This window comes from Saccostrea echinata, unplaced genomic scaffold (genome assembly GCF_033153115.1).
Source record: "Saccostrea echinata isolate AGI-Se365-2 ecotype Australia unplaced genomic scaffold, CSIRO_AGI_Sech_v1 ptg000029l, whole genome shotgun sequence".
NCBI classification, from domain to species: Eukaryota; Metazoa; Mollusca; class Bivalvia; order Ostreida; family Ostreidae; genus Saccostrea; species Saccostrea echinata.
In genome coordinates, this window is record NW_026889778.1 from 2431135 (window position 1) to 2575313 (window position 144179).

The 144179-nt window shown below is 33.7% G+C and overlaps 5 protein-coding genes across 7 annotated transcripts; 3 read left to right on the forward strand and 2 right to left on the reverse strand.

The window, feature by feature from the left end:
• Positions 1-4978: 4978 nt before the first annotated feature.
• LOC133194326 (uncharacterized) lies at positions 4979-8944 on the forward strand. Its single transcript, XM_061330304.1, has 2 exons — positions 4979-5489; positions 8094-8944. Exons 1-2 carry the CDS (start codon positions 4979-4981, stop codon positions 8942-8944), a joined length of 1362 nt encoding a protein of 453 aa, XP_061186288.1.
• Positions 8945-13840: 4896 nt separating this feature from the next.
• On the forward strand, positions 13841-17146 carry LOC133194327 (uncharacterized). Its single transcript, XM_061330305.1, has 4 exons — positions 13841-13857; positions 15489-15590; positions 16015-16076; positions 16293-17146. The coding sequence occupies exons 1-4, from the start codon at positions 13841-13843 to the stop codon at positions 17144-17146; spliced, it is 1035 nt and encodes a 344-aa protein (XP_061186289.1).
• Positions 17147-19714: 2568 nt separating this feature from the next.
• On the reverse strand, positions 19715-53890 carry LOC133195462 (sortilin-like). Of its 2 annotated transcripts, XM_061331299.1 has the most exons (23): positions 53652-53890; positions 47175-47234; positions 42419-42483; positions 41941-42040; positions 39764-39940; positions 39522-39548; positions 37047-37117; positions 36714-36790; positions 36271-36404; positions 33331-33414; positions 33055-33115; positions 32034-32284; positions 31453-31555; positions 30783-30859; positions 29633-29918; positions 29092-29215; positions 27194-27268; positions 25955-26071; positions 25307-25433; positions 24586-24698; positions 23512-23632; positions 23225-23338; positions 19715-21954 (listed from the first exon to the last, which is right to left on the reverse strand). In XM_061331299.1, exons 1-23 carry the CDS (start codon positions 53886-53888, stop codon positions 21940-21942), a joined length of 2616 nt encoding a protein of 871 aa, XP_061187283.1. In that variant the 5' UTR covers positions 53889-53890; the 3' UTR covers positions 19715-21939. The 2 variants fall into 2 exon arrangements, with proteins under 2 accessions (XP_061187283.1, XP_061187284.1); XM_061331300.1 differs by lacking the exon at positions 39522-39548.
• A 3247-nt stretch (positions 53891-57137) lies between these two features.
• On the forward strand, positions 57138-92379 carry LOC133195463 (histone lysine demethylase PHF8-like). Of its 2 annotated transcripts, XM_061331301.1 has the most exons (22): positions 57138-57248; positions 59522-59607; positions 61335-61393; positions 62990-63048; positions 63607-63770; positions 65890-66031; positions 66623-66821; positions 67123-67373; positions 71201-71307; positions 71585-71679; positions 72577-72594; positions 78219-78314; positions 80002-80193; positions 81803-81975; positions 82390-82562; positions 83427-83637; positions 84473-84657; positions 85420-85506; positions 85764-85873; positions 87115-87211; positions 87736-87804; positions 88590-92379. In XM_061331301.1, exons 1-22 carry the CDS (start codon positions 57145-57147, stop codon positions 88670-88672), a joined length of 2760 nt encoding a protein of 919 aa, XP_061187285.1. In that variant the 5' UTR covers positions 57138-57144; the 3' UTR covers positions 88673-92379. The 2 variants fall into 2 exon arrangements, with proteins under 2 accessions (XP_061187285.1, XP_061187287.1); XM_061331303.1 differs by lacking the exon at positions 72577-72594 and having other exon boundaries at positions 57139-57248.
• Positions 92380-133091: 40712 nt separating this feature from the next.
• Positions 133092-137477, reverse strand: LOC133194328 (G-protein coupled receptor GRL101-like). Its single transcript, XM_061330306.1, has 3 exons — positions 137021-137477; positions 135721-135860; positions 133092-133193 (listed from the first exon to the last, which is right to left on the reverse strand). The coding sequence occupies exons 1-3, from the start codon at positions 137475-137477 to the stop codon at positions 133092-133094; spliced, it is 699 nt and encodes a 232-aa protein (XP_061186290.1).
• Between the last annotated feature and the right edge of the window lie 6702 nt (positions 137478-144179).

The following is a 144179-nucleotide window of genomic DNA, read 5'->3' on the forward strand; positions in this document are numbered from 1 at the left end:
CATACAATCGTTTGACCAGCTGCGAATAGGGAACCGATTTGTCGGTGCTATAAATATATGACGGCATTATTTCAAAATCTAAGTTGTTTGTCGTAGTTCAATGACTTGCAGAATTAAATGCTGTTTCATAAAAGTTCATTCAAACAAAAAAGGAAATTTTTATTTTATAGCAAGTTAACATTGGTACTAATTTTATTACTAGTTAAGAATAAGCCGAGGAGTTCCGAATACCTTAGCGGTTCCCATGCAATTCGATCCTAAATTAAAAATATCCAACCTACACAATATCAATTGACTTGCCTACGAAAAGTTCAACTAAATGCTTACCAGTAAGTAAGTGGTATTTCCAAAGGATAGAGAGAAATAACAGTCACATTAACATTGAAGAAATAACAGAAAACTAACGTATTATATAGTGTTTATAATGGGTATTCGGAACTAGTAAAATAACAACACGAAAATATTCCGATATCTTCCGGTGGTCTAAATATTTATTTTCGACAAGCTTTGGTATTTGTTAAAATACATATCAAACTAACTTTTGATAGCTGAAATGTTGTTTTATGTGAAAAACTGACGTCTTTACAGACTTTTTCTGCAGACAAGCGTTCATTCAGACTTGTTGCATTGTAAAAGTATGTCGCCTGTTTCAAGTACGAAAGCGAACACATACTGACGGCAAAAAAGAAAACTACACATAATTCTAACGCCCATAAATAACCATTTCTACCGTAGTTATGAATTTATGTTTACGCTTTGGAATTTATTAATATCAGCTCTTAAATTATTAATTATTCGGAACTGATCAAAATTCAGAACTGGTCAAACGACTGAATGTTCATGTAATAATCAATAATAACTAATCGAAAATTTCCATTATTCATGCAGCAATATATATAATTTCTTATTACCTGCATATATTTATGTCTTCCATTTAATTCGATACACAAAAGCATGTTTTACGTACGAACAATTTCTAAAAACGAGACAGACTATTGACAAATAAGTTGATGATACAAGGATATCAATAAACTTAATTAAAAACAACATTTCGCAAATTCTATGGTCAATATAATGATGTTGTTTGCAATGACAATCTATCTTAAGTCGAATGTAGAATGGCATCTTTCACATTTTCTAGGGCCAAGGTTTTCACATTGAATTGTCTACGGATTTTACGTTTACACGATCATGACAAGAGCACATGCCAGGTGTGACCAGTGAACAGAGATGCTCACTCCTCCATGGCACCTGATCACATCTGTTTTCAGAGGACTGCGTTGGCTTTGCTCATAATTTGTAAATTCTAAATTGACCTTTGAGAGTTATCAGTATTCGTTATATTCACATTTCCTACAAAATTGCTAACACGCAATAAGTATTTTCACCTGCAAATACGACACCTGCGTCATCGACGCATTCTGTCTTGTCTACTTCAGTCGAACTTGCACGTGTCCTTATTTCAATACAACAGCTTAAAATGGCCCTCTTGTGATCATTTTTTTTTCATAGCCGATTGCGCAACTTTTTGCGCTGATACTGATCCTCTCTCTCAAAAAATGTCTTAGAAAATATTACAACGTCGCTTAGAAGTCACTATAGCATCTGTATCCGGTCTGGAAAAAAAAATAAACCCCGGTAGCTCACGGAGTCTTTCAGACAGCGGTCAAAATTCCTGCTTACACTTTCTATTTCTTGTCACCGTCACTGTACATGTAGCTATTTATAAGTCGGTACAGTTTCGTGACCAGATGGTCGTCGGTCAATCCCCGGCCGCGAATGAACTAAGTCGATAAAAATAGGTTGCAACTGTTCCTTCGCTGAGCTCTCGGCAGTGAAGGTTCGAGGTACTTCGGGGGAAACCTTAAAAACCGAGGCGTTGGCACATTAAAAATCCCTCACTGCTCAATAGCCGTAAGTGCCGAGTAAAGGTCTAAATTTGAAGCCCTTCACAAGTATGTCATGATGTCAGACTCTCTATATGAGTGAAATCTTCTCGCAAGGGACGTAAAACAACAAAACAGAAATAAACCCATTTCTTATCAATTCTTATGAGTGCATTTGAATGCATTTTGCTATTAACTTTTTACATATTATAGTTCCAAAGGATCAAAGGGTGAAAGGAAGTGGATTTCGAGTCATCAATATCGTATTACTCAGGTTTTATGTAACGTTTGATTCCCTCTTAAAATGTTTGTATCAACACACACACACACACCACCACCACCACCACCACCCCAGACACACACAAAACAATTATCATTCCTCATCCTTTTAGCATACAAGTCGAAGTTTAAAATATGTTATTAGATAAAGAACTTTATTCTGGTAACATATTCAAACTTAGAAAAATATGTATCATTTTCAAAAATGATTTTTCAATTGAAACACCTAAAAAACACCATGACACAGTTTCAATCATACCTTTACTTTTAGATCAGATGATATGAAGGGACGGCGAGTGAACAGTGATGGAAATGGAGTTAAGCAGTCTAAAGGTCGGGGTTTTATTATACATACATACATACATACATACATACATACATACATATTCCTTGTAGCATAATAGGTATTGCCTGTCATGTCCCGCCATCTCATCAATAGCAGTTTGTACGGTTTGTTACAATCCTGGATTGGGTCTAGTTCACGTTCATCCTGGTGAAGTCATTAAGTTTGTTAATACCATTAGGGCGGAGTGACTTCAGCCTGTGCATCCAGAACTTTTCCTTGCCTTTTCTCTTGCTAAGCTCCTTGAACATGTTCTCAAGTATACCAACTTCATGTTTAATGGAGAACATTACCTGCAGGTTAATGGCACTGCTATGGGTTCGAAAATGGCACCATCTTATGCCAATATTTTCATGGGCAGACTGGAGCGCAACTTGCTACTTCAAGCACCATTTAGGCCCCTTAGCTGGTTGCGTTTCATTGACGATATAGAGATGAAGTGGGTGGAATGTCGCGAGAGCCCCGAGGCATTCATTTCGTTTGCCAACACCTTTCATCAGTCTATCAAATTTACAGTAGACATATCTAATTCGAAAAACCTATTCCTAGATACTACATCTACTCTGACTGATGGTGAAATCGAGTTCAGTCTCCACACGAAACCCACAGATTCCCATCTGTATCTTATGCCAACTAGCTGTCATCCTCCACACACATTTAATGGTGTGCCTAAGGGTCTAGTCACCAGAATTCGGCGCATCTGTTCATCCCCTGCCTTATATCAAGAACAAAGCGGTCTCCTTAAGTCCCACTTATGCAAGAGAGGCTACAATGCCCGCACCGTACAAACTGCTATTGATGAGATGGCGGGACATGACAGTCAAAACCTATTACGCTACAAGGAAAAAGACAATAGCGGCAGGGTCCCTCTGGTAACATCATACCATCCCGTCCTTAAAAACCTCAGCGGTATCTTTCAAAATAATCTGCCAATTCTCCACTCAAATAAACGAATGGCAGAGGTCTTTAAGGAGCCCCCATTGGCTGCATACAGACGCCCGAGGAACCTAAAGTACATGGTAGTAAGAACCAGATTGGACAATCCATTACCTAACGGGGGCTTTAAAACTTGCTCTGACAGAAGATTTCTTCTCTGTAAGTACAGCTCTGACACAGACAGCTTAAACAGCCCCGTTACAGGCCGCAGCTACAAAATACTAGGGAATTTGTCCTTTCAAACAGACAACTGCATTTATCTCATCAGTTGCAAAGTTTGCTCCAAACAGTATGTTGGTGAAACAGGAGATCTCCGCAGGAGAGTCAATAATCACCGTTCTACCATTAGGACCAAAAAACTCAATGAACCCGTTGGGGAACATTTCAACCTTGAAGGTCACAAATGAGAGGACATGACAGTAGTGGTTATTGACCATAATCCAAGATGGACAGACACGCAGAGAAAAGGCAAGGAAAAGTTCTGGATGCACAGGCTGAAGTCATTCCGCCCTAATGGTATTAACAAACTTCATGACTTCACCAGGATGAACGTGAACAAGACCCAATCCCGGATTGTAACAAACAAGTTCATTCTCTCTGTATAGTGTAAACTTTACCGTTAATTCGTATTAGCAATCCTGGAACAACCTACCCAAATATTTACAGCTTACATTTTTGTTTATTTCTTTTTTCCGATTTCCAAATTTATAATATATCCAAATTCATATTTCAAAATTGTCCTTCCATATTATCTTTCTTTAATTTCTTTTTATCATGTAGAGTTACGCTATCTTGAGAGAATAAGACAATGTACGATTTACTGTTGGTCGTAATTAATTAGCGATAATTAATTCGTTCAATTATGTAAATCACACTTCACCAGAGTTCATAGCGCTCCGGATTTCTTTGTTCACATCTGTTTATAAACTCCAAATTAAACATGTAACATTGTAAATATTTAGTGTTTGGTAGTTTAGTAGTAGTGCTAGTTGTTTTTGCTTCTCTATTTCCTTTGTTTTTATGACTTCTTAACTTTTTTCTTTGTCCTGAGGAAGGGACAGGTCGTCCCGAAAATTTGACAATTATTATTGTTCGTGCCGTTGGTCATATTTAGTGCTTTATATATATATATATATATATATATATATATATATATATATATATATATATATATATATATATATATATATATATATATATATATATAATTTTTTGAAATGTTCAATATGAAAGCCTTATACACACGTCAGCTAAATATAACACTAGTACTAGTCATGTTTTTTTTGATGGACAATTGAAAGATTTGTCTTTTTCTTACAATTTTTGATTTTATTTTAAAGGGGTCATTGATAAGACGTTTTCGATTCTTTCTTCCCCCATTCTGCTGTCGACTATAACTGTGCCTGGAGCTCAGTGTATACGTCATATCTCTATTGTGACGTCAGAAAGAATATCGGTACACAGATACCATGATCAACTATTACAAATAGACAATAATGGAAAGATATTACAAAATATTTCTATATCTTTCACAATGGGTGGATTCCATGACACCACAGAGAAAGGAGACCTGTTATTTGTTGATCAAAATGAATACAAAGTCAAAATGTTTTCAAACGACGGGGATATTACCACACTTTTTACAACAGAATGGAAACCATATTGTATTCATTACTCTCGGATAAACGGTGAAATATTTCTAGGTCAATATACAAGCACACCAAAAGATAAATTTCTTAGCAAAGTCACAAGACATGACAGTACAGGCTGGACACAGGTCATTGAGAAAGACAAGAAGGGACGGAGGCTGTATGTAAATGTACCACAATACATCACAGAAAATAAAAACAGGGATATTTGGACATCGTGCATATCGGGTCAAGTCGTAGTAGTGGATACCTCTGGACGACATCGGTTTAACTATACAGGTCAAAAATTCCAGTCTTATTTCAGGCCTAGCGGTATCTCTACTGATAATTTAGGACAGGCATTGGTTTGCAATTGTTGGGTTAATAGTGCGAGTGTTCATCTTCTTGATCAAGACGGTCAGTTTTTGCGTCTACTTTTGACATCAGACGACGGTTTACTTCGCCCGTGTGGTCTGTGTGTTGATGACAAACAAAATCTCTATCTTGGTCAGGAGACAAATAATATAATCACTGTGTACAAGTATCTACAGGTCTCGGAAGACTAAGGTTCCTATAATAACGAAAATAAAATTCGGTCACGTGATTAGGCTTAGGTTTTTTTTATCAGATCAAGGCTTGTCATATTGAATGTTTGCCTGTTGGTATCTTTTGTTTACTTTTTAAACTTAAAATTTGTCAGAAAGCATTTCTGGGCTCAAGAGACAGATTTTTTTTCAAATGAAGAAATATAACTGTTTTCAAGAGGAGAACAAAAGTTACTTTTATCATGTCATATTTTAACACGATATAACGACTTTATTTTAAAGTGCAAGGATGTGTTAATCAATCGCGTCCCGAAATTCGTAGCTTCAATAATTTCCAGGTAAATTAATTTTTTAATTATAATTTTGTGTGAAATACTATAGCAACATATAAGTCATGAAATAACAACATATAAGTCATGATACAGAAAAATTGAGAAAATATTAACTTCAAATTTGTATCCAAGCCCCTTTAAGTTTTCAGTAAAAAGATAAAGAAGATACATTTAGCAGTCATGTATGACAAAAATATTAAGTAACATCATAACACATTCAAATTTCCTTGACCAAAACAGCACTTAAATGTAAGCGGAAACATTTTAACAATGTTCAGAATTTTTCAAATCCCACATTAAATCAACGATATAGCTGATAGCATGTTGCAAATTCCATCCATAAATCGCTCATCGAAATGTTTCGTATCAAAAAGTGGACAAGGGAAAAAAATCTACTGGATTTTCTTTCCCGGAGTACCAGAATAAAATATAAATGTAATATTGTACAAGTATAAATGTGGATTTGTTATGCAAGAAAAAAGTAAGTATATTAAATGTATATCCATTTGATTATCTTAAAACAGATAAATGAATAAATGTTTTTTTACGGCCTACGGCCATGTAGCTATCGTACATTATACAAAATTACACATCCATACCAGTAAACATAAATTCTTTTGAACATGCCCACAATATAACTGATTTATAAATAAATTCCTTTGGTAGGAAGTTAAATCACCAATCGATATTTCATGTCTTTCCAATTGAAGGTAAAGCCTTTAATATATCAATTTTTGAATTGCTGACGGAATATGTGCCAATGACAAAGAAATGTAAAACATCGTGCTTGAGAAAGAATGCAGAATATTTATTCTAGATATATGTGGACCAAAATCACACAAACAAAAGGTAGACCTGAATAATAAATGTCCTTAAATGCCCTCCCCTGATAAAGATGCAAGTTCCGAACTTGTCGGAGAGATCTATAAATAAACTAGAATTCTGACCTAAAAATAGTCCTCGTATCTCTCACGGAAAACAGGTATGTAAACCATTTTTATTTTCATTATTGTATTATAACTTTTACGTTTCTAAAAAAAAAAATCATTTTTTATATATTTTGTCTTCATACATTGACTTTTATTAATTATTTATTTAATGCTAACACTAACAATGTTTATGTTCTCAAGTGGAATTTTAAACATTGAAGCCCAGCAAATTTTCACACTGGATCGATTATTTCCTTGTAAAACCCGTCCTTTAAATTTATATGCAATAAGAATTTGACTATTTGTACGTTAACTGTTTGAGAGCAAAGGGATATAAGAGAGAACAACTAAAATTATCTATCAATCAATTGATCAGCTTGTAAAAGACTATATATTTAATCTTGAACACACGATAAAAAAAACGGAACAAAGTTTGTTTAAACTTCTTCTTAGTTCATTACGTGTGATACGTTCGATTTTCTGTTTAGATTTGTATCAACACAACTATCTTGTCTTCTTCAAATGTCACAGTGATACAGTCGAGCTTAATTTCAGCTAAAGTTTAGCTAATTTCTTTCTTTTTTCTCTCCCACATCGTCTTCTATTCCCTATCCCTAAATTTTACACAATGCTATTTTTTTCTGATATCATTCTTTTGAATCTTGAAATTCTTGTAAAAGAAATTAAAATTCTCGTTTACATAAAGCATCATGATACAATTTTAAACCATGCTTAATTTTCTAAAACAGGCACTATGGACGGAAGGCGGGTGAATAATCATCAAAGGGGAGCTAAACGGTCTAAAGGTTGGGGTTTTATGTGCTTTATATAATAATTGTTGATGTGCAATGTACGAGAAATTATAGAATCCGAAGGATATTATATAAATGAAAAGCTATATACTTACATGTACCAGCAATGTTTTTATCGATATTTCTTTTGTAAGACAGATTTGCATACTCAATCATAAACGTGACTCGTGTAATTCTATTATTTAAGAACCATATTTCTTGCCTTCTGAATCTTTTTTTTTTAATCGTGCCGAGTATTAAAGAATTTCCTTTTATGACTTTGAGCATGACTATCTTCGCATTTCATGATAACGTGAACTATGAGATTGATAATGATCTCCTACTATTCGATTGTAGGTTTATTAATTCTTCTGTGACTTTTTTGTCTTGAATGATAAAGATTAAAATTCTGTTATTTAAACAGGCTTAGTTGAAAAGACATTTTCGATTCTCTCATCCCCTATACAGTTGTCAACAATTATTGTACCTGGAGCTAGCAGTGTAAATCATATGTCTTTGGACACTTCAGACAGACTTTGGGCGCACAATTGCTCTAAAGAGCTTTTACACGTACACCGCAACGGAACAATATTACATAATCTTCCTATCAGATCCTTATATAGTGGATTTCATGACACCACAGAGAAAGGAGAGCTGTTATTTGTTGATATACATGAGCAAAAAGTAAAAAAGTTTGGAACAAACGGGAACATCACTACTCTCCTTACAACAGAGTGGGAACCATACTGTATTCACTACTCTCGAATCAATGGCGATATAATTCTGATACAGTTTACAAGGATATCAAAGGGGAAATTTCTCAGCAAAGTCACAAGACATGACAGTACAGGCTGGACAAAGGTCATTGAGAACGACACTAATGGACGGAGGCTGTATGAATACGTACCACAATACATCACAGAAAATAAGAACGGGGACATTTTGACATCAAGTTGGGGTCGAGTCGTAGTAGTAGACAGCACAGGACGACGTAGGTTTATCTATACAGGTCAACAATTCCAGTCTCAATTCTCTCCCCGTGGTATCTGCACCGATATCTTAGGACAGATATTGGTGTGTAATAGCTGGCCTATTAATCCTAGTGTTCATCTCCTTGATCAAGACGGTCAGTTTCTGCGTCTACTGCTGACGTCAGAAGACGGTATACGTTCTCCTAGTGGTATGTGTATTGATGACAAACAAAACCTCTATCTGGGTCAGGAGGTCAGTAGTACAATTACAGTGTACAAGTACCTGAAGAGCACAGAAGACTAAGGTTCCTATAATTAGAAACACAACATTGGTCACGTGATATTATGTCTACATATCGTGATAATGTCTTTATGAAGTTTTGCCACAAAATAATTCAACATATATATTTATTTCTGTACGTACTTATTAAAAATAAATTTGATTCTAAAGCTTTGAAAAATATGAGGTAATATATATGCCTAACAAAACTTAAAATGTAAAACTTATGTACCATCCCAGATAGCAAGACTACATCGGGCCAACGTTGGTTGATGGTTGGTAGGTTGGTATAGTGTTGGCGTTGGGCGGTAAATGTTGGCCCAACATTGGCCCAACGGATGATATGTTGGCGTGAAAGCTGGTCCATCGGTGTTGGGTATGCGATGTTGGGCCAATGTTGGTCCATTGTAGTAAATGTTGGCATGAAAGATGACCATTATATGTTGGGCATTTGATGTTGGCCCAACGTAGGTCCAACCAAGTAATGTTGACATGAAACACATGAAATGTGTGTTGGGCATGTAATGTTGGTCCAATGTTGGCCCAACGTAGTAAATTTTGATTATAATGAGGTATTGATATGGCTTTCAACGTTGGCCCAGCGTTGGTTCAACGGAGTGAATATTGGGATAAAATCAACTTTAATTAAATATACATGTTGGTGATCTGTTAATTACACATATTAAATTTGTATCTTTTAGAACCAATTAAGCTCCTTTCAATAAAGACATCTATCTTTCGTTAAAATATTATGAACAATGGATTATCTTAATAGCCCATTTATTAATAATTTACAGTGTATGTGTAAATAAAAATGAAAAATTATTCCAGAACCTAATTTATGAAAATAAGATTTTTAATACTGATTTATGTTTGTAATGTGTGTCCGAGACCATTGCAAATACATGTAGAAGTTTTAATTATTCTGTATTCTCTATTGAGAAGTTGATGGCTCGTTTTCATACTCCCCCTCAACTTCTCTACGAAAGGCCTAATAAAAGCAGTTCAGAAATTGACTAAATGAAGAACCAAAACCGGGTCCCACTTCGATCGGTGTTTTAGGATTGATGCATTATCATAGACATATTTTGGATGCACAGATGTTGTTTTGCAATGGAAATGCAATTAAAAATACCGATTCTGCTGACTTAAAAAACATTCATCACGGTAGAACACTTACTTGCGATATTTGTGTCACCGGATTCGTTCATTCATTCAAAACTGCGTTTGACCTCTAAAAAAGTCTAAAACTATTTCTACGGATAACTATTTAACACTGAAACATTTAATCCAATTTATCCGGATAAAAAGTTTTAGACTTTTTTATAGGTCAACCGGGTTCAAACGCAGTATTGAATGAATAAACGAATCCGGTGACACAGATATCGCAAGTAAGTGTTCTACCGTGATGAATGTTTCTTAAGTCAGCAGAATCGGTATTTTTAATTGCATTTCCATTGCAAAACAACATCTGTGCATCCAAAATATGTCTATGATAATGCATCAATCCTAAAACACCGATCGAAGTGGGACTCGGTTTTGGTTCTTCATTTAGTCAATTTCTGAACTGCTTTTATTAGGCCTTTCGTAGAGAAGTTGAGGGGGAGTATGAAAACGAACCATCAACTTCTCAATAGAGAATAATTATTCTGCACAGAATATAATTTTGTAGATTCTATATTTAGCATCATGGAACTTAAAGTGCTGAATTTTAGAGCTCCAAATAATTAGGTCAGTGGTGAAATCCACTGGCTCAGCAGGTGACTGGCCGGTTTCCTAGGAAACAGGCATCCTAATCAGCTCTGTTTCGTAAACTCGGAGTGGTCACATCTTATCACTTGCAACATTGAACAAAGCATATACATGTGCGTGTCCGTTTTGAATTTCAAGACAGAGAAAATGGATTGTTTTAGCCCTTCAAATGTAAGTATAGTCGTTTTAGTTGTGATTGATTGAATTTTATCTCTGTGAAAGCTTTAACTTGAGCATAGTTTGTAAAGTTGAACAAGTTATTCAAGAATTGCAATTTTCAAAATATGCATGTATATTTACTCTTTTAGTTATAACTTATAAGTAGTAAGTGACATCATTTTTGAACGGATTAAACTGATATATTTTTCATATCATTTATAGCATCTGGTGGGGAGAAAACCCTTTGTGTTACAAGACCATTGATGTTTGGAATGTAATGGACAGTGAGTGATTTATCTCAATTATCAGTGCGAGAGACATAGATTTTACAGACAAAGAAAAAATAACATGAACAAGAAAAAAGGAGTGAATGGTTCAGAAGTAATATGGGCAGGAGAACATTCCAAAGTTTCACAAATTTGAACACTGGGACTCTTATTCTAGAGGAATATTATATAGTGACTGAAGTGATATGGGATAGACTTAAGAAAACATTGAACTACCTTTATTTCCCTCTGTTGATTTCATTCCATAGGAGTGACAAAAAAATAGAACATTTGTTTGAGGAACAAGATAATTTACCATGCAGGATTTATTCAATCAATTGTGTTTTACTCGTAATTATGGAAATAAAAAGGTTACAGGAATTCATATTGTTGAACTAAAATAATTCAATCGCCGATCATTTGCCAACATGTTTATAGAACGTGGGGCCAACGTTGGTTCAACATTCATTCTTAGCTTTAAAAAACATTGAACCAACATTGGGCCAACAGGAAGTTAAACGTTGGGTCATTGTTGGGCCAATGCCAGATAACCAACCATCGGATGTTGGCCTAAAGTCGAGCCAACATGTTGGTTGAACGTAGGGCCGATGAGCAAGATGATGTTGGGCCCACGCATAAAACTGACAGAGGGCCAACGCAATTTTCACCGTTGGGCTTGCGTTGGCCCAACGTAAGCTTGCTATCTGGGATTATAGTTTAAATGGTCAAGAAAACGAAAATGAAACGCAATAAAATGTTTCAAAGACACACAATATACTAATTTAAATCTTTTTTTTTTCTCAAATGAGAATGAGCAAATAATTTCATTTTGAACAATGCCTTCTCACTTCCTAAATAATAATGGAATTTATATACCTTCAAATTCCATACAATTGAATAGAAACATTAACAATTCCAAGGGAAATCACGATTTGCTTCCTAGAAATCACTTTGATTTCCATCAAATCGAAGAATTTCAATGGCTTCAAATTTTAGCTTTAAAAATGGAACGAAAAAGATGAGAATGAGCGATGATCGATCTCAAAAAACCTACAAACAATACAAATCTGTGAACAGGTCATAAAACACGGAGCGCCGGAAATTCCACAGGTGGGATCAGGTGCCTTGGCGGAGTAACTATTCCCTGAGTTATATTATTTAATTATTTTATATTTTTGCGCAGATCTCTGTTTTAAGCATACCTCAGGTGAAAGCTTGAGCTTCTTTGATCAAAGTTGGATCGTAGACTGCTTGTCGTCTTGTTAACGTATGATATTTTCGACATCTTTTTACTGAGGACAAAACAATAAATATATTTATAGTTTCTCAGGAACTGTCGTAGTTCAGCTATAATCTCTATGAAAATATAATTTAATCAGATGGTAAAATTAATTCATAAACTTCATGAAGGTATGGTAAGTCAGGAATCTACATTTCTCTTGTAAAATTATTTTTAAAAAAATGTTGCCGTTTAAGAGAGAATGACCCTCTACCAATGCAGATAACTTTTAACTTGAATCTTTTAACCTTAATAAACAATTTTGCTTTCTATTTTCAAACTTGACCCGTTCCAAGTTAGAATTGTTTTATATACAAGAGTTCCTTGAATTTCATCTTTCTTTTGGTGGGTTTGAATTCAACTTCGATTTATCAATTAGTATTTATTTTCATTCATACGTCTACTCGATATATTCCAGTGAACTCGAAATAAAAGACACTACATCATCTTTGTACTTGGGTATTTACTGAATATACACGTTAATAGTAAACTCACAACTATGTGATAAACGGGATGACTTCAACTTTTCCGTCTTCAATTCTGATGCAGTGATATTCCACATGTACAATCACCTAAATAGTGTTTATGTCTCCCAATTGATTCAATACTCAAGAGCATGCTCCGAGTACGATCAATTTCTAAACAGAGCCAGACCACTAAAGAATAATTTAATCTCACAGGGCTTTCATCTATTTCGTTTTCAGTCTCAATTCTATGGTCGTTACCATGACCTTGTTTTAAGTACAACCCATCGTTGGGTCGAATTTCAACCGGTATGTTTCCCACTAATTGTTAAAACCATTGTTTTTATACAATTTTGACAACGGATTACTCCGTTTACCTGATCAACACAGAGGGTTCAGTGCGTGTGTGACGGTCGACAGGGGATGCTTTCTCCCCCTAGGTACCTGAACCCAACTCTGGTGTTTCAAATGGCCCATGTTTTTGCCATCTTTTTCACTAGATTCATTAGACTGATCACTGTTCATAATTATCACCATTTGCATTATGGTGCTGAAATTTTCCTTTCTTTTTTTTTTGGAAAGGTTAAATCTTTCGTTAATGGGGAGTAAATTAATACTACATTCGTGAAAGAATGAAATCTTAGATAAGTATTGGTAATATAGAAACATCCTATAAATACGCCTTTGAGTAAACAAGTATATAACCATTCAATACTACTGGATATTTTTAAAACTAAATTTGTAAGGCTTCAGTGTATTGATTTTTTGAATTGCTGACTGAATATAGATTTTTTTGATACTCAAATAGAAAAAGCACAAACACCATTCTACAAATGGTTCGTAATGTTTACTTCACTACAAAACAAACAAAAGTTAGATTTTAAAAAGATCCTTAAAATGTCTTCCTCTGTTCAATAACTGTAATGCAAGCCTGTTCCAAACTTGTCAGAGAGATCTTTGAATAGACTTCAATTCTTATCTTAAAAATAATCGTAGTAATATGCGACTGAAAAGGAGGTATGTATCCGGTTATATTTTCATCATTACTGAACTATTAGAAAACAATTTCATTTCTCGAGTTGCATTTTTTCTGTATTTGTTTTCTTCATGTACTGCCTATTTTTATCATGTACAGTCACAAATGATATTAATATTTTCTAATTGAATTTTAAACATCGGAATCCGCATGTCTATGTAAAACCCATTCATTTAATCTGTGTCAAGTCAAATATAAAAAATCACTAATCGAAAGCTTCCATTATTCATGTAGCAATATATCATTATTACCTGCATATGTTTATGTTTTCCAGTTAATCGATACACGAAAGCATGTTCTACGTATATACAATTTCTAAAACGAGACAAGCTATTGATAAATAAGTTGATGATACAAGGATGTCAATAATCTCATTTAAAGTCAACATTTTGCAAGTTTTATTGTCGATAAAATAACATTGTCTGCAAAGACAGTCTGTCGTTAAGTCGAATGATGACTGATGTCTTTCACAAATTGTTAGGCAATTATTTTCACACTTAATTGTCTACGGATTTTCTGTTTAACCGTTCATGATACGGTGCACATAGCGGGTGTGACTAAGAGGACCGTTTTTGCTCTACTCATAATTTGTAATGTTTAAATGAATCTTTGAGAATGATCACATTTCACTAGACAAATTTGCTAATACACCACGCAGTATTTTCATCTGCAAATACGACTTCTGCATCATCCACACGAGTAAAGCTCAAATGCAGTCGAACTTGTCGGTGCCTTTATTTCAACACAACACCCTGCAATGACCCTCTTGCTTGCAATCTATTTTCCTGAAGCCGATTACTTACCTTTTTTGTCCTGATATAACTTAAAAGTTTGGCGGTTACCGATGATTGTCAGAGAGGTTGCAATAGCGATGGTGACCCTGTCTCTTAATTGATATCTAACAAAATATCTAACATCTTGCCTTTGTTGCCTACTTTGGCATCCGTATCCAGTTTATCACACTTCTGATATACCACAAGTTTACGATACAATCTTGCAGTAGTGCAGTAGTCCTGTGGTGTCTATTAAATATTATGTTTACCCATAGAAGATATTTCTAAATTCATTAATCTCGTTACAGTACCTTCCACTATACCAACTGCCCTACCACACTTCTCTAGGATCCTAGGCTGCATACCGCAGACACCACGCATACCAACTGCCCTACCACACTCTTCTAGGGTCCGAGGCTGCATACCCTGTCATGTTCTTAATAATTGTAAATATCAAGAATATAACTTCAAAGAAGAAAATGAAAATGGAAATTAATTCCTCTTAAACGTGTAAGCACGATTTTTATTAAATTCTATGAAATGGTTACTCTTCAATAATCATTATTTACCAGTTTGGGCATTTAAACATCTAACTTTAATCATGGTAAACATTTTATCAATCACATTGTCAATCAGATGCGCTTTAAACAACTTTAAAAAGGTAAAGATGGTGCATTAACAATTTTGTCTAGTGTAGAGTATACAGCCCTCAGGAAATAATAATAGCTCATGGAGTCAATCAGACATTGCTGAAAAATCATGATTTTATTTTCCATTTATTGTCAATTCTTATGAATGTATTTGAGTGCATTTTGTTGTTGACTTTTTACATATTACAGCTCCAAAGGAGAATTGTGCGATGAAGTGGATTTATCAGGAGTCAGAATTCTACTATTGGTATGTGATATTTATAAAAAGAAAAGGAATATTAAAAAGACCAAGTATAAGTACCTATCAATTCTTTCGTTGGCTTGAAGAAAAGTGTTTGAACACATAAATAGCGAACATGACCAATATTGTATTACTCAGGTTTTATATCAGGTTTGATTTTCTCTTTAAATTTTTGTGTCTGATTCAATACAAAACAACAGTTATCATTCCTTCGACTTTTTAAGGATACAAGTCAAACTTTGAGATGAATAGAAAGGATAGAACTGGGGAATTTCTCTCTTTCGTGTTTATCTTTGTCTATACATGTACCTGAAAAAAAAAAAAATTTCACCAGTTCTCTATTCTGGTAACATTTTTAAACTTCAAAAAAACATACAGCATTTTCAAAAATGATTTTTCAATGACACTTAAAAAAAACACCATGAATCAGTTTCAATACTATCTTTACAGTTTCAATCCTACCTTTACTTTTAGATCAAGCGACATGAAGAGACTGAAAGTGAAAAATGATGGAAATGGAGCTAAACGATCTAAAGGTTTGAGTTTCATGTGCTATATATAGTAATTGTTGATGTGCAGTGCACAAAAACTATGAAAATCAAACAGATATCATTTAAATCAAACCCTGTTCATTTTTATTAAAATGTTCAATCAGAAAGAATTCTATACAGAGTTAAATGTAAGTCGTGTGAATTTTACGTTGAAAGTTTAAAAGGTTTATCTTTTCTTATGATTTTGAATTAATTTTAAAGGAGTCATTGAAAAGACGTTCTCGATTCTCCCTTCTCCCATTCAACTTTCGACCATAACTGTGCCTGGAGCTCAGTGTATACGTCATATCTCTATTGTGACGTCAGAAAGAATATGGGTGTACAATGACCATGATCAGCTTTTACAAATAGAGCATAATGGAAAGATATTACATAATATTCCTAAATTTTTCACATTGAGTGGATTCCATGTAACCACAGAGAAAGGAGACCTGTTATTTGTTGAACAAAGTGAATACAAAGTGAAAATGTTTGCAAAAGACGGGGATATTACCACACTTTTTACAACAGAATGGAAACCATATTGTATTCATTACTCTCGGATAAACGGTGAAATACTTCTAGTTCAATATACAAGCACAACAAGAGGAAAATTTCTCAGCAAAGTTACAAGACACGACAGTACAGGCTGGACACAGGTCATTGAGGAGGACAAGAATGGACGGAGGCTGTATGAAAACGTACCACAATACATCACAGAAAATAAGAACGGGGATATTTGGACATCGTCCAGCTGGGGTCAAGTCGTAGTTGTAGATAGCTCGGGACGACATCGGTTTAACTACACAGGTCAAAAATTCCAGTCTCACTTCAGGCCTAGCGGTATCTGCACCGATAGTTTAGGACAGGCATTGGTGTGCAATTGTTGGGTTAATAGTGCAAGTGTTCATCTTCTTGATCAGGACGGTCAATTCCTGCGTTTACTGCTGACGTCAGATGACGGTTTACGTCGTCCGTGTGGCCTGTGTGTTGATGACAAACAAAACCTTTATCTTGGTCAGGAGACAAATAATGTAATCACTGTGTACAAGTTTCTAGAGATTTCCGAAGACTAAGGTTCTTATAATTACATATAATTTAGGTCACTTGATTAGGATTACACATTGTTTTCAAATCAAAGCTATCATATTGAATATCTGTCGTTTATATTTTTAACTTTTCTATTTCTTTTCAAGAATCACTTTGCAAGATTTATTTGTCAGAAAGCATTCTTGAGGGAGATTTCTTTTTAATTGAAGAGATGTAACTGTTTTCAAGAGGAGATGATAAGGAAACAGTGGAAATATATATTGCTTATTTATAAATCTCATACATTTACATCACTGAGCATTAAGACAAAACTATTGTTTAAAGTTTTCTTCATAAGTATAGACCGGTCTCGGTAGCCTAGTGGTAGGGTGTTTGCTTTGTGATCGGGTTCGATTATATTTGCCGCGTTGCGTCACACCTAAGACATAAACATAGAAACTGACTATTCCTTCGCCAAGCGCACGGCATTAGAAGTGAAAGTCAGGGTCTTTCGGATGATACCTTGCAAATCGAGGCTCCGTTGCAAAATAAAGAACTCTCACTGCTCAATGGCCCTGAGTTTCAAGCATAGTTCTAATTAAATTTGAAGCCCCTCACCGGTATACGGTGACTTTTCTATCTGTGTGAAAATTCTCGAATGGAACGATAAGCAACAAATAATCAAGCAATCTTAAGTATCTATATAATTTAAATTGTTCGAGTCATGGCCCATGGAAGCAGACTGGGTCACAACAGAGGTTTGTTTGTTTGTTTGTTGTTTAATGTCCCTCTCGAGAAATTTTCACTCATATGGAGACGCCACCACTTGCCGGTGGAGAGCTGCAAATTTTGACCTATACTCGGCACTCAGGGCCATTGAGCAGTGAGGAATCTTTTTCGTACGTGCCAGTACCTACTGCGACACGGGGCCTCGGTTTATACGGTCTCATCCGATCCGAAGGACCGGTCTCCACGTCCCACAGTGGGATTCGAACCCGCAACGTAAGGATCAACTCCTTACTCCGCGACTCTAGAGCAATCGCTCTAACCACTGCGCCACGCGGGCGACCACAACAGAGGTAATGTTGCATGGAATAATAGGGGGAAAATGTCTTTTGTGTGGTCATTAAAATGTTTCATCCTATTAAAATTGATTGAAATTATCTCCTCTCATTAAAAACTGGACATCGCCCTTCATTTCAACAAACTTAAAAAAATAAAAGATAAGAAATTCATCCTGGGGTTTTAGAGAAGATGATGTAAATAGTAAATTGATGTTTACATGCAGAAGACTTTAAACAACTGTCGAGCAGAAATGTTCACCGAAACCTCTGGCTTATATAAGCATCGCTCAAAAAATAGAAATATTATTCCACTATCTGAATTGTAAAATGGGTAATGTTGCATATAAAAATAGCTGATTTAAGGCTTCGAAATGTAAATTTAGGAAGATCTCGAAACCATGTCAGATAAAGAATCGTATTATAAAATTAATAGGCAAATGAAAACCATCTATATTTCTGTTTTCAATAAAGTGGAAGTAAAAAAATGAATTAAAAAGGCTACAGGAGCAACATGTTCTAGTTCCAGTTGACAAAGCTTCTAACAATATAGTCTTTATTTGTGGGGATCATTATTACAACTGCATCTTTGAAGAATTGGGTTTTAATTCCACATCTGGTAAATCAACTCAAGATCTCGCTATCCTTTCAAACGATGAAATTCTTTTCAGTTTTAAACTTTTTTAAATTCCAGTCAGTGGAAGTGAATTTGATCTATCGTACCTACTAGTGTACTGGATTCCAAAACTTCATAAGAATCCTTTCAAATGAAACATATGGAGATAACGAACAGTTTAAGCTCAAAAGTCCAAGTCGATTAAACAATACAAAATAGGAGCAGAGCAAACACGGATCTCCAAAACATCAGAGGTGGGATCAGGTGCCAAAATACATTGAAGTGTCTAGTACATGTGCAACCAAGCCTCTATTTTATCTTACTCCTCACAGAAATATGAACTGTTGTAGAGGAGAAAGCTCTGATGTACTGTGCCACATCTTATTTTAGAAGTGGTGTTAATCAAATGTGGATTCTCAAAAAACTCGAAAGAACTTTTTTCGAAAAATCTGAAAACCCGTTTCCTCCAAATACAATTACATCAAAACCTATGACTGGCAGGAGAGTTTACTCTTAAACTTCGTAAACATCTTCAATAATGACCTTTCTCAAATTAAGAACTTTACTTTCAAAGTCACTTTTTTGTGATATTTATAAGTTAGAATATAATGTAAACCAACTTTTATTCGCGTGCGAGAAATATTCGCGAATTTCGCGACCTACTTTATCTCGCGAATATTAATCGCCGCGAACCATTTATTTTGCTTTGTATTTGTAGAGAGTGTTTCCTCAGTCGCAAAAATTAATCGTCGCGGATTGATTTCAAACTGACGAATCGCGAATAAAAGTTGTCGCGAATAATAGTTGGTTTACAGTACTTAATACCTAGTATTTCAAATGATCTTTCTCTCTTCAAAGGATATTATTACAATGAAATCTAACACCAATACATAATGTTCTATTAATCTGTAAGTTGCAGTGAAAATAAATAACATAAATTTGCAGTAATAAATATTTATTATTGAAAAGATAACAAGCAAACCTTGATCATTTGAAACAAGGAATCTCGGTTAGCATAGAAATCTAACAGTAGACAGTTGGCTATCCTGTCTCTTAATGTTAAACTGAACCAAGACCCACAGCCTGGATTTCTGTAGAGTGATACTTTACAAACTAATACACATCTTAATATCAATATAGAAATTACATACAACTATCACTCCAAAACACCATTACTTCAAATACACAATCTTCAAAAAAGAGGGGAAAAAACACACCAAAAAACAAAATTATAACCCATTTTTTCCCATTCAAAACACGATTCTTTTTACCCAAACATTCTCTCTGTGAAAATCTAATTTGGTGCCACAGTAAAGCTAAAAGTACATTAAAAAATTATTGTAAACAAAATGTATGGAATGATCAGTCACTGAGTCAGATTTTTTTAAAAAATTATATTGTTGATTGTGATAAAACTTTCAAAACTCAGGAAATATAAATGCTTCTAAATCATTTATAAATATTATCAAATGTGCATAACATATATACCATACTCATTGCTATTTCATACACACACACACTATCTAGAAAGATATTTTACTTTGAATTCATTTTTTTTCAAATAAATTATGCATCGTATAATTTCCCCCACTAAGCTGCTCCCCCTCTAATCTTCTACTGTGTGAACATTTTAATCTGTCAATCAACAGATCTCAACAGCACTGTGCAAACAAACAAACAAGTTTATCTCTACAGCTATTAATCTTAGTACTAGATTAAGACCATCTCTTGTTAATCTTACTAATAAGTAGCAAAAATTTATGTCATACTATGTAGGGGTCTTCCAAACATGAATGAGGCTCAGATATACATGTAGAAGCTGTCCAAACATGAGTTAAAAAGCTCAGTAAATATATATATAGAGTTGCTTACAAACATGTACAAAGAACAAACATACTAAGAAGTTCCTAATATGATTGTTAGAACCTGGATGTTCATCAGGTCAACAGAGATTTTTACTTAACAAGAACATTAATATAGGTCACAGTCAGAAATGTTAAAAAATCAAAGCTAGATGTGTCAAGAATGAGATCCAAAGGAAAGTATGTATAACACTCACTTCAATCATACATGTACTGTAACCATCTTTGTGTCAGGTTCTGTATTAAATACACGGAATCAATATCAACTCATTACATGAATGGGACATAGTTATTGCTCAAGTTCAAATACTGAAAAAAGAAAACAGACCCCAAACTGCAGTTCCTTTCTGTAAACTAATTGGTTCCTAACAATTTGTAGTAATATACATATTTATCTACAATTAAAAGTACAGAAATACTTCTGCCTGAAAAAATCTGAAGATAATTTCTTCAACACTAATCCATGTCCCCAAAATTTACATTCAAGGAATTTGCTAGTTATAATGATCTTAACAGTATGAAATAGTCCAACTCGGATTCTTTCTCTCTAACCCCCAAAATAAGAAAATTAAAAGAAATACACAAAACAACCAGTTAGAAACCATATCACATGTAAATATTAGAATTATCTATAAATAATCTACAAACACCTAAACTATAAATAAAGAATAACTTTATACACCCACAAAACCTGATGAAAATAAAGGAATAACAAAAATTTCATCACACCAATTCTTAACAAGATATACAGACATTCCTCTACATGTACTGTATAACAATCCATTCTTGTTCACTGCACTGTAAGCATTAACATTACAGACGTGCTTGTCTGAGATGTACACAACAAAACTCTGATTTTAATAATGGTTATTGGAAGTCATCTTAATCCAGGGTGATTCTTGAGCAGGATTGAGAACAAATAGGTATGATGTAAAGTGCTGGGACAGAAAACGCTTCTCTGAACACTTAGGGAAAAACAAGTCAGTCTTTTTTTTAGGAGATTTCATCCTTTCAGTTACGAGTCCTTGACCTATAGCTGCATCATGACAGTATTATTTGAAGATGAGAAATATTTTTCTTTCGGTTGAGTCCTCCCTTTTCTCACAATGGCAGCTATTATTAGTTTTGAATAATTAGATAAAAAAAAACTTTAAAACAATTCTTTTTCTAATCCTTCAAACTTTTACAGGATCTGCCATATCACATGTGAAATACACTTGTTAAAAAAACACATCAAGAAAAAAAAAACAGCAGTTGTTGTAGAAAAGGAATGTCTGAGTGGAATCAACTTTTCATTGCATTCATTCCAACATATCCTGTTAAAAAAAAAGTAATTCCAGTGAATTCATAAAGTTATTTCCCTTGATATTGATTAATTAATGATTTAATAAAACTTCAGTTATAATTTACTTGAATGCATCTACATTTATATTGTCTGAAAATAACGTCTGTGTATATGGTTACATGTATATAAAAAAAAAGTCTCTTTAATTAAGACTTTATGTACAATGTTTCAGACAGTTATAATACTGTATAAAGGGAAACTTTCGCCCCTATTTTGTTTTCACCCCTTTTTCCCTAATCACAGTTGAGCAAATTCAAAACAGAGTGAATTTAAACAACACAGTACGAGTTCTTTAACAGAACTGTGACTGGGTGAATTTAAAACGGGGCAAAATTGTTCACAAGTATGAAAATAAGAAGGGGCGAAAATATGCCTGTATACACTGTAAAACAGTAAAACAGTTATGGAATGGGTATGAGGGAAATACTGGTACCAAATAAATGGTCCCTCTTTTTCCAGGAAACTATTTCCCTTGACAGCTAGCTTCGCTGTGCAAGAAATAGTTCCTCCCATATATTTGTTCATGCATATTCTATAACTGTATATTAGCAACAGAAAATGGTTTGAACAAATACTTTTCACATCTAAGATGTCTTTCTGAGTGGACTTGTGAATAGACTTCAACTTTTCATATAGACCTGAGTCACCTACACACAGACCAGAGTCAGCATATTTGAAAGGGGGCAAAAAGTGGCACAATTTTAAGTGATCTTGCACTCTTTACATAAGAGTATACTTTCTGGGTCAATTTAATCTTTGGTTGTTAATATGGGAATTAATGTTGCAGCTATTATTGCAGAAAAAATACATAAAGGCTGCATTAATTTCCATAATAACGATAAAAAAGACACTTTATAGTTTATATTTCTATCTGTATAAATAATCATATAAAGTAGTAATAAGTATGTAATTTATTGATATGTATGTCGTTGTATATTTCACTGATTTAAGAGCTGCTGCTGAAGAAATCTACCCAGGTGGCTAGTTTAGCGGCATTTAAGTATTGATAAACAACTATGGTTTTCAAAAGAAATAAAGGAGAAAATATTTAGTGGATGCAAATATTAACTTATAAACTTTTACTTTTTACATCAAAGATCTCTTTCTCAGTGGACTTATGAATAGAATCACACTTTTAATAATAGACAAACATATTGAGTAGATTTGTCCCTAGATTTTATACTTTCTACACACGATATATTTTAATTTACTCGTGAATGACATAACTGTCCTATACTTACTACATCTGAATCATCATGATACGATTTAACTCGTGTATGATTTGAACTGGTCCGGCTGCCTGCGGTACTTCCATACATATTTTTATCTTTTTTGACAGCAGGTGAATTCAGCTCCTGAAGAACAGACAGAGAACATATATACAATTACATATACAATTAACTGTAGCTTAGTTTTAAAAAAATGTTGACAAAACGTTGAAAAATATTTTTCTGTTGATAAAATAACAATTTTGCTCTCCAATGGAATGACTTCAATTTCATTATCATCTTGACATGAAACTACCCACCTCATCATCATCCGAGTCGTGGTAGACCGTGGCAGATGTGGTAGATATTGCTGTCTCAAACTCGTTATCATACTGTTCAGCATCGTTCTGATTCAGCAGAGAATATCTGTACACCACACGACTAAAACACAAAACATCCATAGTATAAAGGTACTCAAGTACAGTATAACTGTACACCACACGACTAAAACACAAAACATCCATAGTATAAAGGTACTCATTGACAAGCAAAATCAACTACATTCACAAACAAAGAGCTATTCATGTATATATGCGGTATATGCATATTTTTGCCCCCATAAAAGACAAATTTTGAAAATTTCTTGAAAAGTGCTGAATTGTCAGTATATTGTTTGAAAAATTTGAATTTACAAAACATATAATAGTTTCTAAGTAAGTTATTCGCAATTTTTGTTTCCATGACGTCACGTACTATTTGGATTTTGTGTTATTTTTCAGAAATAGGACAAAATGGACAAAATTTGTTCAATTTTCACTATATAATTTATAGAGTGCAAACCTGCTTCATAACAATATTCACATATTTCATTGGTATTATCATTCTACACATTATATCAAAACATTAAGTTGGAGCAGACCTGCGCTCGGTGACTTTTACTCAAAATATTGAAATAATATACACCTTTTTCTCTACAAATCATGGAAATTTTGAATTTACATCATTTTCCTGACAACATATCTAACATATGGCATCATAGCTGATGAATATATTATTATTTAATTGATTTGAAGTCTGCAGATATCCCCCGGTTTAGAATATAATTATAGATTTCTCCGTCAAAATTTGATTTGGGGGGCAAATATTGGTTATTACCGAATGTAGTCCTTTCAGCAGTTTCTGACACAATCTATATATGGTAACGTAACTTTATACTAAGATGATTTCATCTCTCTCAACCAACCAGAGAAAGATGAAATTACGAAGCACAAAATACATACAATTAAATTTACATCCCTACCAGTGTTGAGAGGAAATTGAGCAATACATGATTTACACCTCTGCCCCCTACAATGTCTACAGGGATAGTGAAATAATGAAAACTCTGTACTCACTGTCGCCTGAGTATTATGTATTTATGGACTAAGAACACACTCATGATGACCAACAACAACACTACCATGATCACCACCACCGCTATCACACTGCTATTGTGACCTCCAGTCTGCTACAAGATCAAAGGTCAAAGGTAACAAATCAACTCTAAAAATATAATTTTTAAAAAGTCTAAGAAAAAATTTTGTTCTGATGAGAAAATTTCACTTTAAAAACTTCAATTAATTTGTTTTATATTGCATTTGTTAAATCAGCTCTAAAATATTTAGACTCTGTGAGATAAAAAGCATCAATAAATTTCTTTTATATCTTTTATATACTCTGCATTAAGAAAATGTCTGCTCAATGTGCTACAGAATAAGAATCAGGATCGATCCTACAGTGTCTAAAGGCAAAGGGGTCAGGTGAACAAAAGGAATGCAAAAAAGACTTTTGCTTTTAGTTAAGTTGGGTGACTGCACTTTAAAATCATAAATTTTTATGGGCTTAAAATTTCATGGTTTGAGGAAAAAAAGGGGAGCTGATTTACTGGTTGAAGAAGTATTAAATTGTAAATATATTTTTATAATTTACATTTTGAACAGGATATGAATTAATGAGTATCTCATGCCAAGAAAATCAATTCCCCGAAAATTAGCCATTTCATAGTATTCTACTTTTTTTTTCTTGTATCATCCCTAGTTTTGTTCCAGTATTTTTCCAATATTTGTCATCTCTCACCTTCTTATAGGTTATTTCCTCCAGTACCAGTTCTTTTGAATTCTCCGAGCATTGGACAGACAAATCTATCTGTCGCCCGGATGGCAAAAATCCTCCCACACATACGTCTCCGGGGATTTTCCTGTACCTGAAAATTTTAGGGAACATTCGTTTTAGCAAAGAAAAGTCCCCTAATATATTGTGGTTTTTTTTTTTTTTTTACTAGAAACCTTATATTGTAAGTAAGCTGTGAAACACAGGTCTGGGAGTCATTTTCACAGGTACATGTAGCAGTATTAGCTAATGTTGATAATATATCAAGGTTAACTTAATATTCACAATGTCAAATTCTTGAATCATATTTCACCCATACAGTAACTGTTCTGATGAAATTTCAAAGGACATACAGGGAAGTTCACATAAATAGCAGCCATCCATAAATTAGGTCAACGGTCAAATTTGTACATTATTATATAAAACAAAATCATCACTACTGGACAACAACACTAGCCATTAACCATATAAGTTGTATCATTCATGTACATAATGATTTATGACACAATTAAACATCAAGTACTTAATGGCACTGAGAGTGTTCATGTTATCACCAAGTACTGATTATGTGACTCAGTTGGAGGAACGTTCACTTATTATAAACCTCTAACGTACCCCTCAGTGATAATTTTTTCTTCATGGCCCCTCAGACAAATGTCAATCTCCGGTTTTACAAATAATTGGTCCTTTTTACAGATGTCTGAGCCTGTATCCCTGAGGTATCCATAATCACTGTCAACAGAAAAAAAATCAACATTACTCGTTACTGTAAATGTAGGAAAAAACTAAAGAAAGGTCTTGTCACAAAGAATATATATGTGAAATATCAGAGCCCCATCACCAACTATTCAAAATTTAAGGGCAAGGTTAAAGATTTTGCAGGCAAACAAACACATGAAGACAGACAGGTAGTCAGGCTTATTACTATATTCCCAACTAGTATTTGATTATGGGGGCATAATTTAATAAATAAAAAAATTTATATTATGCTATTTGAAATACTTTAATCTAACATGTTATTTTTAATTTGAATATACATGTGTTATATAGTATAGTAACACCCCCCCCCCCCCCCCCATTATTCCAGAAACAATGTATAAATATTTGAATCCAAGTATTTGTATTAGTCTAAGAATAAACACCAAGAAACACCAAGAAATTTTACAAGAAATTAAAAACATTGAATTGAAAATTAAAAAATTTAAAGGCAGGGGTGCCTACATAATCCAAAAGTTATACACTAAGTATCTATTGATATTCAGCTGTTACAAAAACTGCTTCTCTATTTGCACCAAGACAAGGGCTTTCAGTGATGTCATGGCAGAAATTCATTAAGCACAAACATCTCCAAAATCTGTATGTGAATTCAATTAAGCATTGAGTTATTATTTATTGAATTACATAGTGTGCAAACAAATTGAGTAGCACCTGTATGTGTGTGTTGCTCACACCATTGAAGTAAGTGAGACTACATCTTTCAAAAAATAATAATTCAATGCTTATATTGACATTTTTTAACTCCCTGCCTTGTCTGCAAATGTGACCTATATTTCAAAAGCCCTGTATTATCCTTTGTGTGGGTTACAATTAATGGAAGAGCCATTCCAACAGCTACTACAGTTGAACTCTACAACATGAACGTGAATTTTGATTTTCGCTTACGACATTGCACTTGCATGGGGTTCAACATTTGTCTAAATGAAAATCATAACTTAACCTTTTGACCTCCCCATCCGTGTTTTTGTGTATTGAATGCTGAAGCTTTCCACGCATGTTATAAGAAAAATGTAAATGAGGAGTGTAGATAATTTATAATAAATAATGCAATGAAATGTTTTTTCTAGATATTCTCACCATTCATAATCCTCACGAGTACACACACACTTTGTTGCCTTCTTCTCTATTGTATAATTATACCCATTGTGGCACCTGAAGAAAAAAAATTGTAATTTTCTTACTTTTTTATTATTTGATTTTTAAAGATCTTGACTAGCAAGGATCAATGACTGCTTCATTTTCATTTTGAGATCTAAAGCTTTTAAAATTATTATTAATTTAATTTAAAGTGTATAAGCTTGACCTACATGGAAAAAGATTTGTACTCCACGTATGTATTTAGAAAACCGAAACAGATTTATCTGAAGCTACTATACTTGACTTTCACAATGTTTTAGAGGATAAGACTTATGGACCTCCGTCCAGAATACAGGTACTACCGAAGGTAGCTGCATTCACAATCCAATCTTAGTACCTCAAATATCAAGATTTATAGAGTACAATACAAAACTGAGTGATAGTGGCATCTTGACTTACCAAGACTTATCAAGAGTTGTAAATACAGACCTACCTTTATTTATCTACAATAAGAAGTCCTGACCTATCTGAACTTATCCACAATTATCTGAACTTAGTGATAAAAGCCCTGACTTATCTGAACTTAACCAGATTTAAAAGTCCCGATTAATCTGAACTTACCAGAGTTAAAGGACTTATCGCATGTTTCTAAATTATTTGAAATTAAAAGCGTAAAACGTTCCTTATGACCACAGTTTATAAATTTTGTGTTTTTGCTGCGGATAAACAGTGGTAATTAACCAATTATTGACTCAAATGAAAACCCCTGGATTAAAAATCTAAGTTAATTTGATAGCGATCACGTGACCTTGTGACGTCAAAGGCGACAATGGCTGATCAGCTCTATAGTTAATCTTACTAAAATATATGCGATACAGCATGAATATTCTGCAATGTGGACGACCACATCACTGATTTTATCGATATGAAATTGAATATCCAACCTTATATTTTAGAATTGTCAGCAAGAAAAAATCTGAAAAATCTGTTAACATTGTAAAAATAGAAGCGACGGTATCGAAGGAGACGCGGCGAAGACGAAGAAACTCGCCATCACAATATAATTTGATTTGTCATCTTATCACATGTATTAACTTAATTGATTTACAAATTTAATATTGTATAACTTTGTTATTCTTCGTTTTTAGCATAACATTAATTTACTTATGTTTTGTAAAGGATGGCAGTATTGAAAAATAATTTTCCGATCACGAAACATTGCCATAATCGGAGCTGTACAGATTCTGAATGTTTCGAATAAAAAACGAAAATATCTCAAAAGCCTTATACCTTAGAACTAGTTAATGTTTCTATAGTAATTAAAAAGCACGCTAGGAATTAATTTTTTCAGCATTTTTCGTAATTTAGCTGCATTTGTCGTTGATAACTACGTAAATAGTTTACATATTCTCATCTCTCTATCACTGAATTGTCGCCTATGACGTCAGAGCAGTAAATCGCCGAAATCCGACTAAAATATGCATATTGCCGTATTTGAATTTCAACTCTCAATATCTCTTAAAGTATGCTTTCAATAACGTTTATTGTATTCAGTATTTTAATAAACAAGGTTGTAGATAATATTTTTCATAAAATTACGATTTTTGAAAGATCATGCGATAAGTCCTTTAAAAGTGTCAAGTTATCTGAATTTAAACAGTCGAGAGTTAAATATCTTGACTTCTTTAACTTATCAGAAAAGGTTTTAATTAACTGAATTTACCTAGAATTAGGGGTCTTGACTTATCTGCAGTTCCAGAGTTCAAGGACTTGACTTTTCTGAACTTAAATACTGACTTACCTGACCTTATTGAGAAGAGGTTTAGTCTTCACAGAAATGTCCAGTTTGAGGTCCTTGACTTATTTCTACCTATCCAGAGTTCAAGGTCATAACTTACCAACTGTCCTTTCTTATCCTTTTGAATTCTTCCCTCATCCCAAGCAGACAGCCTTTTACACCAGCTTCCTCATTCGCTCTCAGTTTAACGTGTGGGATCCATTTTTCATAGTCATCTGATCCGCCTATAGTAAAGACATTTAGATCACTGAAACATTTGACATAAAGGAGAAATAAATACATGACTGGGGATGGGGGATATGATGAAGCTGGGTAAAACAATTACAGACTGAAAGATTTAGACAAATTAGAATTAAAATTTTGAAATAATTTTTCCCCCAAACTGATATAGCATATTAATTATAGATTTAGAGCTTACATGTGAGAAGTATAAGGGGGAAAACAATAGTGAAGAATAGATAGTTTACAATGATGTAACACAAACCAAACTTCCATGCAGTATAGCAATGTGGAATATTATACTTCACTCAAAAGTATTGAGTGGGATTACTTAGTACTTAGAACCCGGAATTTTTTTTTAAAAACCAAAACTAAATTTTAAACTAATATACATTATAATTCTCAGGAGTTACACAACTTACACTGAGTTTTGATGACCTTGGAGAAGTCAATGATAAATGCTGTCCATGTCTTATTCTTTGGGTGGTACCCCCACACCCCCACAGATAATGCCTGGTTCCCTGGCTCAGTCAGGAGTCCCGTCATTACGATCTCCTCATCTTTATTTTGTACAAATTTATATTCATGCCAGCACTGGCCCTCGTCCACTGAGAACTTGATTGTCGTTGGTTGTGGACTGTCAACCGAGACGGCCACCAGTAACCCCCCACTGTCAGCTATCTGATATTGATGGGGACCATCCAATGCCTAAAAATAGAAATAAAATGAATTGAAAGAATTTTACTGTAGAAAAGGATTTATCAAGAGAAAGTTTCACAAACCTAATTAACTAAGCAGTAATTAATTCATAAATATTGCATTGAAGTTTATGAGAACAATCAATTTTTTTTTTTAATAAAAATTCAAATAATATGAATATCAATTAATGTTGAGGTGGAAAGATGCATTAAATAATTAGAAATAGAATGACATTAAAACAAAACAGTTTTTTTTAACAGATATTTTTAAAAAATATTTTATCAATTCAAAACTGAGGGAGATAACTCCTCAACAAAGGTCAAGGTCATAAATTAGGACGTATTACAGCTTTACTTGCTAGTAGTAAAGAAGTTTATGGGTAGGAGAAATGAACCGACACTGAGAAATGCCTTTAAACAGAACAGTAGCTGAATTGTCAAACTCAACTCATTGTATTACTTTTAACATAGTCTAATTCACTTAGCAATTGATACAATCAAAATAGAGAAAAACATGATAGGTCTGCATCATGTTAACATTGTTCTTACTGATCTGCAAGTATTTTCTTCACTTTCATTTCATGATGTTTCAAGATAGGCAAAAGTTTTTATAAAATATAACTAGAAAACTGACCAGTCAGCAAGGCCACACAGAGGGATAGAAATCTAAGGGTGCAACTTAAAAGATGAGCATTTGACTTGATATTTAAAAGGAAATTTAAAAATATATGAAGAATATGAAACAGCATCTGTATTTATAAAACTTGGAGATACTTCCAACAGATAGACAGAGTGATTACTATAGGGCACCCTCAAATCCTTGCGGGGCCCTAATTATTTCGTTTTTGTTTTTTTTTTCAATCATAAATTGTACCTTGGCCCAGGTGTAACCTCCATCACTGGTTACGTACACATCAGGGTGTGTTGTTTGTAGGGCATCTGCTACATGACCTAGTTAAAGAAATTCACAAAACCGATTACAGTGTCTACATATGGACTGCAAAAACGTACTGCTGACAACATATCACTCATCTGACAAAAATATTCTTGTTAAAGTAGACACGCTTTTGTCTTTATACATTATAACAAAATCATGACAGAGGTGAGTTTACAATGTACATTTCATCACACACAGATAAGATGTAGCTTTAACATGATACATGTAATGATTCCATGTTTGAGTGAAAAGTGGGTAAAAATTTAAATATTACCATATAAACAAGAACTATGCCAAGAGCTGCTTTGTACTGAGTGGGGGACTGGTTAGTACACATGAACTTACCATGAACAAGAACTATTCCAGACCTATAGTACATATGTTCTTACCATGAACAAGAACTGTTCCTGGAGCTGTCTTTGTGCTGAGTGGGGGACTGGCAATTACCCCCCTCTGAATGCTGTACATCCCATGTATCTGTAACATGAACAAGAACTATTCCTAGAGTGTACTCACCGTGAACAAGAGCTACCTTTGTGCTGAGTGGGGGACTGGTTAGTACACATGGACTTACCTTGAACAAGTACTATTCCTAGAGTGTACTCACCGTGAACAAGAACTATTCCTGGAGCTGCCTTTGTGCTTAGTGGGGGACTAGCAATTACCCCCCTCTGAATGCTGTACGTCCCGTGTATCTGTAGGTGGCATGGCTGAAAATGGAAAATGAACATCTCAGGTCATCAGCAGTAAACAAGGATAAGAAAACAAGTTAAATATTTCAGGTCAAAAAAAAAAAAGATTAGAAAGCTCATCTCATTGAATACTATCTTTATGTATATGTGAACAGAGCTTAGGTTCATCATTAGCATTCAGATAAATGATGTTGAATATTTCAGGGCAACATCTAGGATCTGAACCAATCAGATTTCAGTAGACTGACCTTTTTCTCGTCCTTACATGGGGCACTGGTAGGCCAAGGCAGTTTTTGCCACGTGGCCCCGCGGTTATAACTGATAGACTGACCTCTTTCTAGTCCTTACATGGGGCATTGTTAGGCCGGGGCAGTTTTTGCCACGTGGCCCCGCGGTTATAAATGATAGACTGACCTCTTTCTAGTCCTTACATGGGGCATTGTTAGGTCGGGGCAGTTTTGCCATGTGGCCCCATGGTTATAACTGATAGACTAACCTTTTTTTCATCCTTACATGGGGCATTGTTTGGCCGGGGCAGTTTTTGCCATGTGGCCCCGCGGTTATAACTGATCATGCTGTGTATACTGTTATCCTCGTTAATCTGACTGGTGATGTAAACCCCCCGCATAGATTCCACACGATAGAAGTCAGTTACATCTCCATAGTTAGGGTACAGATGTTTAGGCAGGGACTCGGAGTAAACAACACCCAGGGCTCCTGATGTATATAGTGTCCCGTGTCCTGTATCTACAAAAACAGGAAGCCAAAGTTAACTCATGCCAAGGTATGTCTCAAAATTATGATATCATTATACGAGTTTGTGAACAAGAGGCCCACGGGCCACATCGCTCACCTGAGCACAATGGCTAGGAAAGAGCACAAATCAATTCAGTATTGAAAAGTTTACATGGGAGGGGGGGGACTTGAATTTTAAACTACTTGTGGCTGCTTCCAAATCAATTTAACAAATCGCTTTGTTGTTCTTGAGCAGCAGATTTTTAAAGATTTTTTCCTATATATTCCTTTGTAAAAATTTGAACCCCCATTGTGATCCCACCCTACCCCCGGGGTCATCATTTGAACAAACTTGAATCTACACTACCCAAGGATGCTTCCATATCAATATGACATATCATGACTTTGATTCTGTTGAGAAGAAGATTTTTAAAGTTTTTTCCTATATATTCCTAGTATGTAAAACTTTGATCCCCCATTGTGACAGAGTGTCAGAGTCCTTTAATCACTTGAGATCATCATCAACTTGATGAATTAAGTATTTTATGGTGTTTCTGATGACTAATTAAACCATTTCCCAACCCCAGTTCCTCTGGGAAAAATGAATTATGAATATGACAGCCACAGAGGGGTCTTCATTTTGGACAAAAACAATTATGTTACTAAAAATAAACTAATTAAAATTGTTATCTCCTGCATATCTGTTTTTATAATAATGTTGATTCCTTTATGATATTTGATGATTATAAAAGACAAAGGCCTCAGTGAGGAACCTTGCTTACCTCCTGGGTTGTCCACATGCATAAACACCAGCTTTTCATTCATGTCCAGCACAGAGAAAAACTGAAATCAAAGTAATCATGGAGTAAATGTATTCCATTAATAATCATTCCTGACCAGAAACTTATTAATTACATGAAGTGTAACTGATGATTTTTAACCTTTAAATTAAGCCAAAATGTACTTTTATAAGACAAATAGAAGATGTCAAATTTATATTAGTTTGGTAAATATTAGCTTGAGTCCCTATGAATGAATAAGAACTCAGATATTCTCACCCTGTCTCCTGTAATGGTTGGAAGCTGAGCTGTATGCCAAGTTTTGCCTTGATTGGTTGATATTTTTATCAATCGGTTCCCTCTCTACAAAACATCAATTGAGATTAAAAATTATGACTACCTCCTAATGAAATGTTTAAAATCATATTCTAATATTTAATCAGGGCCATTTCACATAAAATTTATATGAAGGATGAACTACTACCAATTTTTTAAACTTTAAGACTTTCCTGTTCAAACATTGCCCTCCCCCCCTCCTTTCCCCTTTTGTGAGAAATTTTTACCGTTATTTGCAGTGACTGGCATGTAAATTTTTAATTTGCATAGAACTCTTGTTCTGACCTTCTGACAATGAAAAAAAGGGGTATGTTCTTAGGGCTATTCCAGTAAAACAAACAACCCAACCCCAGAACTTCAGAAAAATTCATGGGGACCACCCATAGAATATCAGTGGCGTAGGTGCCAATAGGCACTTAAGGCACGTACCTACACTTAATTTCATTCAGAAAAAAATAATTAGAAACAAAACTGTAAAGAAGAAAGAAAATAAATGACTAAATATCATTTTCGCCATTGATAGAAAGATCATGAATGTATAAATATCCACTGATCTGTCAAAGTAATAATAACCTGCAATAGTTAACCGACTGTTTCACTGTAAGACTCCTTATAAAATGTCTTCAAAATTTCTATATGCAAGTAATTAAATACAGATATATAAAACTCTCCTGACGCTCACAAGATATGTGTGGTATTTTAAAATTGTCATTTTAATCAATATTTATTCATTATTGTAAAACATTGCTTTGTGTCTCATTATTTTTGAATACTTTATAAATAACTTTCTTCATGTTCTCTTAATTTGCTTACGCCGAAAAAATATGAACTCTTCTAACTTAAGATTTCTGGTTAAAAAGTTGAACTGCACTTTTTTATCTTTTCTACTTAATATGAAATTTCATTTTAAAGAGACCCATAATTTTGTATTTTAAACGCCCCAGAATTTGTCACCCAGTGGTCTTAAAGTCGTGAAATCCATTTCCGAACCCCCTACCAGGGCGCTGCCCTGGACTCGCTGGGGGCCTCGGGCGGCCCCCAGACCGCTCGCCGACCAAAGAGTAATTTGTGCCTATACTTCATCAAAGTTCTAGCCATGCCCCTGAATATTTTTCTTGAAAAGAGCACCATGCATAGAATTTATATTTTTCATATTGGAGATTGGGATAGAAACAATTTTTGAGTATTAAATTTTATTAGTAGTGTTTTTTTAGTTTTTTGGAAAGTAATCATTTGAAAAACTCACATAATTTTTCATTTCAAAATTAATTAAATACAGTGAAACCTGTCTTATTCGACATGCTGCGGGAAGTAAAATCAATGTCGGATTAGGCAGTGTGTCGGATTATCCAGTGTTGAATATTTCTATAAGCATTATCATTAGTGTCAGATCACTTCATACAAAAATCATTTTTCAATAGGTTTAGAGTACACATATATTTTATTGTCAAAGTGTTTGCATAATTGTGTGTTTCTTTGTTGTATAAAATATACCTGATTAGCATTTCTTTGAGAAACAGCGTTTGTGATGTAGAATTAGTAACTCTGTATACGATGATTTTTTTTTCATGGACAAAATAGATGGAACTGCCGATCGCTTCACGATGTTGCAATTTAATTTTTATTTATCGACTGTACAGTAGATAAAAGTAAATATTTTGTCTACCTTCTCTACACAGTGGTATTATTTTGTTCAACAGATTTTTGCCATTCATTATTTGTCAGCATAGACTGTGCTATTAATACCGTCACGCGACTTTTTATACAAACGGGACGTAACTCTAAAACATTGTGATTGCAATTGAATTTTAATCAAACATACGTAATATTTTAAAATTAAATGGACAACTTAAAGGGATTTTCTTTGCTTCAAGCAAATCTTTTATGTGCACAGCCTTGCTTTATTCAGTGTATATTAACCCGGAAATGAAACGTTTTCCATAAGACAAGATGCTGCCTTGAAATTGTGTATTGTGTACATGTTACACAGTAGTTGGCCGTACTCAATTTTTTATTTTCATTACATAGCTTTACGAAGGACCCTGGCTGCATATTTGATTTTAATTTCAAACTAAAAATCTTAGTTATTCTGTAAGGTAAAGGCGATCTAAATATCATGTACTACTTTTACTTTCTGTCGCTTGGATGCTATTTTGTCAATGCGAGAATAAATATGATAACTATAAAAAAGAAATGATTGCCTAATTTTTAATTTCAAAAACTGTTCATTTAATGCTTGGATAAACACTTTCAAACTCGTACGTGTAATTAACTACTCTCTAAGAAGACCAATCTTATGACCAAAGGGACATTCATGTGGCCTGGCCAGCGGCTAATTACGGTACACCAGTGCAATTATGTCAGATTACTCAAGTGAAATCATGAAGTAATTATCTAATTTTGTTGACAAAAAAGCGCCGGAATTCGGAATGTACAGTGGTCGGAATATACAGTGTTTTATTCTATATAGATTATAAAGAAATTTTTGGGAATAAACAATGAGGTCAGAATGTCCAGTGTGCCGGATTGCACAGTTGTCGGATTGGACAGTGGGCACTGTATTAACATTCAAAAATGTAAAAGTGATGAGATAGTCTTCCTCCATTTCAGGCAAGCTAAGCTGCAACAAGCCTTAAGAGCCCTTGAATGAATGATTGTTTCATGTTACAGTAAGTACCCCCACGACAGAAGTATTTTTTTTTTTTTGCTGTACATGGGATGGTTAGATATTTTACTGGAATTATAGCCCTAAGTAAGGTAAATCATTATTAAAATTGTAGCAATGTAGACAGTTAGAAGGAAGCTCAGTCATTTAACCCCCTTCTTCATCACTTGAATTTCACTTGAATTTCACTTAACATGAAACAAGTAACTATCACTTACTACTTGTGGTGAATAGATTGAGGCATAGAGAAATTTTTCCTGATGTCCAAATGAAAAGACATTCTCTAGGATTTTAGTTTTACTGCTTGCCGTCCCATCAGGGTACCGGTGTAGAATATACCGTATAGCAACAACTACAAATAAAGAGTTTACAGTATACAGATCAGCTAACCAGTACCGGTGTAGAATATACCGTATAGCAACAACTACAAGTGAAGAGTTTACAGTATACAGATCAGCTAACCAGTACTGGTGTAGAATATACCGTATAGCAACAACTACAAATAGTTTACAACACACGATATACCAATCAACTTATTGTAAACAAACAAGCGAGGGGGATGTATATCATTTATCATGTTTCTCATAATGTTTTAAAGAACTTATAAGTGTTATCTTTGAAGTTAAGTTTTTGTATTACATGTACATGTGTTATTACGTACATGTAGCTAAGAATGGATGAGTCTTTTGAGGATCAACTGTTGCATAGATTGTTCTGGGGTCATCATCTAAACTTCCCCTGTAAAACAAAGAAAACATTCCTTTATCAGGTTTATAGTATAAAATATATAATTATGTCTCTTTCTGACAAAAGGATCTTAAAATACAAGGTCTAGTATAAAGTATTGTTCTTTAGACTATAATTATAATCTACTATAAATACCACTTAACAATATTATATAAATAAAATCTTTATAGCATTATTTATCAGTACAAATTTACCACTTTTAACTACTACACTATTACCGTAAATTACCACTTTCGTGAATCTTTACCATTTATAGGTCTGTACATAAGTGTCTACCATTCTCCAAGTTCTACCATTATCAAAACTGGCGTACAATGTCTGAAACATATGAATAACACTTAATTTCACCATATTATGTACAACAACAGAATGTAAACAATATTTAAAGATCAAGTCTTGATCATGATAATCAATGATTACATTGGCTCTCAGGCAGCTGCTAATGTCACCCGAAAACTAGTAGTAGTAAATACATTATTCAGTGCATTATGTAATTAACAAAACAGATATAGGCCTATATGAAGCTTTTTTCAGATCTGGAGTTGGCAGGTTTATGAGGTTCAGTTTGGAGATATATTTCTAGAATTGGTGAAGGCATTCTGACACAACCAATCACTTCTAAACAATGAAATCTCTCAAGAAAAGTCTAGAGGTCTTATTTTGTAGCAGGAAGTGACAAGTTTACACATTTCATAAAGAATCATTATGGCATGTAACAGAAATTTCACAAAAATATTTGTGTGTGGGTGTGGGAGGGGGCTGGGGGAGGGGGTAAGGGGGTAGCAGTCCTTCTATGGAGATGAGTTGAGATTTACCATCACTCACGTGATTCATCATTCACCCTTCATAAAGTTTTCATTATAACAACAACGAAAGCTGAATCATGCAGAATGTATCGACTAATAAAAAATTTGTTAAATCTAAACAGATATCTGTGCCAATATTGACAATGTGCACCTGTCAGATGCATTCCATGTAAACAGTACATATAGATATATAGATTACACAAGTTATCATGGACATTCAAGTATATAATATGTATATATTTATCAATGTTTATAACAGCACAAAAAAAAGAGGTTCCCTGCCATGATAGTTGTTTGTCATGAGTATCATAAAATTCTCTTAAGCAGCAAGAAAACTTTGACCCAAATTTTTAAAAGGCAGGGTTGGGGGGGGGGGGGGAGGGGGCACAGCATTTAAAATCTCTGTTGCCCATATAGATGCATTATACCAAAACTGGAACAGCTATTTCTGAGAAGAAACTATAAAATAATGTTCAGAAGTTTATCACACTTATTAGACTTTGTAATAATTAATGTACTAGGAAGGGTAGTCATAGGTAACCTGAGTTTTCCATGTGCCAACTAAAACTGTAAATCTTTAGTACTGCAAAACTAACACATAAACTATACAGCGACTGAGATAAAAAAAAAAGCAAATAAAAACACTTAACAGATAATGCTTTCATTAACAAGACAAAAGTTTACTAATATACAGATGAAGACTGCTCTTCTTCAATATTACTAGTACTTCAAATTAACTAAACCATTAAAACTACATGTATCAATAAAAAAGGTTCCACATAATGGGATGGTATGCAATGTGCTGTGCGTGTACATAAATTGGCGTATTCAAAATTTAGCGCAAAATTGGCGAAATCATGAATTAGCGCTATACATGTCCGTGCCGTACATTGTATTTATAAATGATTTCTTAGCAGTATTCATGAATTAGCGCATCGTTGTCTGCACCAAAGCTGCTAAAGTATGAGGCTCACTTTTTTAAGTACGCATGCAGTAAAAGTTTGAGTTTTGTGACATTTAGGATGACATGGTTTCATTGCCAAACATGTATAAGACTTTAGTGCAGCTTTATTGTAATAAAGTTCTTGAACATTTATCCCCCCTTTCACACAACCAAGAACACCCTTAAAACTTGCTGCATGCTTCAGTCTGTTGTTAGTTATATTTAACTCAATCATCTCCAGTCAATGCTGTATTAACGTACTCTCTTTATTCTGTAGACCCAAATCCACATCAGCCTCTATTGGCTAAGATTTCTTTTTCATTATTAAGTATTTGTACCCTGTGATTAAATGTTTTTTTATTCATGCCACATGCCTTATATTAGTTACGAGGCCCTATTGAGGTTATAGACCTCACTACATGCAAAATCCTTTTTTGGGGGGCTATACCAGTCAGTCTTGCCGGCTGTTGACCCCAAAGAAGTTAGAGCCCATCAAACTTTCAGTCATCTTGTACATGTACAAAACAGAATTCAATTTAATCAAATTTAACAAGAACAACACACATCTTCATTACTCCAGTTCAATTTCAAATTTGTTTTACTTTTTTTCATGAATCAAGAAAATCATGAAGCAGCAATATTTACGATCCCCCTGAGGTACCCCTTTTTTACTTGCTCCCTGGGCTTGTTTTTGGTTAATGTTTCACCCCTCCCTCTCCAGGCTTATGGTTGATTGAGTCACTAGCCCCTGACAAGTCTGCAGACTGAAAGTTAGAGGCTTTTTGGGGGTACTTCAACACAGACATGCCTCTATTACTGAATTAACCAGCCAAGGGTTCTTTTTGGGGGGGGGGAGCATTCAAAATTATTTTTCAGTGAAGCTCTATATATCTGTGACAACGACGACACAATGAACTAGCTAGCTATACAACACAGAGGACATGACAAAGGAATAAAAAGTATTCATACCTACCATCAAATTCTTATTACCACTTTTAATCTGTGACATAAAAGGCATAGCTGTTAGCATATCCATTGAAGAAATTATGGTTAAGTTTTGTAGAAAGAATGAGTAAAATAAATAAAATAAAACACTGATTAATTTATGCAGTAAAAATTAAGTGCAGAACAAAGTTGTCATATAGCTTGGTCTCACTGTATTTCTGGTGGGTTATTATGACATCAAATGACCCCTCCCCTTTATTAATTTCATACCTTCGTTGACAGAAGAGCTGACGAGGCTAGTAGATAATCTTCATGTGCCTTGTTTGGATGGAACAAGATTTCCCCCGTCAGTTGGAAAGGAAGAGGTGACTCATAAAAACTGTTACCTCCATCTTCTGTGATGAAAAGGTGTGACCCAGTTGGATCACCCGCATCTACTAGGTAGATCTGTAATAACAGTGATAGTCCTTTATAGCTGTAAATGTGTATCAATTAGCGCAATCAAAATTTAGCATAATCAACAGATAGATCTAAAATAACACAATGTCATTTAAGAGTGATGGTCCTTCACTTTGCATACTGTAAATGTATATTTTGAATTAACTCAATCAAAATTTAGGTCAAGTCACTTTCCTACATCAATAATTTCCATCATATACAACTATCCTCATCACTTTTAGAGGATGCATGTTTCCTGGGGAGGGGGGGGGGGGTCCAAGGTCATTTTGGTTACTTTACACTTTACATAGAAATTTTACAACTCTGCAAATCTTTGGCCTGGGGGGGGGGGGGGGGGGAATAAAAATAAAGAACTTCTTAACTCAGGTAAAACCTGCCCTATTCTTCCATACTTTCAACCATATTGAGCAAAAAATTTATTTACCCTGCAGGTAACACCCCGCCTATTAATTACAGTCTTGCCCCATTTAATCCAGACACTAGTGTTCCCGAGCAAATTGTTCACCGATATATTTTGCTGATTACCTGAAAATCACCATAAAAAGACTGATTCCCTGCAAAAAGGTGTGACAGTCTGATGAACTGATACACATCTATTTGGAACACTAAGCAATTTCTTTTAATCATATGAAAAGCGCCTCAGGAAATAGACTTCCTCTTGGGGAACTGGAATCTTGCTGACTCCCTCAATGATATACTTTAACTGTATACTGTCTACAACTTGGTTCGCTACCTTAAATATTAACATTGTTCTGGGATGTAGTTTCACAATGTATTGCACACTGGTTGGGTCACTTGTAAAACGAGTCCAAAATAAAGTGGTCAGTATTAAATGAGGAAGATAAACAATGGAGGTAAAATCTACATTGGATGGACCTTTTTTTTCACTGTAAACAGTAGTCTCAAATTTGATGAACAAGGGGGGGGGGGGGGGGGGGGGGAATATATGTCTGATTTTTTTTATTTTTTGTCAGTCAGGGGTGAGACTGAAATCTGTCATTTCTGAAAAATGATGGATAATCGTCATATTTACTAACTACGTATTTTCGTCATTTTTGTCAATATGACTTACTATCGTCATATTTTCTTTTTCAACTTAATTCTTCTATCCTGGTTACATAAAAGCGAAATTTGAATTCACCGCTGAAAGAAGAGTGTTTACGCAAGTTTCATTTCATCTGGGTCACTAATTACTGCCGACCACGTGCGTTAGAACATCAACATGGAAGGCTAAAGTTATTATTTAGCGGTAAAATGTCGAATTTTGGTAGAACTAATTCGCCATTTTTACATGGCTTTTAGCCCTATAAAAACATATAGTACACCGTCTGGAAGAATACGTACTTGTAGAGAAAAGTCTCGACAAAAAGTTAAAGCCATAAAAAAGTAGTGCGCCCCGTAAAACAAGCGAGGTATTTCAGTGCACCCAGACCCTCCATTTTGAAAAAAGACGGAATATCGTCATTTTCGTCTTCTTTCCTATTTAATACAAATAAATTGACAAAAAACTCTTCCACTCTTATTTTTGCTTGGGAAATTTATACTGTCAACATAACCAGTATTGTAGTCAACTGTATTAGAGAAATGAAGTTTGTTTACGATGTTTTTTGTCCTTTTTTCAGTTGGTGGATCTAACATTTTTCAAAGAGAGGTAACTCGGTATTCTAGAAACACTCTAAATTTTTATGACTGTTTTTCGTCATTTTCTTAAAAATGACGAGTTTAAGTCATAATAAAAATTTTATTTTACGACTTAAAATCGTCATTTTAAAAATGACGGATTTCAGTATCACCCCTGACTGTTTGTGCTATGTGCATCTTTGGATTAGACAATCAATAAACCTTTTTTTTTTAATTTTGTCAACCAGGGATGTAACTCTACAAAACACTTATCTCTAGACCTCTATATTTGTGCTGTAAGATGATCTGTACAAAATTGTCTCCCTTCCCTGCATTATGAATAAGGGAGGTAACCTCTATCCTCCTACCTTCTTTGTATTGTGAGGGTTTCTATGGACACCATTATGTTTGTAAATTTTTGGTTGTTTGTTTAGTTTCACTGGCGTAAAATGAGCTCCAAAGTCTGTGCTGAAAAATACAGAAAACTTCTGGGTAATTTTTTGTCTTAATTACCAATATTATGAAAATACATTTCAGACTCTGGTAAAAGACTGAAAAAGAATTTGCAATAATTATGTAAAAACGGATTGGGAAAAAAAAAAGTATTTTATACATTTCACACCTGGATGTTCATTTCTTTGTTAATCAAAGATTACATCTATAATTTATCATTTTTACTCATCAATGAAAACTGCGAGACATCACTCAAAATGAAGTCATGTTGATCATGTATATATACAATGAACAAATGACAAAGTTTCCTGTTCATAGATATTAAACATCTTCCCTGCCGTTCCACGAGTACTGTTCGGGTAAGTGACCTTAAAGAAGACAGAAATGTCATACCTTTTGTAAACTTTAGATGGCATCACAGTCCCAAAGCTCTCCTGTGTAATCACAACTATCAGATCCTACAGAGAAAACAGAGGGTTTATAACATTACATGTACTAGTATGTATAAAGTTCTCCTGTGTAATCACAACTATCAGATCCTACAGAGAAAACAGAGGGTTTATAACATTACATGTACTAGTACAGTACCGACCAGACACACCCTAACAGAAAGCGAACCCAGAGCGCACCCTGGGTTCGCTCTCTGGGTTTGCTTCGGGTTCTCTTGGGGTCTGCTAGTGCTGACCCCGAGCGAACCCGGAGCGCAGCTGTAGCGAACCCGCAGTGAACCCAGAGCGGACGCTGAAGCGAACCCCAAATTCAGTAGCGGTCCCAGAAAGCGAACACTTGTTCGGTGTTGCGTAACAGAGCTGTCAATCAGGATTAGCGATTAACTCATCAGCACGTCGACCAATCAATATGCCGAACAGGTCTGTCAATCAGGATAAGTGATAAAATGCGTTGACCATCAGCGCATCGACCAGTCAACATGCCAGTTTGTAATCTAAACACTGTACAAGCAAAGTGTGTGAATGTACAATGTAAAAATATTATTAATATGATTTTTAAACATGATTTTATATTTATATATTTTAATTCTCCAGACAACATGCAATATTTACACATCTATTTTCATTATTTTTTATTTTTAAAATCTATTAATAACAAGGTATTATTTCAACTTGGAATAATTACTTGACATGGATTTCAATTAAATTTTGATTTTTGCTGTAGTTGCAATGTTAGTGATAATTTTTTCAAAAAAATATTTTTGTTGTTGTTGTAGGAACTGTAAAAATGGTAATATTTTCATCTTCATCAAGAAAAGTTATGTTTCTATGCATGTTTTCATGTTATTTATGGTGTTTGTTTGTTTATTTCATTGTTAATTATTTATTTGTTTATGTTTTTGATTGGGAAAGGCCTTCTATGTTCTAGTTTGGTGTCACACATGCGCAGAAGGGTTAGTCCATGCCAGGCATGGACTAACCCTTCTGCGCATATGTCAATGTTTGGCTTTCTATATATTCCGTATATTTCTGCAGTCAAACGGCATCACTACGTAATTGTTCAAGTATTTCACTCTGAACTCAGCTACGATTGCATCGCCATCGCTAAAATTTCCTAGGGAGTTGAAGAAATCCATTTATCGCTGTCATCAGCATTGACACATGCACATGCCTGGCATGGACTAACCCTTCTGCGCATGTGTGACACCAAACTAGAACATAGAAGGCCTTTCCCAATCAAAAACATAAACAAATAAATAATTAACAATGAAATAAACAAACAAACACCATAAATAACATGAAAACATGCATAGAAACATAACTTTTCTTGATGAAGATGAAAATATTACCATTTTTACAGTTTCTACAACAACAAAAAATTTTTTTTTTTTTTTAAAATTATCACTAACATTGCAACTACAGCAAAAATCAAAATTTAATTGAAATCCATGTCAAGTAATTATTCCAAGTTGAAATAATACCTTGTTTAATACATTATATTTTTATTATCCAGGTAGTATGTTACATGTATAGTTACATATTTATTTTCTTTATATTTTTAAAATCCATTAATATATAAATATATATTGCGTAAATTTATCAGACAATAAGTACTTTAATTCATAATAGAAAAAAAGAAGATAATAATGGTTATAACAATTGTTACTAAAAAAAAAAAAAAACTGGTCTTCGATAAATTATAGAATTTTGTTATCTCAAGATACAGTATAAGAACATGTACGTGCTTTAATCTAATTATTTTTTATTTATTATTTCAATTTACATGCATGTTTTAATTTATCTAGATCAACATCGAAATTATCGATCTTAATAATAGATCATCCAAAAAAATTAAATGTACATTGTACAGTATAAATGTACATTATGTCAATATGTAAATTGGGAAAAAAATCTCATTTTTTTAACTATACTAATATGATTTTTTTAAATTAATCTTTTACCAAAATTTAATAAATAGCTTGATTTAAGTACATGTATATAGGGAAAGATTATTTTGTCAATTCTAATTATCCTACATGTAGACCCTACATTGTGTATGTTTTTGAATTCTTGTAACTACTTGCAAGTCAGTCAAAAAATAAATAAATAAATAAATAAAAAAATAAAAATGAAAATAAAAAATAAAAACGCAAAAATGCTTATCACTTTCCTTCGCATCAATATACACTAGACAAAATTGCTAACGCACCACCTAAATAAATTAACATTTTTCTTTTTAAAACTTGTTTATGATGTTTTTAATATATAATTTAGTTTCTTTGATAAAAAATGAGACATTTAAATATTTTAACTGATATATACATGTAACAGCAATGTTTACTGAAGCGTAACCACTTCATAGAAAAAATTAAAATCATATCCATACTTTTTTGGTGGAATAAATTTCTAATTTTTTTCTTTGTGGTTGTGTTCTTTATGTTTGTACTAATTAAAAACTCAGAAAAAAGTTACACCGTATGCAGCGTTTGACTCTAGAAGAGACCGCTAAGGCAGCCAGTATGGTATCTACAGGGGGTTCCTTTGAAGAAATTTGTGAAAAATTAAAACAATTCAAAGATTATGCATTTCTCTGGTGAAAAATTGTTGAAAATGAATTAACGATCATAAAAATGTTTTCAATAGATATCAACGGCATTAAGTCAGCACCACACAATAACTTCAAGATTGTTCCACAAAATTGGGGCAACCGGAAGTTGGGTGGATTTGGTAGGGACACCAAGGCACTGGGTGACTATTAAGCAATATGGTAGTCAATCAGGGTATAGCATTTGATTTTTAAGTAGGAGACTGCTCCCGTCGCAACCTCACGGACCACCTTCGGTAATCACCAACTTCATATCTTGGCAAAAACGATGCGCAGTGCACGTCGGGACATTGGATTTCGGACAAGAAGGTCCTTTAAAGGTCTTGACATGACACCAAGACATTTGTCAATCCAACTGTTTTGGAGAAGATGGCATATTTTATATACTAGTACCAATCAGAAAAATGACCAATTCACAAATAAGAATAATAAGTGGTGCGTTAGCAATTTTGTCTAGTGTATATATATGTATATTTACAGGTTTACATGTTCACGAACCTCTTACATGTACTACATGTAATTTTCGAAATACTTTATATGGATATTAAAAAAAATACTAGACGGGTACGCTTTGTACTTGTGCATGAAAAGTACACGTAATTCCAACATTAGTAAACTGAACTTGCAAAGATACCTTAATACGAAAACGTACATGTACGTTCAAAGTGAAGCCAAGGTCATCACGTGTCGGTAATCATCCACCTATTTCGAAGATATTGCAGGTGCTAAGAGCACTTGCAGTGGGGTTTTTTTAATTGACACTTGCTAGCTGGATGTATACTGTCTCCATGGTCACGGTATACCTGAGTATATACCCCCCCTACATTCGATGCCCCTTAAGTTACATGTCCCTCGTCTGGGCACGTTATCAATGAGAAATTCAAATATAATTTTTTTATTTATTTATTTTTTTTTTTTTTTGATTTTTGAATTTGGAAACGTCATACATGTAGTTCTTTGGTACGTTGCATGAATAAATGAATTTGAAAGCTTTTTTTATTAAAATACTCTTATCAATTTCACTCCATCCGATACATCGAAAATAAATTTAACACCTTTTCTTCTTTTTCTTTCGAGATACACTTAGCTTGTAAGTTAAGAAAAATAAAAGTGATAATTCTACGTCGATTGTACGGTGATATTCTTGAAAGTTTATCAACGTTCTCCATATTGTCACTTACATGTTCATGTTTCGATCGCCATAAAAACAGTAATGATCGATTTCACTACTGTTTTTGGAATATACAAGGGGCAGGGCTTACTGGCGGCAAGATTAAAGTGGGGTCCGCTTCACGCATGAGTGCGTAAAGCAAAAACGGAAAGCGAACGCCGGGTTCGCTCTAGCAGACCCAGAGCTGACCCCGAGCGAACCCGATGTGCACCCAGATCGGTCCCAAATTTTCTGAAAGCGGATCCGCAGCGGACCCCGAGCAAACCCAGGAAGCGAACTCAGGGTGTGCTTTGGGTTCGCTCTGGTGTTAGGTTGTGTCCGGTCGGTACTGTATGTACAAAGTTCTCCTGTGTAATTACAACTATAACAGGTCCCTATATGGAGGAGAAAACAGAGGGTTTATAACATTAGAGGTGCTTGTATGTACAGAGATACAACAGTAGTATTATGCTGATCATGATACTCAAGCTAAAAAGTAAGCAAAATTTTCTACCCATGGATTGAACAGAAATTGTGATTCTGTGGAAAAAAGTTCAATTTTGAAAAAAAAATGAGTTGAAAACTCTATAGTTGTAAGAGGTATACAGTTACTGTAGTTGAATCATCTCAATGACATCCCAGACCCCATTTTACAAAAAATTATGTCTAGGACCAAAGTACATTTTTGCAAATATTTTCTTCTTTACATTAATTTGGAGTTAAAGGTATATGATTGATTGACTTGAACAATATCAAAAAATATTTTAGAGAACAGTTTTAATCCGAAATTTTAGGATTCAATGTAAAATGTTGGAAACAGAAATCATTTTTTCTTATCGTAGTCAAGAAAGGCTCTGTGTGAGAAAATCTGATGAGAAAATCTAATTAGGTCATCATTAATAACATTTCATACAGGGTACAAGTAATTTAACTTTTGAAGCTTACCCCATTATTTCCGCACCAGGCCAGAGCCATGCTGTAGTATGACTCATTTTGAAAAGCATGCTGCAAAGATAAAATAAAGCATCTGAACTTTTGGTTGGACAATCTGAATATATGACTTTTGAGCTTTGCTTGATACCATAACAAGAGGTCCATGGCCCACAACGCTCTTCTGAGTCATTATGGCCATACTGTTCTTGAAATTGAAAGCAATTACAATTAATTACATCTCAGCTTAATAGTTGCATTCTATTAATTTATTTCTGCAAGCCAAGCCTTTGAAAATTTTAAACAAAATATACACTCAGTAACATTAAAACCAACTAGTGTGAGAAATATCCACAAGGTTCACAACCTTCTTTCACTTGCAAAATATTTCTCATCACAAACTATTTATTTCCTTGTGTACTTAATATGTAGAATAATTCCTCAGTTTCCAAAATAAGACATACAAATAGATTTCAAACTGACAAATTGCAAATAGAATGTGTTGCAAATAAAAGTTGATTTAAGTAATTATTTCATGGAAATGTGTATCAACAATTAGCAAACACAAAGTATAAACTTAAGGACCCTCTATACACTAGAGGAAAATATTTTTTGGACATTGAGAAAATTATGGTGTGTGAAGGTGTAAGTATTGAGCTTATCTATCACATTTTCAACATAGGGTGCCTTGCATTTACCCCCAGGAAAAATGTTCAAAGACAATGAAGTACTGATGAACATAAATCACTGTTGTTTACTTAAGTGGGCAAAATACCTGCAAATGAAGTGTTCTATCTATTCATCTTGGCCTATTAAAGTGTTATGAATGCTTGATTTGATCACAAATTGAGTAATAAACGGTACATTTCAATTTATATTATACTTGATCAAAGGGCAGGTCACTCTATCTGCATAAAAATACCACAAATTCAGAACTCTCTAGTGTGCAGTGTATAGAGGGCTCTTAATAGGCCATGATTCAAAACAGTATTAAATTGACTAACGGTTATCAAAGAACCCTATAAATTATCCAGTAAGAAATCATCATTTCTGATCATTGAAATTAAGTCAAATCCTGTCTGGACCCTATAAACTAATACTGACACTGTGAGAACAGGAGATGTAAATAAAATTGGGAAACTACCCTATAATACCCGTCATGCTAGGTTTTCCACTGAAGTAGAGTATATCTGTAGCCCTAAGATTTACATGTAGATAACCCATTCGCTTGATGACAATTTGAATTGATATCTTAATTATTCTGAAGGTGACAAGCAGTCATGGATTGCAATCAGCTTTCTCCAAACTGGAGTGTTAGGGAGAAATATTTAATGTAGTCAGTATGTGGTTGATCATTTTGAATATATTTTGTGTTACGACTTACTCAATGCTGAATTGATTTATCTACATGTGGCGTCTGTCCTGGCTGTAGTGTTTACTCTGTAGGACAATCACACAGCTGCTGCCTTATTAAAAACACCAACTCTTAACTAATGGCTATACTTAATCTAAAATAATTTGATTTATTTAAGGTGAAATATAGGGCTTATTTGTTTCTTCCGATGAATGTAAAAAAAATCTGACTTTAATTTAATCCTTTTATCCTCTGAGCTTATAGTTCAACCAATGCAAAAATTATATATAGCTTGCTGACTTGCATCAAATGAACTGCCTTAACTAAAGTGTCATACTGCAGGTCCAACATTTTTCTGATTGGTCCAACGTTAAGTTCTGGATAACTTTAGTTAAAACATTGGAAATGTTAGACTTTAATAAGTAAAATGGATAGATTTACACAGAAAACAACTTCTAAAGGTAATATTAATGATATAGTAAAAGGCACATAAAATTTTGAACATTTGATATAAAATAATAAGTATATTTTCTCTCTCTAGGACACTATATCAGTAAATCAACTCAGGGCACCTGTTGCTATACACAACTCCAAGGTCTGAGAAATCAATGCGGCTTTATAATGTCACATCTCTGTATACCTCAGTGAACACAGTGTCAATTCAATTTCTCATCAAATGTAATATAAAATCTTTGCTGTCACATGATAATCATAACAAAGTCTGCAAGAAGATCACAAGACAATCAGAAATAAATTTATTTAACTACAATGTAATTCATTAAAGCTATCTATATAAACTTCATTTTGCTGTCAAAAAGAACTGTTAAAGTCCTTCAATTGTTTTTTAAAAAAAAAAAATACCAAATTTTTAGACATTAATTAAATCATCATTAGATGGGAAGTGCAGCCACAGTAATAAAATGCAGTGTGTATAGTAAGAACTCTCTATTGTGTAAAAACAGAGAAAACTAGAGAGTTTGTCTACACAAGGTTGAAAGAATCATCAAACACTGACAGTCCTTGTGAATTAAATTTTAATCTGAATTATCAAGGATAATTAATCTTTGTTTGTGTAGTTAGAAAACACTAAGACTATATTAACAGCTTCTTCTGAGTTTCATTTCCAGACATTGATTTTAATGTAGTTATATTTCTGCTATAATTTGAAATTCTGTATTAGGACTAAACAATTAAAATCTTCATCATGTCAGGCCAAAATAAACTAAATTCCTAGATTTTCACCCAAAATGTTAAATTGTGGAGGGCGGGCAGTTTTTATTATATATTTTTTTATTTTCTTCATTGGGCCAGCAAATTTTATTTTTAGCTGGTTTACAAACCCGCCGCTCAAGTTTCTGAATTTTCAGAAAAAAATTAAAATTGAGAAAAATGGGATTTTTTTCTTTCAAATGTCAAATATGAGTAGGGATCAAGATTTCAATTTACGAACTTATACTTTTGGTTTTAACATGGCGGGTAAATCGAGTAGATCTGCAGAGTCTATAGCAGCATCATAGCTTAATGGTTTAGTGTAAAAATTATCGATAGGAGTGCCCTTCAAAACGTTTCATCCGTTCAGAGGACAAATAAAATGCTGCCGACTTTGTTGCACAATGACATGTTGGTGAGATAATTATATATCAGTATTCAAAAGTATTTGCATGTAAATCGTAAATTAATTTCCTTCCACAGGTTAAAAACTGCCCAAGGTAGCTATAGCCATAGACATTGTTTAGGTCTTTGCTATAGCTTACAATCTAAGCAACATTCTTCAGAAAAGGATCACTTATGCATCAGATGTAATGAATAAAACTATGGGAGAAGTGAAGTCCATTTTAGGGTGAAATAAGATATAGTCTAAAAAAAATGAAATATTTCAACTATTAAAGAAAACAAGTATATACAAATATATACAGGCATGTAGTATCATTTTTGAATGTGGCAGCCAGAAAAATTATTTTACACTTTATTGAAAAATTTAACCCCCCTCCCCAATACTCCTTGTCTGTTATATGATAGGAATTTTTACTTAAGGTCTCGAGTATATTTTCAGAACAATTTCTACACAATCACTTAACACATATTTTAAAAAAATGAATATATATTGAAAGAGTTAAAAAATTTTTTTTTTTTTAAATTTGTATTTTGACCAACATCTCAAAATTTATATCACTGTCCCTAACCGCCAGACAATGAATTAAACAATTTAAGTTTCTACCTTCCTTTTTGTAACCATTGTATGGCCAGTGGCAAGGAGTCTTTTAGAAGAGCATCAAAAAAAGAAGCAAAAATGAATGTATAAAAGTCAATAATTTATCCAAAAAAATATTTTTTTTTATTTCCTCCTCCTACAGAACTTTTTCATTCTGGTGTTCATAAACCTAAAAATAAACAAAATGCTGGCCTTATGTACAGATATTTTTTTGTGGACCTCAATCATCATTCAGAACTACAGATTAAAGTCAGATTTGTAAACTTCCTTTCAATTTACAAATCTCTTACTGATGCATCTGCACCAATCTTTAACAACCAGTTGTCCTTGTTTAATACATACTATAAAAAACACAATAATATCAACTGTCAAAACTGCACTGACATAACTGCAGAATCTACAACAAAAGTTGAATATAATCAGCTGAAAACCGATCCTGGTCATAATTAATATAACTTTTGTTTGTAACAGCAGAATTGGGGTAGTCAGGGAGGAAAATCTAGGATTTTTTTTTATTCTGACCCGATGATCATAAAACAGACACAGAAATTTGAAAAACACTGACCTTGATACCAATTCAAGGGTCAGTCAAATCAATTGATATATAAATAAAAATAAAAAAATTAAGGGGGGGGGGACACATTTGTAGAGGTAAGGGTTTTCCTGGAGAGGCAGGGATTTATCAGCCTATTTTGGGAAACGCCATTTTTGGGGAATTGGGAAAAAATTATCAGCTTTTTGATGAAATTGGAAAAATTAAAAATGTTGCTTAAATCATGTATTCAGGTGTAATTCATTTAACATTTCAGAATGAACTCTAATTTGGGCAACCAAACAGACAATTCAATCATGATCCAACATCATACAAGATCAATTATGAATAATAGGCTAATAAAAGTAAAATTGAATTCAAAGAGTATAAAGTGTTTATACAACTTAGGGTAGTACATGTGTGTATGAGATTCCAATTTAGGTCATTATAGAATCTGATTATAAACCTCCTGTAAAATATTATAAGAAGTACACATTTTCTCAAAGTCCTCTTTTAATATGTATTATTATGCATTGAAAATATATTTTTCTATTTGAAATAATGCCTACAGTCCTTACCATTCACTCATAGATCAATTGAGTAGGTAGAAATAACTTAATAAATCTATATAATAACACAATATCACCATTTTCAGAAAAAACGGAGGAAATTCGGATTAAAAGTTGGCAATGTTTTTACAGTGTTTTTAAACACGTGTTTTGACTGTAGATTTGCAAAACGAGTTAAATAGATGAAAATTACAGACATTCTGACAATTTTACTTAGTGTTTTTCCAAGATAATTAAATATAAAAGCATTGTTCACCAATAGGGAAAAAATACTGCCAAATTGGGAAAAAATGAACTCATTTTCAATTGGGAATGGGGCCGAATTTCGGCCCCTGAGAAGGTACTGATAAATCCCTGAGAGGTGTTTGTGAACATGTTTGTATAGCGCCAGAAAGGTTTTTATGAACTGTAAATAGATCAATAGAGAGTTGTTTCCCATGGGCTTGTGTAAATAGTCATTTGCGACAATACACCAGAAGGTGGTTTGCGAATTCAAGGTAGAAGATATCTCACTTGTTTTATTAGTCCCCTACCGGTGAAACCGGAGGGGACTATAGGTTTCCTCTGAGTCTGTCCCTCTGTCTGTCTGTCAGTCTGTCCCACTTGGTTTTCCGCACTTCTTTCCTAAACGCTTGCAGATATTGAGCTGATTTTTGGTATGTGAGTGTATCTTGATGAGTTACAGATAAAGTTTGCATTTCGTTCTGCTTCATTGATTTTTGACGGAATTACGGCCTTTTAAATTTTTACGGGTTTTCCGCAATTTTCTTCTAAACGCTTGCAGATTTTGAGCTGATTTTTGGTATGTGAGTGTATCTTGATAAGTTACAGATCAAGTTTGCATTTCGTCCCGCTCCATTAATTTTTGACGGAATTATGGCATTTTCAATTCTTAACGGGAACCAGATTACACTTGCCGGTAGGGGACTAGTATTGCTAATGCAATACTCTCAGAATGCTTGTTTTTATGTTAAAAACTTAATTATTATATTATATCTAAATATAATAAACTTTTCAAGACATTTCTCTACACATTTGTATATTACCAGACAGTATAAAACATGTGTATATAAATGTTATTATTGGGGGAAAAGCCATGTAAAAGTGTTGAATAATTTTTCAGAATGATGGACAGGCAATCCTTGAGTACTTCTGTGTAGAATCAGAATGTTTTTTAATTAATGGAATAAGTTTGCAGATGACCAGTGACAAGGTTTGCAAATTTATGAGTTTCATTTTTATCAAAGAAGCAGTTGTATATGATGTCAAAAAGTCTGACTTTAATTTATCCTTGGGAATGGTTGCATAAGTTGAAAAGTGGTACGTTTTGATGCTATTGATTTTGGTAAAATTTTGCAATTTCAAATTTAATTTTATAAAAGTTCCTTGGAATTCTTAAGTATCCACATCTGAATTACATCACTTCTTAAATATGTGTTGTACAGCATTCCTGAAGTTTCTCCTTCACTGCATTTATATATGTTTTGTGAGGAGTAAATTAAGATAGGGGCTTGGTAGAACATCAGTGTATGTATCTTTGTTTGTAAGGATTTTTATGACGTTTCGGAATCCAATATAAAAATGCTTTACCAACACACTGCCTGTTTGTTTGTGTTCATGATTCTATTTAAGCTATAACATTTCCATAAATATGATTACAAAAGACCATGCGAACTTCCTCTACTTTCACTGGCCTTACTAAATTACGAGGCACTGTTAAAGAAACACTTTAAATTGCAAAGAGATACCCCCTTAAAACACACAAACTGGAATTCTATATCAAATCATAAATACATGACGATGAACAAAAACGTCATAAACAAACCTTCTGCTCGAGTTTCACATTTCCCGAGTTGACATCCTTCAAGAAGTTCTTCTCCTGTGACTGGCATCTCTGATCTGCTAGGTCTCGTCTGCTTCTGATGGCAATCTGTGGCTCAAGGAGGTTTGTAAAATCCTGCTGTTTCATTTCAAACTCATGAACATGCATGGAGAGAGTTGTGAAAGCTAAACATTGTGCAAGGAAGACTTTCAGGATGGACCACAACTTGACAGTCGCCATATTGTTTTTGAGGATTCGTAATACTCTCACGTGAGTTTGAAGCGACCTCTATAAACAATCCAACCGGAAACTTCCGACACCCGCCTCTAGAGACTCTTAAAATCATTATGATGAGCAAATAAAGTCAAATACAGTGAAAAACACAACAAATAAAATAAAACAGAAATTAAAAAAAACAAAAAAAAAAAACAAAAAAAAAAAAAAACAACATAAAATTAAATAAATTAAAATTTGATTTAATTTAATGTGATTTTTGATTAAATTAAATTTGATTTAATTCAATTTAATAAAATTTAATTAAATTAAATGAAATCAAATTCAAAAATGAATAAATTGATACATAAAAACTTATAAGTACATACGTATTTTCACTAAATTTACTGGCAAATAAATAAATAACACACGGATTGGGTTTTTTGAAGGAAAGAACAAGGTACAAATCTTGCCCTGTGTTTTTCTTAAAAATAAAAGTGATGTAAAAAATTAAAACTCATGCTTTTTGAATTATTGAAATTCCATGCAGAAAGATCATACACATATTTTTTTTTCTCACATGACCTTTCAAATGCTAATTGTGACGTCAAAAACTTGTGCATTTTCCCGTATTTTCTTGAAAAGTTGCAGAAGACATCAATTTTCAATGGAATTTTCTTTCAGATAATATTGTCCACAGGTATCGCCCACAAAGATTTTGAGATATGTGATTTTTCAAAGAATTTTACACAATATATCTAAAAATTAATGTGGGCGACGGCTGTGGACACTATTTTCTTAAGGAAAATAACCCTTGAAATGGGTCATTTTGAGGCTTTTTCTGTTTAAAATAGAGAAATGCATCAAATTAATGACATCATATATCCAGAATGGTACTCCATCATGCTATATTCTTTCCTGATTTATTACAGTCATATACTCAACTAATATTTAAGCCAGTTTCAAAACTTTTTGAAAACATTAAATTTTATGGGCAAAATAAAGCTAAAACCATACCTTCTTCTTTAGCGGGGAAAAAACACCTATAAAAAGATATTTAAGTTTCAGGGGGAAAAAATTCAGTCGGGCAAAATTATTCAAGATAATTTTATTCATTACATTGATATAGAAAAATTAAAGTTCTTCCTCATACTATTCGTGAAGGTGTTCAAGTTGCACTTTCAAATTAAAAAAAAAAAATTCATATTTGTTAAGTTTAAAAATTGATAAGACGGTTCCTTTTGAACTTGAAATCACATTTATGTCAGGAATTTATAAAAATGAACTGGTCAGACAACGAGTAGGGAAAATAAACTTGATTTGGCCTGGGGAAATATTAAACTTAAATTGCATGATTGTTGACATTTCGTGATGAAAATATGATCAATTCATATTTTTATGCCCCTACTAATCGAAGAATCTTGGGTATATAGTTTCTGCCCTGTCGTCCGTCTGTCTGTTTGTCCGCAAAAACTTTAACCTTGGTCATAACTTTTGATAGGTTGGAGCTATATGGCTTTCATATTTCACATATGTATTCCTTTTAACAAGACCTTTCTTTGGGTACCAACATATTTGACCTCTTGACCTCGGAGTTTGACCCACTTTTGCAAAATTTTACCACACTTTAACACGTATACCCGGCTTGGCCATAACTTTTGAATGGTTGGCCCTAGGGTTTTCATACTTCACTTGTGTATTCCTTCTGATATTATTAAGACCTTCCCTTGGGTACCAAAAATTTTAACCCTTTGACCTTGACCACTGAGTCTGACTACTTTTGTAAAACTTAAACTTCGGCCAAAACTTTTGAACGGTTGGTGCTAGGGCTTTCATATTCCCCTCCCCCAACTGAAATTGCTTCCTACGGGCCTGTTATATGAAATAAACAAGATGTCTTTGTGAAACACTGATGCCCCGTTTGGCAGCTCATGGCGAAGGTTAAATTAAGTTTCCCTAATGCAAGTCAAACTACCAAGGTCAAGGTAAACAGATCAATATTGTTTGGAAGGTCTTGTCACAAAGAAAATACACGTATTTTCAAAGATATCCTTGTCATTAACTTGGCCATACGTCGTTAACAACAATGTCTTAAAAAGATAAATTGAATATTTAATCATTATTTTATTAATTAAAAACGTAAACAGCAGTTTATTTTCTTTTGTTTTCTGCAAAAAAACGACTCAGAATTAATCAATATGAGTATTTTGAGGAATTCACGAGTTCGCCATTTTGAATCGCCATTCTGACCTAACAGTGCCTAATACATGTATTAATTAACACCATTTTCAAGATGACCAGCATATTTTTTTTCGGAGTTAGCATACTCGTAATAGGTTAAAAAATATGGAGGGTAATCGTGTTCAAAATCCAGATATGTAATTAAGTTTGTAAATCCAAACTTACTGCAATGCAATCGTATCAACGGGTTACATATGTAAGTAGGTAGGCCTAATATTCCGACATCCAAGCATGTAGTTTTGAAAATACAACCGTGTTGACTTTGAGTTTATACTATGAATGTGTGTATTTTTGATGTTGTAAACTTTGTTTTCCGGAATCAGCATTTCCGCGCTCTGAATGAAACACAAAAATAATTTCATAAGTCTACAAATGTAAAGTTTGCACTTTTGTCGAATTTTGATATGAGAAACTATGGAGGGGCATCAGAAACACAATCCTTTTTAAATGTTTTTATTTTCTGAAAATAGTATTTTATATACGTTAAGGGACAAGAAGTCAATGCAAATGATAATGATGGGTGCAGAAAATTTCAAAATTGCGATGAAATGAAACCCCCGTTTATTTTTTGTTCTTGCGATACTAAGACACGAAAAAAAAAACTTAACATAAAAACCCACTTTCTTGCTTCCATTTCATATAAAATCATGCCATTTTCGGGAGTCCTCCTCCTTCCTGGGGGGGGGGGAGGGGGCAGCTCTAAAAGCTCATTCGAAGCCTTCGACTTCAAATTAGCCTACACTTGAAGAGAAAGGAATATATACGCCACTGCCATTTGATTGTAAAAAAGAAATAATATATGCCAAGATATTTATACTTATCCGTCATTTTTATATTAGTATTGTTATAATAAAATCCATAATAACTCTTCATTTCCCCGGTCCTTTTGTTTTTTCTATAATAACTCTTCATTTCCCCGGTCCTTTTGTTTTTTCTAAGTTTACATGTAACTTCCATTTAAACATTCCCGCCTTTGTTCAGTCAAAAAGTACTCTTTAATTGCGCATGCGGAAGCGGATGTCTTTGTCCCGCAATTTTCAACATGGCGTCAGAAGAAGAGACTGTGTACTGTTTATGTCGAAAACCTTACGATGAAAACGAGTTCATGATTGAATGTGATGTTTGTAAGGACTGGTTTCACGGAAGGTAAAGCTATAGCAACTAATTATGCACAAAGAGATCTGGAAATCTACACCAATGACAGGAAAACGTGACAGGAAAGTTTGACAAGTTCTGTTGACATTTGTTGACAGTCCGGATCACTCAGTACTTGTCACGATTTTAAACTTGTTGAGCGTTAGTTTGTAGAACTAATGGGTATATAGTTTACATTTCAATAAGATACGTAATTCGTTACTTTCCGCGTGTTTATTAAATAATGCAGTAAAGTTACAGGAAGAGTGCTTTGTAAGCCTGTTACATGCAAAATAGCCTATGTTAAATGTGTTTGGTTGAGGTGATAGCTTTAATGTTAAATCTCTGTGTCTAGATTTGCAAAATCACTTTAACGCTTTAGCGCTTTTTATATTATTGGAATAAACGGATAGATTAAGGAATGTTTTTAAGTTTTGTGCGAGTTATTGGTGTGTAAATCACACAGACTTGTCACGTAGGCATATTTCATGAAGCGTGCTAGCGCTTCAAAAAAAAAAAAAAGTCTACTTGCAAGTCTGTGTGAGTGACACACCAATAATTCACACTAAACTTAAAAACATTCCTTATATTTACATTTTACATATTCAAAAGCACCGAAAATATACTCACTGTTTGAATTATTCTCTGCCCTATGTCGTTACTTTTTTATTAACTTCTCTGTAGCTCATTGTGGTGTCACTTAAGCGCTAGTTTCTCTGTGCATATTTCTAGGCATGAGTATACACGAAAACGGTATTCAAATCAATTTCACAGTTGACTTAGTAGAAAAACATAACAAATGTAAATATTGATAGATCAATTGCAGAGTGAGCAGATTTATGTAAGAAATAAGGAATCATCTGTATTTGTATATGTCATGGAACCCAGTACTCAGGGTTGTCCCTAAGACCTGGGGGCCGGTTAATTTCCCCCACCTATAATGACATAATCCCCCGGTTATTCTGGTATTCCCCTTTGATCCCAGTTAGGGGAGGAACCCTCGACCCCCTTCTACTTTTTATATGCTTCCTGCTATTTCAATTATTAGGGACAACCCTGCAATACTGGTTTTTATATGACGGGAAAAAGTGCTGTTGATCATATTGACAGAGCTTGTCAAGACTCGAGAGCGTTCTTATAGACCTTGACAGATTTTGCACGCACTGTATGTTTGTCCAGGTGGTTCCATTTGATCAAAGTGTCTATAAAAAACGAGTGCTGGTATTGTTTTGTTTTGGCTGTTGTCACTTCATTGACAAGGCTTTTGGTGTTGTTTTTCACTAGTTTTGTCATCACTATGTTGTCCGAAATACAGATTCCAAAGTTATTTGGCTTTATAATCCTTTTATGTTTTGAGGGAGTTATGAAATCAGAGGGAGGTTGTGTCATTTGGGAATTCTTACATAAATTTTGGGGGAAAAGGAGTCCATTTTCAATTGGGACAGGATCTTTTTACCAGACCTGGATATAAGAGTTATATTAAGCCCTTGATCAAGAGTTATTTCCCACTGGCTATTAGTCAGTGTGGTCAGATTTCTCCTTCATCTCACCAATCAAAACCTTACTTTTCATTAGGGCTTTCATGGTTCCTAATTTTTTGGGGTTGGCCTGGTTCAGTATATTTTCAATTCAGGTTTTTGGGGTCAATTCTTTACATCTATAATAAATTTAATTTCAGTAATTCAACTTGAAAAATCTTTCTAACTTTAAATTCACCATTATGAACAAGTCTTGACTGTTAATGCCATCAGTTGTGTTTAGATCTACTACACAGATCGACCATTTGTGACAACATGACCAATCTTGCTTGTTTCGATAATAATCCCATCTTTTCATGAAAAGTGTTTTGTCATGGATAGAGTAAATGTTAGTTGTGATGTTTATATATAAATGTTATTGTTGTCATTCTTTCCATTTAGTATAAAACTGATTTAGATATATACAAACCAGACCTGAACCAAAAGCAAACCAAACATCTTGGACCATGGTTTTTGGATATCTCAGGAACCCTGCCCTCTACCAGTCATACTGGTTATTGTGATGTGGAAAAAATTAAAGATGTTAAGGCCTCCTTTTAAAAATTATTTCAAGATCTTCATATTGTAAAGATTTTTTGTTATATACATATTCATGCCATGCATGTTTAAAATCTGGTTATAAATCAGAAAGAAAATACACCAGATTGTCCTTAAATCCAAGTAAAAAAAAACAACCATGCTTGTGAGTAGAAAAATCTCCAAGGCTGTGCTTATTTATGTATCATACAACTTTTATTTCTCTTTCAGTTGTGTCGGCGTACAAGAGTACCAAGCATCTGACATTGAGATCTACCATTGTCCAAACTGTCAACTGACACAAGGACCTTTAGTGTGTAAGTATATAAATATCTCCCAACACAAGGACCTTTAGTGTGTAAGTATAAATATCTCCCTAACTGTCAACTGACACAAGGACCTTTAGTGTGTAAGTATATAAATATCTCCCTGTCTACTGACACAAGGACCTTTAGTGTGTAAGTATATAAATATCTCCCAAACTGTCAACTGACACAAGGTCCTTTAGTGTGTAAGTATATAAATATCACCGAAACTGTCAACTGACACAAGGACCTTTAGTGTGTAAGTACATGTATATAAATATCTCCCAAACTGTCAACTGACACAAGGACCTTTAGTGTGTAAGTATATAAATATCTCCCAAACTGTCAACTGTCACAAGGACCTTTAGTGTGTAAGTATATAAATATCTCCCTAACTGTCAACTAACACAAGGACCTTTAGTGTGTAAGTATATAAATATCTCCCAAATTGTCTACTGACACAAGGACCTTTCGTTTAATATCTCCGTAATTATCAGATGACACAAGGGCTTGTAAGTATATAAATACTCAGATCTAGCACTGTCATCTCAACTGTCAACTGACACAGGGTTTCAAGGTGAAACAAACCAAAATGTATGTCAAGGTGAAAACAAACCACATCAAGATGTATGTCAAGGTGAAAACTAAACACATCAAGATGTATGTCAAGGTGAAAACTATCCACATCAAGATGTATGTCAAGGTGAAAGCAAACCACATCAAGATGTATGTCAAGGTGAAAACTAACCACATCAAGATGTATGTCAAGGTGAAAACTAACCACGTCAAGATGTATGTCAAGGTGAAAACTATCCACATCAAGATGTATGTCAAGGTGAAAACAAACCACATCAAGATGTATGTCAAGGTGAACACAAACCACATCAAGACGTATGTCATGGTGAAAACTAACCACATCAAGATGTATGTCAAGGTGAAAACAAACCACATCAAGATGTATGTCAAGGTGAAAACTATCCACATCAAGATGTATGTCAAGGTGAAAACAAACCACATCAAGACGTATGTCATGGTGAAAACTATCTGCATCAAGATGTATGTCAAGGTGAAAACAAACCACATCAAGATGTATGTCAAGGTGAACACAAACCACATCAAGATGTAAGTCAAGGTGAAAACACCACTTCATGGGGTATGTCAAGGTGAAAACAAACACTTTGCTACCCAAAACATTGATTTTTAACTTTTGCTATTTTTTTTTTTTTGATTCAGTGGGTTTGATCATTTAGTTTGCATTTGTTCTTTTAGCCTCAGCAGAATTTGAACATATGTCAAATACCCGTTAAATTATATAATTGAACTTTGGTATCTGGAACACAAAGTGATATTCAAAGTGAGTTGGAAGTCTCTGCAATTATCTTTTTTCATGTATTTTGACATTGTTGTCTCCAAGGTTTTTCTTAGTCCTTTTGAGTTAGGGATAACAAAGTTTGACTTTACGTGGTTGACTAATGTTCCAAAATCTATCATATGAAAGAATATCCTTTTCTGTGATTGCAGATGTATGGGGAGGGATTAATCTGAAGTGGCAACTAGTCATGTTAAAGAAATATAGATTAGTAGAGGATTCCAAAGTCAGATATAGTTGTTTATTAAAAAAGTCATACTGCAGTATTGGCAAAATAGCCTTTGTGGTTTTAAATGAGTATGTGAGGCATGGAAAGAAATCATTTTTTTTTTAAAAAACTTCTTATAATGGGATTTTGTATGTTTTTCAGTGAAGAAGAGAAGGAACTGGCACAGACATGATTACTCAGAGCAGGAGGATTCCTGTAAGGTAAAAAGTCTCACTAAAGTAATATCCATTAATCTAATATATTTGTTAATGTGATAAATAAACATGACTAGTCAGAGCAGGAGGATTCCTGTAAGGTAAAAAGTCCCACTAAAGTACTATGTTAATCTAATAAATTTTTAATGTGATAAGATAAACATGACTAGTCAGAGCAGGAGGATTCTTGTAAGGTAAAATGTCCCACTAAAGTAATGTCTGTTAAGGTGGTATGGGATACCAAACGAAACTTCTCCTACATATTTATGTACCCAAATTAGAAGGATTTGAAATAACCCCACCTTTCAGTATATTAAAGTGTAATTTTAATAATTTTTTTATTATTTTAATGAGAAATACAAAATCGATTTTTTTTCTTGCATAATTCTTTTTTCATAAGCTTAATATTATAGGCAGGCGTTTGCTAATATAAAGTGTTTATAAAAACAAAAATGACAAGAAATATGTCTTAGTATTTTTTTAATTTTCAACAAAAAAATAAGCGTAAAAACTGGGAAAACTTTATTTCTTGAAAACAGACGGATAACATTTCATGAAAGTCTACAATAAGAATGTATCTTAATATGTTAGCAAAGTGAAATAAACAAATTGAAAATATATATATAAATGGAAAATATAAAATGCATTTAAAATTTTTTGAATTAAAAGATCCGAGCGGAAGAGTTATCCTTCTTTATTTTCCAAGGGTTGAAAAAACCTGGGTGCTATTTTAGAAATGATGAGCATTTTTTCCCAACCATAAAAAAATCGCACTTTGTAGTTTTCAACTTTGAGCGGTTTTGAAAACAATGCATGGACAATCGCTTTCCAGGACATGTCTTGTTCAGAACAATTGCATTCATCTGAACGTTTTGGGACTATATACAACAGCTAGCTGATTTGTGACCAAACAGTTACTTCTTGAATTAAATAACAAAAAAGTCCAGCTCTGGTTAACGTGATAATTGATTGGTGATAATTCAGCACAATGTGAAGTAATCGCACTTATCCATGCCTCACCGCACACAAGGTGCTGTACAGTTACTCAAACAATTGAAATACAGCTTTTGCTTAAAAGTGTTCAAAAGCAGCAATGTTGAAACTACCTTTTACAGGGGTTTGCTTTTTTAAATGTCCGTTGTACAATTATAAGTAAATTTATATACTTGCGATTTTTTTGTCTGTTTTTACTTAAAATGCCGACTTGTGAGAACTTGCATTGAAATAGGCTTCAGAGTGTTCTTTTCAACGGTGTATCTACAAATTTTGACCCGATAATAAGCAGTCATGCAAATCAAAACAATACTTCAAACGGAAATACGTCATAACGTGGAGGTATCCCATACTACCTTAATTTAATTAATTTGTTAATATGATAACATAGGCATGAACAGTCAGAGCTGGAGGATTCTTGTAAGGTAAAATGTCCCACCTAAAGTAATACTGGTTAATCCAGTACACTTGTTATTAAAATAACATAGACAATATGATTACACTGACCTTGAGGATGCAACTAAGGATACAATTTACAAGTTTTTTTTTTACTTAGATGTTAGAGAACATTTCCATGCTAAAGTTCTAAGTTTGTCTTCTTTGTTGTAGGCAGTGCAGACAGGAACAGTTGTTTTTATAAAAGAATTAAAAAACAGAACTTTCCCTAGGTAAGTATTTAATTCATGGATTTACAGGCAAATATTCTTAGGATGAAAAGGAATCAAATCTTTGAGCCTCAATGTTAGATCTTTTTGATAAATTATTTTGTGCTGCAAGAAATACGTAACTATCATCACTGTATGGGACCTCCCCATGTTTTGAGATTGAGTATGATTTTTATTCACAATGAGTTGTGTGTTTTTCTATCCTTAAGCCTTTGGGGGAGGGAACAGGAAAAAAAAACATTGGTTGGACAATATCACTACCAGTCTTTAAGTATGGGAGATTGTTTGCATGTATATTAAATGCTTCTGTCCCTCTTTAACTTTCCCTTCAGCTGCCTTATGCCACATAACACCTTAATATTATACAGCAAAAAATAGTTTATCATGAGATATATGCAAAAATGGCCTTTTTGAAATGGCATCTTTTATTTCATTGATTTTATTTATTATTACCTTATTATGAATGCCACCAAAATTTCCTATGTTTGAAAATTAAAAACATGATTTTTTTTGGGATAATTCCTTAATGTAATTCTTAAAGCCTCTATTTAACAATTTCAGTGCTGATGAGATTCCTATAGCGCGGCTCCATGGAAGTGAGTTAAATATAGAATACTTTAAGAAGCACGGTTTTAATGTTCCAATCGTCGTAGAGAAGAAAGATGGTTTAGGACTGGTTGTTCCCCCTGCTCAGTTTTCCATACAGGATGTGGAAAATAATGTTGGTAAGTCAAAATTGAAAAACTATATATTGTTTAAGTATGTAGTCTTAAATTATCATAAAAGAATATTATTACATATTCCAGTTTGTACATCACTGGATAATCTATTGTTACTTAGTAGGGGTGTAACAATATACCAGTATAAAGCTATAATGCAAAACACAAAAGAATTGTAGCGTATAGTGATACAAAAACCGTATGCTTTCAGGGCTCTTGATTCTCAATAATTGGGGCCGTTGAACGGCCCCTTTTCCAATGCAAAAAAGGTACCCTTTTTTCCCAGAAGCAAAGTGTAAATTTCCCAATTTTCTACAACAAAATATTTTTTTTTTTAAATTTTAATCGATGACACTTAATCACCAACAAGTGAAAGTGAAATGAACTAGTTCTGTGTATGACTGTATTAATTAGTTCACGCCACCTATATTCATAAACTGGTTCAGCTTCAGTAAAGAACCAGGTTTTCCCAATTTATCAATGATTTGTTTTTTTAGGCTCAATGAGAGAGATAGGTGTTATAGATGTATCAATGCTTTGTTTTTAGGCTCAGTGAGAGAGATAGATGTATCAATGCTTTGTTTTTAGGCTCAATGAGAGAGATAGATGTATCAATGCTTTGTTTTTAGGCTCAATGAGAGAGATAGATGTTATAGATGTATCAATGCTTTGTTTTTAGGCTCAGTGAGAGAGATAGATGTATCAATGCTTTGTTTTTAGGCTCAATGAGAGAGATAGATGTATCAATGCTTTGTTTTTAGGCTCAATGAGAGAGATAGATGTATCAATGCTTTGTTTTTAGGCTCAATGAGAGAGATAGATGTATCAATGCTTTGTTTTTAGGCTCAATGAGAGAGATAGATGTATCAATGCTTTGTTTTTAGGCTCAATGAGAGAGATAGATGTATCAATGATTTGTTTTTAGGCTGAATGAGAGAGATAGATGTTATTGATGTATCAATGATTTGTTTTTAGGCTGAATGAGAGAGATAGATGTTATTGATGTATCAGTGATTTGTTTTTAGGCTGAATGAGAGAGATAGATGTTATTGATGTATCAATGCTTTGTTTTTAGGCTCAATGAGAGAGATAGATGTTATTGATGTATCAATGCTTTGTTTTTAGGCTCAATGAGAGAGATAGATGTTATTGATGTATCAATGCTTTGTTTTTAGGCTCAATGAGAGAGATAGATGTTATAGATGTATCAATGATTTGTTTTTAGGCTCAATGAGAGAGATAGATGTTATAGATGTATCAATGCTTTGTTTTTAGGCTCAATGAGAGAGATAGATGTTATAGATGTATCAATGATTTGTTTTTAGGCTCAATGAGAGAGATAGATGTTATAGATGTATCAATGCTTTGTTTTTAGGCTCAATGAGAGAGATAGATGTTATAGATGTATCAATGATTTGTTTTTAGGCTCAATGAGAGAGATAGATGTTATAGATGTATCAATGCTTTGTTTTTAGGCTCAATGAGAGAGATAGATGTTATAGATGTATCAATGATTTGTTTTTAGGCTCAATGAGAGAGATAGATGTTATAGATGTATCAATGCTTTGTTTTTAGGCTCAATGAGAGAGATAGATGTTATAGATGTATCAATGATTTGTTTTTAGGCTCAATGAGAGAGATAGATGTTATAGATGTATCAATGATTTGTTTTTAGGCTCAATGAGAGAGATAGATGTTATAGATGTATCAATGATTTGTTTTTAGGCTCAATGAGAGAGATAGATGTTATAGATGTATCAATGATTTGTTTTTAGGCTCAATGAGAGAGATAGATGTTATAGATGTATCAATGCTTTGTTTTTAGGCTCAATGAGAGAGATAGATGTTATAGATGTATCAATGATTTGTTTTTAGGCTCAATGAGAGAGATAGATGTTATTGATGTATCAATGATTTGTTTTTAGGCTCAATGAGAGAGATAGATGTTATAGATGTATCAATGATTTGTTTTTAGGCTCAATGAGAGAGATAGATGTTATAGATGTATCAATGATTTGTTTTTAGGCTCAATGAGAGAGATAGATGTTATAGATGTATCAATGATTTGTTTTTAGGCTCAATGAGAGAGATAGATGTTATTGATGTATCAATGCTTTGTTTTTAGGCTCAATGAGAGAGATAGATGTTATTGATGTATCGAAGCAGGAGGATTATAAAATGTTGATGAGGGAATGGACGGAGTATTATAACAGTCCAAACAGACACAAAGTGTACAACGTCATCAGTCTGGAGTTCTCCAATACAAAGTAAGTCACAAAGTGTACAACGTCATCAGTCAGGAGTTCTCCAATACCAAGTAAGTCATAAAGTGTTCAATGTCATCAGTCTGGAGTTCTCCAATACAAAGTAAGTCACAAAGTGTACAACGTCATCAGTCTGGAGTTCTCCAATACAAAGTAAGTCATAAAGTGTTCAATGTCATCAGTCTGGAGTTCTCCAATACAAAGTAAGTCATAAAGTGTACAACGTCATCAATCTGGAGTTCTCCAATACCAAGTAAGTCATAAAGTGTACAACGTCATCAGTCTGGAGTTCTCCAATACAAAGTAAGTCATAAAGTGTACGACGTCATCAGTCTGGAGTTCTCCAATACAAAGTAAGTTAATTATTATGTTATAACCTACTGTGAAACTTGTCTAATCCAGACACCACTGGTTCCCTAGAAACCTTTACTTCTCAACATATTCATTGTTCACCTCCTTGAAAACTATTAATCTTGTGTTACTTCATTCCAATGACTCTCCCTGTCAATGTTCTACATTCCAGTTACCCCCTCCCCCATCAATGTTCTACACCCCCTTTGTGATACTTTTCCTTTATAACAATCTTTATTACAGGATGTCAGAGCTGGTCTTCCCTCCCTCCATCGTCCGCGACTTGAGTTGGGTCAGTAATTATTTCCCGGAGCAGCTGCCTGATGACTGCACGTACACACGGCCTGAAGTCCAGAAGTACTGTCTGATGGGGGTCAGGGACAGCTTCACAGATTTCCACATTGACTTCGGGGGGACGTCGGTCTGGTATCACATTCTGAGGGTAAGAAAGGGAAATGTGCCTGTGGTGAAAGTTCTAAGGTGAAAGTCAAAAGAGAACTTGTACAAAGTTATAATCATGAACAAAATTATAATAACATGTAGATCACAAAATAATCAATTGTTATGGAGTGTACATGTACTTGTCACAGAATTGTTAACTTCCATGTATATATATAGATTTAAATTAGTCCTATGAAAATTATATGACTATACTTGTGGAGGTTGTTGATATTAAAACACACACTGGCTTATCTTAGAATGATTTTTTTAGATGTGTATGTAAATAAGTTCATTTATTGCAGGGTGAAAAAATTTTCTACCTAGTTCGACCCACACAAGCCAATCTATCATTATACGAGTCTTGGGTGTCGTCATCCAATCAGAGTGAGACATTTTTCGGAGACCAGGTTGACGTATGTTATAAATGCGTCATCAAGCAGGGGCAGACCCTCTTTATCCCTACTGGTTGGATCCACGCTGTGTTCACGCCGATCGACTCCCTCGTGTTTGGCGGGAATTTCCTCCATGATTTTAACATTTCACTACAGCTTCAGTAAGAATTTCTTATTACTGTATGGAAAACTAAAACTTGTTTTAGTTAGCAGGCTTTATACATGTATGTTAAGTCATAAGAACATTTTCACAGATAGTTTAGACCTTTCAACATTTTGATAGTTGATTAAGCTTCCATTCACCAAATAAATTCTTTAAAATCTTTAACTTTTCCAATGTTTACCGAGTCTCTTACTTGTATATGAAATATACAGAGGACAGGACAAGTTAACAGGTTGGTAGAACATGTACGAGGGCTGTTCGGAAATTATTGAGACATTGTGTATATTCTTCTTTGTAATGAACGTCTTTCGGGGAAAATTTGCATATACGTTTGACAAACACTAAGAATTAATAAAAGCAAGAAATATTTCAAAAATATTTTATTTCTTCTTTTCAATGGTATATTAATGTGTCAGTGGTAGGGGTACCTGGCGCAGTCACGAAATCAGATATTAAAAATATGCAACACGAACGTAAAACCTCCCAGTGGACTCATATTAAAAGCGAAAAAAAATCAAAACATGTATATAATTTTTCAATTTAATTTTGACTTCATTTTGTGCTAGTTTGTTAGAATTTCGATCAGAAATACGAAGATCATTAAAAAAATTGAGCGCGGTGTAGAAATCTGGTAACGACGACAAAACGGATTTTGACGTCAAAGCGGAGCAGCGAGCATACCTAAATTTTTGTGTAGCGGTATTGAGAACTCTTGTCCAGACTAACCGACCTGCTAAAACAATAACAATGCAATAAATTATGTCTAAGGGTTTGTTTTTTTCATTGGTATATTTTTTCTTACAAATAATTCAACCAGAGTAAAAACAAAAGCTCCGGACGACCATCAATTTTATTACGGACTAAATAAGTTGACCCCCGTTGCGTAACTCAGTAATGCATGATACTAAGTCAACCTGTATGTGACACTTCGTGTATATTTTACACTTGGGTAGCAAAGGCATACATTTTATTTTACTTTTTTTATAGAATCGTTTAAGAATTATAAGAGACAGTTTAGATTTAGGAATTTTATATGTAAATGACTGAGAAAGTAGATTGAATGCTTCCCGATCATTTCACAATGAGAAAATATCGGCTGACGTGACGTTAAAATGACGTAGCGATGCTGCTCCAGGTCAGTAGACATATGCTTAATTATAATTTCACTGGGACTTATTTTATAATCCTATAAATTAGAAATTTTGCACAATTGTTTTATTTGTTTTTTATAAAATGTTACGAATTTTCATGAATTTATCTCTGTCCTTTGTGAAGTAAAAGTAATTGTCTCAATAATTTTCGAACAGCCCTCGTAGGCATATGTTTTCCCTTATGTAACACTATCTATGCAAGGCGTATTTAATTCTGTTTAAAAGCAGGTTCATCTTGTGTCCTTTAATTCATTATTCAGTCATAGTTGAACCGTTTACTTTATGAAAAAGAATATAAAGGTAAAAAGAAGATAGAAGTCCCACCTCAGATGTTTTTTGAGGTCCCTGTTTGCTCTGCTCCTGAATTGTATTTTTTTTTTATTGGACTTTGAGCTTGAATACTGTTCATTATCTCCATGTTTCATGAACGATTACTAGTAACGCAAATGCACTGTGATGTTATGAACGGTAAACGAGTTCAACACATTCAATGTATACTGTTGAGGTTTGAAAAATTTAATCATTTTATGGGTCTAAAACTTAAGTACATAATATATTGTAAATCAGTCTCAAATGTAAATACATGTTTAAGTAATAAGGTATCACTTTTATGGTAATGTAAATACTGATTAGCATGTGATCAAATCTACCATAAAGACCTTTGGGCTTTATGGGATTTGATCACATGACAAACCCATATTTACATCCTGATAAAAGTTTTAATAGCGATTCTCTGTAACCACTTAAACTTCTTTGCCACGCATTTTGATGAAACTTTGCCTATTATTACAACTTGACACCAGAAACATATATCAAATAAAATTTCGTTGCTATGTGTCTTGGTTGCCATGGTAACAGCCAGAAAAGTTGAAAAAAATTGAGATTTTCAGCTACTTTAAATCTTTATTAAGCCTTAATAAAGACTAAGAAAAACAAACAAACCATTCTCCCAAAAACATGACACCTTGTTGCCACTTATGCTATAAAGAAACTATTTAGAATTTATCTCTAAGTAAGTGGTAACCATGGGTACATTTGGAATACATTTTAGATGCTGAAAAATGCTCTATAGTCACAAATGATAGATGTTACATGATCAAACTCAATCAACAATGTAAGAAAAACAATGACAAATATTTGACCTCATGTAATTAGGTATTGGCATTATTATTCTAAAAATAACTTTCATGGTTGCCATGGTAACACAGTGTCACCATGCAAAATCTGTTGCTATGATTGGGTTAATGCTACTATCGTGAGGAAAAACAATAAAATTCATGACTGGCACATATGCATCCTTAGGACCTTGCAACACCGACAACACAAGAAAAATTGAGATTAATTGTTTCTTTGCAGTGTAACCATGGAAACAACGTACTAGTTGTTTAAAGTGATATTTTTTTGCTGCTTTAGGAATTTACTAACTTTTTTATCAAGAAAAATATTATTTGAATCACCTTGAATAGTACTTATCTTGTAGAACTAAAGTTGAATATCATATATTGATAAAGGTTGTTGAAAAATACAACACTGTTGCTATGGTTACCAAGAAGAGAAAATGTTCGATTTTGTTAATATTTTGTCAATATTAGACCCTATGTGCCAGCTTTTTGCATCCAGTTAGAGATTGGGGGATAGTCAAAATTGAAAGTTAGGTTAGTTGTTCACATATATCAATCATTAAAGTTTTGGGAATCTACATACAACGGTACGTATCCAAGGAAACAGAGTATTTTTCAGATTTTTATGCATGTTTTTTTGCCTTATTTCCATAGCAACACACTATTTAAAGAGTTGAAATTGAATTTTTTGAAAAGTGAAAATTAAGGTCACACCAAGGCCTTTAAAAATTGATCATCAGTTATATAGAAATATGTTTTTTAAAAAGATAGGATAAGATTAAAACACTAAGAGAGTAAATTTAAAATCCCTTCGTGGTATTAAAACCATGGCAACCATTGCCAACCTATAAGAAATATCATATTTTGTCCTTGGTATATGTTACAAGGATCTCTTCTCAATTATTTGCTTGCATTTCAACCTATAATAATTATTATTGTTTTTATTCTTAAGTGTATGACTTTATAAAATTAAATGAACAAAATTATTACTTTTGAATACTTTGTTTTCATAGTAACGTATGTTATAGATGATTTACCAAACATGTTTATCATGCATTTAAGACATCAGGCCTTCAACTTTCAGAAACAGTCATTGCCACTTGTTTGCTTTGCTGCAAACGTTAACTGTGGGACTCTGAAGATGTTGAAAAATGCCATTTTTCAAACTTTAGGACATGTTGCTATGGTAACCATGACACGTAGCAACCAATTTTTGCCCGATTTGAGTTTACGGTATCAAAGACTTTTATCATAGAGAGTTTGGAGAAATTCTGAGACTATGCGTGCCACAGCTCCTATATAAAAGTTCAAGTCATTACAGAGAATGGCTCTTAAAATGTTAACTTATTTCTTAAGTAACCACCCATTAAAATCCAAACTATTGAAAAGATTGTTATTTTGAGTTTGAGTCTCTTAGCATCATTTTCATCAGATATGGTGCTTATATTTTCAGTGTATTCTTCAATCTCTTCAGTTTAACCCCTGATAATTTTCATTTTGCTGTGTTTTTTTTTTCTGAAGGTTTTGTACACAGGGTGTTTTTTATTTCTCAGGGTTTATGACATAGAGAGGAGAATCAAGACCCCATCCAAATATTTATTTCCTAGTTTTGAGACTACCCACTGGTACGCAGCCAAACATGTCCTGGATGTCATCAAAGGTAACAGTGATTTATATAATAAAAACTAGTGTTAACAAACTTGTATTCATGTTGTTATAAACCATTTAATAATGTGTTTAATATGTAGAATGTTTCCTCAGTTGTTTTAATTAATAATTGCATATGGTCTTCAAACTGATGCATGGTGAATGAAAGTAAATAATAATTGGTTTAGTTTCCAATAGATTGTAACAGACATGCAGATCTTGACCACAAAAATTGAAATTTGTCATCCTTTTGAGAATAAATTTTCAGAATCCCTTCTCTTTTCTGACAGATTACATTGAAGATTGCAGGCGACCCCCGGAATATCTACTGATGGGGGCCAAGTCTCTGGCCATGCACCTGAAGTCTTGGACACAGCGGAAAGATGTAAGTTGTGACAAAGGTCATGGCCAACTCTCGCTAGAAAACTCTGATAATTAATTTGTGTATGGGCAATGGATCACTATATACTCTAGGTTATGTTATTGGTAATATATAATGGGCAGAAAATTTGAAAGTGGTGTTATCATTAGGTGTTTCTCAGAGTTTTGAAATTGTCCTTATTCATCTTTAGATGTTTATCAATGAACCATTATAGGAAATACACATTTACCTTTGTATGGCTCCACTTTTTTTTCTGATAAATGACCCACTATTTGACTGATGTAAGCCCAACTATTTAAATTGATATCTGCTTCACTTGTTCTTTTTTTTAGGATATGCATAAGTATGTCCCACTATTATGCTATTACATGTCCCAGTATTTCCTGATGTGCATTTTATTCCCCATGGTTTAACTGATGTATGCCACATTATTATACAAGGTTGAATTCTTTTGATATAATTTTGCGGAGGAAAAAAAATGAAGTGTTTATTTATGAGAGGAAAATTTGGTGAAAAAGAAAAATTTCTGTCAAGTGAACACTCACTCTATTTATGAAATCAGGTGCAATGAATTTAATGAAGAAATGTTATTAAAGTTCACAAATGTTTTTTAAGCAGTGGGACGTACTGCCTTAAGCAGGTTACCCATGTTCTCCTAAAAAAAAGGGTCAGGCCACCTTAAGCATGCCAACAGCATCTCTGGCTGTTTCTGTACTGTCCTGTTACATAATAGAAATGTACAGTACTCTACAATATTCCAACTCCACAGATCCCTTGGCTTATAGATCTATAATACCTAGAATCTACCACCTGTATATCTCAGGTAATTGAGATCTGTAAAATAGAAAGTCCTTCTGTACTTTGAGTAATGAAATCTGATATTTGCCTTCCTTTTTACAGTTAAACAACTCCTATCTCGTGAGTGACCTTTTATCTGTAGGCTGCTTGTGTTATCCTGTATTATCCCGTGTCTTTTGTACAGCTTTTGATATCTTTCTAGATTTTGTATCTTTTTTTTTATATCAACTGTTCACAGCTCTGCTTCTTCACTGGGCTGGTTTTGATTTATTTTTAATACCTTTTATTTAGAATTTTTTCTTTGTGTTTACCTTTTCTTAGAATTTTTTTAAAAAGTTATTTAATTGATGTTATAGACTTTATAATACTCCTGACCTAAGTAAAATTTGAAGCCCCTGTAACAGTAATTTCTTTGTCTGTTGGGGACCATTTATCTTGATGGTGTGAATGAGGCTTACAGACAGGTTTATACATGAAACAAGATATTTGACTGAAAATTTCATTAAATACATGTACATATGCCTGAAAAAGGGTCTTACATGTGTACAATAATTCAAATGAAAAAAAAAAGGTTGATGGGGGTAAGGGGTTAGTGTTCAAATAAATGACCAGGAATACAGTGAAGTAGTAATTGTGTGTGTGATTACCAACATAAAGGGCACCTGTTTGCTGTATTTTATTGTAATCTGTTGTATTTAAACCGGAAACTTAGATATTGTCAATGATTAATGCATGATGCATGATGGTCATATTTATGTTTAATATTCAATATTTAAAATATACCAAATCATATTTTCAAAACTATAATTGAAACTTGAATTCATTTTGTCAAGGAAAAGGTACCAGAGAACTTTCTTTACAACAGAATTAAAAGCAATTTGAAAACACACTTGCACCTATATGTTACATTATGCCTCAAAATCTTTCCTGGTAGATAAAGTTTAATGATTTAACTAAGAAGAAAAACAATTAACACAATAAATTACCAGGTTTTCAGTGATTTGGTTGAAGGTGTTATAACACCAGTCCTTTATTACTTCTAGTGGAAGCCACAACTAATTTACCCCTTGCATGAAACAGACAAATGTTTGGCTAGTTGGTTGCTTCAGTGTGCGAAACTAACTTTTTTAAGCTACAGACAATTGGTCTACAATAATTCGAAATTCTATAGAGCTGAGAAATTTCCTATAGACCAAAAAATTATATATCAGTGTTTTTATTTAATTGTATATTTTTCAATGGCTTATTCCTTTTTCTGTACACTGCATTATTTTAAGAATTGGCATAAGATACATGGAGGTTTATAACCATGATTATTAAGAAATAATTTGGGGGGGGGGGGTTTACACTTTGAACAGTAAATTTATTATGTTGAATTTTACAGATGCAGGGAACATTAAAATTCCTAAGAAGATTTCAATTTTTGTTAATGAAAACTTGTGTGAATAGGCAAAAAATGTGTTTACTGTAACATGTTGAAGAAAAAAATTCTAGGCTCTTAGGATATTTGTTTTCATTTGCCATATTGGTTTAAAAAAATTAAGCATATTGCTGAAAATGAAGATGATTTTTTATCATTTTTATGTACTAGTTAATCAATAGTCATGCATAAATATCACTGAATTTAACTATCTTTCTATCCCCTTTTGCAAAGATGCATACCTATAGATTATAGAGTGAACATTGGTTTTTTTTTTTCATTTTAAAATTTAAAATGTATTTTAATTATATTTTTTATGTGATATAAATTAAACCAATACCCATTCTTTGGTTCACTGAGTCAGGGGATAATTTTATGGGATATTTAGACGTATCTACAATAAACAGAGGAATTGAGGAAATTCGGACTACAAAAAATGACAATCGTTTTAGGAATAAATAAAACATGTAGTACTGCAAAATGGATTAGATGAAGGAGATTTATGAACAATAGAGCATTGAAGCTTAAGTTTTTCCTTGGCTGAAAAGTTGTATTGAGTAAAACGGCCAATTTTACTCTATAGACAAATCGGTCTTGAGATATTCACCTTGCTATAGACCGGACGCATTTTCTATAGATTTTGTCTATCGGTCTACCGTTAATTTCGCACACTGTTGCTTTGTATTCTGCTTATCAATTGAATGTAGGAAGTTCTTTTTTGTATGTATACTGAATCTGACACTGAAGAAACAAGATATACATACTTGTTCTTGTTTGTAGTTTTTTAGCTCACCTGAGCTGAAAGCTCAAGTGAGCTTTTCTGATCACATTTTGTCTGTAGTCCGTCTGTCTGTCTGTCTGTCTGTCCGTCTGTCCGTCCGTCTGTAAACTTTTCACATTTTCGACTTCTTCTCCAGAACCATTGGGCCAATTTCAACCAAACTTGCCACAAAGCATCCTTGGGTGAAGGGGATTCAAGTTTGTTCAAATGAAGGGCCACGCCCTCTTCCAAGGGGAGATAATTAAGAATTAGTGAAAATTTGGTGTCATCTTTTAAAAATCTTCTTCTCAAGAACCATTGAGCCAGAAAAGTTTATACTTATGTGAAACCTTCATTACATAGTGTAGATTCAAGTTTGTTCAAATCATGACCCCCGGGGGTAGGGTGGGGCCACAATGGGGGATCAAAGTTTTGTATAGGAATATATAGAAAAAAAATCTTCTTCTCAAGAACAACAGAGTCACAATTAGTCATATTGATATGGAATCATCCTCAGGTAGTGTAGATTTAAGTTTGTTCAAATCATGACCCCTGGGGGTAGGGTGGGGCTACAATGGGGGATCAAATTTTTACATAGGAATATATAGGAAAATTCTTTAAAAATCTTCTTCCCAAGAACAACAAAGCCACAATTAGTCATATTGATATGGAATCATCCTCAAGTAGTGTAGATTCAAGTTTGTTCAAATCATGACCCCCGGGAGAAGGGTGAGGCCACAATGGGGGATCAAAGTTTAACATAGGAATATATAGGGAAAATCTTTAAAAATCTTCTTCCCAAGAACAACAAAGCCACAATTAGTCATATTGATATGGAATCATCCTCAGGTAGTGTAGATTTAAGTTTGTTCAAATCATGACCCCTGGGGGTAGGGTGGGGCTACAATGGGGGATCAAATTTTTACATAGGAATATATAGGAAAATTCTTTAAAAATCTTCTTCCCAAGAACAACAAAGCCACAATTAGTCATATTGATATGGAATCATCCTCAAGTAGTGTAGATTCAAGTTTGTTCAAATCATGACCCTTGGGGGTAGGGTGGGGCCACAATGGGGATCAAAGTTTTACATAGGAATATATAGGGAAAATCTTTAAAAATCTTCTTCTCAAGAACAATAGAGCCACAATTAGTCATATTGATATGGAATCATCCTCAGGTAGTGTAGATTCAAGTTTGTTCAAATCATGACCCCCGGGGGTAGGGTGGGGCCACAATGGGGGATCAAAGTTTTACATAGGAATATATAGGGAAAATCTTTAAAAATCTTCTTCCCAAGAACAACAAAGCCACAATTAGTCATATTGATATTGAATCATCCTCAGGTAGTGTAGATTCAAGTTTGTTCAAATCATGACCCCTGGGGGTAGGGTGGGGCTACAATGGGGGATCAAATTTTTGCATAGGAATATATAGGAAAATTCTTTAAAAATCTTCTTCCCAAGAACAACAAAGCCACAATTAGTCATATTGATATGGAATCATCCTCAGGTAGTGTAGATACAAGTTTGTTCAAATCATGACCCCCGGGGGTAGGGTGGGGCCACAATGAGGAATCAAAGTTTTGTATAGGAATATATAGAAAAAAAATCTTCTTCTCAAGAACAACAGAGTCACAATCAGTCATATTGATATGGAATCATCCTCAAGTAGTGTAGATTCAAGTTTGTTCAAATCATGACCCCCGGGGGTAGGGTGGGGCCACAATGGGGATCAAAGTTTTACATAGGAATATATAGGGAAAATCTTTAAAAATCTTCTTCTCAAGAACAACAAAGCCACAATTAGTCATATTGATATGGAATCATCCTCAGGTAGTGTAGATTCAAGTTTGTTCAAATCATGACCCCCGGGGGTAGGGTGGGGCCACAATGAGGGATCAAAGTTTTGTATAGGAATATATAGAAAAAAAATCTTCTTCTCAAGAACAACAGAGTCACAATTAGTCATATTGATATGGAATCATTCTCAAGTAGTGTAGATTCAAGTTTGTTCAAATCATGACCCCCGGGGGTAGGGTGGGGCCACAATGGGGGATCAAAGTTTTACATAGAAATATATAGGGAAAATCTTTAAAAATCTTCTTCTCAAGAACAACAAAGCCACAATTAGTCATATTGATATGGAATCATCTTCAAGTAGTGTAGCTTCAGATTTGTTCAAATCATGACCCTCGGGAGAAGGGTGAGGCCACAATGGGGGATCAAAGTTTAACATAGGAATATATAGGGAAAATCTTTAAAAATCTTCTTCCCAAGAACAACAAAGCCACAATTAGTCATATTGATATGGGATCTTCCCCAAATATTGTAGATTCAAGCTAGTTTAAGACATCCTCCAGTGGTAGGGTGGGGCCATAATGGGGGATCAAAGTTTTACAATAGAACATATACAGGAAATATCTTTAAAAATCTTCATCAATCTCAAGAACAACAAAGCCATGATCAGTCATATTGATATGGAAGCATCCTCAGGTAGTGTACAATCAAGTTTGTTCAAATCATGACCCCCCCCCCCCCCCCCCCCCCCAGGGTAGGGTGTTAGATAAAATTCTGTTTTAAAGAACAGCAAAATCATGATTAGTTATATGAAGATAGAAGCATCCTCAGAAGGTTTATATTCAATTTCATTCAAAACATGGCACCTTGGGGTAGGGTATGCCTAGAACAGGCGATCAAAGCTTTATATATGAATATATAGGAGAAATATAGGAGAAGAAATCTGCTGACGAAGAACAGCAGGGCCATATTGACTCAGGTGAGCGTTGTGGCCCATGGGCCTCTTGTTTAAAAGTACATGCAGTAAATAACACACTCACGATATTAAAAATATAGAATGTTACTTCCTTTATGTTTAATATCAGACTTTTATTCATTATGGTAACATGGTGTACAGAACATGTTAAATTTTGAATGGTTTTTGATGTAAGAACTTACCTCTTTCACACTTGGTATTCATTTCATTTTCAGAATTTTGTAAATCACCAATCTCCTATTGGGGGAATTTTATAGCCTATTCACATTATGTGTAAAGAATTAGATATGGGAAGGTGATTTGTGTTTAAAAGTATAAATGTTTATAATTGATATCCTGAAAGCCCAAAAATATTCATTGATAAAAAGCTATCATGGAGTCTTTGTCAAAAATCAGCTGACTTGTAAATTTCTTTGGATAGTTTACTAGACACTTTTACAACTAACTTTGATACAATGAAATACATCATATAGATTGACTTCCGTAGTGCTTTTAACAATTACTGCTTCTATAGAGAACCATAAATAATTATGTAATCTTATCAAGAGATTGGGTGAAGGTTCAGCTGCTTCTGTAAGAATTGAGATTGAAAGTAAAAATATATGTATTTTTTATACTTGTAGCAAATATTTAAGATTCAGATTGATGAAACATGAGAAAAATTAATTTTATCCAAAAATAATTTATTGTTAACTGATATCTGGAAAGATTTGAAATAACAGTACTGGTCAATGTGAATAACCTTGCTTTATGCCAATGTATTGATGAAATGTTGTATGTTTTTGACAGTTCTTGAAGGATGCCAAACATGATGTTCCTGAGCACCTGAATTATGGCCGTCTTCTTAAGGACCTGCAGAAGGAAATCCGGGCCTTCGACACCTCGGTATTTGAAAAAATATCCTAAAATAAATTGTTTTAAATCATATAAATACTCAATTTGTGTAAAATGTGTCAAGATGTTAAGGTTATAAAGTGTGACTTTGCTAACATTAAAAAAATTCTCAGACTTATTTTTATGCCCCGCCATGAATATGGCCGGGGCATATAGTGTTTGTCATGTCCGTCTTCCGTCCTTCCGTCCTTCTGTCCTTCCGTCACACTTTGCGTTTAGCTCTCTTCAAAGCTCAGTTTCAAAGAAACTATCCAAGATATTTTTATCAAACTTCATATGCTGATAGATATTGATGAGAGCTATGCAACTGCATCAATATTTTTTGACCTTGACCTTTCCTTTGACCTTGACCTCACTTTTCTTAAATTAGTGTTTAGCTCAGTTTTAAAGATACCATTCAAGATAGTGTAATCAAACTTCATATGTTGATACATACTGATGTATGCTATTCAACTGCATCAACATTTTTTGACCTTGACCCTTCTTTTGACCTTGACCTCACTTTTCTTGAATTAGTGTTTAGCTCAGTTTTAAAGATACCATTCAAGATAGTGTAATCAAACTTCATATGTTGATACATACTGATGTAAGTTATTCAACTACATCAACATTTTTTGACCTTGACCTTTCTTTTGACCTTGACCTCACTTTTCTTAAATAAGTTTTTAGCTCAGTTTTAAAGATACTATTCAAGATAGTGTTATCAAACTTCATATGCTGATACATACTGATGAGAGCTATTCAACTGCATCAATATTTTTTGACCTTGACCTTTCCTTTGACCTTGACCTCACTTTTCTTAAATAAGTTTTTAGCTCAGTTTTAAAGATACTATTCAAGATAGTGTTACCAAACTTCATTTGCTGATACATACTGATGAGAGCTATTCAACTGTATCAACATTTTTTTTGGACCTTGACCTTTCCTTTGACCTAGACCTCACTTTTCTTAAATTAGTGTCAAACTTTATATGCTGATACATACTGATGAGAGCTATTCAACTGCATCAATATTTTTTGACCTTGACCTTTCTTTTGACCTTGACCTCACTTTTCTTAAATAAGTTTTTAGCTCAGTTTTAAAGATACCATCAAGATAGTGTTATCAAACTTCATATGCTGATACATACTGATGAGAGCTATTCAACTGCATCAACATTTTTTTGACCTTGACCTTTCATTTGACCTTGACCTCACTTTTCTCAATTTGTGTCAAACTTCATATGCTGATACATACTAATGTAAGCTATTCAACTGCATCAATATTTTTTCACCTTGACCTTTCCTTTGACCTTGACCTCACTTTTCTCAATTTGTGTTAAAATGTTGCATTACTAATATACCCTCGGCGGGGCATTCATGTCCTATGGACATATTTCTAGTTTTTATACAAGTATATTCTCTGATACATGGTTTATTTAATACCCCTTAAAATAATTTTCTTCATGTTTTCTTTTTCTGGTAATTGTACTGTTGGCAGATATGAATGTATAAAGGGGTTAAGAATTTTGAGTAGTTTCAAGTATAAAGGGAATAAATTTAAGAAATATATTATTTATTGATTTTTTGAGAATTCCAGAGGACCTGAATTGCAATGTTTCATGGCAGCATATTTCATGAAGTGCATTTTAGGGAAAATAACTGGAAAATTGAATGTAAAATTAAGTTTTATTTTTCAGCCGAAAGTTAGTCCAGTGAAACTGAGGACAAAAGGAGACAGGTTAAAGGTCGAGAAAGTACGAGGGGAGAAAAAGAAGAAAAAGAAGAACCTCCCGACAAAGAAACAGATGATGAATATAGACCTTCTACATCAGCACACGACGGAAGCTCTACAGGCCATGGACGAGGAACGCAAGTCATACTCGAATACGGTAAGTCACAGAAATAGTCATACTCAAATATGGTAAGTCACATAAATATTGATCTACATCAGCACACGATGGAAGCTCTACAGGCCATGGACGAGGAACGCAAGTCATACTCGAATACGGTAAGTCACAGAAATATTGATCTACATCAGCACATGACAGAAGCTCTACAGGCCATGGACGAGGAACGCAAGTCATACTCGAATACGGTAAGTCACAGAAATAGTCATACTCAAATATGGTAAGTCACATAAATATTGATCTACATCAGCACACGATGGAAGCTCTACAGGCCATGGACGAGGAACGCAAGTCATACTCGAATACGGTAAGTCACAGAAATATTGATCTACATCAGCACATGACAGAAGCTCTACAGGCCATGGACGAGGAACGCAAGTCATACTCGAATACGGTAAGTCACATAAAAATTGATCTACATCAGCACACGACAGAAGCTCTACAGGCCATGGACGAGGAACGCAAGTCATACTCAAATACGGTAAGTCACAGAAATAGTCATACTCAAATACAGTAAGTCACATAAATATTGATCTACATCAGCACACGATGGAAACTCTACAGGCCATGGATGAGGAACGCAAGTCATACTCGAATACGGTAAGTCACAGAAATAGTCATACTCAAATACGGTAAGTCACATAAATATTGATCTACATCAGCACATGACAGAAGCTCTACAGGCCATGGACGAGGAATGCAAGTCATACTCGAATACGGTAAGTCACAGAAATAGTCATACTCAAATACGGTAAGTCACAGAAATAGTCATACTTAAATACGGTAAGTCACAGAAATAGTCATACTCAAATACGGTAAGTCACAGAAATATTGATCTACATCAGCACATGACAGAGGCTCTACAGGTCATGGATGAGGAATGCAAGTCGTTCTCAAATACGGTAAGTCACAGAAATAGTCATACTCAAATATGGTAGGTCACATTTAAATACATGAAGTAAAAAACACTGTCATACTCCGATACGGTAAGTCGCAAAAACAGTCATCCTTAAATATAGTAAGAAAATAAAAAACAAGTCATACTCATAAAGGGTAAGTAAAAAACAGTATTACTCAAATACGGTAAGTAAAAAACCCAGTCATACTCAAATATGGTAAGTCACATAAACAGTCTAACTGAAATACGGTAATTAAAAAAACAGTCGTACTCAATACGGTAAGTCAAAAAACATGGGTCTTCTACATCAGCACATGACAGAAGCTCTACAGACCATGTTTGAAGAACGCAAGCCATACTCAAATATGGTAAGTCACATAAATACGGTAAGTCAAAAACCAATCATACTCAAATATGGTAAGTAAAAAAAACAGTCATACTCAAATACAGTAATTCACATAAACAGTCATACTGAAATATGTTTATAAAACCCCCCCAAATTTTCCAATACAGTAATTCTTGGAGTAAAAGAAAATGGCTTTTGCTGTTATACAGGGGGAATAAACTTACTTATTACAAGAAGTGTAAAAACAGTCATACTCAAAACACACAAAACAGTCACACTGCAACAATTTAGTTCACAAAAAGATTTGCTCTGAGAGACCGTATTTTATGTTTGGATTTGCTTTGTAGGATGAGGACTCCAATTCAGCTTCATTAAAAGTCAGAATTCCTAAGGCAGGGGCATATCTAGATTCCATGACAAAAAAGGAGAAATTCGTGAAGTTAGATCCAGATATCAAACAAGAGAAGGATGATCTAGGAATAGGGCTCAAACTGAAAGTGTCAAAGGGCAAGATAATAAGGTAAGCTCAAGCTGAATGTGTCAAAGGGCAAGGTCATCAGGTAAACTCAAACTGAAAGTGTCAAAGGGCAAGATTATCAGGTAAACTCAAACTGAAAGTGTCAAAGGGCAAGATAATAAGGTAAGCTCAAGGTAAAAGTGACAAAGGGCAAGATTATCAGGTAAACTCAAACTGAAAGTGTCAAAGGGAAAGGTTACCAGGTTAACTCAAACTGAAAGTGTCAAAGGGCAAGGTTATCAGGTAAACTCAAACTGAAAGTGTCAAAGGGCAAGGTTATCAGGTAAACTCAAACTGAAAATGTCAAAAGGCAAGTTCATCAGGTAAGAGCTGAAGGTGTAAGAGCAGTGATACTAATAATTGTGAAAAGTAACTCTGTATAAAATCATGAGATGTTATTTACACTGTATATTTCAGTGATGCTAAAGGAAGGTCTGGTCACTCGAGTCAGAGCGGGGAGAATGAGGAGAATGACAGTGACACAGACAATCTAGTTGTGGACGAGAACCCAAGGAAAAACAAACGACCAATGGGATCTCCCTCCTCAGCATCCACCATGAAACCAGGCTCGCTCAAACTCAAGTTGTCTTGTAAGTGTTAATCTAGGCTCACTCAAACTCAAGTTGTCTTCAAAGTATTAAACCAGGTTCGCTCAAACTCAAGTTGTCTTTTAAGTCTATAATTAAGAATCGGTTAAAAAAAATGATGACTTTAAATTAGATTATTTAAGACCCTGTAACATCAATTTATTTGTCAGTAGCTTGCCTCAGTTTAAAAATTGATCATACTCAAAGCATGCTCTAAAGTATCAAATAAACACCATATGCAGGTGATAGCAGAACTACAAAAATAAGGAGAGTTGACAATGGAAAAGCTGTCAACATCTCCTTTGTCATACAATTTAGTTGTTAGTTGGCCTTTATCTGGTATAGTCAGTAAAACATCCAAATATGAAACAAATATGAAACAGATTTGGCAGACTCTTTCAAATGGTGTCTTTTAGTTTTATTTCAAGTTCACTGGGATATATCAAATTGACATAAGAAAGGAAGTAGCTATTATCAATTGATAAAACATCAGTGATACAGGTGTCTTCTTATGTACAGTAGTAGTTTTTTTTTTTTACTACATTCTGCTTTATAGGATATAAAATCAGGTCAGCTAAGAAAGGAGCACAATTAGCATGATTAGTGACAATTGAAATTTCAACACATTGTTGAAAAAAAAAAAATGGTCTTCAAAGACAATAAAAACATTGTGGATCAGGAAATCCAGGATCTTTTTAATATCAACCTCAGAGTACTTATGTGTCGAATCATAGGGATTTTTCACAAAATAATTTTGTAAATGATCAATAAAAGATATGAAAATTTCTGAGTTATACTTTTTTGAAAAAGCAGTTATCTCTGATATCAAAAAGCCTGGAATTTATCTTAAACATTGCTCTATCACAGTTGCTGGTAAGGCCCTGCCCCCCGACAACATGTTGGGACACGAGAGTACCCAGGAGTCTGAGACTGCCACCAGTCAAAGTGAACCAGAGGAATCCCCGGGAATCCCCCGCGCAAACCTTCCCACAATTCAGGGCGGACTTAACTGCAGCATCTCGGACATCCTAGAGGCCAGTGGTTACGGAACAGAGACAGATTTTATTGTGGACAATGAGTAAGTAGCGAGATAAATCTATGCTGATATACACTGATGCTATTAGGTTACTAAATGAGATATACACTCAGTCTGTGTCATCTCTGGTAATGTACATGTATTTTATTGAATAATTGTTGAAAAAAATCATTTTTTGAAGGAGCTCTTAAGCACTACTCACTGAAGAGTTCTAATACCATTGTATTTTATGCAGTTATCTGCCCTTTGATGTAAATTGGAAATCTGCAGTAAATGCACAGTGTGAAATAGATTAAAAAATTTTTAAGATTATGTTAGACTAAGCTGATAATTAACAGTAATTGAAAACATCATTTGCAGGTATTTTACCATTATAAGTAAACAACAGTTATTTCTGTTCATTAATACTTTATTATCATTGAATAGTATAACAGATACCCTGATGTAAAGTGAACTTAATCAGCTCAGTATATATATACACACACCATTATATTGAATACTAAAAGTATTCAATAGAAATAATATTAAGTATTATAATGACACTAAGGTTAGGGATTGGAAAGACACTTCCCTGTTTGATTGGGAACTTTTTCCCCCATGTTTTACTTATAGTATTTTAATAGGTATATTCTTTCTATGAAATAAAGTTTAACCTAGAAACAATCACTAAAAACAAATTTCTTAATTTGGACAATTCTCTAATAGATGTAGATGATGAAATTAAAGCTGAGTGTATCATATGGGGTACAATGTGACACAAATAATTTGAAGATGAAAATTTTGTTTAGGAAACTGATATTTTAAATTTTTGAAATGAAGACTTGTCTCTCTTAGCTAATATCCATTCTGTTCAGTGATTATATTCTCTATAATGAAGGAGGACATCATCCCCAAGCATGAGGGATGCTATCCAGGGCATGCTGTCCATGAGTCGAATGGGTGATGGGCAGCAACTGTTCCGCGACAAACGGTCCACCACAGTTCAGCGACTTCATAACAGAAATCAGATGATAATGGAGGAGGAGGCTAAGCTAGAACAGTGTTATAAAGACGAGGAATTCAGTAAGTAAAGATAACAGTGTAGATACATGTACAGTGTATAAAAGGAGGGGGAAACTAGAACAGTGTTATAAAGACGAGGAATTCAGTAAGTAAAGATAACAGTGTAGGTACATATACAGTGTATAAAAGGAGGGGGAAACTAGAACAGTGTTATAAAGACGAGGAATTCAGTAAGTAAAGATAACAGTGTAGATACATGTACAGTGTATAAAAGGAGGGGGAAACTAGAACAGTGTTATAAAGACGAGGAATTCAGTAAGTAAAGATAACAGTGTAGGTACATGTACAGTGTATAAAAGGAGGGGGAAACTAGGACAGTGTTACAAAGACGAGGAATTCAGTAAGTCTAACAGTGTAGGTACATGTATAGTGTATCAAGACAATTATTTCAGTAAATCACAGTAAAATAATCAGTGATGAAGGGTTTGATTAAGTCTATCATTAAAGACAAGGATTTTTCTATTTTGCATAATATACAGGATTTGCCCATATACAGTCGAACTTCATTTTTTTGGAACACCTATATCTCGAATACTGGGATATGTCAAAATAATTTGGCAGTTCAAACCCCTTTTTACCACCATGTTTATATTAACCTTGTTATCTCAAATCCTCAGATATCATGAAATCCCTTTATTCCTGTTATTGCAGTTCATGTATGAGAATTTAACATGATTTCTGCTCATTTTGTTAAAATTTTTGTAAAAATCATTCTTTTAACATATGTAACATTTCTTCCTCATTTTCCTTTAAATCCAACAGTTTATCCAGGCTTGGATTTGTCAGATGATGAAATGGAGCAGGTCCGAGACTCTAAAGGATCTCGAGATGACAACTGGAATCCTAAAGGTCAGGGGTCAACTATTTTTTGATTGATGGACAAATGTGAAACCCTTTGTAAATTAAGGTCCTGTTCAGATCATATCCTGTGAATAACTATCAGAGTTGTTGAAACAAGTACAGTGGATACCTGTAACCCTTTTCACAAAAAAAGTCTTTGGATTTATGAAATAGATTTTTTATCTAACTGCTCAAAATCGAAAAATAATCCTGATGTGATCCTCGTTCTGTAGCTGTTTAAGACTGAATATTTCTCTTGTCTACAGCTCGAGTCCACGTGTCTGGTGTGAAGGGAGAAAGACCACACAGGGAAGGGGTGAAGAAAGAGGCAGTCGAGCAAGTCCTGGCAGCTGCGGCAGCAAAACCAGCACCACCAGTAAGTAACTAAGTACAGACACCGCCATTCCCATAAATAAACTACATACACCACCAAAAACAACTACACACACACCACCAGTAAGTAACTAACTACAGTTATCTCCATATGTAAACAACTGCATACACCGCCAAAAATAACTAACACACACACCACCAGTAAGTAACTAACTACAGTTATCTCCAAATGTAAACAACTGCATACACCACCAAAAATAACTAACACACACACCACCAGTAAGTAACTAACTACAGTTATCTCCATATGTAAACAACTGCATACACCGCCAAAAATAACACACACACCACCAGTAAGTAACTAACTACAGTTATCTCCATATGTAAACAACTGCATACACCGCCAAAAGTAACACACACACCACCAGTAAGTAACTAACTACAGTTATCTCCATATGTAAACAACTGCATACATTGCCAAAAATAACTGGCACAGGCACCACTAGTAATTAACTAACTACAGTCACAGAAATGACCAGTAAGTAAAATAAAATCACAATACCATAAACAAGCAACCACATTCACCACCTGAAATAATTAAATGGAGACCCCTCCAACATTAAAGTAAGAAATCAGAGTCATAACCAATTATAACAACAACAAACTTCACCATTATGTGGCAAACAACAGACATCACCAGCAAGTAACCAAACAGTACCCTTATCAATAAAAAATCATTGACAATCATCCCTATTAGATACCCATACACAGACATCGGCAATAAGGAAGTTATCAATCGCCACTAGTAACTAACTAACAAACACCACTAGTTAGTTATGTACAACAGGCACCACCAATAAATAACTTACACCACCAACTAGTTACAACACCACCAATTATATATTACTTAACCACCAGTTAGTTACTTACAACACCACCAGTTAATTACAACACCACCAGCTAGTTACTTACAACACCGCCAGTTAGTTACTTACAACACCACCAGTTAGTTAATTAGAACACCACCAATTAATTACAACACCACCTGTTAGTTACAACACCACCAGTTAGTTACTTACAACTCCATCAGTTATTTAGTTACAACAGGCACCACCATTAATTAACTGTTAATGCTCACCCATCATAAGTAATTAAAGTCACACCAATAAGTAATTTTCAACTTTAATCTTTATATCTCTTTCATCAAAATTGTGCTTTTCTGCATATGATAAATTGGATTTAGGCTGTTGCTATACCATTATATTTTGTTGATAACTATTACAGAAGCCAAAGAAGCCAAGAAAACGATTAAAATCAGAAAGTTTCTCAGAAAGTGACTCCAGTAATACACCGGGAACTGCCTTATCCTCCTCCGCTCCAGGTAAGCTGTCCCTCAACTAAAAGTTAACTACATGGTGTCACAGAGGGTGATTCTCCAGGTAATCTGTCCTTCAACTAAAAGTTTTGCCTTATCCTTCTCTCCTCCAGGTAAACTGTCCCTTCTCCTCCACAGTGACTCCAGGTAAACTGTCCCTCAACTTAAAGTTAATGACACACTGTTACTGAGAGTGATCCTCCTTTAAATAGAAGTCTGTCCTTCAGCTTTTAATGACACACTGTTATAGAGGGTGATTTTCCAACATAGTCTGACCTTCAACTTTAATGACACACTTTCACAGAATGTAGTCCTCCAAATAGGTCTGTTCCTCAACTTAAAGTTAATGACAGGCTGTTGAAGAGGGTGATAATCAGCTAAACAGTTAACAGTTAACGACAGTTTTTTTTATAGGGTGATCCTCCATATAAGTAATAATAATTAAGCAAGACATTAACATGCATATCCTAGTGAATTACATCAACTCTTATCTTACTGAGGGGTTAATACAATGTCCTTTTTTGTTGCAGGTTCAGCATTCCGTCCAAACCTAGTCAAACCAGTCACCTCTCAGGGAGAACCATCAAGTCCTGTCAAAGGTTTGTACTGTTAGTAATAAACCAACAAGCAGTCCTATCTGAGGGGGGGGGGATTCTTTTAAAAGTTACAATGTAAGTTTCAAGTCACACCAAGCACAAATAGAAGGACCCTTCAGTTAAGTTCTGTCAAAGGTACGTTGTAGGTTTGAAGTCACAGCATGCACAACTTAGGGGGAATTTTCAAGATCAGTTTAAGGCATTTATGTAGTCAAACCAATCATATATCACTGTTATCAATTGAATTCTGTCAAAAGCTAGATAAAAAATCAACCACAGTGGTACATACATGGTCAGTCACAATCTACTAGGTCAGCCCACATCATCAACTAGAGTGATAGATACATGGTCAATCACAGTGATAGATATTCAGTCAACCTCAATGTAAGATACACTGTCAACCACAGTGGTAGGTACAAGGTCAACCACAGTGATAGATAGTTAGATATTCAGTCAACCACAGTTGTAGGTACATGGTAAACCACAGAGGTAGGTCTTCAGTCAACCACATTGACATAATTGATGTAGTAGACTTTTCTATACAAGCTCTCTCTTTGATCAAAATTTCATATTGTTGGTCAAATTCCTTTTTTCAATGATCCAGTTGATCAATAAACAGTCCATTTAGAAAATTTTCAGTTTAATGATGTTTATAAAGACCTGATCAAAGTTCTATTTTACTTATCCTGGGATAGCGGGCTATTTTTTTTCAGAATTTTTAACTTATATTGACTGTCTAAATACATATATCAGATATATGTTGATACATTGTGAACATTTTTTTTTAGCCAAAAAGCCAAAGAAAGGATTAGCCACAGCAAAACAGAGACTTGGGAAAATTCTTAAGATCAATAAGCTTGGCATGTTCTGATCTTAAAGTTCTCAGTAAAACAACCTCTCAAACCTCCAGTAAGACTTGTTCTCCCATTGTTCAGATCTCCAAGAATGCATTGTATTTTTTTTAATCATTATTAGAAGTTCCTTTTATTATGTCATTAAATTTCAAGGCATTGAATCTTAGAATTGCCCAATTCCATGGACTTCTTGCTCTAAAACCATTTTAATTCTGTTTTAGCTACTTACAGAATTTTTGTTACTGTCACAATTGTATGATTCAAGTAACTGAAAGTCTTATTATTTTAGAATGTATATTTTTGAATCAGAAAAGAAAATAGAGATTGATCTTAATATGCATTCAGTGAAGTACTGTTGAAGGGTAAGAGAAATGTGGTAGAATTAGGGACATGAGTACAGACTCTGTTGTTATTTTTCTGCTGTGCAGATGTAAGCCTAGCAATAAACCGATCTCAGGACAAATCATATACCCAGCCTAACAGCTATGTGCTGTAAATCAGCTACATAACTTTATTGGTCTATTCTTAAACATTGGCTACCAGCAATTTACTGTAATTATAACTTCATTCTGTTTGCTTGAACCATTAAGTATTTGTTTTTATTGTACTTCCATGAAGTAATTGTTGTGTTGTACTTAAGAAGTATATGTTTATTTACAGACTGTATTAAAAAAAAAATAAGAAACAGCATTTTATAAATATCTTGGAGCATTGATTCCTGGATAATTATTGCTTTGGAGCATGGATACCTGGGTAATTATTGCTTTAAAGCATGGATTCCTGGGTAATTAATGCTTTGAAGCATGGATTCCTGGGTAATTAATGCTTTGGAGCATGGTTTACTTGGTCAGTTAAGCTAATTTTCGCTGTCAAGCTACTGTATATGTACACGTTTTCCATTTTGTAAAGTGTCATTCTACCCGGGTATTTTTATTTTTTGTTTGTTAATTAAATCGAAGTAGTACATGTAAGTACATGTAAGTATTTATAATAAGAAAAAGCCATTGTTAGGCAAAACATTATTTCTCATATGATTATTTTTTTATAAACCAAGCATAAACTATGTAATTCTATGTGTATTAACAGGAAAGCATCAGATTTATTGAGATACTGATATCAGGGTAATAGTTGAAAAAAAGTGCAGGTAGGTTAGTCTTTTAATAGAGGCTACAATTGTTAGATTTGGTTTCATTGCCAAATATCTCAGTTTATAGACAATTTATGGTGAAGGTTTTACTTAATTAGTGTTATAAAATATGAATCTCAGAGGGGGGTGGATAACTTTTTTTAAAATGTTATTACACGTATATAAAAAACAAGTTACCCCCTGAATAAGATTTGGTGAGGTAGGAATCATTTCCATCTTTCTTCCCTTTTGATTCTATGCCACAACCTTATCGTGGAGAAATATTTGAAACTCTTTGAGAACAAAGTTTTACCATGACAAGTGGGGAGAGTTATGATAATGTTTCAAGGGCATTGGAGCCAAGGACAGGGTTCAAGGACTCTTAAGGAGAAAAGTCAAAGGTCATGCATGACTTAAAGGTTTCTAATAACCAGAAAGAATGCTTTGTCCCTTAACCAAAGTCATTTGGAAAATTCCGAGATATAATTTTGGTTAGAAGAACCTAAGGTAATGTAAATTTATGTAAATTTATTCAAAGTTGGGTTTTGTAAACAAAAACATTAGCTCTTGAGAGCTATTTCTGAAGAGCCAAGGCCAATTAGAAGGTTCAAAATTCTGTTTCCTGGTTAAAGCTATGTTATGCAGAGATTTCAGAAACTTGAACTCGACACAAGAAACTCTAATGACCAGAAGATAATTGATTAATGGAACAAGATCAAGATGGAGTAAAATGTCTGTGTTTCAAAGTGCAAATTTTCAAATACTATTAGGCTTCTTTTGAATCTGAGTGTATGTAGTTGTTCTTTGGACGTTTTTAGTTCTATCTAGGTATTATTAAACATTTATGTTCCTTATTGATTGTAGAGTAGTCAAGTAGAGGTGGGCTGTATGAATTTGATTATATAAAGCACAAGTAAACTGCTGATCCAAGTTTTTATTTTGTATTGATTGAAGTAAGCTTTACTGTACAGTCATGTACTTGTCAAAGACTATTCAGAATGTAGCTGAAACACAGGACGGGGAGTGTTATTCACTACTGTGGAATCATCATTGTTCGTGGGGGATCAATGTTTGTGGATTTGGTGGGTAACCCTTACCCATGAATTTACATCCCCACGAACAATTATTTTGTCAACGTACTGATTAATTAAATCAACAAAATAAATGTGCTGCCCACGAAATTACATCCCCACGAACCAATAAAATTTTGTTTGCCCACGAACATTGACTCCCACGAATTTAAATGATTCCACAGTATCATGATTTAGACCAGTACTTCTATGTAAAATATTTTGGCGGTATTTATGAATGAACGCACAAGAAAGTGCACCGCAGGTGCCTCATAATAAACCCTGAATACACACACAGTATTTGTAGGAGTTTGGTTACATGTTGCTAACTTATTTGTTTTGTAAAGTTTTTAAATGCATTATGTAATTTTAGTATATTCTATTTATTATTTTCTGATATTATAATTACTTTCCTGTACAGTCAATTTGTACATAAAATACAAATCATACTGGATTTTATAATAGAGATATCAAAAATATTTTAGAATTTTTCATTGTGTTTCTTATGTACAGTATAATTGTTTTTTTATTTTTGCGAAGTTCTAAAATCTGGGTTAGGACACAAGGCACAGTGTATATTTAGCATTGGTTTAAATTATCCGTGAAATTCATTATCTATTTCTGATATAAATTCTCTATATTGAGAATTGCTTTGTAATGGAATAGAGCAAAATATCATAGATTATCAGAATCTTAATTAATTTAGTAAAATCAAAATTAGCAATAAGTAGTAAGTAGTCTATTTTTTAAATTACTGATTGAAAAACCCTCACAACATTTAGATATCATACTATAGTTCTGTGTCTACAGACCAGTTCCTGATTCTGGGTGTCATACTGCAATAATTTATGTCAGTTTTGTTAATATGTATTCTTTAATGCTGTGTACAAATTCCTGACACATTGCTGAGTGGTAGAGGTATGGAAACTGGAAACTTATAGGAACTGTAATATAACTGATTCTTTATTTTAAAAAATGATTTGAAGTAAACATAATTATTGTAAAGGAAAAAAAATCTATCAGATGTTAGGGTACCAAGAAAATTGTGGTTTGTTTGTTATTTTTTAAATTTGTTTTTGGTTTTTTAATCCCCACTTGATTTTTTGGTTTTTTAATCCCCACTTGAATTTCATGCTTAAGGATTTTATTTAAGGTTTGTGTTTTGTTTTCGATTTCTCTTATATTACAAACCTTGTAAAGTTAATCTTTTTAAAACACAAAGGGAATGAATTCTGTGTTTAAATTCTCTTTTTCATCAGTTTCTAAATCTTTACCAACATTGTAAAGTTTGCTCAATTCCTAGAATTAATTCTTGCAATAACTTTGACTGCATGATGCTGTAAAAAATCATATTAGTTAAACTCAGTTCGTTCAAGATCTGTCACTTTAAAATAGAAATAAAAGTAGAATATAACTTTAAGATTATGTTTACAGACCATTTGTTGATCTATGAAAGTGTTTAACCTCAACAAGGCAGCATTTCACAAAATATTGTACATAAGATGTAAATAAACCTGAGATAAATCTATATGTCTTGATCTTTTTCAGAGAAAGCTTCTGTATATTTGTTGTCGCCTTTATGATTTTTTGAAACAATCATAATGACATTATCAAACTTGTAGGTGCTTGAGGACAGAACCCCTCCTCTACACTTCTTCAATCACGAAGTCAAACCCACGTTATCTTTTTCTCACACCATGAAAGTTTGAACCCACCAAAATCAGTGTTTTTACGTTAAGTGCTCAGTAGTTATAACGCAGGTCCGATTTCCGGTCAAGCTATAACTTTTCCCCTGTCCTGTCACATATACCTATCCCTGGACTTGCAGCTGAAAGTCCTACCAGGGATGCAGAATCTGTGTAGTGCGTTTTCGAGGGCAAAGAAAAAAGGGGGAAGGACGTATACGTATCGGCTCTTTGGATTGTGGATATCGACCTGGGTTGCTCAGAGCACTTGACTAAAAGTACTGGGATCCTGGGCCAGTCATAAATTGTCTCCTTTCCTGGTTCTCAACCCATATTTCAGAAAGTACTGATACAAAATGAATATGCTCAAGCTACATTACACTGAATTTTAACTTTAGCCTTAAATTTATCAAAACAAAGAAACAAACAAATTAAAGAAAATAGAGAATCTTAAAATATAGATTGCTTGAGCCAAAATGCATCATTTCAAATTTTGTTTATTTGTCTTTTCTTCACTCGTTTTTGAACCTTTTCTACACATATATATTTTCCAAGAACAAGGTAGTCAAAGTCACTGCGTGTGGTACACTATAATTGTACATCCCTGTTAAATAAACTTTTATTTTATTTTACTGTCACTGAAAAGTTCATTATTAAGAACTAAAATAATTATGTTATGAATATATTCCAAATTTAAAATGTTCAAATAAAATGTCCATTCTGAACCTTATAGGTTTAAAGTTTGTTGAAAACATATTTTTAATTTAGGACCAAAACAAAGGATTTTATTCAATTTATTTTTTAAGGTTGAAATTTTAGGCAGAGAAATATGACTCAAATCATTATTATAATGAACAAGATGTGTTTGTGAAACTCCAAGGTCAAGGGATGAAAAATGTTGCTACCCAAAGAAAGGACTTATTCGCAATGAATATACCTGTGAAATATGAAAGCCCAAGCACTAGCCATTAAAAAGTTATGGCCAAAGTTAAAGTTTTTTTTAATGTGGGTCAAATGTGTTGGTACCCGAAAAAGGCCTTGTGACCAGGAATATACATGTGAAATATGAGAGCCATAGCTCCATCCAATCAAAAGTCACGGGCAATGTTAAAGTTTTTGCGGACAAACAGATAAATAGACAGACGGACGGACATTCTTCGATTATAAGGCAATAAAAAAGGAACAGAGACCAAACTCCTAATCTTTAAAGCTAAAAAACCGAATTCGAACAGAAAAAAACCCCAAATCAACGATCCACTGAAAACACTGGGGATCAGGTGCTATATATAGAGTGAAACAACCCCTGTCACTCAAGCTATGAGGCTTCTGTATTGATTAGATAAACTTAATAATCCGTAGTTAAAATTAAAAAAAAAACGTATGAAATATCAGTCAAAATATGATCTAAAAGTCATTACAAGGTCATTATAACGACCGTACAATTTACAAAATATCGACTTTTAACGACATAGTAAATAATCGAAAGCTCAGTTACATCAATTGATTTGTGATCAGCTTGCCTCGGTTTACATTTTAATCGCACTGGCAAAATGTTTCTGTGTATTAAATGAGTTGGGAGACATAACACCATATGCAGGTGATTGTTAGATTTTACTAAACTTGTACATTTACATAAGCTGGAGGAGTTAACGATGGAAAAGCTGAAATCTTCCCGTTCTTTTATAGTTAAGTTGCCCATTAACCTCTTTAGTATTCTCATTCTAGAAATGTCTGAACAAGACCTGTTCAATTGGAATATAAACTGAAATTGATCGGCTTATAAAGGAGCACAGTTGGTGCTTATCGAAATTCCCACCGATTCCAATATGAAAGAGTTAGTCTACGAAGACAAAAAGGAGCCATTGCAAGCGTCTTTTAAATATCAGCTTAGGAGCTCTTGTACGGATTTTTTTTTTTTATAGATAACCAATCAAACAATATAGAATTTTCAATTCCGATTTTCACTGAAGAAACAGTTGTCTGTGATAAAAGATAATTTAATTTATTGAACGAAATGGAATGTAAGATATGTTGAGAAAACATACGTTTTGATGTTATTGATTACTGTTATTTTAAGATTCAACGTTTGATTTTGAATCTTTTCATGAAAAATATTCTAACAACAGACGCCTTAAACTTCTTAACATCGGTTAATATTTTGGTGTGGAGTAAAGATATATACGGGCTTTGTAAAATGAAAACAGAGGATATTCAAGCTAAACATATGCTTAGTATAGGAAAGAAGGAATGAAATGAATGAAGACAATGTATGACTAAACTGGGAATCGAACCTCGTATCTCGACATCTGTATCACTAGTCAGGTGCTCTAATGACAGACGTCCACGATCCATACATAGCACAAACTACTACAATATAATATGTATAATAATGTATGTATAAGAATAACAAAATTATGCTAATAGTACGCTTTTAGTAAAGACAGATTTTGAATAAAACAATAACCATCCAAATTTTCGATGCCTTTTTCACAAAAAATAAATAAAAAATTCAAGAGTATATGTTACTCTGTAAACTCTTTCATAACCTTTGAACGTTAAGTGTAAATCCGCATAACATATTTATGGATTTTTATATGAATTTCAGATGCGTAAAAAAATCTTAATTTTGCTAGTCTGTCTTAGGATGACTTTTGCCTATGTTATGATTAATTTTAATTATTGGCGTGATTTCTTATGCAAAACAAAGAAAAGGGAATTAAAAAATCAGAAATCAAATATCTGTCGATTTTCCATCTCCTAATCAAAATTTTAATTATTATACTTAATGATTTGAGTTTTCAATTAACATTGTAAATAGGAATAAAATGCTAAAAAAGAAAGATAATGAAATACAGATTTTAGTACATAATATTTTTTATTAAAATTTTCCAAAATTAACGTCTGTCCACGAACTTAACGGACAATCCTCGTACAAAAAATAAACCTTTTTTATTGCTATACGTTCTACTCATCTACTTAGAAGATGCATGTGTTAATGATTGTTGAATGTCGTTTTTCATTCTTTGCTTAGTTTACTTTCAGAATATTTAGGCATATTATATGAAAATCTTCAAAACCACATTTTCGTGTTTCATACGTGAATTCGATCTACCCTTTCTATACTGGATTCCTAAACTTCATAAAAATCTTTAGAAGCAGAGATATATTGCCGGATCTAGCAAATGCTTTACCAAGCCTTATAAGAAATAAAAGACACCACAGTGTCTGCCACATCTGCTTCATATTTGGATATTTTACTGACTATAGACGACAAAGATCAACTTACAACTAAATTGTATGATAAAGGAGATGATTGAAGCTTTTTCATCGTGAACTTTCCTTATGCAGGCTACTCACACAGAAGTTGATGTTACAGGGATTTCAACAACCTCGTTTAAAGTTAGCAATCGTAAATTCTATGGTCATTAAAATGCCCTTATATGCAACAAAGCTAACACAGGGTCGTATTTTTGCTGACTTGTTATCTACCAATTGTAAGATCTTTGTTTTTATACTTAAGTTCACTACGGAATGTCCCGTCTACTTGATCAATACATAGGGCTCACGACGGATGAGATCGGTCAACAGGGGGTGTTTTTCTCATTGACAACAGATCCCACCTCTGGAATTCCCAGCGGTCCGTGTTTATGCCCTGTTTGTAAATTTGTATTGTTTGAAGTTTTCGAGAAATCGATCACTGTTGTTATCTTTACCTTTTTCATATGTGTTATATTAATTTCACGTATTCCCATTTTCAACTTTTACTTTTACTATTATTATCCCTTGTATAATGTATCTGTCAGGTATGATGTTCATATACTGGCAACATTAATCATTAAAAGAAACTTTTCATGATATTTCTATTGAATTGTCTACATATTTTTCCGCCTTCTCGATCAAGACAAAGAGCACACGGTGGCTGTGACCTGTCGATAGGGGATGCCTACACCTCCATGGCACCTGATCCCCTCTCTGATGAATTGTTTTCCCTTTGAAAAGCATCTGACGGAGAACGAAAATTTCCGGGTAGATAAATTGTTTTTATTCCATTTTACAAGTACTGTCAATCTAAGATAAAACATTGGGATTTTATTTCATTCGAGAAAAAAGTCCAAGAACCTTTGTTTCTCTGAAAGGACAAATTTGCCATTATGCGGAGTCTTTGTGAACAACCTTGGAAGTCTTCAAGACTGCATTCGCCGTTTGAGGCGATCATTCTCGCTGGTAAGCATTTTAATTTTTCTCTGCATATTACTTTCAAGTACCTGGAACAGAAAATGACAAGTCTGTTAAACACGTCTGCAATTTCAGTGAATATAAATATATTTGATAGAAAAACCACTCTTTAACACATGGGATATTATGCTAAGTTATATCAAAACATAGGCTCACGGCGGGTGTGACTGATCAACAGGGTATGTTTGCTCCTTTTAAACACTCGATCTGGAATTTCCCGTCTTTTATTCCCTGTTCACAAATTTGTATTGTTTATAGACCTTCATGAGATCGGTAATTCTTTGTTATCTTTATCTTTTTCAAAACGTTTATTCCATCTAAGAGCTATGAGGTTCACAAAGCCGGTGCTTAGACCCCTTTTTCTGTGGTGCTAACCGAATGAGTGTAATTGTACCCCCTCCACCGCGGATGGGGCAGCAGTCTTTCACAGATTAACCCCCAGTGTAAGCCGGTAGCCACTGGAGCTGGGTAAGACAAAACAGTTCAAAAGTCTTGTCAAGGGAAACAACACACACTGTCAAGTGAACACAACAAGGCTTGAACCGGCGACCTTTGAGTAACTGACTTAACACTTTTAGAAGACCTCTGAACCACGTAATTTACACTGAGCATTACGACTCACTTATCAAATTATTCACTTCAGGTTGTTTCAAAAAGTCAAAATTAACGCACAAAGCGTCTAATTTACAAAGTTTATTCTACAAGTTATTTTTAGATTTAAGAAATGGCACTGCCTCATGTTAATTGTATCTATATTAATGCTGTGTTAATTACATCCTTTCTTCATTTAATAAATTTGAATTATCCTTTATATTTAATATGATGAAACATGTGTGCATTGTTTATTAAAGCAATCAGTTGTTGAGTTTATTTTAAGTATATTACCTTCCGACGTCCCCTGTCTCGAATGATGACCGACAATGTATAGAGTATTGGGTTAAGAGCTGAATTCACTGGCAAAACAAGCACTATAATCCAGGCGTAGACTTCCAGCGAAACGTCAATACCATTAAAAGTCAACATACCTAGAAACGTCAATACCATTAAAAGTCAGCATACCTAGAAAAGTCAATTTTATAAAACGTCAGGATACCTCGAAACGTCAATTTAATAAAACGTGAACATACCCAGAAACATCAATTTTATAAAACGTCAGCATACCTTATAACGTCAATACAATAAAAAGTCAACATAACTAGAAACATCAATACCATAAAAAGTCAGTATACCTAGAAACGTCAATTCCATAAAAAAAAGTCAGCATACCTAAAAACATCAATTCCATAAAAAAGTCAGCATACCTAGAAACGTCAATTCCATAAAAAAGTCAGCATACCTAGAAACGTCAATTCCATAAAAAGTCAGTATACCTAAAAACGTCAATTCCATAAAAAGTCAGCATACCTAAAAACGTCAATTCCATAAAAAGTCAGCATACCTAGAAACGTCAATTCAATAAAAAAGTCAGCATACCTAGAAACATTAATTCCATAAAAAAGTCAGCATACCTAGAAACATCAATACCAAAAAAGTCAGCATACCTAGAAACGTCAATACCATAAAAAGTCAGCATACCTAGAAACGTCAATACCATAAAAAAGTCAGCATACATAGAAACGTCAATACCATAAAAAGTCAGCATACCTAGAAACGTCAATACCATAAAAAGTCAGCATACCTAGAAACGTCAATTCCATAAAAAGTCAGCATACCTAGAAACGTCAATACCATAAAAAGTCAGCATACCTAGAAACGTCAATTTTCTGAAACGTCAGCATACCTAGAAACATTAATTTTATAAACGTCAGCATACCTTGAAATGTCGATACAATAAAAAGTCAGCATACCTAGAAACAATACAATAAAATGTCAGCATACGTAGAAACGTCAATACCATAAAAAGTCAGCATACGTAGAAACGTCAATACAATAAAATGTCAGCATACGTAGAAACGTCAATACAATAAAAAGTCAGCATACGTAGAAACGTCAATACAATAAAATGTCAGCATACCTAGAAACGTCAATACCATAAAATGTCAGCATACCTAGAAACGTCAAATGGACACAAAACAGCTAGAAGCAGTGATGTCATTTATCTCGGGGTGAGGTTTCTAATAATTTTCTTTAAAAAACGCAAAACATATATTTCTTCTCGAATAATTTAAAATTAACCACAAGTTCAACAAGAAAAATCAGTGATACCAAATAGCAACAAAAACTTATATAATCAGTCACAAAAAGGTAATTCATATCACAGTAATTTAAACCTACCAATATTTCCTTCATTTATCCACTACAAACTAACCAATAATATCCACATTTATTTAGCACAAACTTCCCTATAATTCCAGTAGGTAACTTATACAAACTTGCCAATAATTCGTAAGATATCCAAAACAAAGTTAGCAATAATTTTCCTTATGTATCCAAAAACAAACTTATCTATAAGTCCATCATGTATCCAAAACAAACTTACCAATTAGTCAATCATGTATCCAAAACAAACTTAGCAATAATTCCATCATGTACCCAGCAAAAACTTACCAATAATTCCCACGGGTACCCAGCACAGAAGATCAGTGATGACCACGGCAACAACAGACTTGGCTAGTGCAATTTCCCGTCGACGACAGTTTGAGGCTTGACTCTTTCTTCCAGATTTATTGACTTCCAAGACAATCAGAAACTGCCCAATACTTATACCAACGAAAATAATGAAATTAAACCCAATGAAAATGACCATGGAATATTGCCAACCATTTTGTCTGTGGACAGATAAAGGTAAACTTATACAAACAGGAGACTGGGCATAAAAATCTTCAAAGATTGATAACTCCATAGCCAGAATAGGAAATAAGGCAATAGATATAGAAAGAACCCATGAGAATACAGATGATCCAATGACCCATGCTCGTTTATTCGGAGAAAAGGGATGTTTGATTGCTACACATCTGTCAATAGTAATGAGCAATACAAAAAGAGCTGATGCTTCGCTTGACATCGTGGCTAATATTCCAGCAAAAGTACAAAAACTGCTATGCCGCCATATATAATCCTCTAACCCATTTATACCAGTATAGATAAGATTTACAATGGCTATAATATATAGATATACCCCCATGAACAAATCGGCAATACTCAGATTACAAGACAAAATCAAGTATTCAATGGAGGATTTATCCTTAAATGTAGTGATGTTACTCAAGAAGGCAATGATATTTCCAAATGTAGCCAGAAATGCCATATACCAGATAACAACACTAAGAACAGGAACATTAATTAACTGCTCACAAGAAGATATTCTATTCTGAGGAGCAATGCACTCCACATCGTAGATGCTACGTGGTTTTGCACAACATAGGGAGAATACACCGACGTAAAGATATTTGAGGTTGAATAATCCAAGAAACATCCCCTTCATGGGCATTATTTCATTACTTTGTAGGAACAGATTCTCTAAGTTTTCCATATTCAAAAACAGTCCTTCACCAAAATGTCTTATTTTGTTGTTCGATATATCCAGGGTAATTAACTTTTTCAAATTCCAGAAGGCCTTTGCATCAATATCATCTATTTTATTGTTGTTTAAGTATAAAAAATGGAGATTTTTTAAAGATATGAAAAAGTGTTTTTTAACATAACTTATAACATTATCTGATAGATCTAGAGAAAACAATGATCTAACGTCCTTAAAAGCGTTGTCTTCGATGTCGTGGATACGATTCCTCCGAAGAATTAGGATTCCTAAATGGACAGCTGATTTGAAGTCCTCTTTTTCTATGATTGTTATAATATTGGAAGAAAGGTCTATAAATCTTACAGTATTAGGATTAATTTGACATTGACTTATTTTTGTAAAGGAACAATTCTGCATAGTAATATAACTGTTCAAATCAGAATTCAAAAGTTTTTTATCTGGAAGAAAACTTTTCTTGTCATTTGAAATTATTTCTCGTACTTCCATCAGCCCTGACTGCTGATTAACTACTGATATTTTAAGAAGTTTTGAAATAAATATTTTTGAATATAAATATTCTTTTGGAAAAACTATGTTAAAGAGATTTTCAACCATTCTCTGGATAAAGTCTTCAAAAAGTGTTATTTTAATATCTTTATTTGTGCGTAAATTCATATCGTAATAAATATCATAAAATGATAAATCCACTTCTAGACCACTTATGTACGTTGTACTGTTCAAATCAGAAATCTGTAATGTATTGCTAATACTGCTTGAAGCAAAAGATATATGTGCGTATTTTATCGTGCAGTTTATCAACTGTAGCGCTTGTAATTGTTTGGAAGGTTTATTTCCTTGGACAATAAGTAGAGTTTCAATAGTACTATCACGAATTTGTAAATATTGCAGATTATCAATGATTGTTCTGTCAAGAAAAAAATTCTTAATATCTGATGTAATAATATTCAGTGAATACACAAAAGAAGAATAAAGTTCATGAAAGGAAACATTGTCACACAAAACATTTCTCCATTCAAAATAGTGATAGAAATTTGATTTGTAGCTTACACACTTCATTGGAACTTTAGATGAAAATGAAATGCAGTGTTTTGGACATTCCTGAAAACATTTTTGTAACCCAGAAGGCATGGATGAGATATTGCACTTTCGAGTTGTAAAATCGTTTAGACAATTCTTTACTAAACCAATCTCCTTTTTTACCACGCTAGAGTTATCCTTAGTTTGATTAGCTAAGATAAAACCAGGCCCTGTAAAATTTTCGTGCAAAGTCCTTAGAATGAAATCGTTTTCTAAATGATGTCCTCCATTCTTGATTTTGTGATTATCTCTCGAGGCATTGCATATTAGGAATGGATTTGTCATACTGCCTGGATCAATAACATTATCTAATTTACCTAAAATATGAGAAAGCATATTTTTGTAGGTTAACTTATATCTTATTTCACATATAATGATTATGAGATTTCCAAAATTGACTGAAATATACCCTATAAAATTCTTACAATTTCCTTCGTCACTCCTGTCATTGCAATCTTCCTTTCCATCACAAAATAAAGTCCTTGATATACACTCCTCACTTCTAAAGCATCGGAACTCCCCAGCTTTACAGTGCACTGTGACTTTATTGTAAAAAAAAAATCTAAATGTCATGAAAACTTTTGTTAGAGTGCAAAAAGGTAAATATACATGTAGATATATAAATTCCTTCAATAAAGAAGAATAAACTTCATAACTCTAAAGCCAGGGGTTCGAGTGAATAATACATTTATATCTGATATATTTTTTTTATCTTATTAGAATTGACGGTCATGTAATAAAGATATATACATGAAGTAAACTTTTTAAACTTTTTTTTGGAACCAATTTGGCAACAAGGGATCCTTACAAAAAGGAATTGTTTGTTTCCATGAAAAAATTTAAAATACCTTATTAAGTGTATAACTCACCTGCACAAGGTCCCTTCTCGATGAATACGTCATCAATCATTGCGTAACTGGCGGATTTATTGTAAAACATGGACTGGAAGACAATCTACAATAAAATATGAAGATAACTAACAGTAATTAAGCTCAACAGTCAACTCAAACATTAAAAATCGGGAGAAAGGCAAATACGGCCTTCTAAAACATCGGGGGGGGGGAGGGGGGGGTCAGGTATCAGGGAGGGATAAGAATCCCCTGTTAACCGGTCACATCTGCTCTGAGTAATTGTCATGATCGGCCAAACGTAAAAATTCGTAGACAATTCAGAGTTTAAATAATGGCCTAACAATTAGCATGACAAACGACAGACAACAATCGACTTAATAATTGACAATTGACAATATCTATGAAGTATTTGGAATAATAATGACCTAAAATGTCAGTAAATATATTTTAAGATATTATACTCGTGAAATAAGTTATATGTAGGATTTTTTGAAAAAGTAAAAATTAGATAAGTACTCTAAAGCATGACTCAAAAATGAAAAAGGAAACTGGGGGGTCAGTGAGCATTATACTGAGAACGGCACAATTAACTGGACATTTTTTGAACGTTAATTGTTACTGCCAGCTTAATCACTTTATTTTACGAGATGCAAACATGGCAATAAATATAACTACGGAAGCCGTTTGGTGCCAGGTAGAAAAAATATTTTATCTGGGGCCGCCAATTAAGTTTCTGGCGGCCGCCGAATAATTATCTGGCGGCCGCCAGATAAAAAGATCTGACAGCCGCCAGATAACTGATTTAGCTGCCGCCAGATAAATAGACCTTGCAGCCGCCAAAAGGTTAACTGGCGGCCGCGAGATAATTATCTGGCGGCCGCCAAATAATTTTCTGGCGGCCGCCAGATAATTATCTGCCGGCCGCCAGATAAAATATTTTTCAACCTGGCACCTACCGGCTTTCGTATAGATACTTATTTTAGGTACTAGATAGTTTAAATAATATGTAGATAGATTAGATAGATTACACAATCAGTATGTACTGGTTCCAGCTTACAAAGCTGGTAACAACATAGTCTTTGTTTGTAAGGCTCACTATTTGAATTGTATTTTAGAGGAACTAGGATTTAATTCTACGGGTGGTAATCCAACTTACACCCATACCTCCCTTTCTAAGGAAGAAATTCTTCAAAATGATATGTCCGTTTTAGATACTTTCAATATTCCCAACAATCAAAATGAATTTGAATTACCATACCTTTACTGGATTCCTAAACTTCATAAAAATCCTTACAAACAAAGATACATAGCGGGTTCCAGTAAATGTTCTACCCAGCCTCTTTCTTTACTCCTCACTAAAATATTTACTGTAATGAAGGAGAAACTTCAGGAGTACTGTACAACAGTATATTCGAGAAGTGGTGTAATGAAATATATGGAGATAACGAACAGTATTCAAGCTCAAAAGTCCATTAATCAATACAAAATAGGAGCAGAGCAAACACGGACCTCCAAACATCAGAGGTGGGATCAGGTGCCATGGAGGAGTGAGCATCCCCTGCCGACCGGTCACACCCGCCGTGTGCTCCTTGTCATGATCGGGAAATAACGGAAAAATCCGTCGACAATTCAGTGTGTAAATAATGGCCTAACAATTAGTGTGAAAAACGTCAGTCAGCATTTGATTCAATGATAAATTGTATTTGCTGACAAGGTCATTGTATCGACCATAGAACTTACGAAATGATGACTTTAAACGAGACAGCTGATATTCTTGTTTCATCAACTTATTTGTCAATAATTTACCTCGTTTTAGAAATTGTACATATGTAGAGCATGCTCTTGCGTATCGAATCAACTGAGAGATATATACCCCGTATGCCGGTGATGAAGGTATATTGCTGCATAAGTAAGGGAAGTTGACGATTGAAAAGTTAAAGTCATCACGTTTATCATAAAGCTTGGTTGTTAGATTTCCATTAACGTCTTTTTCAAGTAAAATATCCAAATATGAAACAGATGTGTCAGACTCTGTGGTATCTTTTATCTCAAGTTCGTTTGAAGTCATCTTTTCGCAAGTTTTACGGTCGATACAATGACCTTGTCAGCACATACAACCCAACATTGAGTCAAATGCTGACTGACTTTTTTTGTTAGGCCATTATTTATATACTGAACTGTCTACGGATTTCTCCGTTATTACCCGATCATGACAAGGAGCACACGGCGGGTGTGACCGGTCGGCAGGGGATGCTCACTCCTCCATGGCACCTGATCCCACCTCTAAATTTCGAGGTCCGTGTTGCTCTGCTTCAAATTTGTATAGTTTCATTAGACTTTCGAGATTGAATGCTGTTCGTTATCTTCATATTTCATCATTGAACAATTCATGCATATTAATGCACATGAATTATTGTGTGACCTTTTTGCACTTAAAGTATAATTTTTGGGTACCAAGATTTAAAAAGACCTTAATTTTTTTTTATCAAACTTTTTAATGATTTTAGTGCTGATCAGTTGGAAGTACCGTGTAGTTTAAAATAATGAAAGAAAAAGTTGGGGACAGTGATGTAAATTTGAGATATTGGTCAAAATTTGCTATTTTCAGGTTAAAAACAGTGTAAATTTCATATCAATTTCTTCAACATATCTTCAGTTCTTGGTAAAGTCAGTTGAATAAATGTTTAATTTTTTTTAAAATATTAATTTCCACCCATATTTAATATTCCACGCATAAAATAATGTAAAAAAAAAAAATAATGTACGGCTCGTGTAGATTGGAAGAATTTTCGTCTAAATATCCTTCCACCACAAAAAATAGTTCTCCGTAAAACTTTTTTCTTCGTGATTTTGTGAGCGTTTTTAAATTAAGTGCTGTATAATTTGCATTGTTCAATTTACACATGTTAAAAATATTGATTTGTAATAAATAGTTTTTAAGTAATAGGTTTTGACTCAACTTTTCCTAAAAGGTGACAAGTGACTTGTTTCATCAACAAATCTGTCAAAAGCTCGCCTTATTTTCGAATTGTTCGCACGCTACTGTTGTGTATCAAATCAACTCGGAGACATAAAATCCATGTGCAGCTGAAAAGGGTATAATGCTAGATAAATAGGGGAAGTTGAAGATAGAAAAGTTGAAGTCCTCACATATATCATCAAGTCTTCTTACTTAGTTACCATTAACGTCTTTTTTAAAATATAATATTGCCAAGGCTCGGGGATTATAAGGTCTCATCCGAAGGACCCGCAACTTTCACTTCGAAGTGCCGAGCGCTTGGCAAAGGAACAGTTGCTACATATTTTTATCGACTTAGATCAGTCGCGGCCGTGATTCGAACACATTACCTTCCGATCACGAAGCGCGCAAACTACCGACTGAGCTACCGTGACGGCCAGTGTGATATGAAAAAATATCCTATATGTGATTGTACTGCCTTCCATGTCATTTTTAATTGAAACATATAAACACGGATTACAGTCAGTTAACTAGTTTTTATTGTCACAAACAGTACACATAGGGGCGCGGATCCCAATATGCGTAGGCGTCCCTGTTTACAATAGGTGACTACATACAGTAGGTGTTGTAACTGTTGTGAGTTGTGTGTGTGTGTGTGTGTGTGGTAAAAAGCTATAATAAGCAAATACAAATACAAGCTACAAATAAATTTAATACAAAGTTACAATGTTTGAATGAACAAGATCAAGTTACATTGCAGACAAATTAGATACACAGATTTACTCTTTAAAAGTACACAAGGAACTTTTACAGAGGTATTTAATGTAGATTTACATTAGCCTTAAAGTAAAGATGTTTCTGAATATGAAACGAATCCGAATCTGAAAATGAATATGAAATGAATCGGAATCGGAGGGATCTCGATCCCGATTTGAAAATGAACACGTGTATGATTACAGATTTTTTTTTCTTTAGTACAATATATCAATCTGTAACCTTTATAAAAGGTTTAATGTGTTTGTGACCCAAAAAAAAAAACCCAGTAAATCCTGGGAGTAATTTAAATCGTACATAGATGTTATGTTTGTACATTACTTGCAGTGATGTGAAAAATAAGAGTTAATGAAGTAAGCGAGATTTACTTTTTCTTTGGGGCTAGGGAGTGTGTTTGAAATGTCAAGGGAGAACCAGGAATTTTGCTTAGGACGGGGAGGGGACATACCAATAAATTCCCACAGGGAGCTAAATAAATACCCTATTTCTCCGACTAGGATATTTTTTGACCCCCCCCCCCCAAAAAAAAATCCCAACTCTCTCCGGACGTGAAGAAAAACCTACCTGTGTGTGGGGGCTTGTCATGCTTGTGTAATTCTCCTCGACCAGCTTATGAGGGGTCCGTCCGTGTTTCCCAAAGGAGGGGATGGGTGGATTGGGGGAGGGGGCTGGCAAGTTCATCTTTGCTTACTATATTACATACAGTTTAATAACTTTGAATAACTGGGGGCGGGGCTGGACTACTTTGACACCTTCCACTGCTTGATCGCTACTGAACGGCCTCTCAGTTCATCGTCGAAAAATAATTGTATAATATTAGGTCCGTGAGAACTGGGGGAGACATGGAGACCACCCCCTCCACCTCCGTCCTGATAATTTTGCCGTTATATACTACCTAGTATAATCAGATCAAAATTATCAAAATTACGGTTATGTCCATCATAAATAAAGTTTGTAGACTTGATTTTTGTTCAGTTGTTCAGTCATTCCCTTACTGTAACTGCACACTATAGATCAGCCATATTACATACTACATGTAATAATACATGTAAGTGTCTTTTTCATACATACGAAAGCTTTCAGTTTTGTATCGTTAATTTTATTGTTTAACTCACTAGATATTCGTTCATGGGGAGAATTGTGTTTTCTTTCAGATGTAGGAGACAAATTAAACTTTTTACTTTTCAATTTAACAAGCTACATTCTTCGCCAATCAAGGAAATTTTCAGGGAATTGAAAGGAAACGTTTAAGGAGGTTCGATCCTGAGCTTTTGAGCAGATTTTGGTCTGGACCTTTATTTCTAAAATTCTGCATCAATTTTAAGTTCTAACATTAAATCTGGATTCTACAATGCAAATTAAACTATATCCAATGAAAAAACCGCGATTTAATTCCATTCAAATAGGATTATGCCAGGAACTATATTTTGTGGCGGAAGGTTTTTTTTAGAAGAAAATGATCAATTTTTCCCTTTTGAAATATATACAGTACTGTTAAGTTTAGACTCCTATTTTTCCATGCTGGTTGCAAACAGAGCTGTTTTTTTCAGTGAAACGTTTTATGCTGGTTCTGAAATATCTATCAAATTATTTCTTATGAATTCTTTCATTATATTGTTACAAATATAGTAAATATATTCTGAAAGTGCGGGAAAAAATTGAGCCAATTTTAACATAAAATGAACACTTTTTTAGTAATATCTAAAAATTTTGATCATAGACCCCCACTTTTGTTTTTCTTTTCTGAATATATAAGATAACTTTGATCAATCTGCATAAATTCAGCAAAAGTTTAAGACTTTAAAATAATTTTCTTGCTTGTTAAATTTTTATTGCCAGAAAAATCATATTTTTTGAGTGCAGAAAGGTTAAATAATTGATTATGCGAAGCAATTTGAAACTTTTTCTTAGTCACAATTTTAATGTGTCTTTTTTTAAATAGACTGATAGTTTATTTTGTCCCATGTTTATTTGGATAAAATTTTGGAGGGAAAACATCGAAGATGTGATTTTTGATTAAGACACAAATTTCAGTGCAGAAAGGTAATATTAAATGTACTGTAGCGCCAAAAGAAGCATATTGACCCCCATTTTTTGTTTTGATTTTTAATTAAGCTATGTGTGTAGAAACTAAAAATATACTTGACAAAAAAGTTTAAGACTTTAAATATCAGGATCCAACCTCGTTAAACTAAAAACTTGTAGACATCAATGTAAATCGCCGAAAACTTTCGACAAAATTGGCCTGCGAGAAAGTGGCCAAGGAGCTGCTGAAAAGCTTATTTATCCGACATAATTTTCAATTACATATAAATATATAAAATGACTCGTATGTATACATTTACACAGAATAACTTTAAAAAAAAAAAAAAAAAGAGTCCGAAAAACGATTCTTGCGAGAAACAAATACTGTAAGTAGGTGAATAATGCAACAATGATACTTTTACGAGCAGGTTTTTCCGTGAGTTGAAAGGGTACCTGTTCTGTTATTCAGTCTATAGAATTTGACTTGTCCCTTTTATAACACGCCATCCTAATGACAAAAATATAAACATCATCCACTATTTTTTAATGACACATTAAACATAGATACATGTACTTGTATTTCGCCATCGTCGGATACCCACGGGTGATCTCGTCTTTTACTCATCACCGTCGGATACCCACGGGTGATCTCGTTTTTTACTCATCACTGGCCAAAAATCGAAGCGATTTATATGGAACTCTTCAAAAAATTATAAATGACCGTCACGTGATCAACAAAGTCATGTGATATCAACAAATATGTTGATATGTAGCCGAGGAAACCCTCTATATAAATTGGGAGTACTTAAGTTCAATACTTATAAATTAAAACTAAAACCGACCTCGCAATGACATATTATGTTTTGAGCGCATTTTAAAGCTTCGGGAAGCCTTAACATAGCTGCGTATAACATCCCCTTGACTGACAAGGATGGCAATACCTGGCAAATTAAGGGATATGGTATGGAGCAAATAACAAAAAATGCAGGCAAAGTAGATGTTAGTGGAATAGCACAAATATTTAATGGAATTACAGACTCTGATATCTACAGACCATATGGAGAGGTTGATTTACTGACTGGATCAAACTGTAGCATTCTTTTACCCACAAGAGTTGACTGTTTTGGGAATCTTCAGCTGATGAAAAATCAATTTGGTTATTGTCTGAGGGGGGTCATTCTCTCATTAACGTATCTGCAATGCCAAACTTTTTTTGCATCAACCATTTGCCAGGAAGTGAATGGAACCTATTGTCAACCAAGATGTGGAAGATGCCGATGTGGACATTGTGTTGTTGGTTCAGGACATTTCACCATTGAAGAGGAGCATGACTTGAACATTATTGAGACTGAATTAAAGCATGATGATGAAAACAAATGTTGGACCATGAATTATCCATGGAAACGTAACCCTTCAGAAATCCTAAATAACTTAGAAGCTGTTATAGGACGTTAACGGTCAACAGAGCAACGACTGAAAAAACTGGCTATGAACACACTCAGGAATATCAAAAACAGATAGAAGATATGGTGCAGAGAAAAGCTGTTAGGAAATTATCACCTGCGGAAGTTACTTCATACAAAGGAAACGTTCACTATCTTCCACATCATGATATTTTAAAACCAGAATCATTATCCACACCACTTCGAGTTGTGTTCAACTCTTCTGCTTCCTACATGGGTCATGTTATCAACGACTACTGGGCTAAAGGACCATAGGTTTTAAATGACCTTCTTCCATCTTGTTGAAGTTTCGTGAAAATCGAATTGGTCTCGTTGGTGACATCTCCAAAATGTATAACTCTATTCGTCTTTCCATAGAAGATCAGCATACACATATTTCTACGGAGAATTTTTGAATTTAACAAACCATGTGCTGACAAGTGTTCCTTTTGGAGATCGACCCAGCGGTGCTATCGCCACCATAGCTCTTAATAAAACAGCTGAAATGCTAGAGGATGTGTACCCACAGGCTGCTAGTGTTATAAAAAAAAACACCTATGACATAGCATCAGATTCCACATTAGAAAATGTACTGCAGTTAGCTAAGGATATCAATCAGGTGTTTTACTTTGGTGGCTTTCACATAAAGCATTGGATTATATCAGGAGACCATCATGGGGAAATTGATGAAATCAACATAATTAATACAGAATCAGAAAAGGTGTTAGGACTAGTTTGGAAACCTATTGATGATGTATTTACTTTTAGAGTGCGATTGCATTTCTCAAGGAAAACAATGTGCAAAAACCCTGAGGGGAAATCAACCAATAATTTGGAGGAAATCCCAGAGATTTTGACAAGAAGAATGTACTCAGCCAATTGCAGGAGTGTATGACACTTTAGGACTCATTGTTCCTTACATTCTAAGTGCAAAATCTCTCATAAGAAATTTATGCTAAGGAAACGTAAAGTAATCAGCGGACTCTCCCTGGGAAAATGGTTGCAGCGAATCGCTCATTCGTTCAACAAAACTTTCTCTTGAGACTGCCATTGGATCGGCAATTATGACATTTTCGGAGTTACAAATTGTTCTTTTTGAAGTTTCTAATCCCATTGGTACTAAGAATTGTGACCCACAGAAGGTACATTTCTTCGTTCGAACGATCTATTGTTAGGTAGGGCAAGCACCACAGTTCCTGTAGGAGACTGGGTTGATTGCAAGGACCCCAGAATAAGATGGAAATTTGTTCAGCGTGTGGTGGATATATTTTGGAAAAGATGGACACGAGATTTCTTTCATACCCTTATCATTAGACAGAGGTGGCATCATGAAAAGAGAAACATTCAAAATGGTGACATTGTACTTGTTCAAGATTCAAATAACGTGCCTGGTCAGTAGAAACTGGCACAAGTTTCAGAAGCAATCCCAGAAGTGATGGTAAAGTTCGAAATATGAAACTGAGATACGAAAATCTAAACCAAGATCCTACTTATCGTGGTTGCTGTCCGAGACTAAAGAACTACTATTTATTTGTAATAAATACTTATTAATTTTACAAGTTGAAACAATAAATGTTACTACATGACAGTTTGGTATCTATGTGAATTTCTGAGTGCAACAACTTTATATGCGAATCCCGATCTAGATAAAGAAACAATGATAATAAAAGATCTTTTCGATATTCGATATCATATACCGATATATTCTTTAGAGTTAGGGGTTAAAATTGGTTGTCAGAAAAAAGTTATATATTTATATTAATTTTATAACTATATATTACCTATATATTCAACTTGTTTATGATGAAACTTCCACCCTGTTCCGTGTCACTTGACTAACCCAGTTTTAATTAATTTGACAAATTATCACTTTAATTTTGTCTTGATAATATTATGTGAAACGGAAATATTTAGGTGTGTAAGAAAACTATTATCCGTATTATCACTCAGATGCATTTGAACTGATGTAATATGTCAATGTACGACGGTGAAACCATGAGGGCGAGTGCAGTTCATTTTTTTACAACTCTACACACCTTCTCAAATGTCGTTTTACATTCTGCTTATGACGTCAGTATATTCCTTTAACGTGATTTTACTGCATATCTTACATGAAAGTTCAGCTTTAAAAAAGAAATCGGAATAGAAATAAATACTTTCTAACGATGCATACTCCCCATGCATCGTTAGAGATTATTAACTTCTCGGATTTCTCCGACAAAATATCCATGAGGTTGAATGGCACAAATATGACGTCAAATGCAAAATCATGTTTACTGAGATCGCAAACGATAGTTTTGTGGGCATATTTGGCATGGAAATTACATTAAATCATTGTTTGTATTTTTTTTTCAAGTATGTTGTTACTATGGTTAAGTCATGTTGCAAAGGATTATTGGGAGTTTAGAATCATTTCACATGAACTGATAAAAATTTCTTTGAACAATATGCATATTCCAGCCTGATTTTCCCTCGTTCGTACACGTCTATGAAGCTCGCTTCGCTTTGCGCCGCTCGCTGCGCTCGGTATAATCGTTACTCCAAACACTGCATAAGAGAATGTAAATATATGAGTCGGTTAGGGTGTGTGTGAAGTACTATCTTCTATACAGCATACATACAACAAAGGAGGCATGATACTCCAAAATCGGAAATTAATACACTTTTTTATAATGCCTACCTTAAATTTCATTTTCACTGGCAGGTCAATAGACATCCTCTGGAAATACTTCTCGACCGTATGATTCCTATGGAGAATAACATCACTATTTCCATCGACGTCCCTGCTAAGTACTTTGTGCACATTACTATCATGTGGTACATAAGCCACAATCAAGGCAGCATCTCCATATAGCATATACGAGTAATGAAAGCACTGGATAACATGAGTCCATGGCACTTCTTTACTCAACAAATAAAAACTTTGTACAAAATGGGCATTTGGTGGGTTAATTGCACCCCGTATAAATATTCTAGGCATAAGAGCTGTGTTTGATGAAGACATAACAATTGAACTCTTCGGATAAAACCCTTGAAAAATGAAAAAAAAAATTCAGACTCATTATGCATGTGTCAGCATCCTCGAGCATTCAGTCATGCCGTTATACAGAAGTTAATTCGATAATGGTTACATTTACAAAAAAATAATTATAATTACATTTACAGTAGATAAGCCAGTGATATTACGTTTTTTTAATTGAGTTAATAAAACATACAGATCTTTATATTTTTCGCAGTACTATTTATACTGTAGGATATTTTACTTGTTGAAATTAAAACGTGAATATGTATTCATCCATTTTTAATTGTGTCGAGTTTGGAAATAATCAAATCTGATAACACCTCTGATGTTTGGAGGTCCGTCTTTGCTCTGCTCATATTTTGTATTGTTAAATGGACTTTTGATCGTGAATATTGTTCGTTATCTCCATATATTTCAACATCCAAGCAAACGAATTATATAACAATAACTAAACAATATCATTGAACTGAGAAGCATCGATGAATTGACAGAGAAAAAAATTTGTGATTTATTTTAGCCAAAACTAATAAAACCCAGAGGTTAAGAAATAAAAAAAAAATATAAATAGAGTATCGTAAATGATTATTGTTTGAAATGGACTTTTGATCTTGAATACTGTTCGTTATCTTCATATATTTCATAAGGACAACAAAATAATCATGGACTTTTTCCAATAAAATAAATATAAAACAACTAACAATATGTAAAATATATTGTGTTAGCAATGTCTTCATTCAAAATTAATTCCCCAAAATATAAATATTCAAAAATATATGTTTTTTAACAAATATATTCTGAATTAAAAATGTTGTTAACCTTTAAAAGAGGTGAAATTCTTCGCGTCTCCAGCTTTTATCCTGGTCCATGGCATGTTTGTCGGAATATCAAAGTTTGCAAAATGATACCATGAAAGACAGTCTGTTAGAGTTATTCTGTTCCGACACACAGCAATTTTTTCATATTCTGCAGTGTAAACTTCCCATCCACATAAATCTTCCTCAAAGTCACAATCAACTAATGAAAAGAATTCTCTATTTACTTTTAGCTGTTAAATGTTAAAAATGTTAAAAAGTTCACTGGGAAATGAACTTGGTTGGTAACGTGATCAAATCTTGTGAAGCCCGAAGGGCTTCTCAGAAGATTTGATCACGTACCAACCAAGTTCATTTCCCAGTGAACTTTTTAACATTGTTGTTTATTACTTTTATTTACATTTGAGACGAATATTCTGAATAGAACTGCATTTATTACATGAACGGCCCGCCTTATTGCTATGTTGTGACGCGCAATGACCTAGAAGCTGTTGGGTCTTGAGAGTTCGCCTCGCTCCAACATTTGAATATTTACATTGATGTTCAACAGTCAAGTTCAGGAAATATCTGTTCAATGAAAAAATAATGATCGCTACTGGGAATAATCTTACTATTATTGTATGAGTTCTTTATATATGAAGTCAAAAGCGGTGCTATCGTCTTCAGTTTACATATCTTCAAAGGAATTTCGGGTTAAACAGGTAAGCGTGATTTTAGGCTAATTAGAAACATTCTTCACACCGAAGAAAGATCTAATGATCATTTGTTGAACGAAAAAAATATATATGTTTGAATAATTTTATTTTTTTTATCGCTTTAACGGCTTTGAAGTTCCGAAACCAGTGTCACTGTACAGAAATATGATATCGTCTCGCTGTGTGATTCGGTCACGCCATGAACTCTGACCCACTAATAAGTTCATACAGAATTGAACATATTTTCTCTTCAATAGGTTCATCTAAGAAAAATATTTGCAAATGTAAATAAACAGAATTGAACATATTTTCTCTACAATAGGTTCATCTAAGAAAAATATGCAAATTAAATATTGTTGTTTGAAATCCTTAACAATCCAAAGATACCCGAGTTTGAAATTTTTTGCGATCAGACAGACACACGCACTTACGAGAAAATAAAGCTATGTCTAGTTTTAAAAGCATTACAGTAACTTTGTGCATTTAAAAGATATTTGATATTCTTTTTACCTCCGTCGGTAGAGCGCTCGCTCCTTGATGGGAGGTCGTGAGTTCGAATCTCGGCCAACAACTGGCCTAAGTCGATAAAAAAAAATGGGTAGCAACTGTTCCTGCGCCATGCGCTCGGCACTTTGAAGTAAAAGTTGAGGGTCCTTCGGATGAGTCCTTAAAACCGAGGCCCCGTCACGGCAGCATTGGTACGATAAAGATCCCTCACTGCTTAATGACCCTGAGTGCCGAGTAAAGGACAAAATTTGAAGCCCTTCACCAGTATATGGTGACGTCTCTATATGAGTGAAAAAATCTCGAATGGGACGTTAAACAGCATATAATCAATTAATCAATCTTCTTTTCACACCTTTGACATTTGGAATGAGAGGGACATTCCATGAAATTTGAACAATTTTGATTAAGAAGGAGTAATAAACTTTTCTTATAATTGTTTTACTTTGTGGTACATTTCATTTATTCCTTTTTTTCGTATTTCGTAGAACCTGTTTCGTAATGGATGCTTACTCCTCCTTGGCGTCAAATCCCAATTCTGGTCTTTAAGAGGTCCATGTTTGTTCTGCTCCCGATTTGTATTGTTTGATTGGAGTTTTGAGCTTGAATACTGTTCATTATCATCATATATTGTATACGCATAAAACAGTTGAGACGTGTATTACAGTACACTGTCAATTCCCGAAAGGCATTTGAAATTAAATTGTTTACAATGATCATAAGAAAGTAAATGAAATACTTACTAAAATATAATTTGATATATTTATAATTATAGAAAGATGTATATGAGACACAGCTTATATTAGTGCATACCTGGATTAGCCTCTATTCCATATAGCCTTAAATTGTGAAGCAAAACAAGCAATGTCAATGCTTTCAAGTTTCTTATTCTGTCCTCTATTCCACTAGATAGAGATTTTCTTTTGTAAGTCTGTGTCATGGAGACCTATATCAAATAAAAACTGTTCTTTTGATGTCTATATTACATGATCATATCAGCCTGATCCTCCTTGTGGTGGTATAAAATAAAGAAGAAATGTAACTGCTCTCCCTTTAAAATCATCTGAATGTTCAAGGGCAACTAAGATCAAAACGCTAATTCAGAGAAATCGTGTCCCCTGCTAAAGGAAAAAAAGGAGGGCTGAAGATGTGAAAAAATGCAGAGGGAGAAAGAAAAAAAAGGTCAACTTTGACCTTTAAGCGTTTGGCCATAACGCATCTTTTTCAGGTTTAAGAAATTAATGACCTTTAGCTTCATTGAAAAATCTTACAAAGAACTAAAGCTATCTGAAAACTATGTATGCAATATATAATTTTTTATGATTATGATATTTTGACCTTAAACTCAATAGTCTTTTAAAAATAATATTGAGTAAAGGTATAAAATTTCATTACTAAACCTCAAAGAGAAATAGAGTAATAACCAGGAAAATATTTTATGCAATATATACATTTTTACCCAGTTCTTTGGACATATTACTCAAAAGGGGTCTTTGATTAATCATGGAAAAGTGTCATCTGAAACCACATTTTTCACATTTTATGAATTTCGACCTTTGACCTTTTGACTCAATAGGAGTCCTCTGTGAGTCACTTAGAGTTATGGTGTATATTTGCATTGAAAACGCCCTGAGAGAACTTAATTTATCTCAGAACCCATTTTCGCAACACAGGAATTTCAGGCTTGATCTTTGAGCTTTTGATCTCAAAATAAATAGGGGTCTTTTTTAGGCGAAAGGGAGTTGTGATAAATTATTCTGAGATCAATCACAGTTCCTTATCCTCTCCTTTAAATAGCCATTCTCTGTAAGCATTTAAAACTCTTATATAGGGAGTGTGGCACGTTAGGTTTTAGAATTTTATGAAACTTGGCACACATTCCTATATTGATGTATGAAACTAAAATTCATAATAAAATGGTTGTTATGGTCAATGGTTACCATGGCAACCAACATACATTTTTCATGGCCTAAACAATGCTAAATTCTGATGAAAAATGACCATTTTTGACAAATTAAGTCTTTAATACAACAAGTTATTTACATGACTTCATCTTTTTGCCAAAATACATCATTTTTGTAGTTCTTTAGATAATTTCTAGCATTTGAGTAACTTGACCTAATAGAAAAAATATCGCCCGTTTTTAGGCAGGATTTTTCTGGGAAAAAATTGTAGATTTTAGGCTCTTTTGAAAAGCCTGATATAATATTTTGCGGACATTTGGGAAAAAATAACTACATTGGTTTGAAAGTCCATATACAGTTCTAATAAAAACTGCAGAGAAACACTTGGTATTCATATTTTGTTTTCATGTTACCATGGTTACAAATTTAAGCTTTTTTTAAAGAATTCCAGACAAGGGCAATAGTTACCTACAATCAGTTTCCATATAAATACCTAAGTATTTTAAAATGGATTAAAACCAAATTTAGTTATGTACATAATAGCGAAAACAAAGAGAAAAATCAATTTTCATGACAAAAGGTCAAAGGTCAAGGTCAAAATAGCTCGATTTAGGTGGAAATTTAAGGAAACTAAGCACATTTTTTTCTGTGTCCACTCCTAACTAATACTTTTGTTTTAAACAGCATGAATAAACAAAATTACATTTCTGGTGGACAATAACTACATGTGGCATCACATGAATTGGTAAATACGGACAGAAGGTCAAAGTTCAAGGTCACAATGGTGTATGAAAATTGCCTTGTTGTCCCCCGCTTTCACTGAAAGTGGAGGATATTGATTTGGGTCTGTCTGACCGTCCATCAGTCTGTCTTACTGTAACACTTTTGTTTCGGCCCGATGTCTCGAGAAGCCTTTGAGCCTTTGCAATGAAATTTTGCATAAAAAATCCCTGTGGCCTAGGGAAGACTTCCATTGATTTTAAGGTCAAAGGTCAAGGTCATGAATACATAAATTCTGTTTAAACTCTTTATTTCTGTGCGATATCTCGAGAATCCTTCAAGCTTTTGCATCGAAATTTTAAAGCACAACTTCCTATGAACTAAAATAGACCCCTATTGATTTCGAGGTCAAAAGGTCAAAGGTCAATGTCTAAAATTTATACATTCTGTTTGTGTGTAAAACTTTCATTTCCGAGTGATATCTCAAAAAGATTTTAATCTTTTGCAATGAAATTTTATATCATAACTCCCTATGGTCCCGCCCGCTCCTCTTAAAGTGTCCCGTCCCCCCAGCCCAACCACCCTCCGACCACCACACTCTAGATCCGTACATGCTCTTCTTTTTTCTTTAAGCAGGGGACACAGATTCCGTGAATTAGCTTGTTAATAAAGCATTTATACTTGGATATTGTGAAAGCGTATCCTGTTTATACACAATTTATTTTACTGAAACTGCATGGTAAATAAATTACATGCATAATGTGAAAATGCTATGAGAATGTTTTTTTAAGGTCATTTATTGATACAAATGTAGCCAAGTCAAATTATTGAAAGCCTATACACTTACCATATTGAGTGACTTGTATGTAGAGAATTATGCTACATGCATGTAAAAACACTCTTTTGTTGTTTTTGTAGACTAAGTCCTTGTTCTAAAATGTACATTTTTGACTGTATTCAACAGCCCGCACTTTTTCAGTGACAATCAAATTATATTTTCCTGTGACTTTTTTCAGAGAAGTTGACAGAAAAAGCCTAAATCCATTTTACTTTGCAATATTATTCTTAAAAACTTGAAAATTTAGAGACATTGATGATAAATATTTCAACCCAAATATGCATTTATTTACAAATAATAGATCTGCTATTTCCCAAAATTTAATCAATAATTATCTGTTGAAAAAATCTGCTGGACCTGTACGGATAATCTGTTTTTGTGCTTTCTTGAATTTATATTGGTTGCTAAATTTGAGTTGGTTGGTAAGCTTGATGGAATCGTACACCTTATGGTGTGTAATGTAAACATAATTTCTAAAGTTTAGTCCTTGAAAATGTTTAAAATAAATAATCTGCCACTGCCTTCTTCCTACAGTTTTCATTTTTTTAAAAAAATGAATATAGTAAAGTAACAAATGACCAGGACTTATTCAACTCCTTTCCAGGAACCATGTAAAAGCACTTACCCACGTCAATTGGTAAGAGGCATTTGTATAAAAAAAAAAAAAAAAAAAAAAAAAACATGGATACCTTGTAAAACGTTAAGAAGCGTTATTTATAAATATTAAAGGAAGTGATTCATTCATAAGTGATTAACCCTTCCCGCCCCTATTTCCTAGGTATAGATTTATTTTTTGTTTAATTTTAGATTTTTTCTTTTGATAGAAAGGGGGGGGGGTGTCAGAAATTTATTTATGTTTTCATTATTAATAAAATACAGCTAGACTGATTTAATATTAATTGTACTGCTATAAGGTTCAATCTAAATGTATCTTAGTCTAGAGATATTATAAACCGATAACTTTAAATATGATTCAGACAATTTGTATTTCTATGCCCCCCTCCCCCCCCCCCCCCCCAAAAAAAAAAGCATAATTTTGACTGGTCGATAGGAATCAACAAAACATTTTTATTATTGGCCTTAACAATTTTTTTTATTGGGTAAAGACCTTTCCCTTAAAGAAAATTCTTGCTTCAGCAACATTATCAACTTCATTCAATATAAACTTGATACACCTGTACTTTGTTGTTGCCAAGCCTATTTTTTGTCTGACTTTCAACTTCCAGTTTTGTACGATCATGTAAATGTAGCTAGACTTTAATTATTTAGGTAAAATCAAAAGCCTACTTTTCTAACATTATAAATCAGTTTTGTTTTTTCCACATTCGTTTTTAAAAAGAAACACTGTGGCTTTCCTGGTTGTTATTCATTGTAATATATCACGTACTCTGACTGAGACACTGTACCTCTTCTTACAACCAATTCAATATAATTCTGATATCTTAAGTTTATTTTTTTATCCCCATTTTGAAACTCCTAAGACCTTGAGGCTTAGGCTTCAATATCATGAATGTGCACAGAGCTGTTTTCTTGTACCATGTGGTCTAAGACTTGCACATTTCCCTATTGTTCACACATAAAAATTACTCTTTTGCATCCAGGAAATAAACAAAGAGGTTAAAATTTGTATGCACATTAAATAAACAGAAAAAAATTTGATTTTACTTGAAATCCAGGATATATGTTGACAATGTAAACGACTTCCAGTCAGTTTTGTCCAATGATTTTTTTATCTCTCACACTAAAGAGCTCACAATTATCAAAGGGAGATAATTCAATTTTTAAATGAATGCCTGCTATTTTAATCATAGTTTCTCATATTTCTAGACTGAATACCAACAATGTTTTTAAATGACTTTTAAAATCAGATGTCATACTTTTTATTTCTGTGAGTAACATGAATTGAAGTAGCCGCATTTCATTGAATAGCATTCCCAAAAATTGCATTTATTCAGAAAAAATCAACTTTAGACACAGTTTCCATGGTAACTACTCAACATTCATATGATCTAACAATATTTTTTGGAGTAGTTTATGAGGTGGTAAATTCTAGTCAAATTTGAAAAAAAATCTGTGACTATGCGTGCCACAAAAGTTAAAGTGGTTACAGAGAATGGCTATTAAATTGCAAAGTCTCAAAGGCATTTTAAGATATAGTACGGAAAAGAAAGTGTAACATACAGATTGTATGAATATCTGACCTTTGTCTTCGACTTTCTAACCTGAAAATCAATAATGGTCCTTTTTAAACTACGGGGAATTGTAATAATAAATTTTACTGAAAACTCAAAGAAAACTAAAATTATCAGATGGAAACTGTCATTTGAAATAAATGAGTTTCTTGCATTTTCCTTTGACCCTTGAGGTCAAAATCAATAGTGGTCCTTTTCTAGGACATAAAGCAGTGTGATATTAGAATTCATTTCAAAATGTCAAAAGGACTTTTTAAGAGATAAAAGTGTTACACACAGACAGAATATCTGATTATTTTACTATGACCTTTCACCTTTGCACCTCAAAATCAATAGGGGTGTTTTTTTAAGGCCATAAGGATATTTAATCACATATATGGAGATAACGAACAGTATTCAAGCTCAAAAGTCCATTAAACAATACAAATTTTGGAGCAGAGCAAACACGGACCTCTAAAACGTCAGAGGTGGGATCAGGTGCCATGGAGGAGTGAGCATCCCCTGCCGACCGGTCATTCCCGCCGTGTGCTCCTTGCCACGATCGGAAAATAACGGAAAATCCGTCGACAATTCAGTGTGTGAGTAATGGCCTAACGATTAGTTTGAAAAACGTCAGTCAGCATTTGACTTAATTATAAATTTTATTTGCAAACAAGGTCATTGTATCAACCATAGAATTTACGAAATGACGACTTTAAACGAGACTGCTAATATTCTTGTTTCATCAACTTGTTTGCCAATAACTTATCTTTTTAGAAATTGTTCATACGTAGAGCATGCTCTTAAGTATCGATTCAACTGAGAGATATAAACCCCGTATGCAGGTGATGAAGGTATATTGCTGCATAAGTAAGGGAAGTTGACGATTGTAAAAGTTAAAGTCATCACGTTTATCATAAAGCTTGGTTGTTAGATTACCATTAACGTCTTTTTCTAGTAAAATATTCAAATATGAAACAGATGTGTCTGACTCTCTGGTGTCTTTTATTCATATCTAATCTCAATGTCGATTTGAAGGCCACTGCAAGTGTTTTCTTCTTTTCAATTATAAGATTTTGAACAAATTCTGTTTCATATGAATACAAAAATAGTTCTGCTAATAACGGGGCGCAATTGGTACCCATGGAAATTCCAATAGATTGTTGGAAGACATGGTCTCCAAATTACATAAATATTGTCAATCAGAAACTTAAGCATCTTTTTAATATCAACTTCAAAGTGCATGTGTGTACATTCAGAATGTTTTTTAACAAAAACATTTTGCAAATGACGAATGACAGGCAAATAAATTTACGAGTTCCATTTTTATTGAAAAAGCAGCTGTCAATGATATCAAAAAGCCTGGATTTTAATTTATCGTGGGGAATGGTTGTATATAAAGTTGAAAAGTCGAAAGTTTTTATGTTGCTGATTTTGGTAAAATTTTGTGATATCAAATTTTCCAGATGTTCCTTGGAATTTTTAAGTATCCACATCTGATTTACACCACTTCTCGAATACATTGTTGCATTAAAATTTCATTTCATACTCTCGGTGTCTTTTTAAGATTTCGTCCGGAAACTAAAGTGTTTCAAACAGACATAATGACAGACAGACGGTCGGACGGACGAGCAGACTCCCAAACATATCCCCACTTTCATCAGTGGAATTGGGAGACAAAGACAGTGTGATTATTTTGTACGATGTTTGACATACATATACATGGTATACGTACATCTTAGTTAAAGCAATGCAATATTTTTCAAAAGAAATCGGGTCCAATAAACGGGCAATCGAAATTTTTACATTCGTCAATATTTTATACTACAGAACTAACATTATGTAGTAAAATAGCGCAGTGTCTAGGACGAAAAATAGGGTAACGCGCTGTTTCCATTATGTTAATAAATAAATATGTTTCAAAATCACAGGGATAAAATCACTTCGCGTGAGTTCGTTATGAACATGTTTTCTATAACAGTGTTTTACTGTATTATTATCAGAACCTGCAATCTTTGTTTTTGAATTGCCACCAATCCCTGTAAATGACAAGAAACTGGAATGATCAAGGGTTGCCCTCCCCTTCCCCCATCCCCCAAAAAGTCATATTCAGACACAACCTATATATATCAGGTAAAATATGTAATATGGCGTATTTTAAACTTAAGGGTAAATCTGAACAGAATAAATTGTATACGGCAAGGCATATTAATGATTCGGGTTGTTGTTGATATACAAATGGGAAGCAGAGCGGGTCTTACTAAATGATTGTTATATTCTAATGGTAATGTCAATGCTATAATTTTCTGAAGGTCTTTAATATATCAAGGTATCTGAAATCTAATGCATTCGCAATCTTTTTAACCAATTATTTAGAAATTGAATCTACTCCGTCAAATAAAATAATAATATATAAAATAACTTTACCGTTATGGGATAGGAACACGAACGCATGTCAGTAAATTAAAATGTGTATTTTAATAAGAAGATGTCTTAAAAAAGAAATATTCAAATTTTAGCTGACACATCTGTGAATATGGTTTACATTGAGTCAAATGCTGACTGACGTTTTTCATACTAAATGTTAGGCCATTATTTGAACACTGAATTGTCGACGGATTTTCCCGTTATTTCCCGATCATGAAAAGGAGCACACGGCGGGTGTGACCGGTCGGCAGGGGATGTTCACTCCTCCATGGCACCTTATCCCACCTCTGATGTTTTGGAGGACCGTGTTTTCTCTGCTCCTATTTTGTAATATTGATTGGACTTTTGAGCTTGAATACTGTTCGTAATCTCCATATATTTCATAGCAGAATTAGTTACTTTGACTGGAAGCAGAATTTATCATGTATGTTATAAAATGCCTATCTTAATCTCTGACACCAAAACACATTTAGTTATATTAGTACGCTTCAACAATATATGTCCAAGCTGTCTAACTATAACCTTGTATCATCGCCTGTCTCAGACCAATAGTATGCTAGTAAATTAGTTCAATTGAAAGTGGATTAATTGTATTCAAAAATTACATAATCCAAATTCAACATAAGTTAAAGATGATTTGAATTTAAAGAAAATCAAGCCAACGTGATTTTTTGAAAATCTGCAAATATAGTTAATGCGTAAGAAAAAAAAAGTAAATTGGAATAAAGAAAGTTTGATTTTCCCTGAGGATTAAAAAAATATTACCTCCATTTTAATATCATTCCTTAGAAGAACAATTTGAAAGTGATTCCTCTTCATAAGTATATAACTTTGATGTTGTTCTAATGAATTTCCTCTGCAAAGTATGATAAAAACCTCATCTTGGTTTTACAATTAAAGTCTACACCCTTTTTATGAATAGTTTTAATCTTTTTTTTTAATTTTATTTATCGATTATAAATGATTAAGTTGATTGATTAAAGTAACGAAACCATCGCCTAGAGGTTAAACAATCGTTTTTTTTTAATCTCTGATAATTATCTCATGTTACACAAAGCATTATTAAAAATAATATATTAGAGAAATCGCGCATTCGGTCAGTGAAAATAGACCACAATAAAGAGAGATGATATTCATGGGATTCTATGCCTTAACTTTTTTTCTGGTATAAAAAATGAGGAATTAATAAGTGTATTTCTCCATGACCAAAAGAAGTGAAAGTTCACCTTTAGATCTGTCAACTACACTGTAACACTGCGGGACCTGGAGACCTGTCCTACAGATGTAGAGGAGACCGTACAAAACGAGGTCCCTTGTTGCAGCAGGTGTTGGCATGAAAAAAAGAGAGCCCTCACTGCTCAAAATCGTAAGTCCTCTACCGGCAACTGTTGGAGTCTCAACACGAGTAAAAAATTCTCGAAGGGGCGTTAAACAAACAAACAATCGTTGTAAGCAGAACTAACATAGACATTATATGTAGCTGACATCCGACCTTCAAATATCGATACAGGAGTAACCTTAAAAATTAAAGGTGACTTAAAAAAATCTAGAGTATATATTGAAATAATTTAATTCTGGTTGTATTCTAGCCTCTGGTTGGTTAATATCTAAAAAGGAACACAGAATAAATCTGTATAACCTGGTTTGGTATGGGGACACACCCCCCTGACAACCAGCTGCCGGAACTACTTTTCTGGTTGTCTACTGAATGTGTTTACTTAAAGAAAATCAAATTAAAATCTAAAATCCTCCCCAAAATAAAATGTTTTTGTGTTCATTTGTTTGTACTATTAATTAAATTTAAAAAATATTTATGATAAACATGGGAGTATTTTTTGGGGAGTGATTATTCATGTCGTCTGCTAATGTAAACAAACAGAATGGAAGCAGATTTTAACTTGGGATACAATTTTGATCAACACCTGTGCAATCCAAATGACCCTCTACCAGAAAATGATTTAGAGATTCTTGAATCCCTGTTTATTGAGGAAATGGAAGTTGAAGAGGTAACAGAGGTTGTATTGCAAGATGCATGTGCATCAGTGTCTACCCAGGATGCAGAAAAAGAAATGCAGGGTGCATTTGCAAAAGAGAAGGCAGAAAATTTCTGCGCTCCACAACTTTCAGGAAAAAGGAGGTTCAAAACTGTTTCTGACAGTGAACTTCAGGAATTGAAGGAGAGGAGGCATTCATTATCTACCCTAAAAGCTACAAAGTGGGGAGTGAAGACTTTTCAAGGTAGAATTTGTACTAAACTAATTTAAAAAAAATAATTCCAAAAATAAAAAAAAAATCAACACAAAATTAAAAAAATAATTTTTAAAAATCTGTAATAAAAAAATCAACAAACAATAAATGATAGACCCCAATCAGGAATTGCACCTGAATCCCTCATACATAAGTATGAGTGCTTTACTAATTAAGCTATTAGGGTATTCAGAACAGATGATCATTATTGATTGTTGATTTTCATTCCCCTAAAATGTTTTCCCTAAACCACTTTTCTTTTTAACAGAATGGTCTCTGGAAACCTATGGGGTAATGATGGATTTTGAAAATATTAATCCTGAGGAACTAGCATTAAAACTTGGCAAATTCTATGCTGAGGCAACCCCAAAACCTGACCCAAAACGCTCTGAAAGAATGAAGGAACAAGCTACAGAATACCACAAAAATTCCTTCAAGTCTATTCGATCTGCCCTAAATCGACACATTCAAAACATAGGCAGAGATTTCGATATTGTTCATGACCGCCAATTTAAAATTTGTAATAGTATTTTGGATGGAAAATTGAAAAAAAATGTTCAAGAGGGTTTGGCTCGACCTACAAAGCATAAAGAAGTAATTCCAGAAGCTGACCTAGGAAGAATTTCAACTTACCTCTATGAATCTCTGAATCCTGTGTCTTTGCGTTTCCGAATTTGGTTTATCTTATCCATGCAGTTTGTTAGTCGTGGTCTTGAGTTCCATGAACAGTTGAAAATAAATTGGTTCGTCTTCTCCACTGATGAGAATTAATTGTTGCACGACTCTAATGGGGGTAATTACACTTATTGAAGATAATCACTGTTTATAAAGAAATAATTTGTGAAATATGTGGAAATAACGAAGAGTTTTCGAGCTCAAAAGTCCATTAAACATTACAAAATAGGAGCAGAGCAAACACGGACCTCTAAGACATCAGAGATGGGATCAGGTGCCATGGAGGAGTGAGCATCCCCTGCCGACCGATCACAACAGCTGTGTGCTCCTTGCCATTATCGGGAAATAACGGAAAAATCCGTCGACAATTCAGTGTGTGAGTAATGGCCTAACGATTAGTTTGAAAAACGTCAGCATTGACAATGACAAATTGTATTTGCTGACAAAGTCATTGTATCGACCATGGAGCTTACGAAATGATGACTTTAAACAAGACTGCTGATATTCTTGTTTCATCAACTTGTTTGTCAATAACTTACCTCGTTTTAGAAATTGTTCATACGTAGAGCATCCTCTGGCGTATCGAATCAACTGAGAGATATAAACCCCGTATGCAGGTGATGAAGGTATATTGCTGCTTAAGTAAGGGAAGTTGACGATTGAAAAGTTAAAGTCATTATGTTTATCATAAAGCTTTGGTGATATATTACCATTCAGGTCTTTTACTAATAAAATATCCAAATATGAAACAAATGTATCAGACTCTGTGGTATCTTTTATCTCAAGTTCACCGGGATATATCGTGTCGACATAAGAATGGAAATAACCATAGTTAATTGACAATACGTCGTCGATATATCTAAATGTCGAGTTGAAGGCTACGGCAAGTGTTTTCTTCTTTTCAATTATAAGACTTTGAACAAATTTTGCTTCATATGAATACAAAAATAGGTCTGCTAATAACGGGGCGCAATTGGTACCCATGGAAATTCCAATAGATTATTGAAAGACCTGGTCTCCAAAAACCACATAGATACTGTCAATCAGAGACTTGAGCATCTTTTTAATGTCAACTTCAGAGTACTTGTGTGTACAATCAGATTGTTTTTAACAAACGAATTTTGCAAATGACCAAAGACAAGGTAAGTAAATTTACGGGTTCCATTTTTATTGAAAAAGCAGATGTCAACGATGTCAGAAAATCTGGACTTTAATTTATCGTAGGGAATAATTGTATATAAAGTTGAAAAGTCTTAAGTTTTTGTGCTGTTGATTTTGGTAAAATTTTGTTTTTTAGAATCTACATGTGATTGACCCCACATCTCGAATATATTGTTGAAAAGTATTCATGAAGTTTCTCCTTCACTACTGTTAATATCTTAGTGAGGAGTAAAGAAAGAGGCTTGGTAGAACATTTACTGGAACCCGCTATATATCTTTGTTTGTAAGGATTTGTATGAAGTTTCGGAATCCAATATAGATATGTTAATTCAAATTCATTTTGGTTGTTGGGAATATTAAAAATATTCAAAACTGACATATGATTTTGAAGAATATCCTCCTTAGACAGGGAGCTATGGATATAAGTTGGATTTCTACTTGTAGAATTAAATCCCAGTTCCTCTAAATACAATTTATATAATGAGCCTTACAAACAAAGACTATGTTCTTACCTGCTTTTCAGCAGGGACCAGTACGTACTGATCGTATAATCTATCTAATTCTTTTTACACTTCTGAATTATTGAATACAGAAGGATAGATGGTTTTCATACTGCCCCTATATCGTTTAATGCGAGATTTCAACATATATCTGGTACATTTAATCCATTCTGACAAAGTGTCAAGTTCTTCTATTTCATGTCTGACCCAACGTCTGGCGTAATCCTCTACAGAATCCATAATATGTATGAAATTACGACGCCAGTTAAAGGATCGGGGTTCCCTATATTTAGGACCTATTAAAATTAGTGATCTAAGGTCCTAACTATTAACTATATTTACGTCACCAGTAATAACGTGTCCAGCAGGACTATAGTTATAGGGTGAAGAAAACATGAACACGAAGGAAGATTATCTTTCAGATATTCGATATCCAGGCCCCTAAAAAGTTTGGAAGCAATAGTCGATGTATATTTATAGGAAATATAATGTATAGTCTGTAAATTGAAATACGCTGGGATGCAAAACTGGGCCCTATTGTGATTAAGAATATTACTTATATTAACCGCGTCAATTCCTTTGTTGGCATATTGGAGTTTAAGGAAAAAACAGTTTGTTTTAGCTGAATTTTATTCTGTAAAACGTGGCGGTTTTAAAAGCCTATGATTTGCAATATCCATAATCAGAGATGAGAGCCTGAATTCTGGTGTCAAGGAATAAAAAAATTGACTTTCCTTGACCTAACTGTTCCATCTTGGATTGATTGATTTTATGTTGTTTTACGTCCCATTCGAGAATTTTTCACTCATATAGAGACGTCACCATATACCGGCGAAGGGCTTCAAATTTTGACCTTTACTCGGCACTCAGGGCCATTGAGCAGTGGGGGATCTTTATCGTGCCAACGCCTGCCGTGACACGGGGCCTAGGTTTTTAAGGTCTCATCCGAAGGACCCGCAACTTTCACTTCATAGTGCCGAGCGCATGGCGAAGGAACAGTTGCTACCCATTTTTTATCGATTTATGTCAGTCGCGGTCGAGATTCGAACTCACGACCTCCCGATCACGAAGCGAGCGCTCTACCGACTGAGCTACGTGAATGGTACTCCATCTTGGAGAATGTTATAAATTAAACTTCTAGGAAATTATAGAAAAAAATTAAAGTTTTTTTTATCTAAAACATTATTTGATTTCTTCGGCAATAAGAAACAGAATTTACAACTCGGTTACTTTTACAAGATGCATAAGTAATTAATTTTGTCTCTTTCACTCCGAGAAATTTCATGAATACTAACCGCATAAGATGGACAGACAATTTAATAAGAGCTTGAAATGATTTTAAAATAGTATTTTCTTGTGTAAGATAAATTTTACCGATATCATCGATTTTTTCACCTTTGACATTTAGCATCTAGACTGAATAAGCTTGTGAAAATACCATGGGTTTAGCTTTACAGAAAAAAAAAGAAAGTACTTCGACAATTTATCAAATTCTATCATAAGCATTGGATCATTATATTTCCTTATTTATTTTTTATCTTAATCTATCTTTGAAAACCATATTTGAAATTCTAGAACAATTCTGATTTTGTTTAATTATATTATTTAACATGTCTGCAATTAAACTTGGGCATATTTTATAGTCTATATTCACAATTTAAAATTTTAGTTACTGTAAATAATTTAAACATAGCTAAACACCCTTCCATTATCTGTTCAACATATTAATTTTAGTATCTCAAACTCGATAACAGTTGTGTGAAAGATGGAAATAATAACTGGTTCTTGTACAGCTTTTTGTCAGAAAACCATACATTTATCTAAAAAAGAATAGAAGTTCTAAATGTTTAAATCACCTTACCAAATTGAATCATTTTTCTGTTGTCTTTTTCCCTATAAATGTTATATCAGCCCGATATTACCCAAAAAATGCCATAGTAAATTATAGTTTACTATTATTACTCAATTTATCAGACAAAAATGTTGAATGGTGTTTTTCATTTACGACCTTAATAAAAGTTTTTATATTATTTTTTGGTTATTTGTTAAAGATTTTTGGAAGAGATATAAAATGTGACTCGGGAAAGCCAAAAGTCACTTTTTTAAAGTTGTAGGTATAGAACAGTGACAGTGATCGAATTCAGAAACCCATAAAAAAAAAAAACTAGGCGTGAACAGGGCAAAAAACACCTTGTGGACCCATTGAAACATCAGGGATCAGGTGCCTAAAAGAAGTGACACATCCCCTGTCGTCCGGTCACTTCAACCAAGAGCTTTCTGTATTGATACTTGGTATTACGAAGTAATCCATAGTCAAAATTGGAATAAAACAAAGCCCGTAGAGTTAATATGATACATGTCCGTTCATACGATCCAAAAATGGTATTGTAAACAATGTCATTATAACGACGGGAAAAAAAGTGAATTGCATACTTTTAACAAGAAAGTTGAAACCTCAGTAACATCAATTGATTTGTTAGTAACCTGCCTCAGTTTAACTTTGGTGGTACACGGAACAAACTCCTGCGTTCCGAAACAGTTTGGAGACATAAACAAAGGTATGCAGTTGATAGTTGAATTATACTAAAAGTACATAAATTGAGGAGTTGACGATGGAAAACTTGAAGTCGACCCGTTTATTACTATATCGTTAAGTTGACCTCTGATCTATTCAGTGGTTTCAGTTTTTTTAACTTCCCATCCGGAAATTTTTGAATAATTCCTTCTTCAATGTAATAGAAGAATCGATGGACAAATAAAGGAACATAGCTATTTCTCATCAAAATTCCAAAATGATTCCATCAGAGAAACCTTCTCTAAAAAGACAATGAAGATTATTTCGACAAGACACTCGATCATCTTTTAAATATCACCTTTTGAGCATACAGAATCTTAGTAAATTTGTAAATCATCTACAGAATCTGATTATCAATCATATGATTTGAGAATTTTCGAGTTCAATTTTCATCAAAGAAGCGGAGATACGGTTAGCTCAGTCGGTAGAGCGCTCGCTCCGTGATCGGAAGGTCGTGTGTTCGAATCAAGGCCACGACTGAAAAAAAAGTTAACAACTGTTCCTTTGCCAAACTCTCGGTACTTCGAAGTGAAAGTTGCAGGTCCTTGGGATGAGAACTTAGAAACCGTGATCCTGTGTCACAGTAGGCGTTGGTACGATTAAGAACTCTCACTGTTCAATGGCTTTGAATGCCGTAAAAGAACATACAATCAATCAATCACCAACGAAGCACTTGTCTATGTATCAAAAAGTCAGTAATATTTAATTTCTGAAAGAAGATATATGTAAGATATGTTGAAACGTCATACGTTTTGATATTTTAGATTTGGGGTAAATAATTTTTAAGAATCCACGTTAGATTTAGACCATTTCAAGATTCATTGTAACACAATGCACCTTAGGCTTGTATCTGTTCAACATGTGCTATCAGATTGATATTTGAATGGAAAACGATTGGTTGATTAATTGTATGTTATTTTACGTCCCATTTGAGAATTTTTCACTCATATAGAGACGTCACAATATACTGATGAAGGGCTTCAAATTTTGACCTTTACTTGGCACTCAGGGCCATTGAGCAGTGAGGGATCCTTATCGTGCCAACGCCTGCCGTAACACGGGGCCTTGGTTTTAAAGGTCTCATCCGAAGGACCCGCAACTTTTACTTCAAAGTGCCGAGCGCATGGCGAAAGAACAGTTGCAACCCATTTTTTATCGACTTAGGTCAGTCGCAGCCGAGAACCTCCCCGTCACGGAGCAAGCCCTCTACCGACTGAGCTACCGTGAACGGTGAATGGAAAACGAAAATGTGTGGCTGGATCGAGAATCGAACCTGGGACATCTGTAACATTGGTCAGGTGATCTAATCACAGAAGTTCACTGTCCTACAAAGTACTATATGATATGCTAACAATAAAGCTTTCAACTGTGGCATATGTTTACTAAATCATGTCATGAAAGATATTGCGCTGATAGTAAATACAAATATTGAAAAAAACAAAAAAATAACTGAACCATCCAAATTTTCTAATTCTTTATTCAATATTGAATTATATATCAGAATACAGCGATGGCTTCAAACACATACATCGTTAAGTGGTACATATTAAGGAGAACCTACTGGGTCTAACTAATATATGCAAGAAAAAGGGATATGATTCTTATCAATTTCCCAGATATTTGAATACAATCATTTCTCTAGAGCAAATTCTGAATTTTAACAAAGCGGTTTATTATTAAAGAATGTGTTTGTAAAATTACAACATAATTTATACTCTACAAAATATTGTTATTTATATACACAAAGTCTACCTTTTTATTTGATTGTGCTACACGTTATACTCAATCTAGTTAAAAAGATACATACATCAATTAGATTATAGTTGAATGTCATTTTTCATATTTGTTTTAATTTGTTTTCAAATTAGCAACATACATGATATAGATTGCATTGTCCCCATTTTCCACTTTTATTATCAAAAATATACTCCCTTGTACAATATATAATCTTCATGATGTTGAGGTATTAGTCGAACAACATTTTTAAAAGAATCTACATTTTTATTATCATTCTGATAATAACATACGTAACTTTTGGGATTTGTTTGCCAAGAGGTTTTTGTTTCTTTGTTGTTTTTTCACAATGAATTCGAGGAAGAAATTAAAATTTCTAGAAAGTTAAATTGTTTTTAAGTTTCTTAAAATAAAATATTTGGAATTTTTTCGAGAAAGTTGTCCAAGAACCTAAAAAAAGTTTATTTTTCTGAAAAAATCCCAATCCTGCCTTTATTTGGAATCTTTTTAAGTTCCTTTCTTGTCCCTTTTCTGTCATTACTGCAACAAAAAAGAACAATATAAGTAAAAAGATGAAGCAAAGTGAATGATAATGCTACAAAAATCTCTCACTATTAAAAATTTTAAACCTTCAACATTGATCTGCCCGTTATTGTTCCCTTCTTTCAGATAAGTGATTATTATGTTTATGGATATGTGTAGATCCATGTGCAAAATATTTATAAAATCAAAATTGCTGTACATCATACGTATCAAAGTAACATAAATTGTCACTGCACTTAATCGAAAGGGATGGGTAATTGTTCAGTTTGTTTTGATTGATCTAAAACTAGAATCTTTCAGTTTGGTTTTATTGATTACATATACTGGGAATGGAATCTTTGATTTCTTGATTTACTTGATACATATAATAGTTTTGGGATATTTTAGTTTCATTTTATTGATATAGTACATAATTAATGTATAGAAAGAATCAGGTTGATTTTTTTCATTTACAAATTTATAGAAGGATATGAAAATGTAATCAAATATAAATTTCCTAACCATATCTTTTGTTAAGAAGAAAATATACTGTTAACGATGTGTGTACGCGTATGCATAATTTACTCTAAATGTGCGATAGGATATATTTTGCGTACTAGCGCCTTAAATGCATATGTTTCATTCACTTTTGACAAAATGAAATTCGTATCATCGCGGAAATATTTTAAACCAATTGAATTTACTGGTAACAATATTCGCTTTTGCATCTTTCGCGCTGTTTTTTCCCCGCTTATTAAATTATACATTACTTATTGGTTAAAACTAATACTTGCAAAAGTCTTGCTGCAAATACGCTAATTAATTTATTAAATTATACATTACTTATTGGTTAAAACTAATACTTGCAAAAGTCTTGCTGCAAATACGCTAATTAATGATTACGCTAAGCAATTGAAAAAGATTGCGCTATGTTTTGAGTGCGCGAATATATGTAAGTATACAGTAGCCTCCACGTGTAATATGTTTGCTAATTAATTCATTTGATTTACAAAACACGTAAATATTCAAGTTAACAGTATCTATGACTTTTTTTTTATTTTTATAAATTTTTATTTGGAATAGACACGGAGATACGGATATATGTATCACGACAAAATGTGTTAAATGTTAAAAACAACTTCTAAATCAGTTAAAAGGGTCCCTCAAATTTGCAAAACTGTCAAAAATACAGTTTTTATTTGCTTAATATGTGAAAAATACCGTTAAAGATTTTATTCGCCGTTTGAGACGATCAATTTCGTTGGCAAGCATTTTCTTTTCTCTCTGCATATTGTTCTCAAATACCTGAAACAGAAAATTACTTCTGTTAAACATATAGGTTCCTCCAGGTGACAAGATTTGTAACGATATCGTCTTTGTTTGTCATTCCCATTATTACAACTGTATTTTGGAAGAACTTTTTTTTTTAATTCTACATCTAAAAATCTAACGTATACTCAAAATTCACTATCTAAGGATGAAATTCTTCAAAATAACAATTCAGTCTTTAATACTTCAAACATTCCACTCAACAAAAGTGAGTTCGAATAACCCTACCTATTTACCTCTCCTATACGTGAATTCTTTTCATAAAAATCCTTGCAAAAATACATTAAAGAGCCAACAAATGCTCTACTAAGCCCCATTCAATACTTCAAATAAAAATATTTACCGCTGTGAAAACGAAACTTCAGATGTACTGTGCTACAACATGCTCTAGAAGTGGTGTCAATCAAATGTGGGTTCTCAAAAATTTCCAATCAAAAAAATTAAATAACATTTTAAAAAGTTATTCAAATAAAAACGTATGACTTACGACATTATACAACCATTCAAAATATCTTCGAAGACCAGGTCTTCTGACAATCTTATAACAATCTGTTGGAGTTCCGATGGGCACTAATTGTGCGTCATACCAATTGAGGGCATTGTTTTTGTATCAAATTTGATAAAGGATTATTTCGTCTCCGTTGATCAATGCACAAGGCTCACAGCGAGTGTGACCAGTCGATGGGGGATGTTTACCCCCTACAAGACGCCTGATCCCACCTCTGAAATTCACGGGGGTCTGTGTCTTATGCCCTGTTCACAATTTGTATTGTATGTGAATGATTTGAGATCGATCACTGTTCGTTATGTTCAAATCAATAAGCTGAATGAATAAGTGGATGTTACATGTATGAAAATAGCATCAATATAAATAAATTTAACATTAGAGAATGCCATTATAACATATACTTTTTCATTCAGTTTATTCCACTTATCCCATATATTTATTTCTGTATACATGAGCATTGTTACGCAGCTAGGTTAAGGACGCCCATAAAATATACGCATTGATATATTTAGCGAAAATGAATACAAATTTAACATTTTTTAACAGCATAAGTTTAAAAAAAAATGTGAATTGTGGCGTTTTGCACTTGTATATATCGGGTCTCTGCTGAGCTCGGCCAAAGCGATATCAGCTGTTTGTCACGTGACAGGTTTAAAATTAGAACATACATGTACTACTACAAAGATAGTAAAAGTTCAACGATATACGGGTATCTTTCCGCTATAAAATTTATTCTGTTTTCTTTGAGACAAATTCCTTAACACGAAAAGTGCTGGGAGCAACTTCCTAATGCTCGGGATTTGTTTAAAATTTAGCCTTCTTTCTAATAACTCCCGACAAAAATGCAATGCGCATTGTAATAATGTTACATTACGGAATAAATAAACAATGCATAACCAGCTCCCAGCATTTTTCACAATAGTAGGAATAATAGCTACACGTGTTTAAAAATTTGGAATTTATAGTGAAGCGGATATCGTTGAACTTTTGATATTTTTGAGGGGTTGCCCCTAACAAAAAAAATATAGTTAACTATAGTTTACTATAGTTAACTATAGTTAACTATAGTGATAACTTTGACACTATGAAAACTTTGATTCACTATAGTGATAACTTTGACACTTTGATTTACTATAGTGATAACTTTGATACTTTGATTTACTAAAGTGAAAACTACGAAAACTTTGATTTACTATAGTGCTCACTATGAAAACTTTGATTTACTTTGGAGAAAACTTTGATTTACTATAGTGATTACTTTGAAAACTTTTATTTACTATAGTGATAACTTTGACACTATAGTGATCACTTTGAAAACTTTGATTTACTATAGTGATCACTATGACACTATAGTGATCACTTTGAAAACTTTGATTTACTATAGTGACAACTTTGACACTTTGATTTACTATAGTTAACTATAGTAAACTATAGTTAACTATAGCATTTTTTTTTGTTAGGGATGGACCTGTCATTCTAGCACGTTACTGTAAAAATGTGCTCCTTACGGCTTTATATAAAGTCACATTATAAATTTAGTTTGACAATAAGATGTGGTTTAATATATTTCAGAATATGTCTCTCATTTGGTCCGACTACGCGTGTTTTGTATTTATTTTTATTTTTACAAGCTACGATAAAAGCTTGATCCACGCCTCAAGTACAGAGAAACTGTGTGTCAAACTAAGAAATGACGTCATCTCAGTAAGTAGAGCGAGATCAAGCTGGCTTTCATTCTACATTCGCTAAGTGCTATTATGGCAAGATAAGTTGCATATCCATTTATAATTATAATATTTATGAGGAACGAAAGTATTTAGTGTGTTTTAAAAAGAATATATAGTATTTATTCGTCGAGATTCATTTGTATTGTTTTAACGTGACGTCATCATAGCTTTCCCGAACCTCTGCATAGGCTGACGTATATATGGGAGTCCTTAACCTAACTGCGTAATTAAAAACATTAAATAAGAAGTTTGCTTTAGGCATATTTACCTTCCGCCGTCCTCTGTCTCGTATGAGGGCCGACAGTGTATAGAGTATTGGGTTAAGAGCAGAATTCACTGGCAAAACCAGCACTATGATCCAGGCGTAGACATCCAGCGAAACATCAATACCATAAAACGTCAGCATACCTAGAAACGCGAGTGCCATAAAAAGTCAACATACATAGAAACGTCAATACCATAAAACGTCGGCATATCTAGAATGATTGGATCTAAATGGGTTTTTTTTATAATCAGATAATTTTTAGCATATTTTATTTCGACGATGACGATTCATTGAAAAATGCATCATGAGTTTATACATTTTTTCCCCTAAAATCCAATTAAAACAATTTATTTAGTTAACTGATTTATTACATATTTGTGTTTAGTATCATAGATTTTCTGTAATTTTTAAAAATAGTTGACACGGTGCACATACAGTTCCAAGTTAAAAAACAATCATTCAAAAATTCAACACAAAGTCTGTCATATCTGTTTCATATTTGGATGTTTTACTGACTAAGATAGATATAGAAGGATAGCTACTTCTAAGTGTTAATATACTTTTAAAAACCATTGTAATGAAGTAACTGCATACATGCAGTGAAGGTAATATAGATATCCATAATAAATAGGTTTGTAGCGTAGATAGTACCATTTACACTGCATGTATCAGCTGTGTGTCACGTGACTGGTATAAGCTGAATGTAGAAAATGCCACAAGTGCAAGGGCATATGCATGTTTTGGGAGAAAAAAATAATACACATTAAAAGAGATTTTCATCGTCTACATGAGAATCGCTGAGAGCTAGTTTGTGCTGTTTTGGAAGTTCTAATAAAATTTGGAGAAAATGTGTTCAACAGCAAGATATTCCTGCTTCGCTTAGCATCCATTACAGTTTAAAATATACATAATATAAGCAATTTATATTCAATATTTCTGCTCAAACAGTCAGCGATATTTTCATAATAATTTAAGCATGTTTGTAATTATTAAACCATTTAATCCTCTGGATCAATTTTATTGCGTCAAGTCAAGACTAAAGACGTCGCATTTATCCAGTACAAACTTACCAATAATTCCAACATGTATCCAGCACAAACTCGCCAATAATTCCCACATTTATTTAGGACAATTTACCAATAATACCCATAGGTATGCACACAAACTTACCAATAATTCCATCAGGTATCCAGCACAATTTTACAAATAATTCCCACATTTACCCAGTACAAACTTACCAAGAATTGTCTCATATATCCAGCCAAAAAAATACCAATAATTCTCTCATGTATCCAGCACTTACCAATAATTCCCACAGGTACCCAGCACAGGAGATCAGTGATGACCACGGCAACAACAGACTTGGCTAGTGCTATTTCCCTTCGACGACGGTTGGAGGCTTGACTCTTTCTTCCAGATTTATTGACTTCCAAGACAATCAGAAACTGCCCAATACTGATACCAACGAAAATAAGGAAATTCAACCCAACGAAAATGACCATGGAATATTGCCAACCACTTTGTCTATGGATAGATAAAGGTAAGCTTATACATATAGGAGACTGAGCATAAAAATCTTCAACGATTGACAACTCCATAGCCAAAATAGGAAATAAGGCAATAGAAATAGAAAGAGCCCATGAGAATACAGATGATCCAATGACCCATGCTCGTTTATTCGGAGAAAAGGGATGTTTGATTGCTACAAATCTGTCGATAGTAATGAGCAATACAAAAAGAGCTGAGGCTTCGCTTGACATCGTGGCTAATATCCCAGCAAAAGTACAAACACCACTATGCCGCCATTTATAATCCTCAAACCCATATATACCAGTATAGATAAGATTTACAATGGCTATAATATATAGATATACCCCCATGAACAAATCAGCAATACTCAGATTACAAGACAAAATCAAATATTCCGTTGAGGACTTATCTTTAAATGTAGTGATGTTATTTATGAAGGCAACAATATTTCCAAATGTAGCCAGAAATGCCATATACCAGATAACAACACTAAGAACAGGAACACTTATTAACTGTTCACAAGAAGATATCTCATTATGTGGAGAAACACAATGGACTTCATAGATGCTACGTGGTTTTGCACAACATAGGGAGAATATATCCACTTGGAGAAATTGTAGGTTGAATAATCCAAGAAACATTCCTTTCATGGGCATTATATCATTATTTTGTAAGAACAGATTTTCCAAGTTCTCCATATTCAAAAACAGTCCTTCACCAAAATGTCTTATTCTATTATTTGATAAATCCAGAGTATTCAATGTTTTCAAATTCCAGAAAGCCTTTTCATGAATATGATATATCTTATTGTTGTTTAAATATAAGAAATGAAGGCTTTTTAAAGATATGAAGTAATATTTTTTAACATCAATTATAAAATTATTTGATAGATCCAAAGAAAATAGCGACTTTAAGTCCTCAAAAGTATTGTCCTCAATGTCGTGAATACGATTGCTTCGCAGAATCAAGATGCTTAAATAGGAAGCTGATTTAAAATCTCCTTTTTCTAGGAATGTTATAATATTGGAAGAGAGGTCTACAAATCTTACGGTCATCAGTTCAATTTGAAAATGACTTATTTTTGTTAATGAACAATTTTGCATTGTAAAATAATAGTTTGATTGAACAAGTATTTTTTTAACATCTGGAAGAAAACTATTTTGATCATTTAAAATTATTTTTGGCATGCTTAATTGCCCATATGACTGCTGAGTAGCTACTGATGCTTTAAACAGTTTTGAAATGAATACATATGTGTAATTTTTTTGTTTGAAGTTCTTATTAATTTGTTCTAAAAGTTTTTGGAAAAGATATTCCCAGAACAATATTTTAATATCCATATTGTCAGATGTGCGTAAATGCATGTCGTAATAAATATCGTAAAATGATAATTCTGCTTCTAAACCTTTTATATACCCTGTACCACTAGTATGAACAATCTCAAGTGTACTGTTTAAACTGTTTGCAAAAAAGGATATCTTAATGTATTTTACAGTGCAGTTTATCAAGTGTAGCACTTGTAATTGCGTTGAAGGTATATCTCCTTGGACAAGAGTTAGAGTTTCAATTGTACTGTCTTGAATATGAATATGATATAAATTATCGACAACTGTTCTGTCAATTATCAAACGTTTTATGTCTGATGCAGTTATATTCAATGAATAGACATAAGAAGAATAAAGTTCATGAAAAGAAATTTCGTCACAGGAAACAGATTGCCATTCCAAAAAGTGATGAACATTTGATATGTAACTTAAACAATCCATTGCCACTTTAGATGATAATGGAACACAATGCTTTGGACATCCTTGAAAACATTTTCGTAACCCATAGGAGATATTACATCTCAAAGTTTTGACACCTAGACAGTTATTGGCTAAACCACTCCACATCCCCACTGAGTTACCAAAATTAGCCTTAGTTTGATTATTTAAGCCCAAATTGACAGCTCTTAAGTTTAGAGTCGAAAGCCTCAGAAAAGTCTTGTTTTCAAAATTTCTTTCACTCTTCAGTTTATGGTTATTTAAAGAATCGTTGCCTTTTAGCAGTTTTGAAATTGCTATGCTCCCTGGCAGAACAGCAATATCAAATTTACCTAAAAATTGAGAAAACATTCTTATAAAAATATTTTGTTTAGGATCACAAGAATTTTATTCCATATGGAATGAATATTTTATTTCTCATACTTTCAATAGTCTTACAGTTTTCTTCGTCACTCTTGTCGTTGCAATCCTCATTTCCGTCACAAAATAAAGTCTTTGAGATACACTCTTTACTTCTTAGGCATCGGAACTCCCAGACTTTGCAATGCACCGTAACTTGAATTTAGAACAAATAAAGTGAGCTGTAGAAATTCTTGATTTAAAAAAAGGAACGAAGACAGAGATATGAGATACATTATTCATTTTATGATAAAAGTGAAACATTTCATTTGCCCATGTAAGCCAAATGTTCATGTGGACAATAATGTCTGATCGAAATTTGTCTGCTGTTTTATTCCTGTTGTTTACTATGTTTTGATATTTTTCTCCCTAGAACGAGTTTCAAGCAAACGTGCCTCTAAAATTCTTATTAAAGAAGGATATTTCTTTAATAAAAGTTTTTATTATATACCCGAGTGTATATCACTCAGTTTTACTGTAGATATCGTACAATCAAGTTACGATGTAATCCGACTTTCCGGATTACCACACTGTGGTTTTCTGAATCCATATCACCCTTTTCTGAAATTGATGAATCAGATGTAGTACACAGAAACATGACGTTATTTTTCTTGCGCTTCATGTTCCTTGACAAAATGATTTGTTTAATGGAAAAAAATATTAAATATTTGATCTCAAGTGTTTTTTAACTATATTTTGCTAGTTGTAAGGGAGATGTATAATGAATTTATCATTATAATAGTAACCTCGCGTCTCGTTTGATCTGATGATCCACGGCTATCAACTCGAGGTGATACGACTCTTCTGATCGAGTTACTGTTATAATAATATATATTTATCCCCTTGTAATGAAGAAAAAATAGCTGATATAGGACTAACCCAATATTAAACAATGATTTTATGCAAGAAAATTTTACCTTTAAAACTAAGAACATCATTTCCTTGGACAAAATTGAGTCACAGCAGAATTCGTATGAAGAAAAATTATATGTTTTTTTCTTTTTAAATTCCCTTTCGTTTTTGAATAACAAGCGTTCTAATAATCAGTTTTCTATCTTAAAAATAAATATCCGAAAAAATTATACCATACCAGTACAGGGTCCATTATCCATGAATATGTCGTCTATAATTGCGTAACTGGCGGATGTATTGTAAAATATGGATTGGAAGACAATCTTAAAAAAAAAAATCATCTACTGCATACATTTTTCGCTAGTTTAATCCCACACAATAAAATATAAACAAAACACTGATCGCAATGCACTTGTCGACATAACGTCACCATAGTAATATTTGATGCATTATATGTGTTATGCGAGGCGGATCAAGTAATTTTTTCACAGTATTATTAAACAAAATACTATAAACAGGTGTTCGATAGACCTTTAATACTAAAATGCAACCTTTGTTTAGTGCCATTATTTAATTATTACCTAGAAAATGTATTGAATTCATTTTACTGTGTGTACAGGATTGACATGTTTAATATCGAGGTGCCTTATTAAATCACCTTTTCGCAAGGACATACACTTAATATATCTTGACCATTTGTTGAATATACATAGAAGGAAATTTTTCTTAGCTTGCTTAGCTGCTTTCCCTTATTTGTGTAGCATCACCTGCATATGGAGTTCATGTCTTCCAGCTGATTCGTTCGTTACAAAAGAACATGCTCTACGTACAAACGTTTTCTAAAACGAGGCAAGCTATTGAAAAACTAGTTGATTAAATGATAAGAACCACACGCTGGTGTGACCGGGCGACAAGAGATGCTTACTCCTCCATGGCATTTAATCCCTCCTCGGATGTTTTTCAGAGGATCGTGTTTAATCTGCTCCAAACTTGTATTGTTTCAATGGACTTTTGAGCTTGATTACTGTTCGGTATCTCCATAATTCATTTCACCTGCATATGGTGTTTATGTTTCCCAACTGACTCGATACGCAAGAGCATTTCTCAGTAAGATAAATTTGTAAATCGACACAGGCTACTGAGAAATAAAATGCTGTAAAATATCTTATCTTCTTTGGAGTCAGAAATCCGCAAATTCCACGACCGTCATAAGGACTTTGTTTGCAAGTAATATGTACTTTTTTGTGTTTTGAAAGACATTTTCCCCAACAACTTCTAAGTAATTATATAATTTTCTACTAATTTGAGTACGCATTACGTTTACCTAATCAATAAAGAGGGCTCCCGTCGGGTATTACCTGTTCACCGGGAGTACCCACTATTACCAGTTTCAAAGAATGCGGAACAAATCAACCACTGACTGTTGTTGTATTTAATAAGTGAACCTGATTTTACTTCTGGCGATTATGTCATGTTTATAATTCTGTTACCTCAAAACAAGCACCTGATTTCACCTCTGTTTTTTTTCCATGTTCATAGTTCGTATTTACTAGATGAATGAGATGGAATACTGATTGTTCTCTTGGCTTTTTTGATTTAAGTGCATTTATCTCTTCCATACAGCACATAAAGCTTGATATAAATTAAACGAATTTGAAAAAAAAAAAAATGAAATTATCATTTGCTTGCCATGCCTACCTTAGATTTCAATTTGACTGGTAGGTCAATAGACATCCTATGAAGATAACTCTGGACTGTATGATTTCTCTTGAGAATAATTTCACTGTTAAAGCCAATGTCGCTGTTCAGTACTTTGTGTATATCACAGTCATTTGGTAAATAAGCTACTATCAATGCAGCATCTCCGGATAACATATACGAATAATGAAGGCACTGGATGGAATGAGTGAATGGCACCTCTTTACTCACCAAATAAAAACTTTGCACAGGTAGTACATACAGTGGTTTTCCAATTTTTCTCACATTATGCACAGACAGATATGATGTATGTGATGAAGACATGACGATTGAACTCTTCGGAAAAAAACCTCGAAACATAGAATGAAAATCAATTCAGCATCATAATCAATAATATTTGCTTTTGCTAGCATTGTTTGTATTTCTAATTGATCTTATTATAATAAAAAATGTTATATATATATATATATATATATATATATATATATATATATATATATATATATATATATATATATATATATATATATATATATATATATATATATATATACTGAAACGCAAAAGAAACGCAACAAGCAGTAATCTACAAATATTTAAATCTTTTAACTAATGATTTTCAAAACTGATTACAGTTGAGTTAAACTCGATTTAAAAACATCAGAGATTTGATAACAATGTTAAATGATTATCTTTTTGTAGTAGTGTGTGAGTTGATTTATTTTAACAGATTATAAAATAAATTTAATTTAAAACATTTATCATTTACAGTAACAACTTTCCATAAATTTATTCTCATTCTATTTAAATATGTCAGAAATGGATTTCCATACCAGTTCTGGTCAGTTTTTCATGGATCATTGAATTCTTGTTTTGGTTGGCTGAAAGTTTAAGTCATGTGATTTTTATCTTGAAGTTTCTATTAATATTATTATTTTTTCAAATTGAGTCTGGAATGATCAGTTTGGTCATTCAGTTCTTGTGATATATTGATCTTGGACTTTATTTATCCATAGAAGGTCAGTTGATTTTAATATTATAAATACATTCATTTGATGAATAGGTAAAGTGAATGTGTGAATCATTTTTTAGGTCACCTGAGTCACTCAGGTGACCTATTGCTATCCGTTTTTGTCCGTCGGCGTGCGTCGTGCGTCGTGCGACGTGCGTCGTGCGTCGTGCGATGTGCGTTAACATTTGAACATTTTTAGCTTCTTCTCTGAAACCGCTCAACCAATTTCAACTAAATTTGGCATATAGCATCTATGGGTGAAGGGGAACAAAAATTGTGAATTTCATGGTCCCTGCCCCCCTGGGGCCTGAGGGGTGGGGCTAAAACCACCAAAATTAATGCAATCTTTAAAAATCTTCTTCTTTACTCCTGGACATCAAGCAGTCAAACTGTTGGCATCATTGTAATAAGCATTGAGTCCTCTACCAAAATTGTGAAATTCATGGCCCCAGGGGCAGGGGTTCTGGTGCTAGGGCGGGGCTATATAAATCATATAGTGAAAGTGCATTATTTCTTTGAAAATCTTCTTCTCTGCTCCTGGGTATTAAATAAACTAACTAAGTATATAGTTATGATGAGTAAGAGTGACTCTTCCAAAATTGTGAAATTCATGGCCCCAGGGTCAGGGGTTCTGGTGTTAGGGCGGGGCTCTATTGATTATATAGTGAAAATGCATTAATTCTTTGGAAATCTTCTTCTCTGCTGCTGGGTATTAAATAAACTTACTAAGTATATAGTAATGATGAGTAAGAGTGCCTCTTCCAAAATTGTGAATTTCATGGCCCCAGGGGCAGGGGTTCTGGTGTTAGGGCGGGGCTCTATTGATTATATATTGAAAATGCATTAATTCATTGAAAATCTTCTTCTCTGCTCCTGGGTATTAAATAAACTAACTAAGTGTATAGTTAAAATGAGTAAGAGTGCCTCTTCCAAAATTGTGAAATTCATGGCCCCAGGGGCAGGGGTTCTGGTGCTAGGGCGGGGCTCTACTGATTATATAGTGAAAATGCATTAATTCATTGAAAATCTTCTTCTCTGCTCCTGGGTATTAAATAAACTAACTAAGTATATAGGAATGATGAGTAAGAGTGCCTCTTCCAAAATTGTGAAATTCATGGCCCCAGGGGCAGGGGTTCTGGTGTTAGGGCGGGGCTCTATTGATTATATAGTAAAATGCATTAATTCATTGAAAATCTTCTTCTCTGCTC

Bases quoted from the DNA above. Each gene is read 5' to 3' on its own strand.
- LOC133194326 (XM_061330304.1), top strand. From the start codon at position 4,979: ATGGGTGGATTCCATGACACCACAGAGAAAGGAGACCTGTTATTTGTT. The intron at 5,490-8,093 runs GTCAGTTTTTGC...TTATTTAAACAG, and splicing joins TCATCTTCTTGATCAAGACG to GCTTAGTTGAAAAGACATTT.
- LOC133194327 (XM_061330305.1), top strand. The intron at 15,591-16,014 runs GTATAAGTACCT...CTTTACTTTTAG, and splicing joins AGGAATATTAAAAAGACCAA to ATCAAGCGACATGAAGAGAC. The intron at 16,077-16,292 runs GTTTGAGTTTCA...TTAATTTTAAAG, and splicing joins TGGAGCTAAACGATCTAAAG to GAGTCATTGAAAAGACGTTC.
- LOC133195462 (XM_061331299.1), bottom strand. From the start codon at position 53,888: ATGGCGACTGTCAAGTTGTGGTCCATCCTGAAAGTCTTCCTTGCACAA. The intron at 36,791-37,046 runs GTAAAGATTCAC...TTTGTTTTACAG, and splicing joins TATGTACAGACCTATAAATG to GGGAAGTTTAGATGATGACC. The intron at 27,269-29,091 runs GTAAGTTATGAC...TTTTTTCTTCAG, and splicing joins AGGATAAGAAAGGACAGTTG to GTGCCACAATGGGTATAATT.
- LOC133195463 (XM_061331301.1), top strand. From the start codon at position 57,145: ATGGCGTCAGAAGAAGAGACTGTGTACTGTTTATGTCGAAAACCTTAC. The intron at 61,394-62,989 runs GTAAAAAGTCTC...TCTTTGTTGTAG, and splicing joins AGCAGGAGGATTCCTGTAAG to GCAGTGCAGACAGGAACAGT. The intron at 85,874-87,114 runs GTAAGTAACTAA...TAACTATTACAG, and splicing joins CAGCAAAACCAGCACCACCA to AAGCCAAAGAAGCCAAGAAA.
- LOC133194328 (XM_061330306.1), bottom strand. From the start codon at position 137,477: ATGTCAAGCGAAGCCTCAGCTCTTTTTGTATTGCTCATTACTATCGAC. The intron at 135,861-137,020 runs GTAAGTGCTGGA...TCGCGTTTCTAG, and splicing joins GGTACCTGTGGGAATTATTG to GTATGCTGACGTTTTATGGT. The intron at 133,194-135,720 runs GTAAATATGCCT...TTTCTGTTTCAG, and splicing joins GAGACAGAGGACGGCGGAAG to GTATTTGAGAACAATATGCA.